The sequence below is a fragment of the Oryctolagus cuniculus genome, chromosome 3 (assembly GCF_051225735.1).
Source record: "Oryctolagus cuniculus isolate XC-2025 breed Fujian yellow rabbit chromosome 3, ASM5122573v1, whole genome shotgun sequence".
NCBI lineage: Eukaryota > Metazoa > Chordata > Mammalia > Lagomorpha > Leporidae > Oryctolagus > Oryctolagus cuniculus.
Genome location: NC_142869.1, coordinates 95081639 through 95225817, shown reverse-complemented (window position 1 = coordinate 95225817; position 144179 = coordinate 95081639). Strand labels below are relative to the sequence as shown.

The following is a 144179-nucleotide window of genomic DNA, read 5'->3' as shown; positions in this document are numbered from 1 at the left end:
ACTTGAACCAGTGCCCATATAGGATACTGGCACTGCAGGTGGATCCTTTACCTGCTATGCCACAATGCCAACCCCAAGAGAACGATATTTATGATTCATTGTATTAAAGAATCACTATATTCAAATATGAGCTGTGAAATAAAAGTGCCAGTACCCCATAGAAGGAGACTGAAAACATTAAGTAAGAGAGTGGTCTTGGTGGGGGAGAAGTGCGAGCAGGTATGTAGTGCAGGGATTAAGTTACCACTTGGGACATGAGACAACCATATCCCATATCAGAGTGCCTGTTTCAAATTCTGGTTACTCTGCTTCCAATCCAACTTCCTGCTAATACCCACCCAGGAAGGCTAGGGAGGCTGCAGATGATGGCTCAAGTACTTGGGTCCCTGCCACCAATGCAGGACACCTGTACAAAATTTCAGGCTCCTGTCTTCAGTCTGTCCATGCCCACGCCCCAGATGCAATCTGAGGAGTGAACCAGCAGATGGAAGTTCTCTCTACATCTTTCTGTATGTCTCTCTAGCTTTAAAAAAACTCAAAACAAAAACTAAAAATAAATAAATAATTTGGGCTGGCATCGTGGCTCAATTGGCTAATCTTCCACCTGCCGTGCCAGCACCCCGGGTTCTAGTCCCGGTTGGGGTTCCAGCTGCTAGTCCCGGTTGCTCCTCTTCCAGTCCAGCTCTCTGTTGTAGCCCAGGAGGGCAGTGGAGGATGGCCCAAGTGCTTGGGTCTCTGGACCCACATGGGAGACCAGAGGAAGCACCCGGCTCCTGGCTTCAGATCCGCGCAGCGCGCTGGCCGTGACAGCCATTGGGAGAATGAACCAATGGAAAGGAAGACCTTTCTCTCTGTCTCTCTCTCGCTGTCTATAACTCTACCTGTCAAATATATATACATATACATATATATATATAAATATATATAAAAAATTTAATAAGAGCATGGCTCTGGAGACAGAAAACTAGTTTGAATTTGGCTTTAATATTCACTAAGGCCCCGGCACTGTGGCATAGCAGGTAAAGCTGCCACCTGCAGTGTCGGCATCAGATATGAGTGCCAGTTCAAGTCCCAGCTGCTCCATTTCTGATCCTATTAGTCCTCTTCTATGGCCTAAGAAAACAGTAAAGGATGGGCCAAGTCCTCAGGTCCCAGCACCTGCGAGGGAAGACCCAGAGGAAGTTCCTGTCTTTGGATCGTAACAGCTCCAGCCATTGCAGACAACTGGGGAGTGAACCAGCGGATGGAAGACCTCTCTCTCTGCCTCTCTTTCTCTCTCTGTGTAACTCTGACTTTCAAATACATAAATAAATTTTTAAAAAACAATCAATAAATAAAGTCTTTGGAGATAAGAATTAGGCTGTCTGAACCTCTTTATCCTCTTATGTAAATCATAAGATCTACTCCATAAGACTTTTGTAAAAATTAAAGCAAATATAAAATATGCACTATAATTGAAGTAGCAAAAGCTTGATAATGTTGTTTCCCTTGTGATTATTGATAATACCATTCCATTGGTAGCAATTTTCTCCCAGAAGAAAGAAAAATAAGCACCCACTCCCCTGTTCCCTGCAGTGGAATAGAGTAAATAATCCCTGAAAGCGCCACATCAGCACCACATCGAGTGTTTGTTGAAAACCAATGTGTCAGGTTAATCCAGGTGCTTCTCCTCAATGGGAACAATTAAATATATGCAAAAGAATAGACGCTGAATTCCTACTTCATTATACACACAGAAATTGACATCTTGTGATTTGATTACTGTTTATAGAGCTTGTCTATATTCTTGCTGAATATTCTTTTTTTAAAAAAAGTTATTCATTTATTTGAAAGGCAGAGTCATAGAGAGGCAGAGGCAGAGAAAGAAAGAGGGAAAGAGACAGAGAGTTAGACAGAGAGAGAGAGAGAGGTCTTCCATCTGCTGGTTCACTCCTCAAATGACCGCAATGGTCAGAGCTGAGCTGATCCGAAGCCAGGAGCCAGTAGTTTCTTTTGGGTCTCCCATATGCATATAGGGGTCCAATGACTTGGACCATCTTCTACTGCTTTCCCAGGCCATAGCAGAGAGCTGGATAGGAAATGAAGCATCCAGGACTCAAACTGGCACCCATATGGGATGCTGGCGCTGCAGGCAGTGGTTCTACCAGCTACACCACAGCACCAGCCCTGTTGAACTCTTTATGTAGTGTAGCATTAAGCCTTTGACTGAAAAGTAAATTAAAAATGTGCTATCTGAAAAGTTAAATAAAGAAAGAAAGAGATAAGGAGGGAGGGAAGTATCATAATATTCTTAGAATTGTATCTATGAACTACATAAATATATTATCTGTATATTAATAAAAATGTAAAAAAGCACATTTAAAATGATAAGGCACTTGAACTGGAAAAAATTATGAGATTATCTTGGCAACTGTATGGAAGTAAAGGTTTCTTGAAACACACTCGAGAAAGCCTTAGCCATAAAAAAAATTAACAAACTTTATCAAGATTAAAAATGTCTGCTTGTCAAATGTGATCTTTAAAAACTACAAGGTACAGACAAGGTAAAAATTGATAATACATATATCTGACCACAATAAAAAGACCATATTCAAAATATTTAAAGTACTCATAAAAATTAATGGTATGAAGGCAACTCTATTTAAAACGCTCAAACAGGACCAGACATTTAGGCTGTAAGTTATGACTCTGATTAAAACACCTACATTTCACATTGGAGTTCTTTTGTTTGATACACAACTCTGGCTCCTGATTCCAATTTTTTAAAATTTTTATTTTTATTTTTATTTGAAAGACAGTGGTATAGAGAGAGTAGAGAGAGAGGTCTTCCATCTGTTGATTCACTCCCTACATGGCCACAAGGGCCAGAGCTGAGCCAATCCAAAGCTAGGAGCCAGGAGATTTTCTAGTTCTCCCACATGGGTGCAAGGGCCCAAGGACTTGGGCCATCCTCTGCTGCTCTCCCAGGCACATCAGCAAGGAGTTGGATTGGAAGTGGAGCAGCCGAGACTCAAACCAGCACCCATATAGGATACCGGCATCACAGGTCAGGGCTTTAACCTGCTGTGCCACACAGAGTCTAGTTTCTTGTTAATGCAGAACCTGGGAGGCAATGGTAATGGCTCAAGTAATTGAGTCCCTGTCACCCATGTGACAGAACTGAATTGACTTCCCCAGTACTGACATTAGCCCCAGCCCTGACTGTTGCAGTCATTTGGAGAATGAACTAGTAATGGGAGTGTTTCTCTCTCTCTCTCTCTAATAAAATAAGTACATGAATGAATGAATGAATGAATGAATAATTAACAGTTTTCAAGTGAATAAGATTTTTTATAGCAGATTTATTCATAACAGTCCCAAATGGGAAACAATCCAAATCCCCATCAAAATGAAAATAATAAATAATATGCGGTTTATTCAAGCAATAGAATATTAACCAGCAATAAAAAAGAAAAAATTGGGGCCAGCACAGTGGCAGAGTGGGCAAAGCCCCCACCTGCCAGCATCCCATATGAGCAACGTTTCTATTCCCAGCTGCTCTACTTCCAATCTAGCCCTTTGCTCTGGCCTGAGAATGGAGTAGAAGATGGCCCAAGTCCTTGGACCCCTGCACACATGTGGTAGACCTGGAAGAAGCTCCTGGCACCTGGCTTCGGATCATCCCAACTCCAGCTGTAGCAGCCATCTGAGGAGTGAACCAGCAGATGGAAGAACCTTTCTCTCTGCCTCTTCTTCTCTCTGTCTGTAACTCTGTCTCTCAAATAAATAAATAAAAGTCTTTAAAAAATAAAAGAACAAATTACCAGAGATGCAGGCATTGTGGCTCAGCGGGCATCCCAATGTGGAGTGCTAATTTGAGTCCTAGATGCTTAGCTTCTGATCTACCTTCCTGCTAAAGCACCTGAGAAGGCAGCAGAGCTGTTCTAAGTATCTGAGACTGTGCCACCCCTGTGAGAGACTAGGGTGGAGTTCCTGACTCCTGACTTTGACCTGATCCAGACTGGGCAGTAACAGTCATTTGGAAAGTAAACCAAGAAATGGAAGTTTATTTGTGTGTGTATGTGTGTGTGTATGTGTGTGTGTCTTACTCTGCTTTTAAAATAAGTAAATAAATCATTAAGGAAAAAGCAAATTACCAATACACATAATAATGTGGACGAATCTCAAAAAACTTGTTGAACAAAGGAAGCAGACGCAAACTATGCATGGTACATAGATCCACTGATATAAAATTCAAGAACAGACTAAGGTCATTGTGGCTGGAATTCAAAAATTGAGAAGGGAGTGCAAAGGAGTTCAGAAGGAGTGGAAATTTTAGAAAGCAGCACAAGGGAACGCCCTGTGGTAATGGAAATGTTCTACGTATTGTTCTGGAAAGTGGCTTTGTGAATGTGATCAATTGTTAAAACTCAGTGAACTCGGTGTGTGCATTAATTATATGTTAGCAGAACATGTGAAGAAGGAGGAGAAAGAGAAGGAAAAGGGGTAAGAACATGACAGCAAGTGTCTGTCCCTCTTGCAGATCTATTAAGCAAAACGTTCTGAGGAGTGCTACACAGAACTCTGAAAGCTGGGCTCTGGGGTCTTGACAAGCATTGTCCTCATTGCAGTTCCTGCAGCTGGAGAAAACAGCAGCTTCAAGTGGGGGTGGGACAACCAAGACCTCCTGTGCCTCAGACCTTTCCTTCAGGGGTCCTCACAGCCTGGGGGCTCTGGAATCACTTTTGTCACATCATTTATCACAGCCTCACAACTTTTTACCCTGCCCTATAGGTGATCAGTTCAAAGGTATAGCCTATCTCCTCTATGGATAGAAACCCTCCTGCTCCCGTCTGCTCCTATGTGTTTTTATTGATTCCCCACAACTAGTGTTGTGATGAAGTTTCTGGGAAGTTTTTCGGGTGTCAACTCCCTCTTCCATGAAGCTTCTACTGTAACATTGCCCTAGGAGCACCACCTGTGGGAAAGGCCCTTTCCATCAGAGGGAAAGCCCAGGCAGAGAGCAGCTAGAACCACCCAGCCCAAGCCTCAGAAAAGAGTTGGTAGGAGAGGGCTGCCAAGGGTCAGGCCTAGGTCACAGGGTGTGGGGTGATCCAGGGCTCTTCTAACAAAACTTTTAACAGCAGGTGCTTAGGAAAGCAAATGCGACCATTGTCTCCCTCCTGACAGGCTTAATGCCCAGGCTCAGCACCTCACTCAAGCAAATGGGTGTAATCCTACTTCCGCAAAAAAACATTCTCACAAGAATCTAACTCAAGGTCCTCCTGGCACCAGGTCCTAAATTAGTTGAAATGTAGGCTTCAGCAACCTCTAGCTAGGCCTTGGAAAGGAGTCACATTATTGCCAATGGCAGTGAAGACAAAGGCGTCCTGTAAAACCTTAACATGCTTTTGTCACTTTTTCTATTAGAAACAATTGTGCAATTTCCAAACATTGAGATCCAAGATTCTGTCCAACTTGAATTAAGAGCTGAGTCATTCGTTCCGTTGATTGCATGTTCTAAATGGATGGGCACAGTTCCACTGAGAATAACACGATGGTGTTTGTTCAGATATTTTATCCATGCATAGCAGAGTCAATAGTTTTCAAAAAATTTAAAGAGCTCATTATATGTCAGGCACCTGTGAAGCAAGCTATGTCAATAAACTCACTTAATCTTCACATAAAATTAAAAATGAGGCCAAAACTATAATAATTGGCATTTTACCAATATGAAAACTGAGAATAAGAGAAGTTAAATAAGTGACCCAGTGTCATCTAAGAAGCAGCCCAACCATAACAAGACCCAAGTGGTCGTACCGCATGAGTTGTTCATTTCTTCAACACATTCATCCCCTGAATAAATCTTTATTAAACACTCATCGTCTGCCATACAATGTTCTAGGCACTGGAAATATATTTACAAACAATATAAATTGCCTGTCCTCATGCAGTTTACATTCCAACAGAAAAAGCATGAATGAATAAAAAAGTTTATACTGTAATACATAATAAGGGATAAATATTGATGGTGTATATTAGAGCGCATCTTAACTAATAGGATTATTCCAAAGACTCCTTTGCAGAGATGTCTTTGTAGTGAAACCAGTCCATTGAAGGTAGAAAGGCATTTAGGCACACATTTGGAAGTAAATAATAGCAAGTGGTAACAAATGCTTATAGTGAATCTTGTCATGTTAAAGAGATTGAAAGGAAGCAAGTCAGCTAAAGTTGGTAAATTAGGAAAGGAATGGCAGAAAACGTGCTAAAAAAAAGGGTCCTCAAAGAATATCTTGTTGGAGATTCTGGAATAGCTTATTTTAGGGGGTTGGGTGACGGAGGGCTTTGAGCAGAAGTACATGATCTGCTGACTGTGGGAAGGTGAAGCTTGGGAGGGGATGAAACAAGAAAGGAGCTGAGGCGATCAGCCAGAAGACTACTGGGAGAATGCAAACCAGAGATGATGGGCATGGCTCAAGTGGTGAGAAATTTGCATTTAGGACATGCTTTGGATGTGTGTCCTTGGAATCTGATTAAGGATTGCATGTAAGATGGGAGTCGAGGATGATAATGATGCTTTTGAACTGTTACGATGGTTATGTGGTATCTTCCAGCTAAAAGGAATGAGAAAACCAAACCCCATCCTACAGATGAGCAAGCAAAATCTAGAAAAAAAAAATCAGTTCTTAGCTTGCTGAGAAAGAAAGTCCAGGCTGTTAAAGCACAAGGAAAACTCAGTGAGTGTCAGGAGAACTGAGCCCTGTTTCTGACTACTTAAGAAGAGTGCTACTCCAGCAAGACACTAAGCCCTCTGCTTTCGTTTGCCTTAAAAAGAAAATAAGGTGCTTGGTGTTGTGGTAAGCATATAGCTCAGAACGTGAAGGTCTTATTTTCGGATGCTTGGGTCTGGGTCACAGATCCACTTTCAATCCCACCTTCCTGCTAAAGCACAGTCTGGGAAGTAGCAGGTGATAGATCACGTAGTTGGATCCCTGTCTCCCATGTGAAAGATGGAGATTGAGTTCCCTGCTCCTGGATTCAGCCCAGTTTAGCCCCAGCTGTTGCAGGCATTTTGGAAATGAATCAGTTGGTGGAAGATCTCTCTGTATCTTTTTCTCTGACTCCCAAACTTGCTCTCCCTCTCACCAACACAAATATACACACTTTGAAATAAATTATTCTTTTAAAATAAATGAAACAGGCATAAAAACATGCGTACTACATATTCATGAGGTTGTGAAGATCAAATAAGTAGATGAAAGTGTCCTAAAAACTCTCAAGTGAAGCATACCCGCAATACATAAGAATTCCATCTTCTGACATTTCATGTGTCTTTTTAATGTTATTAGTGGATTTATTCTTCTTATATATACTTCATACTATGAGCTTTTCTTTTTTTGACAGGCAGAGTGGACAGTGAAAGAGAGACAGAGAGAAAGGTCTTCCTTTTTTTTGCCGTTGGTTCACCCTCCAATGGCCGCTGCTGCCGGCGCACCGCGCTGATCCGAAGCCAGGAGTCAGGTGCTTCTCCTGGTCTCCCATGGGGTGCAGGGCCCAAGCACTTGGACCATCCTCCACTGCACTCCCTGGCCACAGCAGAGAGCTGGCCTGGAAGAGGGGCAACTGGGACAGAATCCGGTGCCCCGACCGGGACTAGAACCTGGTGTGCTGGCGCTGCAAGGCGGAGGATTAGCCTAGTGAGCCACGGCGCCGGCCCATACTATGAGTTTTAATATATCTAAGTTAGATTTCTGTGGAAGCCAGCAGATAATCGCTTTCAGCTACAGAAACAAGAGCAACATCTGAGTGTTTCCCCATGCCTGTGTAACTCCTCTTCCAAGCCAGGCCAATTGCTCTGTGTTCCATCAAGCCTGCTGTCTACATTTTCTTTGCAGCACACAGCATTTTTTGCTAATATGAAAAAGATGGTTGGAAAACCAAAAATAAATAAAATTTCCATGAGAAAAAAGATTACATAAACAAAAGGCACAAAATGTTCATGTTTTAGAAGTGAATTTAGTAGTTTTAAACCAATTTACAGAACATCAGTCTCAAAATTCAAACATTATTGGGGCTGGGAAAATCCACAGGGAAGACACACCAGATACTTTGGGATGATCATTCAAGAAGGAATCTGAGTGTTTCTTGATGTACAAAGCTAAAGTGGGAAGCTACTGTGTAAATCCATTAAAGGGTCACAGACTATTCCCATCCCATTCTCAAAGAACTGATGCTCAATGGAATTCCAGGAAGTCTGCACCACCATATGCTGGAAGTGAAGTGGGATGCTTCCTTCTTCCTAATTTTCAATGATGTGAATGCTTCATACCAGGACTTGGACCATCTTAACAGTGGCCTTTGTATTTGGGGTGTGTTTACTTGTGACTAAAATTTAAAAGAATGAAGATAATCATCTTGGGTCTTGAGCTTTTAGATTTACTCTTGGTATTCAGAGAATTTGGTGAAAAAATGTCTAGTGGAGGAGAAGGAAGTGGTTTTAACAAGCTGCTATTAAAACAGATAAGAACTCTATAGAGTGAGCTCCTGATTTGTCCCAGAATTTGCAAAATAATTTTCCAATGTCTTCTTTCCTGCTTCTGTTTCTGTTGTACATTTCTTCCCATTATCTATATTACACTGCTAGCATCCTCTACCTGTTTTTTTGTCATTTCACTGCCATAAGAAATGCAGTACTGTAACCAAGTGTACACATGAACACACACACACACACACACACACACCAACCACACACTACCTAGATAGCAAATCTGAGTCTTGGGTTGAGGGAGAAAATGTAGAGCTTCAAATAAGTTCTGGTTTCAGGTAAGAAAAAAAAACATGAGAAAGAGGAACAGGTCATTCCTGAACAAATTCTACAGGTAAGCCTGTAGCAGAGAAGATTAATGCTCACCTTATTCCTGTATTCATCAATAATTCTGTACTCCTTTGCAGATGTATTGGACCATGTGACAGAATTGTGGCTCATATAAATGGTCAGAGAAGCTGTGTGTCATGTGTCCAGCATGCACATAGAGCTTCATGCTCAGGCTCCCATGTGGTTGGTTTCTTTTTGTTTTTAATGTTTATTTATTTGAAAGAGTTATGGGGTGGGCGACAGAGGGAAGGGGAAAGATATCTTCCATCCACAGGTTTATTCCCCAAATGGCCTCAATAGCCAGTGCTGGCCCAGGCCGAAGCCAGGAGCAAAGAACTTCTTCCAGGTCTCCCATGTGGGTAGCAAGGGCCCTAGAACTTGTGCCACCATCTGTTGCTTTTTGTAGACCACTAGCAAGTAGTTGGATTGGAAGTGGGACAGCCAGGATCGAACCAGCACCCATGTGGGAAGCTGGTGTACAGGCTGTGGCTTTACCAGGTGTGCCACAGTGCCAGCTGCAGCTGAAATTGAAAGACACTGAGACACAGTGCAACCAACAAGAGCTCCCAACTGTTTTTTTAAGGGAAAGGGTTTATTGTGGGGAACCATACAGACCGGAGGGAAAGGTCGAAGAAGGAAAAGAGGGAGAAGGAACGTGTAAGAGAGAAATCAAGAGAGATAGTGAGAAAGATCAAGAGATAGAAAGAGACAGAGAGAGCCACATGTTCAGGAACACGTCCTCTTAAAACTTTGCAGGGGTTGGAGGGAAGTAGGAGTATCGAATCCAATTAGGGTGGAGGTGGAGCTGACACCAGTGGTTGAGCCATGGGGTTGTAAAGCAGACATTGTGTGGGATTACATCAGCCTAAAAGTCCAGGAGTGATAGAGAGACAATGATCTGTCTTTAGAGCTACCTCCCACTGGCATGGGGCTATGCATGTCTCAAGCTGCAGTCTTGTGAGTGGGGAGCTCTCAACTTCTATGGGACTTTGTGTGAACAGAAAAAAAAAACTTTATCTTGATGTCCATGAAGATTTTGGAGTCCCTTGTTTTAGTAAGCAGTGTTAATTACCCCAAGACAAAATGTGACGAATCATATATGTTCTTGAAATGTTAGAGACAGGGGCCAGTGCCATGGCATAGCAGGTTAAGCTGCTGCCTGCAGCACCAGATTTCCATATTGGCCCTGGTTCAAGTCCTGGCTGCTTTGGTTCCCATTCAGCTCCCTGCTAATGGGCCTGGGAAAGCATCTGAGGATGTCCCAGGTGCTTGGGCCCCTGCACTCACAAGTGAGACCCTGAATAAGCTCCTGGTTCCAGCCTTTGGTCTGGTCCAGCTCTGGCCATTGTGACCATTTGAGGTAGTGAACCAGTGGATGGAAGATCCATCTCTCTCTGTCTCTCTCTCTCTGTGATTCTGCCTTTCAAATAAAATAAATCTTTTAAAAAGAAAAGAAATGTTAGAGTTAAAATCAAGTAGAAGCATATGCAGAAAGAAAGTAGAGCTGAAGATATATCATGGAAATGGTGGAAGAGCTGTTTGAATATGAGTGCCTTAGGGAGAATTAGGGTGTGGTAGGACCCACATAGAGGCACAGACTGAAGGAAGATAGGACAGAGAAGACATCTAAGGCAAACTGCACAGGTTTTCAATTTTTGCCCAGGGCTGTTGCTAGCAAATGGCAAAGGTCATTGTTCCACCTAATTCTCAAGACTGCTTGATTCCTGTTCCCAGTGGTCTGAAAATATGTACCGCAGTTTGAAAATACAGACTGCAATTCTATTATACTAATTGAGTGAGCTTTTGTGGATCAGAATGACAGCCTGATCCCAAATCAATACACTGAAAGAATACATATCAAATTCCAAACAAATGGTTCAATACAACCTCTTCAGAAAGTTTGAGACTGCTTGTGCAAAGAATCAGCTCATAAACTCCTTGACACCACCAAGACTAATGAGCATGTCTTCACTGTACTTTTTTTGAGAGACAGAGAAAGAAATCTCCCATCCATTGGTTCACTCCCCAGAGGTCCACATATAAAACCGGGAAGGGCTGAAGCTGAGAGCCAAGAATTCAATTCAGTTCTTTCACATGGGAGGCAGGAACTCAATTTTTGAACTATCATTGCTTCCTTCCAGGGTCTACAATAACAGAAAACTGAAGACAAGAGCCAAAACTAGAGGGAGGCATCAAATCCAAGCACTTCAATGTGTGACAAGGGCCATATTAATCTATGTGTGATCTGCTTGGTTAAGTGCCCACCCTCATCACACATCTTCGTAGATGGCTTTTTTCAATTTTTAAAGAAGATTTATTTATTTATTTGAAAGTCAGAGTTACACGGAGAGAGGGAAAGAGAGAGATCTTCTACCTGCTGGTTTATTCCCCTGATGGTCACAACAGCCAGCAGTGGGCCAGGCCGAAGCCAGGAGTCAGGAGCTTCATCCAGGTCTCCCATGTGGATGGCAGGGACCCAAACACCTGGGCCATCCTTCGCTGCCCCTGTCAGGCCATTAGCAAGGAGCTGGATGGGAAGTGGAGCAGTCAGGACACGAACCAGTGCCCATTTGGGATGCTGGGCTGCAGGCAGCAGCTTTAACACAATGCTATGTCATCCAAGTGGCCTTAAATGCCTTTTTAAAAGTTGAATGAGTTTTTTCCTTCCTTGGGCTATAATATTTACTGTACTTTGATTTTGTCTAGTTTTTTAAAACTTTTATTTAATAAATATAAATTTCCAAAGTACAGCTTTTGAATTATAGCAGGTTTTTCCCCCCATAACTTCCCTCTCATCTGTAACCATCCCATCTCCCACTCCCTCTCCCATCCCATTCACATCAAGATTCATTTTCAAATATCTTTATATACAGAAGATCAACTTAGTATATACTAAGTAAAGATTTCAACAGTTTGCACCCACATAGAAACACAAAGTGTAAAGTACTGTTTGAAGACGATTTTTACCATTAATTCGCATAGTACAACACATTAAGGACAGAGATCCTACATGGGGAGTAAGTGCACAGTGACTCCTGTTGTTGATTTAACAATTGACGCTCTTGTTTATGGCATCAGTAATCCCCTGAGGCTCTTGTCATGAGCTGCCAAGGCTATGCCTAGTTTTAAAACTTCTAGAAAAAGGCATTTTGGAGATCATAAAGTTACATAAGTGAAAAAGAAAAGATCAATTGGTGATGCCTAGAAAATACCCGGTGAAAAATAAAGAGTTTATCCATAAAGAGAGGAAAATCCATACCAAAACCTCCTTAAGGTAAGCTATTAACAGAGGCAGGGCATAGTGTAAGTTCTTTGGGAATTTCTGGCAGGAGTGGGGGAATTTGCATACTGAGATGGCAAGTGGACAACTGGGTGTTGATAAGTGAGAAGCTTACACACTAAGCAACAGGAACAACTTCCACTTGTATGACTCTTTCATCCAGGAACACTAGCAAGACCTACTTTCGCTGCCTGGAGTCAAATGTATACACAAAAAAATAGAGAAATATTGTAGGTAATGGCAAGGTTGACATAAGAATTCCCCTTTTCCAAAGCCTTCAATCACAACCCTGTGCTACAATGTCTTCACAACAGCAAGAAGGGCCTCATCTAATCAGCAGGAACTCAATCAAGCCTTGTGATGGGGAACACACACTTTTAAGAGATTCTCCCAAAACAAGTGTTTGTGGCATTTCTAAGCACTAGGTTCATTTGTGCAAAAGCAGGGCTGCTATCATCAAAGTCGGTAGATTCTGCTTCTCCAGCCTCTCTCTGCTACCCTTACATCTCTGTTGAGCCTGACACAGCACTGCTACTTCTTTCCTACTAATGAAGTACTCAGAGGCCTCAAAATTTGCCGTATGTAGTCAAACATGCGCCATGCACTAAAAGAGCCAACCAAGGAAGGTCACCAAGCAATTTTACAATCACCCCTTGCGTGAACTTTCCTGAAACCCGACACTTGACTGAGCTCTCCTTTACAAGTTTCAGCTTCTTCGCTGGATTATGGTTTTAAGAAACAACCAAGAAAGACTCTGGGCTTCCTTTTGTGCCTTTTTACTCCTCAAAATCTGCCTTTTTTTCAAGTGCAATATCGGTGTGGCAACTGTTCTGTTATTGCCTTTGGAATGAAAACTTTCCCATCCCTGATCTCATTTATCTGAGTCCTACTCCTTGACAAGTTATTCTAAAAATCAGCTATTATAATTTTTACAACTGTCCAGTTGAAATCTGTATCTTATGGATGTTATTCTAATTAAAGTCAATTAATTAAGCAGAAATTAATTTCTAATGGCATGCCAAGAACTGATTTGAAAAACTGGGAGGATATAAACAACAGGTACAAGCTCACCAATTTCCTGGAAGAGTTTGTATTTGTAATGATCACACACTAAGCAACTAACCTACTAACACAGACTAGCCTAAATTTGTCAATAGACTCCAAAAATATTTGTTGAATGAGTGAACAAACAACAAATAATCACTCTAGTGAATAAGTCTGGCAACACAGATATCAAAGAAATATCTTAAATCTTGTTACCATGAGATGGCTAAATAAAATTATCTCAAATTAAGAAAGTATGTTCCACTGGCGTGATATATCTTTCTACCCCAGGAACTTATGGTGAATCCTTCACGGCTGCCTCTGTATTTATAAGGACTTAAAATTGAACACAGAAAAGTCACACTTGCCCCTCCTATGGCACAATTATCCTCCCTTCTAGACCTATGCTATCCTCTGAGCAATGTCTTTGGAATCCCTGCTGTCCCCGATTACTTTGGGGTCCAGAGAAGGCTTTGATAATGCATTAGAAAACTGTGACCACAACTTGAAGACTAGGCAAAATGGTTAAAAATATAGTTTACATGGGCATTAGAAGAATTCAATGTCCCTACATTGCTAAGAAAACATGGAGAAGTTGTCTGCTGTGCTCATGGTGACTTGAGTTCAATATACTCTTCAAATAATATAAAGCTCTTCCTTTGTGTTCAACTTTTATTTAATAAAAATAAATTTCCAAAGTACAACTTTTGAATTATAGCAGCTTTTCCCCCCATAACTTCCCTCCTACCTGCAACCATCCCATCTCCCACTCCCTCTCCCATCCCATTCTTCATCAAGATTCATTTTCTTTCTTTTCTTTTTTGGACAGGCAGAGTGGACAGTGAGAGAGAGAGACAGAGAGAAAGGTCTTCCTTTGTCGTTGGTTCTCCCTCCAATGGCCGCCGTGGCCAGCGTGCTGCAGCCAGCGCACCACGCTGATCCGATGGCAGGAGCCAGGTGCTTCTCCTGGTCTCCCATGCGAGTGCAGGGCTCAAGTACTTGGACCATCCTCCACTGCACTCCCGGGCCACAACAGAGAGCTGGCCTGGAAGAGGGGCAACTGGGACAGAATCCGGCACTCGACCAGGACTAGAACCCAGTGTGCCAGCGCTGCAGGCGGAGGATTAGCCTATTGAGCCGCGGTGCCGGCAAAATTCATTTTCAATTATCTTTATATACAGAAAATCAACTTAGTATATACTAAGTAAAGATTTCAACAGACTGCACCCACACAGACACGCAAAGTATAAAGAATGGTTTGATAACTATTTTTACCATTAATTCTCATAGTACAACACATTAAGGACAGAGGTCCTACATGGGGAGCAGGTGCACAGTGACTACTGTTGTTGATTTAACAACTGACACTCTTATTTATGATGTCAGTAATCACCTGAGGCTCTTGTCATGAGCTGCCAAGGCTATGGAAGCCTCTTGAGTGCCTACCTGCCCACTCCTTGAAAGATTCCAATCTTATCATGAGATCAGCAAGGCAGTGGCAATTCCTTCTGAGCTCCCAGTTTATTCTAAATTTTCTAAAGTAAATTAGGTATTCCAGCTTTCTGATTCAGACAGGATAAAGGATTGCAAATCAGGTCTTTTGATGGATTTTGTACCCAGCCTTGTAACTGAATGTTAATCTGAATGTCAATTTTTTTTTTCAAAGATTGTGCTTAAAAACCCCAGTACCACCAGCCCCTTAGGTTTTTTCCTTTCTTGGAGCCCCCCTCCATGCCACTGTGGTTGGAGGGCTTTGACTCTAATCAATCTTACTTTTAAATTAAAAAAAATAATAAAAAAGAAAGCTCTTCCTTATTCCCAAAGAAGCATGAGAATATGTGAGCCTATTTGATTATATTAAATCATGTGAAGTTCAAATCAAACCAGTTGCTCAGAACTTGATTATAATAAACACACAATCTGGGATGCGACCAGCTAATTTGGAGACTGACTAGATGCAGTAAGTTAGATAGCCAAAAAACACACCAAACACTGGAGTAAGGGAAAGGGTTTATTGGGGAAAACCCAGTAGGCTGGAGGGAAGGGGTGAGAAAGGAAAGAAGGAGAGTGTAAGATCGAGAGACAGAGGTCAGGAGATGAAGAGGAAGAAAGAGAGAGAGAGAAGAGAGAGAGGAGAGGAGCGAGAAGAGAAGAGAGCGCAAGCAAGGGGAGCAAGAGAGGGGAAGCAAGAGAGGAGAGAGAGCGAGCAGGAGAGAGAAGAGAGAAGAGAAAGGAGCAGAGATGAGAGAGAAGAGAGAGGAGACCAGAGGAGGAGGCTAGAGAGAGCCACGTGTTCAGGAACAGGTCCTTTTAAAACTTTGCTGGAGGGCGGGCAGGGAAATAGCAGCAGCGAATCCCATTAGGGTTGGGGTAGAGCTTGACACCAGTGGTTGGGCCATGTGGCCACCTGGCTTCCAGCAATGGAAGGGGCTAGAGCCTAGGATGGTGTCAGGATGTAGATCGCACCATAGATAAAAGTGCGCCATTTTCCCATCACAGTATATGACTGATCCAGTCTTTTCACCAAAATACCTTGTTCAGTGACTATCCTCATCTCCAAGAGGGTTTTCTTAACACTACATTTTTTTTCACCACTTCCTTAACTTGTTATTCATTTAGTTTTTCTATGTTGCCTTTTCTTCAAAATAGGATATTCCTAAATGCATCTTCTTATCTCTTCATGCTTTTTCCTGTCATTGAAATGCTCTGCATTATTTCTTTACCTAAGTTTTAATTTGTAGTTCTCTTTGTACAGCTCCCATACTTTTATTTTCTTCTAACAAGTCAATAGGTTTCATTATTCAGTTCCTTTCTGATATTTATTCCACAATTGATTAGCTCTGTTTCTAAAGCAAAATCAGCAAATGCATATTGGAGTTTCCCCAAGTCCTTGGAATCAACATTTCTGCAATGTAATCCATCAGAGTGTTTTCCTGAATTTTCTGTTTATAAATTACCATGATGGTTGTGTGATCCTCTATAATGTTTCTGTAGCTCTTTTCTTCCAGATTTTCTCATTTTTGTGGAAGACCTTAGGAAAATCATTTTAAGTATTCAAGATATCAAGGTAAGGTTTCCTATCTGATATAAAATTCCCAAAACCAGGAAATAACTGCTAAACTTTAGAGGAATACAAATAAAAACTTCACCCTTTTGATCTGTAAAAATATCAAGTGATCACATACTTCTTGGAGTCTTCAACAAGTAAGGAATGTTGATTCAAATTGCGCCCCCAAGGGAAAGAGGATTAGCCTGTGTATGGCAAGGGCCACCTGGGCAAACCACTAAGAAATATGTAATGAATTTGGTATGTCTCAGGACCTTGAACCCTCCCCTCCTTCTCTCTCTTTCTCTGGGTCCTAAACAATGAGACGAAGGGAGAAATGGTATTTTTGGCAACAAAAAGCACCATTTTGTTGGCAAGCTAATTAATGACCTGTCTTCTTAAGTCTTCATCCTACTCTGAAGAAAATAAAAAATTTAAGGATGAGGAAAGTTATTTTCCTAATCTGTAGACTAAGAGGTGACTAGTCAGTTCACAAACTCAATTCTTGAGCTTGTATGTTTATTAGAATCATGATTTTAAGAATTGTTGGGGATGCTGTGATTACCTAAAGAGAAGTGTAAATATTTTTAAAATTTGGCTCTTCTTTTTTCTTTTTTTAAGATGTATTTACTTATTTGCAAGTCAGAGAGTTACACACACACACACACACACACACAGAATCTTCCATCTGTTGATTCACACCGAGATGGCTGCAATGGCCAGGCCAAAGCCAGGAGCCAGGAGCTTCATCTGGGTTTCCCATGAAGGTGGCAGGGACCCAAGCATTTGGGCCATATTCTGCTGTTGGGCCATCTTCTGTTGCTTTCCCAGGCCATTAGCAGGGGGCTATATCAGAAGTGGAGCAGCCGGGACACAAACTATAGCAAAATGGGATGCTGGTGTCACAGGCAGCAGTTTTACTCATTATGTCATGACATTGCCCCCCCCCCAAAAAAAAAGAGAAATATTAATATAAGATATAAATAAATCTGTGGGTGAAAATAAGATATCATTTTACAAATGTTACTATGAGCACAGTGTTTGGTGTTTTTTTTTTTTTTTTTTTTTTTTTTGACAGGCAGAGTGGACAGTGAGAGAGAGAGAGAGAGACAGAGAGAAAGGTCTTCCTTTGCCGTTGGTTCACCCTCCAATGGCCACCACAGTCGGTGCATCGCGCTGATCCGAAGCCAGAAGCCAGGTGCTTCTCCTGGTCTCCCATGGGGTGCAGGGCCCAAGCACTTGGGCCATCCTCCACTGCACCCCGGGCCATAGCAGAGAGCTGGCCTGGAAGAGGGGCAACTGGGACAGAATCCAGCACCTCGACCAGGACTAGAACCCAGTGTGCCAGCGCCGTAGGTGGAGGATTAGCCTATTGAGCCACGGCGCCGGCCTGAGCACAGTATTTGTATTTTAAAATATTCTTAGAAGAAAGGGCAAATAGAAATAATCTAAGGTCATCAGGAGTTTCTCTTTCTTCTTTGGTTTTCAGTGGGAAATTAGGTTGGAAGGAAGCAGAGATATATTATTAGTGTGCACAAACCTGTTTTACAACAGGTTACAATCCGTTTATCAAACGGATTTTATTCTGACGGTGCTGGGAATGGATGCTATCATACTTATGTGTTGTTTCAAAATTTGCAAAAAATTCCACCACACCAAGCAACACACTTCAGAAAATATGACAAAACAAACAATATAATTTACTTTCTTTGTGTTCATACTATACTGGCTACCTTATTCTATTTCTTACTCTTTACCACTTAGATAAAGTTTTAGACTGATTCAGCTGACAGTAATCATAAGCAAAAGTAGCAAGTTTTTAAAAACATATAGTCTTCTGGCTGGCACTGTGGTGTAGTGGATAAAGCCAACTCCTGCTGTGCTGGCAGCCCATATGGTCACTGGTTCAAGACCTGGCTGCTCCACTTTGGATCCTGCTCTTTTCTATGGCCTGGGAAAACAGCAGAGGATGGCCCAAGCCCTTGGGCCCCTGCATCCATATGGGAAACCCGGAGGAGGCTCCTGGCTCCTGGCTTTGGATCGGCTCAGCTCTGGCCACTGCAGGTATTTGGGGACTGAACCTGTGGATGGAAGGCTCTCTCTCTCTCTGTGCCTCTGCCTCTCTGTAGCAATTCCTTTTAGATAAATACATAAATATTTATATATACAAAAAAAAGGGTCTTGTTTCACAGGTTTGCAGTTGCTTAGTAGAGACATTCCTTTTTTTTATTTTATTCCTGGGGGAGAAAAAAATAATTAAAAGGAAATATAATATTTTAGAAGAAGTATGATTTTTGATTTCTGTAGAGCCAGAACTGTACAGCCCAACAAAACGTACAATGGGAAGAATTGTACTGATGCAATAGGAAATTTTACAGGAACGTTTAGAGAGAAGTCAAATAGTAGTAAGGTAGGATCAAACTCCATACTAGGAAGGAGGAACACAGTGTCTTTCTAGCAGAATATTCTGCACCTACGCATGCGTGACATACACTGTCAAATTCAACAGAAAACATCTTAATTTTAAAATCCCAGACATTCCACTTTGACCATGGCCTTGTCTAAAAATGATCAGAGTCAGTGAACTCAGGGGGCTTCCATAGCCTTGGCAACTCATGACAAGAGCCTAGGGTGATTACTGATGCCATAAACAAGAGTGTCAATTTGTTAAGTCAACAACAGGAGTCACTGTGCACTTACTCCTCATGTAGGATCTTTGTCCTTAGTGTGCTGTACATTGAGATTTAATGCTATAACTAGTACTCAAACAGTATTTTTCACTTTATGTTTCTGTGTGGGAGCAAACTGTTGAAATCTTGACTTAATGTATGCTAAACTGATCTTCTGTATATAAAGAGAATCGAAAATGAATCTTGATGTGAATGGAAGGGGAGAGGCAGTGGGAAAGGGGAGGGTTGCGGGTGGGAGGGACGTTATGGGGGGGAAGCCATTGTAATCTATAAGCTGTACTTTGGAAATTTATATTCATTAAATAAAAGTTAAAAAAAAAAGGAAAAAAAATCCCAGACATTCAATGGTTAATTTCTGGGTTGTGTTTCCATACCTATTGTACACAGTAGGAGTATTTGAGACAAACGGGAATTTGTGTCCAATTTATCCAGTGCCCTGCAGAGTTATGTCTTCTTATAGCATGAATAACTATGAAAAAATACAATTAATACATGAATTTAAGTCATCTTCCATCAATATCCAATCAACCTGATCCATATTTTCTTATTTTTTCAACTTTTATTTAATAAATATAAATTTCCAAAGTGCAACTTTTGAATTATAGCAGCTTTTCCCCCCCATAACTCCCTCCCACCTGCAACCATCCCATCTCCCACTCCCTCTCCCATCCCATTCTTTATCAAGATTCACTTTCAATTATCTTTATATACAGAAGATCAACTTAGTACATACTAAGTAAAGATTTCAACAGACTGCACCCACACAGACACACAAAGTATAGGGTACTGTTTGAATAGTAGTTTATCGTTAATTTGCATAGTACAACACATTAAGGACAGAGGTCCTACATGGGGAGCAGGTGCACAGTGACTACTGTTGTTGATTTAACAATTGACACTCTTATTTATGACGTCAGTAATCACCTGAGGCTCTTGTCATGAGCTGCCAAGTCTATGGAAGCCTCTTGAGTTCACAAACTCTGATCTTATTTAGACAAGTCCATATTCAAATTGGAAGTTCTCTCCTTCCTTCAGAGAAAGATACCTTCTTCTTTAATGGCCCATTCTTTCTGCTGGGATCTAACTCACAGAGATCTTTCATTTAAGTCATTTTTTTTTATTGCGACAGTGTCTTGGTTTTCCATGCCTGAAATACTCTCATGGGCTTTTTAGTCAAATAAGAATCACTTAAGGGCTGATTCTGAGGCCAGAGCACTGTTTAGGACATCTGCCATTCTATGAGTCTGCTGTGTATCCTGCTTGCCATGTAGGATCATTCTCTCCTTTTTAATTCTACTAATTATTATTTGCAGACACTGGTCTTATTTATGTAATCCCTTTGACACTTAATCCTATCGTTTTGATCAATTATGAACTTAAACTGATCACTTTAACAAGTAAGATGGCATTGGTACATGCCACCTTGATGGGATTGAATTGGAATCCCCTTGCATGTTTCTAGCTCTACCACGAGAGGTAAGTTCAAGTGAGGATGTGCCAAACTGTTCATCTCCTCCCTCTCTTATTCCCACTCTTACATTTAACAGGGATCACTTTTCAATTAAAGAACAATTGTATGTTAATAAAAGAGTTCAACCAATGGTATTAATTAGAACAAAAAAAATACTAAAAGGAATAAAATAGTAAGTTGTTCCTTGACAGTCAGGACAAGGGCTGATCAAGACATTGTTTCTCATAGTGTCCATTTCACTTCAACAGGTTTCCTTTTAGGTGCTCAGTTAGTTGTCACCGATCAGGGAGAACATATGATATTTGTCCCTTTGGGACTGGCTTATTTCACTCAGCATGATGTTTTCCAGATTCCTCCATTTTGTTGCAAATGACTGGATTTCATTTTTTATTGCTGTATAGTATTCTATAGAGTATATATCCCATAATTTCCTTATCCAGTCTTCTGTTGATAGGCATTTAGGTTGATTCCAGATCTTAGCTATTGTGAATTGAGCTGTAATAAACATTAAGGTGCAGACAGCTTTTTTATTTACCAATTTAATTTCCTTTGGGTAAATTCCGAGGATTGGGATGGCTGGGTTGTATGGTAGGGCTGTATTCGGGTTTCTGAGCAATCTCCAAACTGACTACCATAGTAGCTTTACCAGTTTGCATTCCCACCAACAGTGGATTAGTGTCCCTTTTTCCCCACATCACATCCTCGCTAGCATCTGTTGTTAGCTGATTTCTGAATGTGAGTCATTCTACCCGGGGTGAGGCAAAACCTCATTGTGGTTTTGATTTGCATTTCCCTGATTGCTAGTGATCCTGAACATTTTTTCATGTGTCTGTTGGCCATTTGGATTTCCTCTTTTGAAAAATGTCTATTGAGGTCCCTAGCTCATCTCCTAAGTGGGTTGTTTCTTTTGTTGTTGTGGAGTTTCTTGATCTCTTTGTAGATTCTGGTTATTAATCCTTTATTGGTTGCATAGTTCGCAAATAGTTTTTCCCATTTTGTTGGTTGCCTCTTAACTTTCCTGACTGCCTGACTGTTTCTTTTGCAGTACAGAAATTTCTCAATTTGATACAATCCCAACTGTTAATTTTGGCTTTGACTGCTTGTGCCTCTGGGGTCTTTTCCAAGAAGTCTTTGCCTGTGCCTATGTCTTGCAGGGTTTCTCCAGTGTTCTCTAATAATTTGATGGTGTCGGGTCACATATTTAGATCTTTAATCCATGTTGAGTGGATTTTTGTGTAAGGTGTAAGGAAGGGGTCTTGCTTCATGCTTCTGCATGTGAAAATCCAGTTTTTCCAGAACCATTTGTTGAATAGACTGTCCTTGCTCCAGGGATTGGTTTTGGATCCTTGATCAAATATAAGTTGGCTGTAGAAGTTTGGATTGATTTCTGGTGTTTCTATTCTGTTTCATTGGTCTATCCATCTGTTTCTGTACCAGTATGATGCTGTTTTGAATACAACTGCCCTGTAGTATGTCTTGAAATCTGGTATTGTAATGCCCCCGACTTTCTTTGTTGTATAAGATTGCTTTAGCTATTTGAGGTCTCCTGTGCCTCCATATGAATTTCAGCATCATTTTTTCCAGATCTGAGAAGAATGTCTTTGGTATTTTCATTCGTATCGCATTGAATCTTTAAATTGCTTTTGGGAGAATGGACATTTTGATGGTATTGATTCTTCCAATCCAAGAGCATGGAAGATTTTTTCCATTTTTTGGTATCCTCTTCTATTTCTTTCTTTAAGATTTTGTAATTCTCATCATAGAGATCTTTGACGTCTTTGGTTAAGTTTATTCCAAGGTATTTGACTGTTTTTGTAGCTATTGTGAATGGGATTGATCCTAGAAGTTCTTTCTCAGCCTTGGCATTGCCTGTGTATACAAAGGCTGTTGATTTTTGTGCATTGATTGTATATCCTGCTACTTTGCCAAACTCTTCTATGAGTTCCAAGAGTCTCTTAGTAGAGTTCTTTGGATCCCAAATAAAGAATCATATCACCTGCAAAGAGGGATAGTTTGAGTTCTTCCTTCCCAATCTGTATCCCTTTAATTTCTTTTTCTTGCCTAATGGCTCTGGCTTAAACTTCTAGTACTATATTGAATAGCAATGGTAAGTGTGGGCATCTCTATCTGGTACCGGATCTCAGTGGAAATGCTTCCAACTTTTCCCCATTCAATAGGATGCTGGCCATGGGTTTTTCATAAATTGCTTTGATTGTATTGAGGAATGTTCCTTCCATACCCAATTTGCTTAGAGTTTTCATCATGAAAGGGTGTTTTATTTTTATTAAATGCTTTCTCTGCATCTATTGAAATGATCATATGGTTTTTCTTCTGTAGTCTGTTAATGTGGTGTATCACATTGATTGATTTGCAAACATTGAACCATCCCTGCATACCAAGGATAAATCCCACTTGGTCTGGGTGAATCATCTTTGTGTTGTGTCGTTGCATTCTATTGGCCAGAATTTTACTGAGGATTTTTGCATCTATGTTCATCAGGGAAATTGATCTGCAATTCTCTTTTTCTGCTGTATCTTTTTCAGGTTTAGGGATTAAAATGATGCTGGCTTCATGGAAATAATTTGGGAGGATTCCCTCTTTTTCGATTGTTCTGAATAGTTTGATAAGAATTGGAGTTAGTTATACTTTAAATTTCTGATAGAATTCAGCAGTGAATGCATCTGATCCTGGGCTTTTCTTTGTTGGGAGGGCCTTTATTACTGATTCAATTTCTGTCTCGCTGTGGGTTTGTTTAAGTTTTCTATGTCTTCGTGGTTCAATTTTGGTAGGTTGTATGTGTCCAGGATTCTATCCATTTCTGATAGATTTCCTTGTTTGCTGGTATACAACTCTTTGTAGTAATTTCTTATTTCTATGGTGAATCTGATCCACATTTAAAGTAAGTTGGTTGAGAGGGGTTTTTTTTATCAGTAGAGAAATGGCTGTCAAAGACCTTCTCTCTGTCTCTCTCTGTCTCTCTCTCTAACTCTGCCTGTCAAAAATAAAAAAAAAGAAATGGCTGTGGATACTTTTTATCATGACAAATATGTTGTCATGTTTACTATGTGACCCTACTTAAAATGTTATCAAATTTTGTTAAAGAAAGTACAGTTAGGTACAGTTGGGTATTAAAAAAAACCTATAGAATAAACTGGCAAATGCCTGAAACAAAATCAAGTGGACATGGAGAAAAACACAATATAAAAATATTGAATTATCACTGGAACAAAGTCATTAAATCATCCCCTCCTATATTGTGTTGATGTTAACCCTCATCTCATACACATCTTTCTCTACCTTCTGGAATGTGGACTCTTTACTCAAAATCAGAATATTTTGGTTCTATGTTCCTGAAAGACATTTAGAGTACAGAAATTTTTGAATCTTTCTCCTCTAGCTAATAGCTTAAAAAGCAGGGCTAATTATGCTTTCAAAGAAGAAGAAATGTGTGTTTATACCCCAAAGCAAGCTCAGTGTTTGACAATGTTGTTGTGAGAATGGAAAGATGGTTAAACCAAAGAATGGTTGATAATGTCAAATTAAAAAAGACAAGAGCAAATCTCTGATGTTGAGAATGGTGATATTTTATTAAGGTATTTACAGAGTAAAGACATTTACATAAAAACTACAAAATTTGACAAGTGGAAAAATCTAAAATTGTACATATGTTAGTATAGGGCAATACACTTCATTTTGTTTTTTTATTTTTTTTATTTTTTTTCTTGACAGGCAGAGTGGACAGTGAGAGAGAGAGAGAGACAGAGAGAAAGGTCTTCCTTTTACTGTTAGTTCACCCTCCAATGGCCACTGCGGCTGGCACACCATGCTGATCTGAAGCCAGGAACCAGGTGCTTCTCCTGGTCTCCCAAGCGGGTGCAGGGCCCAAGCACTTGGGCCATCCTCCACTGCCTTCTCAGGCCACAGCAGAGAGCTGGACTAGAAGAGGAGCAACCGGGACAGAATCCGGCACCCCGACCGGGACTAGAACCCCGTGTGCCTGTGCCGCAGGCCAAAGATTAGCCTATTGAGCTGCAGCACTGGCCAATACACTTCATTTTATTATGGTTCTTTACTCAACCAACAATATCACCTTGAATGACTTACTTAAACATGTGATGACTCAGTTTCCCAACTTGCAAAATAGAAGAATATGTATCTCACAGCATTATTAGGAAGATTAAATGAATTAGTATATGTAGAGCCTTAGACAGTGCACTATAGAAAGTCAGCTTATTTTTATTGGAGTGATACCACGGGGAAAAGCTTAAGTACCCCTAGTACTTTAATTTCGAAAAAAAAAAAAGAGTTAAAACATGAAGTCTGGGTCAAAGAATCACAAAAAGACTAGGAGTAGAGGTAGAAAGTTGGGTCAGAAAGTATATCACAGACACTGAGATCAGCTCTTGTCAGCTGCAAAAGTGATAGTTGTAAACTGCTGCTAAGTTTGATTTCTAGAGCTGAAATGAGGAGGAAGAGAAGAATTGATAAAATTTTAGACCAAAAATGTTATGGTCTCATCATGGAAGTCCTTGTATGTCAACTAAGGCACTTGTATTTTATCTTACACGGATGATGGAGAGATACTAAATAGCTCTAATCAGGGAAATGACGTGATCACATTGGATTTATTTCTGGAAATGAAAAGATTGATTTTAGAATATCTTAACTGGAAGGTATTGAAAGACCATATGTCTATGACTATTTCTGAAGTTAAATGACTATTAAAGGTTAATGTATAAATAAAAAATTAATTCTCCAACTTTAGCTTCTTATCAATAAATGATAATTTAATGCCTTTATCTAAGTGCTTTGTATAGCAAGATTCTATGGTGAAAGATACTGTAGAGAAAAGAAACTACTGTAGCCATCATTTTGTTCAAATCTAATGAAAAGCTTTAGCAAACTAAAATCTATATGAAAAATAGCAATGTGGACCAAATACTAAGCAGAGTGCTCAATCACTCAATAGAATTTATAGGCCATCCACAAAATGTACATCTAAACTCTTTTCATGGAAAGTAAATCATAAGTAATGTCATCTTATATTGGCATAATGCTGTATAAGCTACTTTCCAAGCTATTCCTCCTTTGTATATTAATGTTAAAATTTTCCATTTTATTGGAAAGGGTTGGACATTTCATTTATTCAGAAAACACTATATGCTTTTTGGAAAATAACATTCTAGTTGCTTTTCAAATATTTTGTCTTGTAATCTACATAGTAATCTTACAATTTATGTGGTATTATATATAATACATAAATATAATTTCTGTTCAGTTTTAATTAACCTAAATACATAGAGTACAGTCACTCAAAAGTTGTGTCTCTTTGAAACCAAAACAACCAGGAAATAACAATACAATAAATACATGATTTTAAGTCATCTGTCAATAACCAATTATGTATGTTTGTAAATTTATATATTAGGAAATTGAGCCATAGATAGGTTAATAAGTTTGCCCACAGACACAATATAGAGGCAAACTTTAAACTAATCTAGTCTGTCTTCCAAGTCCATGTTCTTGATCACTATACTATGCCCTGAAGAAAACCTGGATATCTTTGACAATTCAAAAAGCATAACATATTACCCAGGTTGAGGTGGAAATCATTGTTTAAGTCTTTAAAACCGAATGAGATAACCTCTCAACTGGCTCTTACATTTCCTACTCTAAAACAGAAAAGTCAACTCACTGACTTGAAAGGAACACTACTACTCCTATTTACTCTTCCCTCCTCTTTGAATTCTTTCCAACACCAAGCTGCCCTGGCCTCACCATCAATTCCAAAGTCCAAGTTTCTACTGAAGGAAAAAGCTCTGCCTCTTCTTGAGTAAATAAGACTTAATGGTAAACCTGTCCTTATAGTGATCATCATTGTTCTTGCTTTCTTAAGACTCCAATGATCTCTGTATTAATATCTAAAGGAAACACACAGGGTTTAATCATGACTGAAACAACATCCATCTTCAGCTAAGAAAAGATCTACATATAATTAAATATGACAAAGGAAGAAAGGAGAAAATATCCACCTACGCATAGAAAGTGTTCAAAAATGACTAACTGTTCAATAAATTGAGATAGAAGCAGAAAAGTCGAAAGACCAAAATTAGATGCTACTTTCATAGAAAGATCTTATAAGAAAAATGATGTCCCAAGGTACTGAGGCATAAAAATGATTACAAGTATCCCAAGAAGACGATTTTCAGCCAGCCTATTGCGGGGGATGAATGATTAATCTTAGTAACTGTCCTTCCCACTGTAGGAGTAGTAGTTGGCCCACCAAGTCAATTTTAAGTCTAATTAGAATATGCTAACTGCCTAGAAGTGGCAGCAGCATGACTGGCCTGGGAGAGAGCTGTGTAAATGAGAAAAGAACAAAGTTTTTAAGCAGTTTTATAAACATCACAAAAACCAATGGCATAGGAAGTGTTGAGGCTTGACATCCTTAGCATAGTTTTTCCTTTACAACCTTTTAGGTGCAAAGATTGCAAAAAGAAAAAGAAAAAAGAAGCTCATTAAACTCTACTTAATAGGCCCCAGGTATATTGCATATTGCCAACAGTAATTACTAGAACTGCTGTAATCCGAGATCAGAGAAATGGCAGGAGCATTTTTAATTACTTTATTAATGATTTCTGAGAATTCAGTCCAAGGCAGAGACACCAGATTCAATAGAGAGGAAGCTCCCATGTTAGCCAGATCTGCAAAATTCAGCAATGTCTAATATAGCTGTCCAAAATTATCCTCCTGTGCAGCCATGTTTAATAGGGAGAGATGTAGCCCAGAGAGTCAATGACATCATTGCCTATCAAGCTAATAACTGTGACTTCACCCAGTTTAAACATACTGAAAACACTAAGAGTAGAAATGTGTTTTGTAGCACATCTAATTGTCTATTGACAGGTTGAAGATCTTGTAGAACTAGTTCCAACACACCTTTAAACAAAATAGTTGACAAGAATACCTCCTCAAATTGTTGTAATCATGCAGGATTCTGAAGCTATCTAATGCTTTATTCCGGGGAAGCCAAAAGTCTACCTAAGTTTTTTACCCTAACTTGCAATAGCTTTCTTTACAAAGAGAGAAAAGAGTGTTATGTTTATCATTAAAAAGATGTAATGGATATAAAGGCAACTCTCTTATTGAGAATTGTGCTTGTAACAGAGGTCATGTTTCTCAAATTTATTTTAATCAAGGAATTCTGTGTGTATTCACACTTCAAAGGGTGGGGGTATCAGGAGAAGAGAGGGGAGGTTTGGGAGAGAAAGACTATGCTTGTGTGTATAATAACAGAATAATTCTATAGCATTGCATAACTAAAAAGGATAATGTGTGTGTGTGTGTTTAGAATAATCTGAATCTGCCTAAGTACTTGCTTGATTTACTTTTTTTTAAAAAAATTATTTACTTATTTGAAGGGCAAGTTACAGAGAGGCAGAGGCAGAAAGAGAGAGAGAGAGAGAAAGTGAGGTCTTTCATCTGCTGGTTTACTTCCCAAATGGCTGCAATTGCTAGGACAGGGCCAGGATAAACCCAGGAGCCAGGAGCTTCATCGTGGTCTCTCATGTAAGTGCAGGGGCCCAAGTACTTGGGCCATCCTCTACTGCTTTCCCAGGCACATTACCACGGTGCTGGATCTGAAATGGAGCAGCCAGGACTTGAACTGGTGCTCATATGGGATGCCAACACTGCAGGCAGCGGCTTTACCCAGTAAACCACACCACTAAACCTGATTGATTTCATCTGAAAATATTATCTGAGCACTTCTGAAACTGCAAGTATTCCAATATAATCAAAGTATAAAGGGGAAGTTACATAACAACACAATGTGCTCAATTATTTAATTAGCTCTCATATATAGATTTTATAAAAGTACAGTCCTACCATATTCACCATTCTCCATCATGACCAAGAAGAAAACAGGCAGAGAATTATATGGAATTCCAACATTAAACATAACTTTTAGCTATAATCCTGAAAATATCTTAGAAAGAATGGAAAAGAAAAAAGAAAAAGAAAAAGTGATAACACAAATAGCATTTTTAAAGAGAATTACAAAGCTATTTTGGGGAGACATTTTATATAATACAGAGTGAACATTTCATTTTTGACATTTTGCCCTAAAGGGAATATTATACCAAATTGTTTTTAGCAACACTTATAAGATTTGAGAATGTTGGATAAAGAACTGAAATATAATACCACATTTTTATCTTTAATCTCAGTTATTCTTGGGGTCTCTCATGGTAATACTTTAATAATTGCTGGGATAAAAAAAAATCCTTGTTCACCTTCTACAAAATATCCCTGACCAGGAAATAGTAACCAGAAAAGCAATGCATCCAGAGGTATTAGGCATAAAGTCAGACAAATAGAAGTCTTGTGGTATTCTTTCTTATAAGGTCATATCCACTTAAAATTTAAGAAAATGGGACTAGATATTGAATAGTCACAGAGCATAGCACATTCTAAATTTCTTGAACTGGAATGAAGTATAATTAGGAAAATTCAATTTATCTACTATCCCTGATGAAACAATTATTTGCTAAATATGTTAAGAGGATATCTCTGCATTTGTCATCCCAAGAAAAAAATGTTAATAGAAAACTCTTTTAAAAGCATGCTCTTCAAGACGTGCCACAGACAGAGAAAATATTTGCAAAAGATTCATGTGACAAAGGACTGTCTTAGCAGAACTTTAAACACTCAGAAATAAGAAAATGATCAATAAAATTTTTAAAAATGAGCAAAAGATTTGAATATACAATGGATCCAAGAAGATACATGGCTGACAAGTAAGCACATGAGATATTCAACATCAGATGTATTTGGAAATTGCAAGTTATAACAAAGAGATACCACTATACAACCATTACAGTTGCCCAAATCCAAAACATCAAATGCTGGTAAGGATGTGGAGAAAAAAATGCTCATTCATTTCTGGTGGAAATGCAAAATTGTACAGCTACTTTGGAGGACAATTTGGCAGTTTCTTAACAAACTAAATGTACTCTTACCCTAGGATTCAGCAATTGTGTTCTTCAATTCATACTCAAATGAATTGAAAATATATGTCCACACAAAAACATACACGCAAATGTTTATAGCTGCTTTATTCATAATGCCAAAACTTTGAAGCAAAAGATGTTCTTCAGTAAGTGAGTGGAAAAATAGTCCTGGTCCAACCAGACAATGGAATGTTAATGTTACTCTTTGTTACAAAGAAATGAGTTGTCACGAAATGGAACAATATAGAGAAATAAATGCATAAATGATAGAAGCCAATATGAAAAGGCTGCATACTGTAGGATTTCCCTATGATAGTCAAGAAGGTCAAACTGGAAACAAATGATGAGCTGTTTGTTTGGGGGGGTGGGAATTAGGCAGAATAGTGAGGATTTTTAAGGCAATTAAACTATTTTGTATGATAATACAATGGTGGCTATATGTCGTTCTACATTTATCACAACACATAGAATGTACAAAACCATGAGTGAACCATACTGTAAATTAAAGACTTTGGGTGACAGTGTTGTGTTAATGTGGGCTAATTGGTTATAATGAGTGCACTATTTATTGTGGGATGTTGATAGCAGGGAAAGTTGTGCATGTATGGGACTGGGATATATGAAAACTGTTTTAGCTCGATTTCTGCTGTAAATTTAAAACTTCGCTAAAAATAAAGTTTATTAATTTTTCAAAAGCATATTTATGTCTCTTGCTCTTTAAATGTGTAAAAGCTCATGTAAATATTGAAATGTGGATGATGTAAGTGCTTCCTTCAATCCAATCTTCATGGCATTTTATATTCTGCTTCTCATTTGTAACTACTAAGAGAGAAAGGGAGACCCCATCCACATCAAGGCTGACCCCTATGACATCTACAGTCAGATCTGTCCATGGATTTCTATTGAGGCTTTCAGATATCATGCTATCTGAGACCGTTAACTTCAACAGCTTCTGAAAGTTAGAAAAATTCACAAGAAATACACCATCAGGGTTGATTTTGAGAATTCCTTTGGGATTTGACTCTGATTTTTGAGCCTATTTATTACTTTCTAGCTCTATAGCCAGAAAGGACACAAGACAGATGAATTGTTAACAATAGGATATCCAGGGTGAAACACCCCCCCAAATGCTGTTTACATTAGAAGATTTTTCTAAGTTTGGCTACTTTCCAAAACTACCTTCTTAACATATGATGTATTTATCTCATATTCTCATTAGTTATAAGATAATTCAGTCATGATGTGGATAATTGGGAAACATATGGGATAAAAGTGGCTGGAGAGAAATTCAGAGGTTATTGTGACTTAGTGAAAATTCATGATCAAATAGTTTTGATCATCAAAAAGACAATTTATCATGTCCTGGTACTAGGAATTTAGTAGCTGAGAATAACTTAACACTTCATTACCATTTTTATTGCCACTTTGGAAAACACATCATGAACTCAAAACAGCCAGTCAACCACATTTATTAAGCATCAGAGCAATATTCCACTGTGTTGAGGGAATATAGAGAAGTTTCTATTCATGTATCTAAACTTTGCTTTGCAAGGGTTATAATATGATGATGATGTGAGACCCCAACGAAGTTGTGTGTGTGATTGCTTACAAAAAGAGGCTCTGTCAGCATTTTAAAGGACCAAAATAACTAATCACACATTTATAAAAGGAAGAAAAGGCTACAAACTGTGACTACAGGGTCATGTAAATAGCCTGCACAAGTAACACCATGGCATTAATGGTTATTATTCATTGTAGTTGAGTTACAGATGATGGTTCTTGTTTCTATGCCTTTCAGTGCTTGCAGAATTTTGATCATGCAGCATGAACACTGCATTAATAAGGAACATCAGGTTTTATGTCTACAAAAGAAACCAGAAACCAGAGTTCTTGTTATTATGAATCTAAAAGAGTATAATATCAGCATTAATGCTTTATGGGATCCAGAAAAATGCAGATTTGTAAACAAAAGAATAAAGAAATAAGAAAAAAATGGAAAGATATAGGTGTACAAATATGGAAGATGAGGATATAGGAGAGATAAGAGAGAAGAAGCATCTTTTTTTCCTTCCAAATGGAAAAAAACTATGAGATCGACAGTTATCTAACGCCAGGATTTGGCGTCACCCCTTGGTCTGCAAAAGGAAGGCTTAATTACAGTTTGAGCCAGGAGGGGGCAGCAAGGAGCTGTTCATGGAAAACAAAAAACCCAAACACCAACCCTACTCCAGAGGGCTGGAGACTGGAAAAATGGAAATTGGGGGAGCCATGTCCAGAGGGAGGTGATACCGCAAAAACCAAGGTGGAGCACAGAAGGGAGACAAACCAAGCACAGTGCAGGGAAGGGAACTGAGAAGGGAGGGCATCGCTGCAGCAACCGAGAACTGAAAGCAGTCACCGCAGCACAGGCCAGTGCTGAATGCTACCGCAGGCTTGGGTATCAAGAGAGAAAAGTGAATGCATAAAAAGAAAAGCAAGCAGCTCCAAGATTGCTAAAGGGGTGGAGTCTGGAACAAGGAGCCAAATGCTCTTCCTTGGTTGAAGTGGTACAAACAGAGCTGTAAATAAAGCCTTCCAAACTCAGATGGAAAACTCTGCTTTTTCCCGTGTGCCCAGGAAACCATGTGATTCACAGTACAAGAACAGAAATTATCATGTGTAGGTACAGTCTCTGACTCATGATGGTTGGGCCTAGGATTTTTCCACTTTATGGTGGTGCAAAATTGATATACCTTGAGTAGGCACTGCACTTGAAATCTCTTTTATTTGAAGGTCAGAGCTACAGAAGGAGAGGTGGGGTGGGGTGGGGGTCCTCCTTCCACTGGTTCACTCCCCAGATGACCGCAACCGCAGGAGCTGCGCCCATCCGAAGCCAGGAGCCAGGAGCTTCTTCCAGGTCTCCCATGCAGGTGCAGGGGCCCAAGGACTTGGGCCATCTTTTACTGCTTTTCCTGGCCATAGAAGAGAGCTGGATTGGAAATGGAGCAGCCAGATCTTGAACCGGTGCTCATATGGATACCAGTACCGCAAGAGGCGGCTTTACCCACTACGCCACAGCACCGACCCCAAAATTTCTAAACTGATTCTTTTTCCCAGCTCCTGATGTTCAGCACAAGGCTCTCTCCCAGTGGTGGGAAGCAGTAGCTTCCTGTCAGTGTCCCAGTGGCAAGGCTAAACAACCAATACTCTACAGTTTAATCTACCGCTACATTATGTTTCAGCAGTTTACATGAATTAAATGGATTTTCATCTTAACAGTATTTTCAATTTACCATGGGTTCATTGGACATAACCCTATAGTAAACTAAAGAGTACCTGTGTACAGGGTGGATCAGATGTAATTTAGAGACACTACCCACATCCATTCTTACCCAGGTACATTTGTAAGTTAATTCTGTACCCACCAACTGCCAACTATGGGCCACATTTTGTACTTGATTTAAGTTTAATCCATTTTTTAGTACCTAAACTTTCTTTTTGAGAACTAGTGAACAAGCAGGTTCATATTACACAGATTTAGAATATATACATTTTACTGCCCATGGCTGGTGAGAATCTAACCCACTCTCTCCCTTCGCCGTCTTCATGGTGGTAAGGTTCAAATCAAAAGGCATCCAATTGCAAAGCCTGTCCATACTGTTGCATAACCTCTCCCCAGCTCAATGACCCCGTCTTACAAACAATCCAAGTGTCATAAAGTTGTGAAAAATAGATTATATAATTAACTTACATAAAGCACTTTGTGCCCAGAATAATCTAGGCATTCAGTGCATACCAGATAAGATTTTCATCCATTGCTACTGTTCCTAGTAAACCTAACAAAACCCAGAACATGGTTTTGGGTTCCTGGGCTCATTGGAAGACCAGCTCTCATCATCCTCCTAACCCATTTATCCTTCCAAGGACATATTTTAAGTATTTATAATTGCTTTTCAGATTGGTAACAATTTCCATTTCACAAATTGACTTTTCTTACAGCTATGTCTAAAGTCCTCTCTAAATGGTTCTTAAATATATTAATTATGCAAAATTTCTCACCTGACATATGAAAAGGCTAAGTTTCCAAGTGACTTCAGAGTAAACAGAGTGCCAGCTATTGAATATCAGTCACCTCCCATCCAGTATTAACACTGTGGTTATTTGAAACTGGGTCAGGAGCCTGTCTCCAGAAGTGAGGCCCCCAAACACTTTCTGAGGTAAATGGGCAGGCATTTCTGCAAGCAAAAAGGTAAAGTGCCCCGTGGGACGTGGGGTGAAATGAAGGATTGATAGGGCACTCTTGCAACTAAATTTCACTGCCTTTAAAAAGTCACTTAACCCTTGCAGCCCTTTGATGGTGCTGACAAGAAAACGAAGCCAATCTCTGAAGGTATTATGAGATGAGGATAGTGGTTGAATAGCACTGTGGAAATAAAAAGTTAACTCCTTCCAGTAGGTTTCTCAGTCAAGAATAAAAACAGCTTTAAAAGGATCAAATAAGTGATCCCCTGTGGTGGTGGGGAAGCCTGTAGGTCAAGTTAATATTACCAACAAAACTGCAACTATAATATGAGTACTTGAAAGAACAATTTGAGTTTACTCAAATTTTTGTCCTTAGAAGGCAATAAATAAGTTGATCATTTTGACAGGTAAGACAGCCTGAGGTGCTCTGAACAGAAATAGGACACTGTCTGACTGAATGCTTTCATCTGAAGATTTTTTTTCTTTTATCCACAACACTGCTTTGAATTCAAATGACATTTGTTTTTTTATAAGTAAAGACATAAAAGAATCCCCCATTTTGTTGCATTTGTTTGCACTGGTGTCCAAGGAGTTTTCCTTGAAATAGCAGGATCCAAAAGCCCCACTAAATTGTCACAGCTGTGTCATAGGCAAATACAAGATCAAGGTCCATCCAAAGCTATAGTAATGCATTAATGGCTCTTCTAAGAAACCAACAGAGCTTTTCTCTTCACTCCATTCCTCCTTCCTTCTCTACTAAAATTTGTCCAAGGAACACAGTGCCACAGAATCTGTGAGGACTCCAGGGACAATTTAATTAAACACAGAGTGGAACTGCTTTCATTTGTGGACTGCTTTGTAATTTTCCCAAAGCATTTTCACATATTGCACATGAAAGAATATAGATAATGTATTTTATAGCCAAGGAAACTGACATATAAAGAGTTGAATGTCTAGTTCTCATTCATGATAATATAACATTATGTTTACCCTTGTAAATCCATAAACAGAATCATCCAACCAATGGCAATAGACATGCAAAAATTGGTTACAAGGTGGGCAATGGAGGCAGTTTTAAAGACACTACTTGGTGACTGGAATTGAGTCCTTCTGATTTGAGCTTCCTGCTAATGTGCCCTCTGGGAGACAACAGCTGATGGCCCAAGTACTAGAATTCCTGCCCTGTCTGGTTTTTGTTGTTGTTGTTTTTTGTTTGTTTGTTTGTTTTTTGTAAATTGAAATTGTGGTGGCGCCTGAGTTGCGGTGCAATGGGTTAAAGCCCCAGCCTACAGGGCCAGCATCCCATATGGGCACCAGTTTGAGTCCTGGCTGCTCCACTTCTGATCCAGCTCTCAGCTATGGCATAGGAAAGCGGCAGAAGATGGCTCAGATCCTTGGGCCCCTGAATCCACATGGGAGAACTGGAAGAGGCTCCTTGCTCCTGGCTTTGGATCAGCTCATCTCCGGCCATTACAGTCATTCGGCAAGTGAACCCAGCAGATGGAAGACCTCTCTCTCTCTCTCTCTCTCTCTCTCTCTCTCTAACACTGTCTTTCAAGTAGATAAATCTTAAAAATGTTTGTTTATTATTTGAAAGGCAGCATGATAGAAGACACACACACACGGGGGGAGAGAGAGAGAGAGAGAGAGAGGGAGAGAGAGAGAGATCTTAAATCTGCTTCCCAAATGGCTACAACAGTCAGGGCTGGGTCAGTGAAGACAGGAGCCAGGACCTCCATCTGGGTCTCCCAGGTGGGTGGCAGGAACTCAAGTTGTTGAGCAATCATCTGCTGTTTCCCAGGCACAGGGAGCTGGATCAGAAGTGAAGTAGAGGTAGCCAGGACATGAATTAGCAGTCTAATGGATCTCCCACTCACATAGGAAATCTATATTAAGTTCTCATTTTGTAGTTGCAAACTGGCCTGGTCCTAGCTCTTGTGGTTGTTTGGGGAGTGATCTTTCTCGGTCTCTCTGACTTTGAAATAAATAAAAATTAACGAAAAAATAACAAAATTATCTGCAGATTGCAAATAGAAAATTTGAAAATACTGATGTTCCTTGCTTTATGTTGGGGTTACATCCCACTCTCAGTGGAAAATGTCATTAGTAAAAAATGTGTTAATAGTCTTCACCTCCAAACATCCTAGCACAGCACCACAGCCATAGCAGAGCGTCAGGTTGTGTCCCTTCATGATGGCATGGCTGTCTGGGAGTTGTGCTTGCTGCCACATGCCAGGATCTAGACAGAGGATCACATCACACAAGGCTAACCCAGGAAAAGATCAACATTCAAAATTTGAAACAAGCTTTCTACAGAATGTGTATTATACCTTTAGCACCACTGTAAAGTAGAGCCATCATCATAAGTTGTGGGTCATCTGTAAGGGTAATGGGATCATATTTTCATAAGATTTCAGAGAAATTTATTTCTAATATCAAGGGCTAAAGATAGGATGATGGCCGGCGCCGCAGCTCACTAGGCTAATCATCCGCCTTGCGGCGCCGGCACACCGGGTTCTAGTCCCGGTCGGGAAGCCAGATTCTGTCAAGGTTGCTCTCTTCCAGGCCAGCTCTCTGCTGTGGCCAGGGAGTGCAGTGGAGGATGGCCCAAGTACTTGGGCCCTGCACCCCACAGGAGACCAGGATAAGTACCTGGCTCCTGCCATCAGATCAGCGCGGTGCGCCGGCCGCAGCACGCTGGCCGTGGCGGCCATTGGAGGGTGAACCAATGGCAAAAGGAAGACCTTTCTCTCATCTCTCTCTCTCACTGTCCACTCTGCCTGTCAAAAAATAAAAATAAAAAAAAAAGATAGGATGATATTACACTGAACAACAATGTGTTTGTGAAAATTTGACTTAATTTCTGTATTTTCCATGCTCAAAACCATCTCCATTTTTTCTGAGAATTCTTCCTTTTGTAATGTGAGTGTGTTTGATGACATTGTCATTGATGATATAGGAGATATGAAGTTCATTCGTTATGTTTAAAAATATTTGTATCATTTGTATTGGAACCAGAAATTACCCATGTCTTTCACACAAGAACTTCAAATTTTATATAGAAAACATTTGACACAAACAAGCTAAAGAGGCCAGTTCCAGGCGAACTCTATGCACCTAAAAACACAGGAACATTATCTGCCAGTGACCACAGTTGTGCCAAAATCAGGATTTTAAGTGTTCACATACCCTCAGATATGCCAAATATCTAATATGATATACATGTATGTGATTAGCTACTGAAGTCATAATTTCAAAAGCATTATGACAAGAACAGAGAAGAGGCTTTGTGAGGAATAACATTGTCTATTTGTAACCTTGTTATACAGACAGCTTGCTTGTGAATCTGCTGTGCTAGGAGCCATGTTGATCATAATCTAGCCATATAATAAAAAAAATTAAGTGAGGATGAAAACCCTCCACAAAATGTTCACATTGTTCTCAGCATTTTCTTAGAAGTTGTATACCCATATTGTGCTAAGATATTATCTCAGAAAATTCATTCACAGTGTTTTTGTATACAACACATAGGATCTCTATCACACACATGGAAATGATTCTACAAGGTCACTGCATTTGTGAAAAATGGAATTAAAAATAAACTTACTTTAGTACCAAAAAGTTTTGAAGTCCCTTCACAGTCTTTTCATAATGCTCATTGATTTTCCATGAACTTTTTGAATAGTCTTTTCATAATGCTCATTGATTTTCCATGAACTCTTTGAAAATCCCATGTGACTTAATACACCTAAGTACTATTTAGATTCTATTTGGTATTTAAGGTATGGAAATCCAAGGGTGTGATTTGATATAATCCATAATGAATCAATGACAGACTCCAACAACTGGCATAGGGAATTATTTTAGACTTTTCAATGTGATGTGCAACATGCTTCTTGAAAAAATAAATCATAGACACAAAAGTATCTCAACTTAGAATGAATTTTTGAAAAGTTCTGCCTTCTCTGTCTTCATGTTTTATTGAACTCATCTCTTGTGAAGTAAGGATATTTCTGGAGAAGATTCCTCCTCCTTTATCCACCCAGTAAACAATGTTTCACCAAGTTATTGCTTTTGGGTACCTAATTATTTTAATGCTACTTACTCCTCCAGGCCACCTCCATCAAACCAGATCTCAGCTATCATCCATAGGACACTCCCAACTCTCCCTTTCCAACACAGAACTCTCCTTTGATCTTGAGTCTCCATATCTAACCCTTAGACACCACAATCTGAATGCCCACATGTGTACCTCAACATACTTGCACCACAGAGAAGTCACAGAGCCCTCCCCCAACATTTCAACTTCCCCAGTATTCTCTAAGTACCACCAACTGCCCTGTTGTGTTAGGAAACTGGGGACTACCTTAACCTTTCTCTGTGGTATAATCTTTCTTGGCAGCTAGTGAGACCCTCATCATTTTCCCCTTGGAGTGCCACAGCAGCCTCTAAATTAGTTTTCTTACCTCTAACATTTTGCCCCTGAAATGTGCCTTTCATACAACCAACAGCATATTTCATTCAGAACAGACACATTACCAAATTAATTCTCTTCCTTATACTTTCAGTGGCTCATCAAAACCTCCACAGTGCTAAGTCCCCCCATTGATCACAGATCTCCTAAAGAGAACCCTGGTGTCCAACCCACTACCCCAATTATCTTCTGTGCAAGTGTCAGAACACAGGAGACCTTTCTGGTGCTTACAAATCGTTGAGGGGTCTCTCTGCTTTTGCTTCATCTATTCTTTTTCCCAAAAATAACCTTTTCACTGATATACCTCTGTGGCAGAAGAGAAAGGCCATGGCCAATACCTTCGTAACAAAGGCAGGTTAACAAGAGAAAAACATAGCAAATTTAATTACGAAGTTTTGCATAATATGAAATAAAGACCCAGGAAATACTATATTTTTATGCTTAGGTTTGATGAAGTATGAAAAGCCATGTACAAATGTGACTGGACAAAAAGCATGTAATGTAGTGGCAATATACCAGGGGAACGTAGCAAGATTCATTCATCCACATTCTTCTTGGCCTCTTTGTATAACATCCCTCCCCATTGGGTATGGGGCAGGATTCCTTAAGAATGAGGGGCTTATGATTTGTTTTCAGGAAGTGGGTCAGAGATTCACCTTTCTAGGTCTTAAGTCTTGCTTTGGGTAAGAGGAGTTCTAATTTCTATGACCTGCTTCAGAGGGAAAAAATGAAGAAGAAAGGATAATGAGAGAAGATAAGACTTGTTGCTTCTGAGATCCTTCCAATATCCTTCAGTTTAAAGTACATCATAGGCCAATGTGTAATAGTTTGAGGTATCACATTTTGAGTCTCAACAAAGTTTATTGGGAAGTACCCTCAGAATAAATATCTGTTGGAGGGATGTCTGGAACAGCAGTTAAGATACTGCTTTGTACACCCTCATTCTAATCAGAATGCCTGAGTTGGAGTCCTAACTCTGCTGTTTATTCCAGCTTGTTGGTAATGCACATAGAGGGAGATGACAGGTAATGTTTCAACTACTTGGGTCCCAACTATTCATGTACCTGCCTCCTGGTTTCAGCCAGTTGCGATTGTGAGCATTTGGGAAGTGAAGTAGCAGGTGGAAGATCTCTTTCTATATGTCTCTATTTATATCTCTGCCTGTATATCTCTCTATCTTTATACAAAAAAAAAAAAGAATGAATCTATAAGCAAGTTAAACAGTAGGACTGCGCAGAGGGGAGTGGAACAACAGATGATTCCAAATTGAGACCTGCAGCTTGAATGAACCTCTAACACTTTCCCTCCTTGAGGCAGGAGGACTGGGCTTTTAATTACCCACTTTCCTATTTTAAAGTCATTGGATGCCAGTGTGTCTATCTTCAAGTGCTATAGCAAATTATCATAGATTAGGAGACTTACACATAAACCTTTCTTTCAGTTCTTGTGGCTAGAAGCTCAGGAACCCATAGTTCCAGCATGTTAGGGTTTTGAGGCATGCTCTCTTTTGGGTTGCAGGATGTGGATTTTTTTCAGTTTATTTTTTATTTCTTTGAAAAGCAGATGGAGAGAGTGAGAGAGAAGCAGAGAGAGAGAGATCTGCTATAAGTTGGTTCACTTCCTCAAAATGCCTAATGAAGAAAGGGACTCAGTTTGCATCAGCTGTGAACACTCCCAGCATCTAGGGAAAAAGATTTCTCAGTTCTGAAAGGAAGTCTACATGATTTGCCACAGGATCCACTACCCTTCACCATTTGCTACTCTTCATTTAAGGACCTCAAACATTGCATTGCCTCCTCCAAAAAGTTCAGAAGGTTTGCAGACATCCCCTGGGTCACAGGTAAATGGTCTCACTGAATTGTCCCATAAGCCTGTGCCGATCTCCATCATTGTGTCACTCTGTCATATTGTAAGTATCCACACAAATGCATTCTGTCACTCTCATAATATTGTGAACTTTGAGTACAGGACCTTTTCTTTCCCAACACAGAGCCTACCACACATCAGGAGCTCCATATAGGTGGTTGAAAAAGTGAATGAGAATATGCTTGACCTTGATTTATGAAGTCTTTGGCCTTTAGTGAGTGTGTAGTTTTGAGACACAAATGGCTTTTCTAGTGCATTGTGAGAGGCATTAAAATTAAATGTTAAGTATATTCTAAATGTTCTAACAGTTTACTTTAAAAACAACAAATATTCAAGGTAGCCCTTGTAATAACATGATTCAAGTATTTATGTGTTAATATGTCCACTCTAGTGGGAAACGATATCTATGGAAGTGAAACACACACACAACCAAATCTCAGTGTGTCCATGCTGCAGCCCATCATGACAACTTCCAACGCTTATAAAGATTACAATTTATTCTTGGCATTTCCATTTCCCTCTTACCAAAGTGCAGAATTCAAAAGTGTGAAGTATTCTGTAGAACTTTAATTTAAATCAATAGTTTCATATCCTGTTTCAAAGCCTTCATAAAAATACAGAAGAAGAGGCCAGCATTGTGGCATAGCAGGTAGGGCCACCGCTTGCAAAGATGGCATCCTGTGTGGGTGCCAGTTCATGTACTTTATGCTTCATTTCTGATCCAGATTCCTGCTAATGTGTCTGGAAAGATCTGGGAATGCAATGGAGGATGGCCTAACTGCTTGGGCCCCTGCCACCCATGTGGGAGACCAGAAGGAAGCTACTGGCTCCTGGCTTTGGCTTTGCCCAGCCCTAGCCACTGCAGCCATCTGGGGAGTGAACCAGTGGATGGAAGATTCTCTCTCTCTCTCTTCGTCTCTCTCTCTCTCTCTCTCTCTAGCTCTGCCTTTCAAGCAAATAAAATACGTCTTTAAAAAGTGTAAAAGAAGTCTGACATCCTCTTCATATTTTTTGCCCCTTTCTGATGAAGAGGTTCTCAGATTAAAAAAAAAAAAAAAAGTGAGACAGTGCCATGAAGGGAAGAGAAAGAAGTTATTCTTGGAGCTCAGCGATTGAGAGCTTTTCTATTTTCCCACAAACATACTGAGATGGAGAGTAAATGATAAAGTGAAGCCATGCTCTTTGTTCCAAAACAACGAATTCAAGGCATAGCTCTTGGAGGAAATGTAGTCTGGAGCAATGGATCTTGAGGAAGGGAATGTTTTGCTTGTGATGTATTACAAGCTCTCTCCTTAGCTAGGCTTCCTGCTGCTTTTTGTTATATACCTCATCTCCTGCTATGTGGGCAATAACAGCTCTAGTTAGTTTTTCTTCAACTGACTAACTGTATTTAGACAGAAGAAAGACAGAATCACCTAATTATAAATGTTTAAAGGCATTATTAGCTACTTTGCTTTTCCAAGAAAAACTTGGAGTTGAGCGTTCTCAATGGGGACTCATGGAATCAGGGTATTATTCCTGGATCAGCTGATAATTTACTTACAGTATGTGGACATTTTTCAGCCCTCTAAGCTAGAAGTTTTTTTTTTTTTCTCTATTAAATAGGGAAAGCTTTAAAAGGGGACTTATTTTCCCTTTATTTGAAAAGCATATACAGTGAGAGATATAGAGACACACAGAGATTTCTCATCCACTGGTTACTCCATCAAATGCCCAAACCAACAAGGCCTGGACCAGGCCAAAATCTGGAGCCTAGAACTCAGTTTTTCATCTGGATGTCAGGGACATCATCTGCTGCCTCCCAGAGTCCGCATTAGCAGGAAGCTGGATTGGAAGCAGAGGAGCTAGAACTCAAATCAGGTAGTCCCATGTGGGAGGCAGGTGATCCAAGCAGCTTCTAAACAGCTGCCAAATGCCCTCCCCTTGAATATATGACATTTTTAAAAGATTTATTTATTTATTTATTTATTTGAAAGTCAGAGTTACACAGAGAGAGGAGAGGCAGAGAGAGAGAGGCCTTCCATCTGCTGGTTCACTCTCCAAATGGCCTCAATGGCTGGAGCTGAAGCCAGGAGCCAGGAGCTTCCTCTCAGTCTCCCACATGAGTGCAGAGGCCCAAGGACTTGGGCCATTGTCCACAGCTTTCCCAGGCCATAGCAGAGAGCTGGATTGAGAGTGGAGCAGCTGGGTCTCAAACCAGTACCCATATGGGATGCTGGCACTTCAGGCCAGGGCGTTAACCCGCTGCACCACAGCACCAGCCCCGAATACATGACTTTTAATGTGTTTTTCAGGTTCAGATTCAAGAAGGGTTATGTTAACTGTTGAGGCCCTGAAACCAAATTGCCTGGCCCAGATTCTAACATATCCAGCCCTTCCATCTGTGTAATCTTGAGCAAGCAACTCTGGCTGTACAGTTTCTTCATTGTAAAATATGGTACCACTAATCTCTATCTTATTCTTATCAGTGTGCTGTATTAAATATGTTATTATAGTAATGAATGTAATACTCATTAGCCTATAATAACTGCTGGGTAATTTTTCTATTATTATTAGCCTGTAATCTATAAAGAGCATGGTAATACCCTAGTTTTGTTTCCAGCATGGATCAAATCATGAGGGATTTTCTTCACTACCATATAAAAAAGTCAATATACTTTATCCCTATTCATGTGTACGTAGGTTGTGAAAGAGAATTCACCAAATGTGGATTCTACTTGCACCATCTCTGGGGAGTCTTATAACCACCTACAATTCTGTTACTCGATTACCTTTAAAAGATATGTATGTATATATGTGTGTGTACGTGTCTATCTTTTTTTTTTTTACCTAGTTATAAAATAAATACAGGTAATAGTGAAAATTTACCAGAAATGACTAAAGTTCCTGGATTATGTCCTTCAACCGCAACAGGTCCAGCATCTATAGACATCATATTACTAAAAGAATTGCACAACTCACAGTAGCCAAGTGTTAGCAGGAGTGCCAGAAAGCAGTGTGTTCCATTCTGAAATTACACGCTTCTTGCTCATGTTGTTTTATTTGTTTTAAAGGTTAAACTTTTTGCTGCCCTTAAAATGTCATGTGTCATTCTTTGAAAATCATATTTGAAAAATGCTGAATTTAGGATTTTATTTCCATACAACTTACCAGTGGAAAATGAAAGACAGTCATTCTTTACATTCTGTTCTTTTAGTGAAAGGGATCATTTAGAAACAATAGCATCTACTTTTCTGAAACAAGGGAGTTATTTCCAACCTTGGGCTCTGATGTTTGAGAATAAGCCAAAAACTTAATGGGCTTTCCTAGAGCCAAGAACTATTTGAAGAGACGTCTGAAATCAAAAGACAAGAGAAAGGGGTAAAAGAGAACTTCTGCAATTGACTTTTGCTGGAAGAAAAAATAAAAAGGTGCTCAAACTGTGGCCTGTTGGGAGTTATTTCAAATCTATCCAAACAACAAGTGTTATTCCAGTGACATGTAAGAACCTGTTGAATTCCGAATGTATCCAAACAGCCCTCTGGGCCGAAAGAAACAGGTAAACCCGTTTCAACTCGTCCTTGTAAGCATTTCTGAAAACATACCTCCAGAAATAATGACGTATTTTAGCAAGTACTATCCTTCCTTTTTCTGAAACTATTAAGTTATAACAAGCTAAGTGCATATACTCTGGATTAGTAATATGCTATTTTCAAAGTCAACAAGCTTCTTAATTTGCACGAATTTCTGTTTTCCCTTGGAATAAACATATTCTGGATGTTTCCCAGCACTCTCCTGCAAACACATCTCCTTCTAATTACACTTCTGAAAGAAATGGTGGCTCCACAAGTTCAATGCAAAGAAAAGAAAGCTGCTATTATTCCAGGGGTGGGGTGGTAGGATTCTATTGGAGCACGCCTTAAGATATTTCTGCTTTTGTGAATACTAATTTTCAGCTGGGGCACAGCTCATTAATTTTCTTTCCCCCTGGACAGTTAAGAATTATAATATTTTATATCAGCACTATCTATGCAATGCCATTATATTATAGAATCACGGAATGTTAATGCTTAAGGGAGCGTCTCATCCTCTAGTCCATATGTTTAATTTTACAGAGAAGAAAACTAAGTTATAAATAGATTAAAATTTTTATGGCTTAATAAAGAATAAAATGTGGAATTCAGATTTCCTAACTTTCTCTTCTATGGTCTTTTCATTACTGTTTTCCAACTTGCCATTCATACATTGATAATTTGTTATAGGGCTCAATTATATGTAAAACCTGTTTTTCTCTTTTCCCTTAATTAAACCTAACATAATTAACTCATTATCTATGGTGACTCTTTTCCACTAATGAACAGGATTACTAAGGGAGCAGTTGTATGATATCTATCACTCTTTTAAAAGAAGTGTAACCCTACCAATTTATATTATGATTTCACAGCTCAAAATATCAGTGGAGGACCATCATCATTTTGGACAATGTTTTCTTCAGGATTTCATCAAATGTACATGACGCAGATGAGTGGAGTAAAGGGGAGTCTCCAGCAACCACTAATGTCATGCCAATTGAGTGGCCATGGAGATCATAAAAAAGAAAGCCATATGTGAGTGTGGAAGCATGAAACAAACACCTAAAGAATGAGACAGACAAAATGAAAGATATGTGTTTCTCATTTCTCCTTGTGAACAAAGTGCTGGTCAGTCCCCAGAGCTATATGTCAGTTCCTGCCTCTTGTCCAAATTTCATGATAGCTATTTCCAATAAACATCACATGGTCATATATAGGTACCCTTCCAATCTCAAATTCAGAAATGCTTATCCAGGAGGGGTATGTGGAATTCTGTGGATCAGTTCCTAGTCTGTATTGGAGGCAAAGTAAATACGTTGTCTTAATAAAAACCTCAGACAGTGAAATTGGAGGCATAGACCTTGTATAGAGGAAGAAGAACTCTGCCATCTGTGTCTTCTCTTACGACCAGTGTTAACGGAAACCCATAGCACTTATTGCCATTCCTGTGCCTGATACTTAGCAGCTGGAATGGAGAAGAGCCCTGACTTCTTTTCTATACATACATCTGAGAGCAGCCCTCTCCCTGGCTCATTTTCTTTTTCTTTTTTTTTTTTTTTTTGACAGGCAGAGTGGACAGTGAGAGAGAGAGAGAGAGAGAGAGACAGAGAGAAAGGTCTTCCTTTGCCATTGGTTCACCCTCCAATGGCCGCCGCCGCCAGCGCGCTGCGGCTGGCGCACCGCGCTGATCCAATGGCAGGAGCCAGGTACTTATCCTGGTCTCCCATGCGGGTGCAGGGCCCAAGCACTTGGGCCATCCTCCACTGCACTCCCCGGCCACAGCAGAGAGCTGGCCTGGAAGAGGGGCAACCGGGACAGAATCCGGTGCCCCAACCGGGACTAGAACCCGGTGTGCCGGCGCCGCAAGGCAGAGGATTAACCTAGTGAGCCGCGGCGCCGGCCGACCCTGGCTCATTTTCAATGTGCTATTCATGTTTCCATTCCTCCTTGTTGCCAGGTACACTGGAGACTCTAACAGTTATGATGGATTCTCGTGTTACACACTCTTATTGTCCAGCCACTACCTATTGTTGAATTGAACCAAGGTGGTAATTCATTTGCCTGGAATTGAGTTCTAAATTTTTAAATTATCTTAAGATTTTTGTTCCCATGCTCATGTTGACCCCCGAATTCATTTTTTCTTCACTATCTTTTACAGCATGTGGTAGAGCCATTAGGTAGCACCTGGTAAGGATATGGAAACGGAAAACTGACTTAGCTTCAATCTCACCCACATGTGTTTATACACTTCACAATCAAAGAGTGCTCTTTGTTTGAGATCATGGCCTCCCTTGGAAGAGCTGACCACTGTCCAGATCCCATGAGCCTTATATGACCCACAGACCAGACATTCCCCACCTCTGCTAAACCAGTCATCTTCAAGATGGAATGCAATCATCACGGGGTGTGACCAAGATAAACCATTGGGCCAGATGTGAAAGGAAGATATATATCTTTATCTCTTACTTTTTGCTGTCTACTTTGGAAACACTGAACAACGCACAGAGCATGTTAATATAGAACTATCTATGTATATATCTATGTATAATATATAAATAAAAAGTGTATTGCTATGGTTTGGATATGATTTTTCTCTCACAATTTCATGTGTTGGAAGAGATGGGAGACCTCCCAAAGTCTGAACCAGGTAGGAGGCCAGTAGGTATTGTAGCTTTATGCTCAGATGGAATTGTGTTTTATGCTCACTGGTTTGCTGTTTTGAGATTTCACCTTCCACACTCACTCTTGCCATTGTGACACACAATGAAGTCTTCACCAAAAGCAAGCCAATGTCAGTGTTATACCCTTGAGCCTGTGATCTGTGAGCTAAATAAAATTCATTACAAAGTAGCCTGCCTTGGGTATTTTGTTATAGTAATGGAAAACTAATACTCTTAGATAAGGCCAGAAGGCAGAAGTATTTTATTGACAGAGCATGACAAAAAACCTTTATAGATCACTATTGTATTGGAACAGCACTATTTCAGAGCAGATAATAAATCATTTTTGAGTCACTGTAAAACAAGGCAGAAGAAATACTGCTATATGATATGACGCACACTAAAAATCTTCATTATCATCCCACTTTCCCTCTACTCAGTTTTTAGTATCACCCATTCCTACAGATTTCCAAGAGATATTTTGTTATCAAGAGCAAGGTATCTACGCAGATTGGCAATTTCATGATATCATAAAGTAAGTAGATGAAACTAATTCAAAAAGTTCAAATTGGGAGGGGAGGATCTCAACTACGAGTCTCAGAATATATTTTCCTTGATCCTACAAGCTTTCGATTTCTCATCTCAGTATTACTAAGGAATTTAGTACCCCAACACTACGTCAAACTACTTAGTAAAGCAGAAATCTCATTAGAATAGCTTATTCTTCTTCTGAGTGTGTGATGTACAGCATGGTGATTATATTTAGGGATACTATATTAGCTACTGAAAGTTGCTATTAGAGTAGATCTTAAATGTTCTCACCTCATCTCTTTCTCTCTCTCTCTCTCATCTCTCTCTCTCTCATTTTTAAAAAAGAATGACTTTCTTTCATGATATTTTGGAGTGTTCAACTTGGCTTAGAAATATCCAAATGTATTCAGGGTAAACAATGAAATCTCGAGTCTAGAATTTAAATAAAGCCTAAAATGGCAGAATACTTGTCTAGGGTAGCTGTAGGTTAAAGTGTTTGAAGTTATATTTCACATGCTCTTTACCCAATGCATACTATATTCATTGAACTAAAATATTTAAGTGAAATTTTTTTTAATTTATAACAAACCAAGGGCATTTAATGTAAAAGAGTTTGGAATTTGACTGGGGCTTATATTTGAACTACAAACCAATGAGTAAAATTGACTAAACTCTTTATAGCTAGCCAATTCCTTTAAACTGGATATTTCTACTTTCTGTTTACAATTTCATTCAAACCAACTGTAATTTTATTATGAAAAACAATCATCACATAATATATAAACCTTCCATGATAAGTATCTGCAGAAAATATGTGGAAACACAAACACCTGAGAAAATGCCCCCCCCCTTTAACTTAGCATTTAATCCCACTAGACAGATTTCTTTTTTTTTATTTTTAAAAAGAATTTATTAATATAAAAAATACATTTCATGTATTCCATAGGTACAATTCTAAGAAGATAATCATACTTCCCTCCCTCTCCATTTCTTTCCCTCAATTCCCTTCTTAATATTAAGATTTGAGAACTTTTTTTTAAAGATGTATTTATTTATTTATTTGAAAGTCAGAGTTACACAGAGAGAGAAGGAGAAGCGGGGGGAGAGGGGGTCTTCCATCCGCTGGTTCACTTCCCAGATGGCTGCAACGGCCCGAGCTGCGCCGATCCGAAGCCAGCAGCCAGGAGCTTCTTCTGGGTCTCACATGCGGGTGCAGGGGCTCAAGCACTTGGGTCATCTTCTATTGCTTTCCTAGGCCACAGCAGAAAGCTGGATTGGAAGTGGAGCAGCCAGGACTCCAACTGGCATCCACATGGGATACTGGTATGGCAGGAGGTAGCTTTACCTGCTATACCACAGCACTGGCCCCAAGATTTGAGAACTTTTTATTTTTTTAAAGTTGACAGGAATTTTACTGTACGTTGCTAGTCAGTTGAGCACAGTTTTCTTGCAGGAAAATAATATGCTTTTTAAACTCCGGAGAATTTATCAAAAATAAATGTCAATTTGATATTTGAATGTTTATTTTTTATTTATTTTTATTGTGTTTAAGGTATACAACTTCATATATATATATACATATACACATATATGTATATATATGTGTGTGTGTATATGTATATATGTATATATATATATATACAAATTTGAAAATATTAAGTCTTAAGAAATTACTTCATTCTTTGAACTAATAGTGATAATTCTACTTAAGGACCACCTACGATATGTTAGGCTTTGTGATACATCATTTTTTTTTTTTTTTCATTAAATCCTGACATTAATCCAAGGGGATTGGAAGTGGAGATTTTGAGAGTAAGGGCTTGTTTAAGATCACAAAGCTTGGGACTGATAGGGCCAAGGTTTAAACATTGGTTTATGTGATTCCAAATTCTCTGTTTTTCAAATTGTATCTCCTGTTTTGACATCTTTTTACTCATTATAAACCCAAACACTACCACAATAATATTTCATCTCATAGATCTTTCATTCTTTCATGAATCTGATCATTTCCAGGGGAAAAAAAGGAAGATTAGTAGGGGTGTATGAAGAGATGTTAAATTGCACTAGCATTCTTCTTCCATCTGTGGCATAAATTTGCTTCTCTGTCTATAGAACATACAAAATGAAGCTTGCAAATAATTTCATGATAGGTGAGAGGTAAGGACAGCCCCTCCTGTCTCTGCTAGAATGTAGCACATGACCCCACATCTTTAGAGTGACAAAAATTAGCAGAGTCAAATAAAAGAACTCTCAATTGTGATAAGGGAATTCATTTTTTCAAGGGCAATGGAACCATGCATGGCATCATGAAATACACCACTTTGCCTGTATCTGCCTCCTTTACATCCTATCTGTCCTGGCTCTATGGTTTTCCTGCTGATATCCTTCCAATTGATTCTTTATCCAGAATTCATTTCTGTTGCTGGAAGCAAAAAACTATGATTTTCACATACTGGAATGAATGATCCTATTAAAAGTGATGCCTGGGAGATACAAAATCAAAGTTTATACTGAAAAATATTTGAAGTAACTTGAATCAAAAATTAATTGCATCTCCCAAAGCACTATTTGACCAAAGGCCATCAAGGGTGTATAGAGTGGAAGGTAAATGAACAGACCCCTGACAAATATCCTAATGAAATTAAGAAAACATGAATTATTATGTGTTACAAGAAGTCTATACGGATCACAGAGATGTGGGAAACAGGGGAGCTCCTTCTCTCTGTGCCTCCTGTTGACTTCCCTGGGGTCATGACTGGTAGCTCAGCCAATATTTTATCACGGTCTCCCTTCACTACTCTCTCTATCTCTGTGTATGAATTGTCTTGAGCTCCACAATGTGACTGAAATCTACACAGATCCAGAGAGATGAAGACTGAGATAGACCTAAGGTTAAGTCACCTACTTTCTAAGCACCATTCATTCATGACATGCTAGCGTAACAACTGCCTTGGGAATGTAGCATAGTCACATTAACTCTGTAGAAATCCATATCTCAGATCTTCAAGATAAGAACTGTGGGTGATCTTTTGAAACTGCCTGCCCTGCCCATGCAGTTAGCTTGACTGCTGGCAGGCAGCAGGAACCCCTGGGCACATTCCTCCCACCCCTGCCTTCTTCCAATCAGGTAAACTGCTCCCAGGTGTGGCCCAGGCCCACCTGGAAAGTTACTGTAGCCTACGTGACCTTCAAGCTGATTTGAGAAGCATAGCGGTGCCAATATCGGCTCTATCATATAGAATAGCATTGCCCTGAACTAGCTATGCCCCTTTTGCCTGCCCTTTGCCGCCTCTGTCTGCCCTTTAAAAAGTGTGCATGGCCATTAATAAAGCAGACATGGTCACCAAAACTTTTCTCCAGTGCTTATTGCCAAAGAGCGCCATGACCCCACCCAGGCTGAGAGCGCACAAGCCTCATGGGATGAGCCTGCAAAGAACATACAAGTGAATTCTATAATTTTTTTTATTTTTTTTTATTATTTTTTTTTTTGACAGGCAGAGTGGACAGTGAGAGAGAGAGACAGAGAGAAAGGTCTTCCTTTTGCCGTTGGTTCACCCTCCAATGGCCGCCGCGGCCAGCGCACTGCGGCCGGCGCACCGCGCTGATCCGATGGCAGGAGCCAGGAGCCAGGTGCTTTTCCTGGTCTCCCATGGGGTGCAGGGCCCAAGCACCTGGGCCATCCTCCGCTGCACTCCCTGGCCACAGTAGAGAGCTGGCCTGGAAGAGGGGCAACCGGGACAGAATCCGGCGCCCCAACCGGGACTAGAACCTGGTGTGCCGGCGCCGCTAGGCGGAGGATTAGCCTAGTGAGCCGCAGCGCCGGCCGAAGTGAATTCTATAATTAACACATTGCTGCAGTTTGTGAAGCATAAGTTATAAAATCAAAATTGTGTACAGTAGTCCTACTATTCATTTTTTAAAAAGATTTATTTATTTGAAAGACAGAGTTACAGAGAGATAGAGAGGTTTTCTATCCACTGTGTCACTCCCCAGATGGCCGCAATGGCCAGAGCTGCACCATCTGAAACCAGGAGCCAGGAGCTTCTTCTGGGTCTTCCACACGGGTGCAGGGGCCCAAGGACTTGGGCCATCTTCTTCTGCTTTCCCAGGCCACAGTGCAGAGCTGGATCGAAAGAGGAGCAGCAGGACTAGAACTGGCACCCATATGGGATTCTGGTGCTTCAGGCCAGGGCACTAATCTGCTGAGCCACAGCATTGGCCCCAGTAGTCCTACTATTCTCAGAGCATTGGTTTCCATGGCTCAATCTCTGTAACAACCTTTCCATTTGCTGAATGCCTGGATTCTTCCCAATCAAGACTTGTTTAAGAGTGTAAAACTTTGTAAGCCACTATTTCAGTTGAGTCTTATAATAATTCTGTAGGGTAAAAATGATTCTTGCTTGAAAATCAGGAAATGAGTTCAGGGTGACCAAGTCCCTCATTCAATATAACATAACTAGTAAATGCCAGTTTCGGGAAAGAAAGTCAATGCTTCTAAACAGAGATTAGTGATGTATTTAGGGAATAGTTGTGGATATCTGCATCATGATCATTGTCTCCCCTCCTCCTCTCTCAACATTCTTTTAAAAAAAACCCTAGAGGAATAATACCACATCAACAATATGTATCCAAGTGTGCTACCAAATTAGTCAACAACAAAGCTGAAGCTTGTAAGAGGATGCTTAAAGGGTGAACATGTGAGGAAGAAATTAGACAAGCATCTACCATTCATCATGAGGGGCTCCTCAGCCTCAATTTCCTGCCCTAAATGTTCCTTGACCTCAGGCGGTCACAGAACACTTTGGCTGGGGTAGTTCTTTGCATACGCACGTAGCTGCTGCCATCTCGCCATGCTCCCTCTGCTTGGTTGCGCCCTACGCACTGGGCTCTGACGTCCTGGGCATAGGCTGATGCAGCTGCTCCAGCCCCAGCTCCGGCAGTGCACCCAGCCCTTTGTGTGTGGTGGCAGCGCCTCCTGCACCCTCATGGGCCCTGAGTTGCCATGTGCTGTTGCTGCACGCTGCACAGAGGAGGAGACAAAGCTCTTAATGATGTCCTTACCAATGAGACTAAGGAGGAGGAGAAAATCCAGGAGCACAAATCTCTCCCCAAAGTATCTGGAGGATGGGAGCCGGAAGTGAATGGGACAGAAGCTAAACTCATGTGGGAAGTGGCTGGGGGAAAGACCACTGTTACTTTCAGCATTAACAACAGCATCTCATCAACCTTTGATGGTGGTGAAGCGCCCTCACAAGGACAGAAGGCTCAGGAACAGAGGCTTGAATTGACGTCAGCTCTGAATTTCGTGGTTGAAGTTACCAAGAGTGACCGCGAGAAGACCCTCAGACTGGACTGCTGCTCTCCAGAGGATGAGGTTGGACAAGAAGACACTGAGAGCGACATTTTCTCTCTGTCTGGGAAGTTAGCTTTCAGGCCATGTTGAATCTGAGTGGAAGAACCCCAACTACACACTCAATATAGATTCCCTGGACTGGACCTTGTACAACCACCTAATGGATTTCCTCAGAGACCGAGGGGAGGACAATACTTTTGCGGATAAATTGGTGCAGCTTAGCCCTGCGCGTGAGCACCAGCAGTGCATTACTTTCCTTGAGGACTTCAAAAGTCAAGAGCCGGTAGAGGAGGGCACTGAAACTTGTATGGCAGGTGAACAAAACCTGCTCTGACACCAAGAGACCCGTGCACTGCAATGGTGACCATCCTTACACCATGAAAAATAGTAAATTCAAATAATTACTGTTGCACTCTCATTTATCACTTTTTTCTGTACTAATTTATCATTTCCAGATTTTTGTACAACATAATGATGGACAACAAATTGCTTTTACCTCCTCCAAAATAAAAAAAAAAAAAGTTCTCAGAACTTGCACTAAGTCTCATGCCCAGAAACAGAGATAGTTTCAAAACTCAGCTTCACCCATAACACTATGGCTCATAATCCTGGAGCAGATAATATGGGGAGCAGATGACAAAGGCAACAAGCCTTCCTTAACGTTTGTTAATAAAAGCACGAAGTGACAGCTTCGTTAATCTTCAGAACTCACTATATATCCTAAGACCACCACAGGAAATCAAATGCACCTGATTTTCATGTATTAGTCTCAGAAAATTCTACTTAAATAACTTACCAAGATATACTTTGCTATTTTCCCAGCAGCATGTGTATAGAACCTACATAAGTCCTTAATTTTTAAGCTAAAACCCAGAGGTGAGGCTATGTTTCACTGAAAGATTTCAGCCTGTCTTAATGGGCCCTTACACATCAGCATCCCTGAGTCCCACAATATCCCCTGCTATCACCAGCGCACATCTTAGATATCCAAATATATTCTCCCTGTGAGTAACTTCACAACGTTCACTCACTGAAATAGCAAGATGTATGTGCGTTAGGTATGTTTTCTGACATCAAAATCTCTGGTATTAGTTTATTAAAATATTAGATATTAGGCCACTTATAAGTTTTGTATATTTATTTGATTTTTCCCTTTGTCCCTTATGTTAAGATGAATAAAGATTGTTTCATTGTTTTTTTTCCATGAAAATAGAAATTGTGATATATAAAGAAATAAAAAATCTGGATCTTGACTAAAATTATTAAAAAGTATAAGCTTTATTTAAATGTTCAAATACAATTTTGAGTGCATTTCCCAAATATAAATATAAACGATAAAAGTATAAAACAATTAGCCTAACAGACTGAGAAGCCAACAAGCACCTGATAATTTTGTTAATTAAAAAAGAATAAATGTTGTTACCATTTATGGAAATGCTTTTGTAAACTTTCCTAACCAGGAGGCTAATACGGGAGGACTGTTGGCTCAGGGAATTTGGGTGCTTCTCTAGCTTCCATTTGTACTGTTACTTGGATCCTTAGTTAATCCTGCTTAGTGTTGATTTCCAGCCACTGCTTTACCCAGGAATCTTGGAAGTAAAGCTACTTTGAATTCCTTCTCTCAGTGCTCTTAGGTCTATAGGGGTGGGGAATGTATGGAATGCAGGCCACAGAAAACCTGCAAAATCACTGGTCTGGCCCTGCCAAGGTAACTGCAGGTGGGACTCAAAATACAGTAAGTAGATCACAGGCTAATATTTAAAATTATAATTTTGTATGGCCTATGAATGATGTCATAAATATCCAAATAGCCCTTGACAGAAAAAAGTGGTTCCCTATCCTTGTGAGAAAGCATGGTTCCAGATTCCTTGGCAAGTCTTGTGTATATTGAAATACATGTGTAATGGAAGGCTCATCTGATAGGGCTTTGACTGCAAGAAAAGAATAATGGGCTCCAGAGAAAGGGCACCCTTTACAGCAGCAAATAATGGGGACCATGAATTTAAAATATCCATAGGATGAGGAGGTAGAGGAAAAAGTTTGTGGGAAAACTGAATTAAAAGTATTAGCTAGCCGGCGCCGCGGCTCACTAGGCTAATCCTCCGCCTTGCTGCGCCGGCACACCTGGTTCTAGTCCCGGTCGGGGCGCCGGATTCTGTCCCGGTTGTCCCTCTTCCAGGCCAGCTCTCTGCTGTGGCCAGGGAGTGCAGTGGAGGATGGCCCAAGTGCTTGGGCCCTGCACCCCATGGGAGACCAGGAGAAGCACCTGACTCCTGGCTCCTGGCTTCGGATCAGCGCAGTGCGCTGGCTGCAGCGCGGTGGCCGCGGCAAAGGAAGACCTTTCTCTCTGTCTCTCCCTCTCACTGTCCACTCTGCCTGTCATTAAAAAAAAAAAAAAAAGTATTAGCTTATTTCAGTGCAAATTTTTTTTCATAATAATATGAAAGTATGTATTATGAAAAAGAAAACTGCATGGATTTCAAACATTTTGCAACAAAATAAACTCATATTTTAATTCTATTTTTCTGCAAACTTTTTTTTTAATTCATCCTTATCCTTTCAGCAATTTCCAAGAGACATGTTCATTTCTTTTTTTGAAGATTCTATTTACTTATTTGAGAGGTAGAGTTACAGACAGAGAGAGGGAGAAACAGAGATAAAGGTCTCCCATCTGCGGTCACTCTCCAAATGGCCACAAAGGCCAGAGCTGAGCCAATCCAAACTCAGGAGTGAGGAGCTTCTTCCAGGTCTCCCATGCAGGCACAGGGTTCCAGGCACTTTTGCCATGTTCCACTGCTTTCCCAGGCCACAAACAGAAAGCTAGATATGAAGAGGAGCAGCCATGACATTAACCGGCTCCCATATGTGATGCTGGCACTGTCATCTTAGGTCTCAGTTGCATCATTGGAAAAAGGTGTGTGTGTGTGTGTGTGCACAAAGTAGAGAAGAGCCCCACTAAAAAAGCTAGAACAATTTGCACTTCAAGCAAATTTGTTGGGGGACACTCTTTAACAAAAAGGCAGAAGTAATAATCTCTTACTTTTTAAAAACATTGCAGAATGAGCAATGTTGGGCCATCGCTTATGAAATGTGTATCACAATGACACAGTGAAGGACTACTCTACAGGTCTGTCAGAAAGAGGAAGCTTCACACTGGCAGCAGCAGGCCGGAGCACTCATGATAGAACCAAGGTTAGCAGGCTTTGGCCATTGAGATCCTGAAGTCTGCACATGGCTTTCAGAAAGATCAACGTTGCAGCAGCTCCAGCTTTATAACTACAGCTCAACTTCCATCTAACTGTAGAAAAAAACAGAGAACCGTTGTGTGGGCATAGGTCTCAAACCCTGAAGGTTTTGAGAAATTTGAGGGGAAAAGTATCAGAAAAAAATCAGAAATCTTTTTTTTTAAGATTTTATTTATGTATTTGAGAGGTAGAGTTACCGACAGTGAGAGGGAGACAGAGAGCGAGCGAGAGGTCTTCCATCCGCTGATTCATTCCCCAAATGGCTGAAACAGCCAGAGCTGCACCGATCCGAAGCCAAGAGCAAGGTGCTTCTTCCCGCTCTCCCATGCAGGTGCAGGGGCCCAAGGAGCTGGCCATCTTCTACTGCTTTTCCAGGATACAGCAGAGAGCTGGATTGGAAAAGGAGCAGCCGGGATAGAACTGGTACCCATATGGGATGCCGGTGCCGCAGGCAGAGGATTAACCTACTGCACCACGGTGCCAGCCCCCCGAAATCTTACTAGAAAAGTAGATGAGATTTGGGTCCATTCATTGGCATATACAAAAGGTTTGCAAAATCTTCATGTGAAATGAATATTATGAAAATTGTACATGGAGTTCAACAAAATTTTCACCAAAAATATATTTATCATTTTACAAACTTTTTGAAATCTCTGCAGATGTTTGAACATGATCTTATTTGCATTCCTATTGTTTGAATGTTACGTGTCCCCCAAGAGCTTGTGTGCTACAAGTTTGGTCCCAGGGGTGGCACTACTGGGAAGTGATGAACCTTTAGCAGGTAGAGACCAGGGTAGGTCCTTGTTTCTTGCTCTCAGAGGATAATTCTTCATGAAGGCTATTATAAACACTTTACTTTTGTCCTGTCCTGCCTTTTGTTGCTTCCTGGCTCAATCCCTCTTCATGAGCCCCAACATGCACTGTGGAGTAACCCACATCATGCTATTTGTACTTCCAGCCTCCATAGCTATGAGTTCAATAAAGTTTTTATTTCTTCATAAATTAGTTGCTTCAGATATTTCATTATAGTATCTAAAAACTGATTAATACATATGCACATTCTTGATAGCTTAAGTTTATAATGTAGTAGCTACTCATTAATCTTATTTTCTATTTTGCCCCATTACTCTACAAAAAGCAAGTCAGGAGGGTGAACGATACAGTTCAGGCAGCTAAGCCATGTATCATCCAAGACCATTTTTCTTTTCTAATAAAAATGTTCTTCATTACAAATGCCCCTTCATTTTTTTCATAAGCTGAACATTTCTACATTTGTGCTATAATATCTCTTTGAGCAGGCTGGAGCTCCTAATACTAGTTCTTTGAGATCAGAACACTTTATTATGACTCAGTTTGTAGCAATATTCTTAACATTTCTGGATCATTATGTCCTTTTGAAAATGTGATGAAAGATTTGGACATTCTCTCCACAGAAAAGGCAAGTGGTGTGTGACCTTAGAGCAGCCCTACTATAAAATCCCTTCAACATGTTCTCTCTCCCAACATCTCTGTCATGCCTGACCTCTCTTACTGGAACCCTACAAAAATCTTCATGACACCCAGCTTACGCAGCTTTCTGCCTCTTACAGGGTAGAAAGAGAAGAATCCAAGGAAGCCAGCTTAAAACGTTCTCAGGCCAGGGCCAGTGCTGTGGCATAGTGGGCTAAGACTCTGCGTGCTGTGCTGGCACCCCATCCAGGTACCAGTTGAGTCCCGGCTGCTCCACTTCTGATCCAGCTTTCTGCTAATGATGTGGGAAAGCAGTGCAAGACGGCCCAAGTGTTTGGGCCCCTCACCCACGTGAGAGACCTGGAAGAGGCTCGTAGCTCCTGGTTCTTGGCTCCTGCCTTCAAATACGCCCAGCTCTGGCTGTTGCCGCCATTTGGGGAGCGACCAGCAAATGGAAGACCTCTCTCTCTCTCTCTCTCTCTCAGTCTTTCCCTCTGTAACTTTGCCTCTCAAATAAATAAATAAGAGTTTAAAAAATTCCCAGGCCAAGTTTGAGAGTTTACCTGGTTGTAATTCTTTATTAAGTAAAGGTTAAACTTGTTATTATAAAGTAAATTGAAAGTATGCAATTGTAAACATTAAAAGAAATATAAAAAAGGAAGGAGGGAGGAAGTGGAGAAGGTAGATGGGAAGTATTATTATGCTCTTAAAATTATATATATGAAATACATGAAATTTGTTTCCTTTGTATAAATAAAACAAATTTTAAAAAGATAAAATGAATGATGATTTATAAAAATATGCATAGCCTAGCATATGCACGTCTTTGAAATTCTAGAATGGTGCAAACATATTTCCTAGGTTTCTGGAATATAATCCATAAATTCTAAGAAAAGTATCAATAATAAAATAATCTCTATCTCAAAGGCAGGAATGAAGTCAGAAATATTATTCTTTTTGGATTGACATCACATACAGAAAACACTAAAGAAGTCAAACAAAGTGTCCTTCTGACAATGAATCCAGTTATTTTTTTCTCTTTGTTCTCTTCTTCGTAGTTGAAACTATTTGGCTGAGTTAGGATTTCATAAGAATATTTTTTCTTTGGTGGTCAGAATTACTATTTTACTTAGAAATAGGATGTCCATTTATAATTCCTTTGGTAAAAAAAATTTATTTATTTATTTTATTTGAAAAAGAGAGGATGGGGAGAGAGACAGAAACAGAGAGTTCTTCCCTCTGCTGGTTCACTATCCCAGTGCCCCCAATGGCCGTGTCTGGGTAAAGCTGCAGCCAAGAGCCCAGAACTCAATCGAGATCTCCACATGTGTGGTGGGGATCCAAGTATTTGAGCCATCATCTGTTGTTTCCCAAGGTATGCATTAGTAGGAAGCTGGATCGGAAACTGAGTAGCCAGAAGATGGATCCAGGCACCCTGATATGGAATGTAGAGGCAACTTAACAGTTGTATCAAATGCCCACCCCATTCATTATTTACTTATCCTTTCACTTAACAAATATTTATTAGCAATTGTTAGGCGCCGTGTTAGCTGCAGAGGTCATACTGATAAACATGATGTGGGCTCTATCCTCCAGGTTCCATGGTCATCTAAGCAGAGATATAACCAGGAAAGAGGCTAGGCTTTGGAAAGGAAGACTCCTGCAAGAAGTATATTTAAGTTGAGAGCTATAGTATGATTAGGAGTTAGCTGGCTTAAGTTACTGAGATAATAAAACAAGCTAGACTTGTTCACTAGAAAGAAGTTTGAAGTGAAAAACACTGATGAGACACTTTAGCCTCAAATTCAGCCTGTGGAGAAAGACTACACAGGACGGTGACAGGACAGCAGCTGTGGATCAGATCAGCATGCTTTAATTATGGGCTAATATTTGGTTCCTTAAATTTAAAGCTTCTTTTGATCATTAAATCATCTTAAGTATGCAAGACAGATGATAGCTTAGAGTAAGCATCCAGCATATCTTTGTTGGACTGTTAAGAAGAGCTCTGAAGACGATTACTTTCTGGTTAATTGTTTTCCAAGTAGCTTTGCATAGAGTTCCATGATGGGAAAATTACCAATACTGATAAATTGTCTTCCTTGCAAGGTTTTATTATTTCTTGAACTATTATAAATTCTATGATTCATGTTATAAGTATAAATTTAGGCTCCAAAGTCAAAGGTAAGTTATATCTAAATTATTGACAGTCTTGGAGTATCCATTCTGTTCTTTTAACTTCCTGTTTCTATTAATGAGTATAATGATAGTCATCTGTGTGATTAAAATGTCTCTTGGAGAAATAGAACCTTTTATTTCCAATGTGCTCTACATATCTGTATTCATCAGATTTTCATTCCTACCACAAATGCCTGAGAGGAGTTACTTAGGAAGGAAGAAGGTCTGTTTTAGCTTACAGTTTTGGAAGATCACCATCCAAGACTGGGAAGCCCCATTTGTCTGCTGTCTGATTGCCAGTGTTGGAGTGAGTATGGAAAAACAATCACATGGAAATAATCAATCCTCTCATAAAACCCCCTCTGAGGGCATACCCCAATGACCTTAGGAAAAGGTCTAGAAACCTACCACAGGGCCTATATCCTAAATACTATAATGGAGACAAGTCTCCACCCTTAATCCATTAAGCATTAATGTTAATCCATTAACAGTTAACACAAGACTTTTGAGACCAAGCCCCAGTACGTGGATCTTTGGGGGAACGCAAAAACTATTAACCTAATTATAATAATCAAACCATACCATCTTCCAGGATGGTCATCAGGAGAATATTTTCTACCTGAGAAGTCAAAGGCTAAGACTGAGAATGCAAGAGTTACACAATTGGCTTACTGCTTAGCCTCCGGAAAGCTATCTCAGTCTTCTGGGGTTTTGTTTCCTGAATTAAGAAAATTGTACTCTTCTCTAACAATATTTTTGTCCTAGGCAATACTGGAAGAATTACTTATGTATGTTCCATAACTGGACTCTCTGCCATTGCATTATTCGTCTATGCTGGAATCACAATGGGAAAGCTAAGATGGTACATAAAATGTATTAATTTGTTCCAAAGCTGAGTTCTTTCTAAGCAGGCAGCAGAATGAATGCAAGCTGTTGAATTTTTGTTTCACTACTCTTCTGAGTAAAAATTATCACTTTGCAACAACGTTGTTAAAGTGTGTAAGTCCCCTACACCATGACAGGAGCAGTGAATGATGTTTCTGTACTCTCTAAAGATACTGCGTTATCTCACAGCTTGTTATATAAAAATAGTCCCTAAAAAATCCGGAAAACCATGGTTTCTTATATCATGCCCACCACAAAGTCTTTTTATCTACATTCTGAATGGGTGGGGAGAGAGAGAGAGAGAGAGAGAGAGAGAGAGAGAGAGAGAGAGAAATACAGAGACAAGACTGGCCCAGGCTAAAGCTAGGAGCCAGAAATTCAATTCAAGTTTCCCACACAAGTGACAGGGTCCCAACTACTTGAACCATTATCTGCTGCCAACCAAGTTGTGCATTAACAGGAAGCTGGAATTAGGAACATAGTCAGGACTTGAATCAAGAACTCTGACATAGAATATAGGCCTACCAAGCAGCATATTAACCAATGCACCAAGGACCCACTCCACTTGCTCCTTTTATTAACCTTAATACCTCATTAGAAAAAGTTATTGATTTAAAAAAAAAAAAACTAAATTTGGAAAACTATCTGGAGTCTTTGTTCTGCCACTTAATTGTGTGTCTTCTTTAGAAAATCATTTAGCCCAATTCGTATGGCTTCAATTTCACTGATGAGGAAGCTAACACCTGCCTCACAGGATAGTAAGGTTTAATGAGACAAAACAAAGTGTTTCACTGAGTAGTGCTGTCTATATTACTGTTCCGTCTCACTATGTATGCTATCAGATAGCCCCATAGCCATTGCACATTCTGATATGCAAATATACTTTCAAATAAACAATGGAACTGTTGAAACCATTTTATTCACCCTTTTGTTTTCCAACACACATACATATTTTGTTTATTATTTCATTTCATGAATATGTATTAACTGTGTACTTCTAATTTTTAAACACAAGGGTGAATTTTAAATGCTGGGAATTTTAACCCACTTATTGACATTCTAGTGTGAATTTAAGTGTGACAATCAAACCACACTATCCACATTACTGATGAGGTGGTATGGCTTTTTAGATACAGGTAGTGAGCACAGGATCATTATGACACCAAGGGTTAACTTGCACATAAAACTTTCACGAGTGGAAGCCTTTCAAACCACACACTGAGCCCAAATTCCAGACTAACAAAACAGCTAGAGATATATGCCATTCCAAGAATGCTTTGTAGAGTAGCACTGTTCTGTAAAAATAACTTTGTCTTATATTTTAAAAAAATTCTGAAAGATCCTGGAATGCCATTTCTTTCCAAAAGAGTAGCCATATTTGAATTTTCCTAGCAGCTTGCAGAGAGAGTGCAAAGCTAACAAGAATCAAAACAGACTCTTTACATAGTTTGTTTGGGTCTAGAGGAAATCTGTCCATGAGCTTTTGTGAAGGGGCCAACATGTCAGCATATGCCTGACTACAGTGAGTTTATCTTTCAATTGATTTAGTCCATTCTGCGGGAATCAAGATGATGCAAGAGTATGGCACATAACCAAGCTCATTCTCTTTTCATTGACAGAAGTGATAAAACTGTCCTAATTGCTGTGTATCACTTGATCATCTGTAATTGCATCAGAGACTATGTTTAAATTCCTATTACAGTTACTTTTTTTCATGTTTTAAGATGTTATTAACATAGAGTATAATCTTCTTATGGTAATGGTTGTCAACAGTAAAGAATGAGATGAATCCACAATTCTACTGCCAGGGGTTTCTACACAATTTTGTGGGACATATGTTCTATTAATAGAGGTATTGGCCTTTTAAGAATCCTTGAAATTCAGCTGCACAGAGGGTGGACACCCTTTCCAAGGTATATTAAAAATGATCATCAATATAGGGTGTTCCAAGAAAATTTTGTCCTCTAGTCAACATTTTTATTTCCTTGAAGTTTAATAGTTCACATGTAAAGGAGTATGAACTGAGGCTACACTGAGATCAGACAGCAGAGTTGGGGTACTGCTGGCTTCCATTTCTCTATTTTTTAAAAGAAGATTTATTTGCTTATTTGAAAGGCACTTATAGAGAGAGAGGAAGAGATAGAGAAAGAGAGAGATCTTCTATCCTCTGGTTCACTCCCCGGATGTCCACAACAGCCAGGGTTGAGCGAGTATAAAGCCAGGAGCCAGGAGCGGTAGCTTCATCTGGGTTTCCCACATGGGTGGCTGGGCCCCCAAGCACTTGAACCATCTTCCGTTGCTTTTCCCAGGCCATTAGCAGGGAGCTGGATCAGAAGTGGAACAGCCGGGACTCAAATTGCATCTGTATGAGATGCTTGTGCTGTAGGTGGTGGCATTACCCACTACCCCCCAACACCGGCCCCTATTTCTCCATGATATTTGTACTATTTCACCAGGTCATTTTTACAGCTATAGATAAAGAACTCTAGAGAACGTGAGAGTAGGTGCTAATGAAGTACAGTTCATACCTGACCAGAGATTAGCCATACCCAGCAGGTCTGCCTTTATATAGAAATGTAAGTAAACACTATTGGGACCACAGAATCAGATGGACTTGGGGGAAAGGAGGAGGGATCTGAGATTGCACATAAGTTATCAAGGTATATTAAGGCACTGAAATAACAGTGCATGGTACTATAAATGCCACTACAATCATTCCTTTCCATAGGCTGGTGGTAACTCAAGGAATACGGTTACATATAATATCAACAAACATTATTTGAAAACTTAATGTACCCAAGATACACATATATGTGAGTATATACATATATAATTATTATAATTATATATGTTTTAATTATAGCAGACACAAATTTTAAAATGAGGGGGATTAGGATATAAAGTCTTGGCACATGCTAATTTTGCCTCTGTTTGAGCATCTACTGAATGATGTTATGATGTTAGGTCTCTAAGTAAAACACATAAAAATCCTTACATTTTAATTCTGGTTTTCCTCAGTGTTTCTCAAACAGGATTGTGCTTGCTATTCATATTTGGTACATTCATCAACACGAGATAAAATAACTCAAGAAAACAAAGACTGAAGCAAACGTGCCCATCTTCACTGTGAATATCAGGAAACAAAATGTATCTCAGGCTCATCACAAGCAGAATGATTCCCTCTTCCTTTCTCCTGTTCCACTTGTTTGTTTCCAAATGCAGGCTATGTCTGTTCATGAAGACCCAAGATGTCTATTATCAAGTGGTAAAACCTCCACAACTGTTTTCCCATTAGGACCCAGAAACTCTTGGCTCTGCCATATCCTCTGCTTCCTCAGTCTCAGAGGTGAAGCCCTCATATCTTTTTTATTCATAAATCACAAATGCTATCATCTTTGGTTGAGATGGCTGTATGCCTGACCCCTCTCTGCTTTCTGCATCCTACCATTCTAGTGCTAATTGTCTCACACCGATACTTAAGTAGAGTCTTGTATGCCACAGTTGCAAGGTAGAAAGTAGCATAACACGCTCAAAATCTAGAAACTGGATGTAGCTGGTGCCTGGCCATGCAGAGGTTTACACAAGATGAATCAGAAAAATGGGATTCACTTAAATAAAATCTTACAGTTAAGGGGCAAATTATCTGAATTTTTATCCCAAGCACAGTCCAATGTCATTACCTAATGAGAGGCATAGACAATATACGCTGAGCGTTGATAGAAGAAATAGACCATATGAGTCATCTTTGAGAAGATTTTGAAAAGAAGAGACTTTAATGGTGAGCAAAATACTCATTGCCAAAAAAGTGACAGGGATGTCATGGATATAAAAGTCAGGTTTCGATGATACTGAATCAGTAATTCTGGCTGGAAAGGTGTGTCTGGGGGAGATGAATAAAGGCTAGGAGTGGAAAACCAGAGAAGAATCCTACAATGCAAGACTTGGAGCTTTGCTAGTGAATCTGAACTTACCCTTTAGAACCAGAATTCTTCCTTGCCTTTCACTTCTTTGCCTTCCAGGATCAGCTCTGAGTCCTATTGGATCCCCTTATCTATCTGCCTCATGGTGAAGAGGTGCATGTACCTGTTCTGAATCTCTTGTCAATTTATCTAAGAGATAGAAAGTCTATTTCTGTTTCCAGACTCTGCCAGACCTCCTTACCCTGGGTCTTTCATCCTCTGTCCCTGGGGACTTATTGCCAGTGCAGCAGCAGATTCCTTGTGGCAGATAGTGTAAACAATAGATTTCAGTAAATATATTCACCAAGGTACCACTCCTGTACATTAACTCACATCTTTTTCAATAGCTGGCATGTTGTTATCATCAGATGGAATGGTTAAGAGGAAGTTCAACTCAATTCTGATTGATATTAAAGCACATTTTAAAAAATTTTCCTTGGACTTCTTAATCACACAGTTGAGAAGCCCTAATCTGAAAATACAGATTCTCCAAAATTTGAAACATTTTGGGGATTATCAAAAGTGAACAAGTGTAAAATTCCACACCTAATCTCAGGTGAGGGGTTGTAGTCAAACCACAGGTATACTAAAAATGTTGTACAAAATTAACTTCAACTAATGTATTTAAGGTATAAAGGAAACATGAATGGGTTTTGTGTTTTTAGTCTTAGGTTCCATCCCCAAAAATATATGTGCAAGTATTTCAAAAATAAACTGAGAGATCCAAAACACTTCTGGGATTAATAATTTCATATAAGGGATACTCAATTGTATTTTTGTTTCTCCCATGAAATGATTTCACTATAAGATTCATCCATTTGGATGGAACAAGAGAGAAAGAAGTTAAGATATTAGATGCATTCACACTGGAAACTTGGGCCAATTATCTTACTCTGTATTCTCATGCACATCTAAATTAGATATCATCCTCCAAAAGTGTAGTCTGCCTCTTCAACAATGAACAAATTCACATTAGAATTCTTCTTCCTTGTAGGTAACAAGAGCCAGAACCTGCTCATGACTGCTTGCATTTTTAGCTTTGGTCAGATTGCTCCTATGCTAGTATGAATGACTGTGTCTTCCTGAGAGTATCATATGCTTATCATCTAGACCATTCATGACATAACCTTAAATTTCATAGCAACAATAGCTTGTGCATCTCTAAATGACAAATTTAGACACTAACCAAAAGGAATTGATCCAAATCCTCCACTAGAAAAATACAAACTTCTTGAATATTGTCCCTAGAGATAGATGATAAACCCATGTGGGAAAGCATTGTGGATATATTTAGCCTACACAGCCAGGTGAGTTGAACCATGAGCATAATGTCAATCTTCACTTTGTGTGGTGAAGTCTACAATTACCACAGATAATTTTGTTACAATGCATCCAAACCTGGTCTAAGAGATACTAAAGGCACTGATCTCTCATTGATGTGACAGGACAGATTTCCCTCCATGGCGTACAGGAGATTCAAGATTTGTAGGGGAGCCTTGAGAATAACCCATTTCTTGATCATTTTTTTTTTTCAGGTTATCCCAGGTTTTGTCCTTTTTTTAATTAACAGTTTTAGTTGGATAGTGGATCTAGGAGAGACTAGGAGAAAAGAAGGTGGTGGAAGGGGAGGAGTGTTAATACTTAGAAATTAAATCTGTGCTTATTCACAACTGAGAGTATCATCTTCAGAAAAAGGTGGACGCTTTTTCTTTCTTTTTAAAAGCTTAGGATCTTTCTTCTTTTCAGAGTTCAATAAAGTATACATCAGTTTCTTCTAAAGCTTTTGAGATCTTCGCTTCAAACACAGCACAAAAGAACCAAATATTCTTCTTTAATATTATAATACTATTTTTAAAACTAAGAAAAATTGTTCTTTATTGGAAGATAATATTTAAAGCAGATCAGAAGATTGACCTAAAGCACTGACAGCTCCCTTTTCAGAATGCTCACCTCTCAAGCAGATCTTTGTGTCATTTCACATTCACTATTAGAATTTCTCCATTCCCAGTTAAACAGTTTTTGAAATACTACATATTTATTGGCAGTTATAACACAATGAATCCACACCTGTTGTACACACACATGTGCTTTCCCTTCAGGTCTTTTGATGTTCACAATCTAAGGAAGTTTCTTAAACATTTTATCAAACTTAAGAGTTATAAGTTAACTATTTCTTAATATCTGGATTCTACTTAGGAGACCATAAGAAGACAGGATTTAAAAATCAAGAATAGGAAAATCTAACACCAGACTAATGAAAAACATGTAACTGATAACTTTGAATGAAAATGGTAGATACATTTTGAGTCCCTAAGCTTACTCAAAATTCTTACTCCAAGAAATCATTTTAACTAGTTCATCATCCTGGACAACATTTATCAGTGTCTAGACAAGCCCTCTCAAGAGAGCAAAATGAGAATTTCTCTTACCAGAAATGGAGAAATTTCTGTCTCACCTTTGCCAGACTCCGGTCTATCTCTCACTGGTATGATTTTCCAATCTGGCTTTAATCAGAATGTATGAGAAGTGAATTGTGGTTTGATTTTGAGATCTTCATTTTTCTGTGATAGTAGAAATGAAGGAACTAAATTGCTTTAATACTTTCCTGTGTCCAGCAATGACACAATGCCACATGGGAAGAATAGACTGAGACCAGCATGAACCACCATTGTATTTTGCTCTTGATTTAGTCTTAACATTTATGAGCCCAGGATATATTTGAAATGAAGACACCCTGGGCAACTGCAGTCTAACGTAGTTTAATATACTGTTTCTGCACAATGTCTTGCATTCTATTTTACCTTCAAGAGTACTTAACTTCTGCAGTGTAGGTTACCAATACCCAAGTATTGAAAGCAAGAGTATCATGGCCTCCAAGAAGCACAACCAGCAGACTGAAAATGTTCTTGTTCTTGTCACAGTGCGTTTTTAGAACTAAGCAGCTGATTTTATTATCTAATGAAAAATTCTGTGAGTTTTAATTTGCTGTGAGGGAAAAACATTTACAATTGAATTCAGTTACAACTCATTTGTGATTAAGATTTGGTATTTAATATTGATGGGTTTATATTATTTTCTTATTGCTGTCTTTGGAGAATTCAGTATGAATAATATGCTGAACACAAAATATATAAATTCCTTATTTCTCTACTTTTAAAATATAAGATTGGATTCATATTATAAATATAAAAGAATCGTTTGTTAAGAGTATTTTACATAAAAGCAAATGTGCATAAATGAAGAGCACCAGAGTAGCTGTTTACTGAAATCCATAAGAAGACATTGCAAAGCACTTAACAGAGATTGCAAATGAAAAACATATAGCAAACCTCTTCAATTCCCAAAATTTTTCTTAGCAGAACATATGAATAAAGACAATTTTCTGTGTGGTAAGTTGAAAGTTAGACTTGACAATAGATATTTGGTTTAATAGCCAAGCATTTCACTGTCCATCTTTGAACTTTTATCAGAGACAAAACTTTTTGTCCCAATTCTTCCTACATTATTTTCACTCCAAGTTAGTGACCTCACAGGATAGGAAAATATACTTTTAGTTTTAGAAGTTACACTGAGTATCTATGAGGGAGAGAAAACAAAATATAATTGCAAACCATTGCAGTCACAATAGGTAACCCAGGGGGCATGGTTAAGTAAGTTGTAGGCCCTTTGTACAGGCAAAAATACAGATACAATATATTCAGAATATACTCAAACAGCATCTTAAAATGAATGGGAAAATACTTATATTGCATTTTAAGCAACAAAATATAGGATAACATAATAAAACATAGGTTGAAACACAGAGAAGGGACTGAAAAGAAATAACCAAAAATTTCACAATCATTTTATCTAATTTTGCAACTGTAATTTTTTTCTTTATACTTTTAAAATTTCCTAAATTTTTGTGTAAAGCACATCTAATATTTTTGAGTTTTTGGTTAACATAGTAACTTGCACATCTGCAAGGAGCACAGTGCAACATTTTGACAATCATATATGGTGCAAACTGATCAAAACAGGAATCCACATCTCCACCCACCCACCTTTCCTCCATGTTTGGAGCCTTCCAGCTGCCCTAGGAAAATATGCAGTGTTCTTATCAGAATTAATGTGAATTAATAATTTCTTCTGTACAAAAGAAGGTACCCTCAGCTATAAGGGAGAAAAATGGATTTTAGGTATTAATTAATTTATTTTTTAAAGATTTATTTGTTTATTTGAAACACAGAGTTAGAGAGATGCACAGAGAGAGAGAGAAAGAGAAAGAGAGAGTTCTTCCATCCTTTGGTTCACTTTCCAAATGGCCACAATGGTCAAGGCTGGGCCAGACTGAAACCGGGAGCCAAGAACCTTTTCTGGGTCTCCTATGTGGGTGCAGGAGCCCAAGCAATTGGGGCATCCTCTGCTGCTTTCCCAGGCACATTAGCAGGTAGATGGACAGGAAGCAGAACAACTGGGACCTGAAATGGCACCCATATGAGATTCCAGCACTTCAGGCTGCAGCTTTACCTGCTATGCCACCAGCCACATAGGTGTTAATTTTCATAACCTATTTTCTTGCCAGTGTGATAGTACAAGCCAAAGGGAGACTCTCAAGATAATTAAGATTTTGCTTCAACAAATCTGAAGCCATAGAAAACACATTTCCTCTGTGCAAAATCATTGTGTTTTCTTGGCCAAGGCTCATTCCATAGAAATGCTTCACTCCATGTAGCCAGTCCCTAGTGCCATGATTCAGCTGAGAGAAATGGCTTTTCCCTGTTCTCTTCCCAGCAATCTCCACCATTCGGGCCTTCAAATCAGCTCAGTCACTCCTGGGAACAATCATCTCATAATATTTTGGCATTTTAGACATATTCAAATGAACAGATTTCGTAAATCTCAACTTTACTCAATTCCCAACAGTGAACCTCATAGAATACCTTGCACAAAATAAAACGATAGTTTTTCAAGTTCAGAAAATGTATTTTCATCCAATTAACATAGTTCTTTTTGAGTGACTATTTCTTAGGTCAGGAATGGTAACTGAGTTCTCACAGCGTTGAAGGTGATAGAGAGAAGTTAGATTAAATGTTTAAAAATAAACTGGAGACATTTAGAACAGTATAGGAGAGATCATGCCAGGAATGTATGTGGAGAAACTAATACTTCAGAATCAAAATTTGGGAAATGAACAAGGCCCAAACACAGCACCTGAGTTGAGGGACAGCAGACCAGAGAGTTGAGAACTAGGTGAAGTTGGCACTGACATATTTCCTAGTAGAAGCAGTGCTAGTAAACAGCCATTCCTTGGCTGTGATTAAAAATGACATTTGCTGTCTGGAGCCTCAGTTATGAGATAGCAAAAGTGAGAAGTCAGATAAGATTAAAGGCCAGAGTGTACAATATATAGCATATACCCCACTTCAAAATCCTGAGTTTATACCTTGAAAATACTCATTTCTAATAATGTGCTTTATAATCTTTGCAGGCCACCTGTATGAGTATTAAAGAAAAATACTAATGATTTAATTTTATTTAGGTTACTTGATTATTCTTTCAATTTGCTACCAAATAAGCGATACTAGAATGGGCAACACAAGGATTTAAAAAGAATTTTGGGGGGACAAACATTAAGTCATGGAGATGTCTGCACTGTACTAAATTGTAATGCATTGCCATCAGTGAACCCTAACCTCCATGTAGAGGGATTAACATTAATTTATAAAAACAAAAATACTATACACAGTTGATTTGTTAACATCTGCATTCTCAAAGCAAACATTTATAATGAACCTGAAGTGAGTTGCTTATTATTCATTTACATGCACTTCTATAAACTTTTTCCTTGTTTAATGTGGTATTAGAGTACAGAAGAAAATTGCAATGCAAAAGAGACATCATTTTCATCCACAAAAACCTCAAATTTAATGGGAAAGAAATAAATATACTTTAATAATGGAAGTAGTAATGGCTACACTAAGTCCTTTTCTGTTACAATGTCCTCATCACCATTGTTCCTTTATCTTCACTGCCTGAAAAAGCACACCCCTCTACCAGCACTCCAACAAAACATCCCGTGAATTGTGTAAAACGGAGCATACAGAAATGTAGACCCAGTCCTGCTACTTTCTTTTTCATTATTGAAGCCCTATCAGCTTATTATAAAGTACAAAAGAGTAGCTCGACTGATAGTCCTTAAATGAGAATAATAATTACCTACAATTATTGAAGATTTACTATATACTCAGGGCTATGATAAGTACTTTTTTATAAAGATTTTATTTATTTATTTGAGAGGTAGAGTTACAGACAGAGAGAGGAAGAGACAGAGAGAAAGGTCTTCCTTCCATCGGTTCACTCCCCAAATGGCTGCAACAGCTGGAGCTGCACCAATCTGAAGCCAGGAGCCAGGTGCTTCTTCCTGGTCTCCCAGGCAGGTTCAGGGGCCCAAGCATTTGGGCCATCTTCTACTGCTTTCCCAGGCCACAGCAGAGAGCTGGATTGGAAGAGGAGCATCTGGGACTAGAACCGGTGCTCATATGGGATGCCAGCGCTGCAGGCGGAGGATTAACCTACTGCACCACGGCGCCGGTCCCTAAGATAAGTACTTAATACACATCAAATGAATAAGTGTTTGCTGAACTCAAGATCTAGTCCTTTGAAAGAAAAATTGGTTGATAAAGAGGCAAATCAGTTTTGCCTATTACAATGGGACATTCTGATCTGTCAGATGCTAATATGTTGCTAAAGGCATTCTTGATAAGAATATGGAGGGGCAGGCTTTTGGCATGACTGGGAAGACATCTTTTGGGATGCCTACAACCCGTGATGGGATTTGTGGGTTGCAGTCCCAGTTCTGTTCCCAATTCCAGCTTCCTGTTAATTCAAACCCTAGGAGGCATTAGGTGATGGCTCAAGTAGTTGGGTCCTAGCCATTCAGGTGGGACATCTTGATCAAGTTTGAGGTTCCTGGCTTTATCTTGATACAGCCCCAGCTATTGTGGGCATTTGGGGTGTGTGTGTGTGTGTGTGTGTGTGTGTGTCTGCCAATCAATCAATAAATTAACCTTTTTAAAATATACTATGTGGATTAGACACTCACCTGCCCCACGACTAGTGAAAGACATTCTTCCAGGGTCCCTGAGCACATAAGAGGGGGAAATTCACTATATCTAGAGAAACTAAATCTAAAGAAATAATTCAAAATTGTGAGGCAGTGATCATCAGAGTCTGAAAAGCACAGGGAAAGTCTGTAAAAACAAACAAAAAACTTGAAGTCCAAAATATTTTAAGGAAAATGCTGAGTTCATTCATATCCCAAATCCCTTAGATCTTTCATTATTTTTTCCATTTATTCAAATTTGAATTCTAACTCCTAGCATGGTATTCTCCTTATTTGCAAAAAATGTGAAAGTTTCTCAGTAATCACTTAAAAACACTTTTGCAAATGCTATCCATCAAATGTCCATTTCTCAGTCAGTTGTGTGAACCTGTCTCAACCTAAGGACTGGGAATAATAGGAGTTGTGATTTGACAAAATTGGACAGCTGACTATACTCCAGGGTCCTACAAGTAAAGAGTATGGATTCAGTGCATTTCAGACTTAGACCTACCTGACCAGGAAAAATAGAGTTGACAATATCCATATGTCTTAGTGCATTTTGTGTAAATAATGACAAAATACCTGAGACTTGATCATTTATAAAAAGTAAATCTATTTTTTTTTTTTTGTAGTTCTAAAGGCTGGGAAGTTCAAGCTTGAGCTTCTGGCAAGGGCCTTCATGCTGTGTCATGCCATGGTGGAAGGCAGAAGGGCAAGAGATCTTGCCCAGATGAGGGAGAGGGAAGGAAACCGAGTTCATCCTTATGTAAGGAAACTATCCCTACAATAACGAAACCACCCCAGTAAAAATTACTTCAATCTTCATTAGCTAGCACTTGTGACCTAATTATCTCTTAAGGGCACTCTGTCAAACTGTTGAATTAGGGATTAAATTCCCAATACACAATGTTTGGAGGACACATTCAAACTATATCACTGTAACTTAAATATATATACTTATTTATTTATTTATTCATTTATTCATTTATTCATTTGGAAGAGTCTCACAGAGAGAGAAAGAGACACAGAGCGGGGGACAGGTCTTCCATCCGCTGGTTCACTTCCCAAATAGCCACAATGGCTGGGACTGGCCAGGCCAAAGCCAGGAGCCAGGAGCTTCTTCCAGGTCTCCCATGTGGGTTGCAGGAGCCCAAGTACTTGGGCCATCTTCTGCTGCTTTTCCAAGCCATTATCAATGAGTTGATTCAGAATTGGAGTAGCTGGGACACGAACTGCCATCTATATGGGATACTGGTATGGCAGGCAGCAGCTCTACGCACTATGCTACACTGATAGCCCAAAGCATAGTAATTTTATACTCTATATCCCCAAGTAGAGTGAAAGTAAATTTATGCATATTAACTAAAGAATATGAGTCCTTATTGCTCAAAGGATTTATTTCCCAAATGATTCAAGTGATAATTACTACTATATTTTCATTGTGTTTCCTTGGATTATAATAAGCCAGCAATCACAAATGGTGGCTCCTTGGCTGCACTCATATCTGCACCATGGTGTGTTCAGGGGTCTGAACAAATAATTACAAAATAAGGAAATTTGCATAAAAGTACAGAGTTCAGACTTTTGTCGGATTTTCTTGCTAAACAGCAATTCACTGTTGCTCAGTAGCACACACTGTAGACAGTGAGTGTGAATTACACTTCGACACGACTCCCTACTTAACTGCACCAAGCCTTCTTCTGCTTAAACTAAAATTACCTCCTTGTTTGAATGTATATTTGAGTTTACAATTTTAGGTAGAGATCCTGACATGAAATTCATGTTTTATGAAAGTGGTAAATTCCTTGAAAATGAAATGACATTGTGCTTGCAGCATAGACGTCAGAAAGAAACAAAGCACTAATTTTCCAAAATACTTAGCTAAAAAAATAACACCTGTGGCCAGCATTGTAGCCTAGCAGGTTGAGTTGCTGCAGTACCCCATTTGGATGCCTGTTAAAGTCCCAGATACTCTGCTTCTGATCGAATTTCCTGCTAATGCTCCTGGAAAGGCAGTGTAAGAAAGTCCAGGTACTTAAGTCCCTGACACTCACACAGGACACCAGAATAGAGTTCTTGGCTCCTGTCTTCATCCTGGCCCAGCCCTGACTGTTGTGACCATTTGGGGAGTGAACCAGCAGGTGGTAGATATCTCTATATCCCTCTGAATTTTAAATAAATAAAAATAAATATTTATAAAACCTGAATGTTCTGGATCTTGGTTTGGCAAAACATGTGTTAACTCCATGTCTGCAGCTATGAATGAATATATTGTATTTTAACTTATTTGCATGGTGAAATCATAATACCCTGGGCAGGTTTTAATTGTGTGTACTGTAAGACCATGAGCTAATTCTCTCAAGTCATTACATTTAGAGGCTCATATTTGATGTATTAAACTCTATAGTTTCCATCTATTCTGCCTTCATCTGTGCTATACTGGAAGCTCCTTTCTCCCAAAGCAAGTTGCAGTTTGCATTGCTTCCATTAGATGGCACAGAAGATTTTTTGAGGTACCAAACAAACAGGAATGTCTGAAAGTTATGTGTGGGACCAGTCACGATGGAAACAACAGCAATTTCAGATCCACCAGAAACACCTTTTTAGACTATCTGATTTAAGGTATTGCCAGAAAGGAGTTATTTTATAACTTATGAGCCATTTTTCTTAACTACACTAATGAGACCATTTCATTTGTAGCAGAGCTCTATTGGGCCTTGTTTTATAGCCTTTTTCCTTTTCAAAGTTGAAAATAATAGTCACACAAATTATTGCAAAAGATATGGTGGAGAGGGGAGAAGGACACTTCTACACAACAGAGAGCCAGGTCCATAAGAAAAAGTTTTATGTATAAAAATTGGTGTATAATTACCAGTTGGTTGTCAGTCCCTTATATGCTTGTTATTTTTGACTATCCTCTTAGTATTTCCATTCTTACTAACATTTCTCCTTTGATAACTTAAAATAAGAAATGTTTTTCAATACATTGGCCAAATCTAAATCTTATCATATTTAAGTTGTTCTATTAGTCAAAGTATCAATCATTCTGACAACTAGACATAATTATTTGTGCTTTTTCAGAGAATCTTCAGGCTTTGAAGGGCTTTTAGTAATTTATTTTTAAATCTAGGGTAATGTGTCCCATATTAATTTCATTGGAAATTTAAAAAAAATCAACAGAGAGCCCTTTTCTTGGTTTTGGTGGGAGCAGAATTTGTAACAGAACGATGAAGATTCTGCTGACCTGGCTTAGAAATCCTGAATTCTTCACTTTGCATGTGTTGAAAGACTTAGGGAAGTCCTGCAAGACCTCAGGAACTGGCCGAAATGCAATCCAATGTTTTGCATAAATAGGAAACAAATGTGCTACCAGCACAGAGATCTCCACACACTCAAATCAAATGCTCAGCTGATGGCTAAAGTACACAGTATTTAAAAATTGCATGAATTGTCTAATGTCATTAATTAGCCAAATCTCCTCCCCAAAGTGGTTCATTTCCATTATCCTTCTCTATACAATAGCCTAAACCTTGAAACTTCTGGGTCAGGCCCTTCTTGGAAAACCACAGCTGGGAATGACATGGAGCCATAGACATAGTGCTGAGAACTGGAATACTTCAACCATCTTTGAAGGAGAGAGAGGTCAGGAACAAAGGGAAGTGGTGGAGGCAGATGGGATATATTTACTTCTGGGACCTTTCCATCTCTGCTTAAATAGCTTGTCAGTGGTAAAGAGTGTATAGTTATTGTTTATGTTCCAAACAGTCCCATTTCAATAGAAATGAAATGATTCTTAGGTGAATTGAGGACTCAAGGTAAAACAACTTGGGAAAATAGAACAGCGAACAATGAGTCACTGTTCAAGAAGATGTCTTGGATACAGAACAATTAGAAATAAGAAGAGTGCAAGCTTAACTGAGGCGGCTACCTTGAAAACTGGGAAAACAGAAGGAGCAAACTCCATGAGGTCTTTGTTAGTGTAAACCTGTGGGTACCAAGAACTCTCTTATGATGATGGTAATGACAGATAACCCTTAGCACAATTAACAGACCTTATCTATTTGGAGGAATTAAAATTTTAACATTAAAGAACATAAAATCAGGGCAAGGAAGACTATTATGACATTCATCCTGAGCCCTGGACAGGCATCAGAAGATCCAGGCTCAATCATTACTCGTACTTAATGGAGTTCACATATAGTGACATAGACAGCTTTGAGAACAGGCAGGCAGTAAAGAAACGTTTCTGCCCTTTAGGTGGCTAGCAGTATTTTTTTTTCTCATTTTCATTCCATCACATCTATAACAAGTACACATACATGCACTTTTTAAGTCTTAAGCTTCCTAAAAGTCAATTTTTCTTGTATACCATGATAGATGCTGTGGGTTCATTTTTCTAAAGTTCTTTGACTAATTTTTAAAGATTTATTTATTTATTTGAAAGACAGAGTTACAAAGAGAGACAGAGACACAGAAAGATCTATCTGCTGGTTCACTCAGCAGATGGCCACATGCCCAGGCCAAAGCCAAGAGCCAGGAACCTCATTCAGTTTTATATGGGTACAGGGCTCCAAACACTTGGGCCATTTTCCACCGCTTTTCCCAGGCCTCAACAGGGAGCTGAATCAGAAGTGGATCAACTGGAACCTGAACTGGTACCCATATGGGATGCCAGTATAGCAGGCAGTTTTACCCGTGATGCCACAACCGCAGTCCCCTTTGGCCTGTAAATCTTTGTTTTATAAATACTTGATCATTGCAGTTGCACACTTTTGACCATATATTACTCACTCAAATCGTAAATTGTGCATTCATTTCTTTAAAAAGCTATGTACTTGATTTAACAATAGCACTAATAGCAATCCAGAAAAACAAGAAAATAATTAAAACATGAAAATACAGAGTTCCAAAGAAATGAGTAAGAAGCCAAAAGGCAGGAGTGCCAATACAATAAGATAAGCAAAGGAAAGTCTGAAATTAAACACTTATCAGGTTACTAAATCAAACAATCTAATTTTTCACTTGTAGTAGTTTCATTATTTTTTTTTTATTATTATTTTTTGACAGGCAGAGTGGACAGTGAGAGAGAGAGAGAGACAGAGAGAAAGGTCTTCCTTTTGCCGTTGATTCACCCTCCAATGGCCGCCGCGGCTGGCGCGCTGCGGCCAGCGCACCGCGCTGATCCGATGGCAGGAGCCAGGAGCCAGGTGCTTTTCCTGGTCTCCCATGGGGTGCAGGGCCCAAGCACCTGGGCCATCCTCCACTGCACTCCCTGGCCACAGCAGAGGGCTGGCCTGGAAGAGGGGCACCGGGACAGAATCCGGTGCCCCGACCGGGACTAGAACCTGGTGTGCCGGCGCCGCTAGGCGGAGGATTAGCCTAGTGAGCCGCGGCGCCGGCTTGTAGTAGTTTCATTATTATTCTTTATTCAAATATGAGAAAAAGTATTTGTTGTGATAATCAAAATGTTACTCTTTGCTTCCACTTTAAATTCTCTTTTACTCCAAATTTGGCTCTTTTCCCATCCTGTATAGAGAAAATAATCATAAAGGGAGAAAGCTAATGGTTTCATTGAATGATGAAAGTCTTTCAGATGTGAGCAGGCCTGTTAGCAAGCCTGTTTGGGTCTGATATATGCTTTGGATTATCGTCTCCAAAACTGGAGATCAATTTAGACTGATATCACAGCACTATGCCCTCTGATCTCATTAGTGAACTGTGGTGGCAGGTGGAAAAGAGCTAGACAAAAGCTCAAGATTTTGGAGAAACTGGTCCACATGTAGACTTAAAATCGGGCCATTGAGTTAATGACAAGAGCCCAATTTTTCCTCCTACTATTAAAGAACATTTCTCTAGTTTTTACTTTAGGAACTAGTGTCAGCCCAGGCATTTAGTTTAACTGAAGTTGCCATTTGGGATGCTCACATTCCCAAATTGGAGTAGGTAGGTCAAGTCCTAGCTACTCCAGCTCTGATTCAACTTCTTGGTAATGTACACCCTGAAGGTCATAGGTGCTAGTTCAAGTAGTTTGGTCCCTGCCACCCATGTGGGAAATCCGGATGGAGTTCCCCACTCCTGACTCAGCTTATCCAAGCTCTGATTGCAGCAGGTCTTTGGGAAAGGAATCAACAGATAGCATTTCTCCCCCCCACCCCCAATAAAAAGAAAGAAAGAAAATAAATAAAATAAAATCAATAAACAAGTCATTTATTTAAAAGGAAACACCAATGCCACTTTGCCACTTGAGCCACATATGTGTGTTCTGGAAGAAATAAAAAGATTCTTTGAGTTTACAAGTTTTGTTTACACTAGATCCCTCTTTGAGACTCACAGTGTGATTTTAACATAGTAAACACCCTGAAGAAAAGCTATTCCAACACGGGCTTGAGGATTTATTAGGGAAAGTGGAAGGGGTGAAAATGATAGTATTGAAAGTTAATAATATAAAGAATGATTTGCAATACAAAAGTATAAACAGGTTCTAAGGGAAAGTCCACCTTCTTTCCATCATTTTCTTTTTAAAAATATTTGTTTGAAAGGCAGAGTGAGCCGGCGCCGCAGCTCAATAGGCTAATCCTCCACCTAGCGGCGCCAGCACACCGGGTTCTAGTCCCAGTCGGGGCGCCGGATTCTTTCCCGGTCACCCCTCTTCCAGGCCAGCTCTCTGCTGTGGCCCGGGAAGGCAGTGAAGGATGGCCCAAGTGCTTGGGCCCTGCACCCCATGGGAGACTAGAAAAAGCACCTGGCTCCTGGCTTCGGATCAGCGCAGTGCACCGGCCGCAGCACGCCAGCCGTGGAGGCCATTGGAGGGTGAACCAACGGCAAAAGGAAGACCTTTCTCTCTGTCTCTCTCTCTCTCACTATCCACTCTGCCTGTAAAAGGAAAGGAAAGGAAAGGAAAGGAAAGGAAAGGAAAGGAAAGGAAAGGAAAGGAAAGGAAAGGAAAGGAAGGCAGAGTGACAGAGAGGGAAAGACAGGGAGATTTTTCACCATCTGGTTCACTCCCCAAGCACCAAGACTGTGCCAGGACAAGGTCAGAAGCCAGGAACTCTGTCTAGGTCTCCAACATGTGTGGTAGGAACCTCAGATACTAGGACATCTAGCCTTCCAGGTGCATTAGCTGAATCAGAAGCAGAGAAGCCAGTACTTGAATCTGCACTCTGATGTGGGATGTGAACATCCCAACTGGCTGATTAACCCACCGAGACACAAGATCTAGCCCCTCCTTTCATCATTTGCAATCTTCCATTAGGCAGTACCTAGGGGAACATGTAACAGTTGCCACAATATACGAGAAGAATACTCAGCTATCTTTTCGATTCTTTGACAAATGATTTCTCTTGGAAAAATAGTCACAGTTCAATTTGCAGTCTTGGACTAAAGGATATTAAAAATCATCATATGAAAATTTAAATTTATTCCCTACTCTGAAAGACTCATTTTCTGTAGTTTTATATTTCTTTCTGTAGATCTCTGTCATCATATTCATTGCTAACCCTTCTGCTTAGAAAGGAATTTTAACTAGAATTAATCCTGTGTGAAAAAAGGTGTGTATTTGTGTTTTCATAGGTTCATGTATTTTTTGTCTTTTATTTTTTACAAAATAAAATTTCTCTCCAAGGGAAAGGGATTTTAGGTTTCATTAAAAGTGAGATAAGGGTCTTGAAACAGAAAGTTACAATATATATGGGTCTACTATCCATCTGATTTATTTTTATTTTATAATTTCCTTTTAATAGAAAATAACCCACAAAAGACTCCATACAGTTTATAATTTAAGGAAAATAGACCTACACCATAATTAAGGATTTTTGGCATGGAGTATATACAATTCACTTGAATAAATACACATACTCGCAGGAAGTAATAATGACAAAAAGTGAGCAAGGGTTTGTTGTAAACAGACTTCACCTAGTGAGAAAACTTGCCGAGACAGGCTTTGGCAATTGTGTTCAGGAATGTGCATGGGTGACACAGATTTCTCAATTCACCTCAGTGGATTACTTCAGGGCAAATTGTCAAGAGGATGTACAAATGCAGGCCAAGATTATATTTTGTTTTTATTTTTAGTGAGCACTCCTACATTTGAGATTTTTCTTTCACCATTTTGCAAAAGCTCCTGTGAATGTGAGGGAGAAAATGCATCAGGTGGAAAGGTGGATGCAGAACAGATGCAAGAAAGGCAGATGATTGGAATGGTCCGTTCTGTGAAGACCACATAGAAGTGCAGCCCCCAGTTGAGAAGTCTGCCCAACAACTCCTTCCCTGTACTAATTCACCCTCATCTCTCATCCACTTTCTCAGAAAAAACACTTGAGAGTCACTGGGTAAAGGAAAAGTTCTGTGAATGTGAAACACAAATCATGATCAAAGGGAGAAGGCAGGCAGTCAAAGGAACAAGCACAAGCAACCATCTAAGACTGGGAAGTTGCACTCAGAGAGAGGTTACCACTTGGACCCTGATCCTGGGAAGAAGCAAGTTGTTAAAGGGGAAGTATAGTCCTAGGTAGTCCTGGGTAACCTAAGGCAGTAAGAGGTGTGTCTTTTCTACTCTTATCTTTTCCCTTTACTTTCTGTGATTTGAGGATTTTTACTTGTGAGCAACAGAAAACTCAACCCAGAAAATTTTTACTAAAAGGAAGAGGATGAGGTAAAGGAGAAGGAGGAAGATGAGGAGGAGGAGGAAAAAAGAAAGAAAGCAAAATGAACTGGTTCATGTAACTGAAGCCTAGGACACAAAAGCCTTCACTCCAGGCACAGACAAGTGTTCAGGATGGTGCTTCTACATTTTTTTATTGTCTCTGCTCTACATCCTTGACGATGGCTTGCGTTGCAAGTGGGTTCTCACTTTGTGACTGCAAGATGGCTGCTGGCAACAGCAGGGCTGTGTGCTTCCTTATTTGTGTTTGACAAGAAAGAGGAGTTGATGTCAAACTCAAAAAAAAAAAAAAAAAAAAAAACCTGTCTAGTTCACTTTTATTAAGCCAGTTTAGAACACAAGCCAATATCCTTGAACCAATTAATACATTCAGGGCAATGTATGACTGGCAGATGTAGCCTGAATTATGTGCACATTCCTAAATCATTAACTGTGGTTACAGAAGGGGGTGCTCAAATTGGCCTAATGCCATCAGGTCCATTCCTGAAAGTAATGTGGGTTCTGTCCCAATCCTACCATATGATTAACAATGAGGGCAAGATGTGTGTATAGATTGTGGTAGTTTCTGCTAGGACAAGGACTCAGTACCGGGAAGAAACAGAGACAGCACTGCAGCAAACCAATGATGCCCATTGTAGATTGTTTCCTTATATCCTCAGTCCTTGATTCCAAGTATCTAACTAGAATCCCATTGCAAGAGGCCCCAACTATCCTCCTTTTTAATTTATTTGACAGGTAGAGTTATAGACAGTGAGAGAGAGAGACAGAGAGAAAGGTCTTCCTTCTGTAGGTTCACCCCCCCCAAATGGCCGCCACGGCTGGCTGGCACTGCGCTGATCCGAAGCCAGGAGCCAGGTGCTTCTTCCTGGTCTCCCATGAGGGTGCAGGGCCCAAGCACTTGGGCCATCCTCCACTGCACTCCCAGGCCACAGCAGAGAGCTGGACTGGAAGAGGAGCAGCTGGGACTAGAACTGGCACCCATATAGGATGCTGGCATCGCAAGCGGAGGATTAACCAGGTGAGTCATGGTGCCAGCCCCTCAATTATCTTCTTGATTCATGTGAATTGGAAATAAATCAGAACTCACTGGTAAGCCTACATGAATAAATATTTTTGAGGAAGGAAAATTATTTTTTGGATGCTTGCTTGGCTAAATATGCATGTTTGCACACACACACACACACACACACACACCCCTATTTCATGCATCATAACCAAGTACGTAGTATTTAGGCAAAAAGGGGGAACAAGACTAGGACAGAAAATCTGCGAGTTTAGTCATCAGAGATTATTTTTCACAGGTATTCCAAGAAAACTTATGTTGTAACATTCTACTCTGAAGGGGCCAGATCACCAGTCAACCAAAGAAAGCTGCAAGAAAACGGACGGAGTCAGAGCTTTAAACATGTAATGCATCATGATGGATGTTGCTGAGCAGCAGTGGCCTCTTGCTCCCTTTTTCTGCATCCCAGACACTTTTCTAAGCCTTGCTATGAAAAACCTTGCAGGGCTGGCGCCATGGCTCACTTGGTTAATCCTCTGCCTGCAGCACCAGCATCCAATATGGGCGCCAGGTTCTAGTCCCAGTTGCTCCTCTTCCAGTCCAGCTCTCTGCTGTGGCCCGGGAGAGCAGTGGAGGATGGCTCAGGTCCTTGGGCCCTGCGCCGGCATGGGAGACCAGGAGGAAGCACCTGGCTCCTGGCTTCAGATCAGCGCAGCACCAGCTGTGGTGGCCATTTGGGGAGTGAACCAACGGAAGGAAGACCTTTCTCTGTCTTTCTGTCTCTCTCTCTCTTTCTCTCTCTGTCTATAACTCTACCTGTGAAATGAAAACCTGGCAAACTGCTTTTCACAGAGACAGTTTCCTTAGGGAATCATACCTTTGTCCTTTAGTTCTCCCAGTAAATAAAGCTTTCCTCTGAAAACTCCCTCTTGAGACTGATTATACCATGATGCCCTAAGTGGATGGATCACTTATGTCTGCTAACAGCATGAATATAAAAAATGTGGTATATACTATTTTTTAAAATAAGCAACAATTTATAACAAGATCACTTTAAATGCAAGGTAATTACTAGGGTAAAACCTGAACAAACTAGTTTTTTAATGCTGCTGTAACAAATCCCCACAATCTTAGCACTTGAAACACCCATTTATTAGCTCATAGTCTCTGTAGGTCAGAATTCTCGCACAGCCTGGCTGGATTCTCTGTTTAGGGTCTCACTGGCATACAATCAGGGCATCTGCCAGCACTGTGGTTTTATCTGGACTTCAGGATCATCTTCCATTGGTAGATGACAGAAGTCAATTCCCTCAGGTGTTGGACTTAGGTTCTCTTCCTTAACATATGGTCTCCTTCATTTTGAAGCTAATATTAAAGTTAATCTTGCAGAGACACTGAATCTTTTCTATGCTGTGAGTCTCTGTGACTACCTCCTTTGCTCCTAAGGGCTCCTATGATTATATCCTGGATACTCTGGGATACTTTTCAAGATTTAATTTTCAGTAGGCTTAATTGCATCTGCAAATTTCCATTTGCCTTGTGACATAACCACAGGTTTAACACAAGGGAGTGAAGACTATGGAGGCCAAAGTTTGCATCCCATGCTGGCTAAGTTTCACTTCCCACACTGATAAAATCCAGTGGACGTGAAGGAAACACACCACAGGGAAGAACCCAAATGTGGGTTCTTCAGCTTGCACATTTTAGTAACATTCCTATGTCTATTGATTTATACATATGTAAATTACAGAAAGAGAAAGGATGCTGAGACTTTTCATTTGTTCTGATTTAGGCTTTTAAAACCTCTATTCTTGCAGACTGTGAATCCGTTATAAGGATAACTCTGAAAGCATCTCCCTGCATTTATCTTGTGTTTCTTTTTTGTCAGACAGTACAAAGAAAATTAAGGTTTTTCTCCTTTGCTATACATATAATACTCAGAAGTGAAAGCTTAATTAACTTGTCAGAACCCTGGCATCTCTTTTCTTGAACTGCTGTATCCACTTTCCCAAAAGAGTTGAGAAAAAAGAATAACTCCTCCCATAACACCTGAGCTGGAAGGACTGCGCATCCGCAGCAGTCTTGCCCTCAAATGCTGCTTCCTGCCGTTCCTGGTCAGGTACCCATCCATCTGGGTGAGTGCATGCTTTCTTCATTTGTCAGAAAATATCTCCAGCACAGAACACCCATTGTTCCATAAGCTGGGGCACATGGAGTTGCAAAGAGGAAGCAAAGCAGAGCAGCTAATTACCATGTACCAAATTCATCTTCTCAAGAAGACAGAAAAAATTAAAAGAAGCAAAGAAGTTGACAATTCCAGTGTCATCTGTATTTTCATTTTCTTACTATTGACTTCTTAGTATTCTCTGTCTCAGAAAGTGATGTTCCCAGAAGCATCTCAAATATTGGAGCAGATCCTCTCAATGTGTAAGCTTTCCCGTGAGTCTAAATTATTTACTTTTGAAAGCTGCATAAACTCCTTCCTGAGGCCAAGAAACTGAGTGTAAATTGCAAATAGCTTCTTTAGCTTACTATGTATAATTCTAGGGATTTGAGGTGCCTCTATCTACTGAAAAATATTTGACAACCTCTTTTCCAGTCTTTGGCATTCGTTTCCTTAAGATTCCTCCCTACAAACAAACCAGAACTTGGCTTTTCCAACTCAGTTAGACTTCCTAATACAAGGTTATATCTCCCTGATAACTCTTTTATTCTGGAGTCCCATGGATTTGATTTTTCCCAGTGTTTATACGCTTGAGTTGCTGAAAAACTAGGTAGACTTCTTTACATTGCCTTGTGCCAGTGTTTCCTATTTTCCCAACAGGACCCAAATATTAATCCTAATTACTGCAATTAATGTAATTGATTGATCATAGTTCTACCACCTTTAAAAAATAAGATAAAATCATCAAATTCTGAGTTCTCAGGTTTTCCATAAATAATCTGTAAGATAACTAATAAGAAGCGACTTGCTCATTATGAATGCCTGTGTTTTGAGTGACTACTGGAATTGAGGTACTACTTGAGACTCTCTTGGCTCCTACTTTTCCAGCTAAATCACTGTCTACACTTGTTTGAGAAGTTACATCCTCTCTCTTCCAGAAAGGTAGATCAGCCCCATGTTGCTCTAAAACTATTATCTCCTGAAAATCGACCTCCTTGTTTGTATGTTTTTGCACTAGAGGGAATTGGATGGTTTATCAGATTATAATATACATTTTATCAAAGGATAAATACTTCCTTGAGGAAAGTTTATCAAAATTCAACAAGAAGGCAGAGAAAATGTTTCTTTAAGAGGCAAAGAGAATGTGGGTCAAAAATACTCCACAGAAGTTCATGTCTTATTCTTTCTAAAAGATTTTATTTATTGATTGATTTATTGATTTAAGAGGTAGAGTTACAGGCAGAGAGAGGAAGAGACAGAGAGAAAGGTCTTCCATCCACTGTTTCACTCCCCAAATGGCCACAACAGCTGGAGGTGGGCAGATCAGAAGCCAGAAGAAAGGAGCTTCTTGTGGGTCTCCCATGCTTGTGCAGGGGCCCAAACACTTGGGCCATCTTCCACTGCTTTCCCAAGCCACAGCAGAGAACTGGATCAGAAGAGGAGCAGCTGGGATGTGAATCAGCACCCATATGGGATGCTGTCAATGCAGGTGGAGGCTTAGCCTACTATGCCATGGTACTAGCTCCAGAAGTTCATGTCTTGACCAAAAAGAAACACCAGCTAATCTACAAATTATTTTTTTCTAAGTCGTGGCTAATGTAAGAAGGGCCACAAACAGGTTAGGTTCTGAAAGTCTATCTGTAAGTTCATGTGTTGGGTGTATCATACCATTGGGCATAGCATACCATCTGTCAGTGGAATGCAAAGTTGACACTTTTTTTTTGCTTTGGAATACAACATTTCACTTATCTATGCACATTTTAAAATGAACATTTCATAAGTAGAGGGGCTTCTGTGTCATAATGAAAGTATTGACATATGTAAATATTTATCGTTTTTGTCACTTAAATTTTCCACAATAATCATGCATAGTGAGTAAACATATATCTCAGGGACACCCACACCATGAAGAGTCTGTGGATTCAAGAGTCTGTGGATTGACTGAGTAGTTCTAAGTTTTTAATTATTTCTTTTATTTGAAAGCAAGAGGAAGGGGAGGGATTAGGGAGAAATGGGGATGGGGTGGGGGAGGGAGAGAGACAGACAGATAGACAGAGTGAGAGAATTCCTCATCTGCTGATTGACTTCCCAAATGTCTGCAACAGCTGGGGCTGGGCCAGGCTGAAGCTGGGGGCCAAGAATTCAAGTTTGGTCTCCCACATGTATAATATGGACCAAACTACTTGAGCCATCACCTGCTACCTCTTAGAGAACAAATTAGGAGGAAACTGGAATCAGGAGCAGAGCCACGATTCAAACTCACTCACTCTGATATGGGATGCAGGTGTCCCAACAGGTGTCTTTAACTACTATGCCAAATGTCTACCCTGACCGGGTAGTTCTAAATTGGTTGACTTGAACTGGGTATGTTCATGTGTCTGTGATCAGTTACAGGTGGGCTAGTGGCACTAGTGTAGGAGGCCTCAGTCAAGATAATGAACTTTGTTCCACTTGGTTTGTCATCCTCCAGCAGACCTGCTTAGGCATCCTCTTGTAGTGGATTAAATATGCAAGAGGAAAAGTAGAGACACAAGGTTTTTGAACTTTTGGATCAGAATGGGCACAACATCATTTTGGCTATATCCTGCTGGCCAAAACAAACCACAGGACCATTCCAGATTCAAGGTTGGGGAAAGTAACCATCTTCTGATGAGAGGAGCTGCAAAAATCACTTTGTAAGAGGTGAATATATGAGACTTAGAGAAATGATTGTGGCCATCTTATAATAGGACTGTCAAACCAATCTTGTGGGTAATATCTAAACATTCTTGGACCAATTTAAGCACATTTTTTCTTCACTACATTAAAGAAAGTAAAATATATTTAAACCTAACAAGTAATCTGTCATAACTAAAAATAAGTTTTCCAGTGCATCTTGTTTGGTTCACAATGGCTAGCCTAATTTTCTCTTTTCCAAATATAATTAACTTTTAAAAGCTCATGAAGTTCAACCAAGTAAAACATTTCTTTCTTGAATCTTCCTTAAAAAAATCTGTCTATGCCTTGATTATTTGTTTTTGAAGCTCATATAATAATACCTTCATATAAGAAGAAAATATTCTTTTTAAGAGTGTACTTAAAATATACATGTTGGATTTCCCCCCTGAGGAAACACAGTAATTCTTTAGCCCATCTTGGCTTTCACTGAGCCCTGGGACAAACCACATAGTTCTGTCTGCTCATAAACTCTAGGACTACTCTATATAATTGCAGCCTCACAGACCTCTACTCCTTGTACCCTACTGAGAAATTTTATTCCCTATTCTCATTATAAAACTGCACAAAAATCTTAAATTATTGAGTCCCACATTTTTTTCCTGCACGTGCAACTAATTAGATTCAGTATTGTATTTTTTAATGCAGTATGTCAGGGAAATGGGCTGGAAATATTTTATCCAAATGTATTCTTAACCATAGAAATATCTGAGATCAAGATAGTTTTGAGAGCATTTTCTGTTGTTAGCAAACATGTCCTCCCTGAAGAAGAAAAGCTTTCACAGGAACTAAGAATAGAGTATACCACTTACACTGTAATTGAGAAAGACATAATCTTTCAAGTCACTGGTATTCTTATTTAGTATACTAAAGAGTAACATGAAACAAGTGTTGCCTTTAAAATGTCCACATGGTGCCATATGGTCTTATGCAGATCCCTGTCCTTATAAACAAGAATGAAATGTGACCTAGCCACATTGGGCATGTTCCTTAAGAATAGTGTTTCATCCCAGATTCCCAATAAAACATTCCTTTAGGGAAAGGATTGCTAACAGCAAATGCCTTTCTTTAAAATATGCCATAGTAAAAAAGCTTTCTTATAGCCAGCAAGTAGCAATATCAGTTAGACAAAGACTCTGATTGAGAAACAGAGAATTCACAATGCCCTAGGTGGTCTTTTGCTTCTAGATTTCCTACTTTTAATGCCTGTGACATATATGTGAAAGAAAGGATAGTGATAAATTATGCACATTAGTAGAATCTCTGTAGAACTTTGACTTTTTTCCTTCCTACAAAAGGAATAAATAATCATTTAAGCAGTGACTAACATAGCCTGTTATTTTGTTGCTGTTGCTTTCATAACCATGTCAAACAGGCAAAAACTTGTTATATATGACAGGGTGAGCTGATAGCAAAACCATAAGAGCAAATCAGAGGACCTATCAGTGGTGGGCTTTGAGATAATGAACAATACACTACACGTCTTCAGTTCAGTACCCTCTAAAAGAAGGCAATGAAATTCTCTCTGCTTGTGTCAGAGGAATGGTACAAGCATCAAATAAGCAAATCAGTATTTAAATGTTCCAGTGGTGCTGTGGAATTTAAAAAAAAAATCACAACAATCATTATATGGAAAGCAGAACAACGTGGTGGGAACAGTGTTGGATTAGAAATCAGGTGACCTGATTTCTAATTCCAGCTCTGCTCAATCTAGCTGAATATCCTTGGGCTAGTCATCTTAACATTCTGGGCCATAGTATTCTCATTGGACAACCACATGAAATTGTGGCAAGAACAAAATGAGGTTCTCAAATAAATAAGGTAGTCTTTGTTCCAACCAGTGAGAGGGATGGAGCTGTAAGAGGAGAAAATGATATAATGTGGTGGATTATAAAGGCTACCATGAAGTCTGCTGGGTGAGTATGCAGGAGGATGATTCATGTTGCCTAGAGAAGTTAGGTGAGTTCCATAGAGACAATGACATTTCAAATGGGTCTTGAAGGATGAGTAGGTGTTTCTGAGACATCAGGGAAAGAAGAGACAGGCGATGCAGCTGGATAGGCTGAGTTGTGAAGGACTTTTCATGTCATTGTGAGGAGTTTGGACACAAAAGGACAGGTTACAGCACAGCTGTGTGTTGACTGCATGCAGCAACCAGCTACAGAATTGATATTTTCTCATGGATCGTTCCCAGATCTTGGCTTTCCATTGATGTACAGGGAAGATCAAAGCAGCTTTTTAAGCCCATGTGACTGTCAACCTTTGAAACCTTCTCTGCTATCTACAATGGACTGATTATTTGTCTTCCACTTGCACTAGGATTTCTAGGACCAAACAAGGCCTCAAATTTTCATACTTGTAGTGGATAATGGAAATGTGAAAAGGATAGGCTCTCAAGAGCTCCAACACAATTCTCAGAATCTTTTTATTCTTGTTACTGAGTCAGCTCTGACTCTAGGTTCCAGCTATATCTTGCAATGAGATATTCATTCATGCCTTATTTTGATTGCTCAGGAATGAAGTTCTCATGCTGACAACCTAAAGTCCACCCTTTTGGACACTCTAGGAATTCTTACTGCTTCCTTACTGCTTATCAGCCACTTTAATCAAAAAGCTTGTTTTCTGGTGATAAATATTCTTGAAAATAGTCACTGAGTCATCTGATTAAATGCTAAATGTCACGCTCTGTAGGGTTTCTGCTACTCTTCGTTACTATGATCCCTCCACTACCAAGGCAATTTTGTACTTCCTGTTGAATGTCCAAGAGCAGTTTGCTGCTCTTTCCAAATATTGTTTACTTTCTACTTTGGCCCCTCCCCCAATACACAAAGTTGACTTTCTCATCATGACCTGCTTCACTCCATCAGGTAGGTCTGGTACCAGGTCTTAGACTCTGCAGTTCTACTTTCCTCCTTTCCAGTTAGTCATGCCCTGCCAAGCCAAGCCACAAGATATAACACATTATGAAAACAAACAAAGAAAACAGAAATCTCCTGTAATTGGCAAGAAGTCTTCCAAATTCAGATGCTCAACCCAGATAATAAAACTGAAAATATTTCCCAGCAGGACAATTGGTAAATATTATTATCATTACTACATCTGCCAATACATGCCTAACACTTCGGTGTATCTTTCATAGTTAACCTATCACATACCAAGGGCTTGAAGGAAAGAAACAGAATAACAATATCTATTGGGGCCTACAACACCTTGTAAGGTAAATGTCATTATAGCAATTTCATATAAATGGAAACTTAAGCAAAATCTAATTTTCTCAAATAAGTAAAACAAGTTAGTAAATGAAAAATCCTTAATCTATTCATTCTTCTTGCATTCATCCTTTTTTTGTGTGTGCCTAAAAACTGTTACTATTGGATATATGAATCATTACTACAGCACAGAAAGCTAAACAGCTCACTCAATGTATGACATCATTACTCCAACTACTCATGAGAAATTTCCTCCTGATCTTGTCCTTCCATAGATTTTGGTGCATGTTATGTTGCTTAGGCAACTCTATACTCAACCCTAATACCTTCTCCTCCTTCAGATAGCTAGTTCCTTGATCCATTGCTATTTTATAAATAAACTGGTTTCAAAAGAAGAGTCAGAAGACATGGAGAAGAAAGTGAGAAATGAGGCATGCCAAAATCATAGGTCACACATGCATCCTCAGCTGTGAATCAATGTGTGTTGTGGGAGCTGGAGGAGGAGAACAGCTGAGAACAAGAATAAACAAACTCTACAGTTTCACAATTGTGTTGAGAGTCAGTGCCCAGTTACCTGTGGGTGGATGGTTAGGTGATTAAAAAACAAAACTGTTGTCAGAGGTTTGTGTAATAGAAAAGACAGGGCCCTGGTCCATGTATTGGATTCTTCCTGTAGAATGACCTGGATAGTGTTAGCAAAGGATAGTACCATCTGTGTTTCACTGTATCTGCCTAAATAACTTGACATCACAGAAGACCATCCTGTTTGAGGATATGAGTCTCATCTTCCATGGTTCCTTTTCTCTCTGCTTAGTCCTTAACTTTCCTGTTAGTCATAATATTCACAAATTTAAGAATGGGATAATAATCATCAAGGTGGTAATTTTAAAAAATACAGATTCTAGTTACTGACCCTGGAGATTCAGAATCTTCACCGCTAACATTCTTTTTTTTTTTTTTTTTTTTGAACAGGCAGAGTTAGACAGTGAGAGAGAGACAGAGAGAAAGGTCTTCCTTTTTCTGTTGGTTCACCCCCTAAGTGGCTGCTACGGCTGGCGTGTTGCAGGCAATGTGCTACACTGATCCAAAGCCAGGAGCCAGGTGCTTCCTCCTGGTCTCCCATGTGGGTGCAGGGCCCAAGGACCTGGGCCATCCTCCACTGCCTTCCCGGGCCACAGCAGAGAGCTGGACTGGAAGAGGAGCAACTGGGACAGAACCGGTGCCCCAACTGGGACTAGAACCCGGGGTACCAGCGCTGCAGGCAGAGGATTAGCCTAGTGATCCACAGCGCAAGTCACCCCTAAGATTCTGCATTTTTTTTTAACAAACTCCACCATTGGTTTGAAGTCAATATATGATATGAGTTCTTATTTTCTTATACACAGAGCCTAACAAAAGCACAGGAGGGGGCCAGCACCATGGCTCACTTGGTTAATCCTCCTCCTATAGCGCCTGCATCCCATATGGGCACCGGGTTCTAGTCCTGGCTGCTCCTCTTCCAGTCCAGCTCTCTGCTGTGATCTGGGAAGGCAGTGGAGGATGGCACAAGAGCTGGAGCTCCTGCACCCGCATGGGAGACCAGGAAGAAGCACCTGGCTCCTGGTTTCGGATCGGCGTAGTTCTGGCCGTAGCGGCCATTTTGGGGGTGAACCAATGGAAGGAAGATCTTTCTCTCTGTCTCTCTGTCTCTCTCTCTCTCTCTCTCTCTCACTGTCTAACTCTGTCAAATAATAAAATAAAAAAAAAAGCACAGGAGTAGCTCTCATCTTCATGGTGATTTTGGATCACTGGTCAGATTCCAAGAACAGAATCTTAAGAAGAGCAGGATACAATTCAGGGGCCAATCAAAAGATTTGGTTGTTAAATCCAAGGAGCAAGCAAAGTATTGCAACTAACACTCTTAGTAGATAATGCAAAAGCTATTGACCAGATCCAGAAGGGCAAATCGTCTTTCAGATACTTTCCACACATATTAGAGGTGCATGAGTCACCAGCACATCAAATGAATAAACAATGGATGACATAAATACAGAAAACAGGTCTTAAGAAACTCACAGATTTCATAATGACCAGTTATTATGCTTTTATTATGCTCCCATGAATATCAGGAGAAGAAAGAATGAAAAATTCCTGGACTCTTTCCCTGACTAGGTCTGTTTAGAAGCCATTTATACACCGCCACTTGATTATCGCATAGGCATTGTAAACCCCAATTTTCCAAACATGAACTTACTACCTCCTCTACGAATCAGATGTCTACTCTTTTAATCTCTGCCACCAATACAAATATCACTCTCCAACTGTTTTTTCAAACAAGAAACATTCATCATCCTACATGCATTTGATGACTCAATCTTGTCTTCTACTTTCATGGGAAACAGAGTTAGGGTTCATGCTAAGCATCAACTTATAGAATTGAAAACATCTACATAAGTGCCCAGACTAAATATATATTTTAATAAATGCTGGGAATTCTGAAATAACATTTTAAATGTTAGGTCAAATGTCTACCCTTTTGATATTGCCCAGAAATATCACATCCATTGGTCTATGATATGAGACAATACTGCTTCTCCACCACTACTTCATGAAAAATAGATAGCTGTTTTCTTTGTCTATCATTTACCTACTGTTCTGGTAACAAAAACTCTTCTAACAGTTTAGAACCCACCATCTTACCAGTCACAAGGAAATAGTGAGCTTGCAAAATAAAATTACACCTGAAAGAGGATGTGGGAGCCAACAAAATTCTTGGTGGTTTAAATTAGTGGGATTTCTGTTCTTATAGCTAAAAGAATTTCTATAACTTCTGAAATAGCACCCAGGCTACATGTCCCTTGGGCCAATGACATCCATTCATTATCAGGAGTGAATCCCTGGGATGTTCACCCCTTTATTCTCATTGCCAGATGTGTCATTTTCCTTCTCCTCTTTCTCACCACCTAAGAATACAAGCTACACCCTCTTGAATCTTCTCCCTCAATCATCCACCACAGCCTGGTGCTCTAAAGTTGGCTATTGTTTTTTCTGCTCCTGGAGATTGAAGAAGTTCAAGACTTTGTTTTTCATCGTTTTTCAGAGTCCAGTGGTTGGAAAATAAAGGCAAGGGAATATGTTTATGCTTTGTAAGCCACAACTGTCTGTGTTGCTTCTGTTTATCTCTATCACTGTAGGCATAAGATAATGCAGAATGAATGTTACTGTGTCCCAAGAAAACTTTACAGACACTGAAATATGATTCTTATCTAATTTTCATGTGTCACAAAATTTCTATAATCCTTTGGCTTTTATAATTATTTTAAAATGAAGACATCCTAACTCACAAGCTGTATACAGACTATAGTTAGCCAATTCCCATTCTAAATCACAGCGGTCACTCCCCAGTCCCCAAAAACCATTCAACTCTCATATTAGCCAGTTCTCCTCATCAGAATTCTGTCAATAAATTGAGACAATTAGAAGTTATTCCCAATCTCTCTCAAATATACAATTCATGTCTATCTACAAAACTAGTCAACTCAGGTTTGTAGAGTCACTGACTAAAAGCTAGTGGAAGAAATGTCAAAAACAGAGAAAAGAAAAAAATTCTTATCCATTCAAAAATGAAGAAATTGTGTGGTTCTCAACATCAAGTTCTGATGTGAAGCATAATTTCATCAGGAAGTGAAAAGGCCATGTAGATGGTGATACTAGAGGGCACCCAAAGCTGTTAACTCAACTGGGAGCAGAATTCTCAGTCAGCTGGTCACAAGAGCCAAAAGTGTTTGCCGAAGTGGAAAGATTGACATGCTGGATCCCTGTAGATTGAATGTGAATTCAGAGAGTTCGCCTTGGTAGGTTCTAAACTGGCAGTATATTCATGGTTTAGTGAAGTCAGACACAAGGCTGAAAAATGACTAATTTATCATTTTCAATTAATCCAGAATTTTCTGGTAGTCAAACATTAGCATAGTTACCAAATAAATTTCCCTATGGAGTTTAAGCATTCATGTAGGAAATGAAGTCATTTCTCATATTTAAGTTCAAATATCTTGTGTTTAAATGTAATAAAGATAAAAGGATAATATGTTTTTGCCGAGAAAGGGAAAGTCATTGGTTCCATCTCAAGTCTCATAGTACCTGGTTGCCCCTGTGAACAGGCTGCACCTACCAGAACTCCTATCACAAGCACAAATCTGTGCTTGTGTCTGTAGGTACCCGCAAACCTCTAAGGGTATCTGGTTTGTTAAGCAATTACAGCTCTAAGAGCCTGGAAAACCACATCTGGCACACAAGAGTGAGAGTCTTGGGAATGGCAATATTAACAAAGGTGGAAAATCTCTATTTTCAGTTTGTGTGAAATAGAAAGTCATAGAAATAGAAAGTCAGTTTGCGTGAAATACAAAGTTGCCTATGCATATGGCTTCAGACATTCTCTTACCCTCCTTTGACCTTGATCCATCCCTGGCTCTCCTCCCCTCCCCTCTCCTCTTCTCTCCTCTCCTCTCCTCTCCTCTCCTCTCCTCTCCTCTTCCCTCCCCTCCTGTACCCTCCCCTCCTCTCCTCTACCCTCCCCTCCCCTCCCCTCCTTTCATCTTCCCTCCCCTCCCCTCCTTTCCCCTTACCACCCCTCCCATCCCCTCCCCTCTCCTCCTCTCCCCTCCCCTCTCCTCTCCCTTCCCTTCTCCTCCCCTTCCCTCCTCTCCTTTCCTCTCCCCTCTCTGCTCCTTTCCTCTCCCCTCTCCTCACCCCTCCCCTCTTCTCTCCCCTTCCCTCTCCCCTCCTCTCCTCTGCTCTCCTCTCTCCTCCTGTCCCCTCCCCTCCCATCCCCTCTCCCCTCCTCTCCCCTAGTCTCCTCTCTCTCCCCTCCTCTCTCCTCCCCACTCCTCCCGTCTCCCCTCTCTTCCCCTCTCCCCTCTCCTCTCCTCATCTATCCTCTCCTCTCCCCTCCCCTCCCCTCCTTTCCACTCTTCTCCTCTCCCCTCCTCTCCTCTTTTTCCTCTCTTTTCTTCTCTTTTCTCTTTTCCTCTCTTCTCTCCTCCTCTTTCCTCATCTCTCCTCCTCTCATCTTCCCTTCCTTCTTTCCCTTCCCTCCTCTCTTCCCTCCCTTCCTGATTCAAGCTCTTCTTTGCATTCCAATAGACTCAAATTGAAAGGATTGAGAAACTTTGCAAATGCAATTGGTAAATAGTCAACTTGGAGCAAATGAAACTTCTAGCCCAGTTATCTACTGCAACATGTTCATTCCTGTAAACCATGTTCTGGAAAGGCATAGTTTTTGGTGCTTGGAAAGTGTAGTAGGTATAATTTGGGGCCTGATGTCCTTCCCTCTTTGATGTGACTCTTATTAGTACATCAAATTACATGACAAAAGGGACTTAATGGATGCAATTAAATTTACTATTCAGTTGACCTTTAAATAGCCAGATTATCATTTGTTTGACTCTGAGTCAAACAAATACTTGGAGTAAGAACAGGAAAGTCAGAAGAGACTGCATGAGTTGAAGTGTAGGACAATGTTGGCCAGGTTCTAGAAATAGAAAGGAGGCCACAATCTAGAGCAGGCTGGCTACAGGAAGAATAGCAAAAGAGGTAACGGGATGAATCACACAAAGGCTTGCAGGCATCTCTAAATCTTTGAATTTTACTCAGAGAGGAATGAAGGAGCCAGTGCGGTGTTTTGAACAGAGAAGTGACACAACTTACGTTCTTTATATTTCAAAAAATCACTGATAGACTCAAGGTTAAAAATAAAAGGCTAAAGCTTGCAAACAAATGAAAGCTCATGCAATATGGGCAATGATGATGACCTGGACATGGAAGGTAGCAATAAAGGTGATGAGAAATGGTTTGTATACAGGAGGGTACTTCAAAAAATTAACAGAAAATAAAATTGAAAGATGAGTTTATTTTGGTGCCAAAATATTTGCAACTCATACATTTGAAGGTTTTCAAAAAGTTCATGACATTTATTATGAAAAAAAAAACATGTATAAATTCAAAATTTATGTGTCAAAGTACACATTCTTCTAATTCTCCTTCTCCATGAATTTTTTGAAGTCACTTTGTAAATTGCAGATAGAACTGTCAGGATTTCACATGGGATTGAATGTGTGGTTCTGACAGAACAGAAGATTCAAAAATAATTCCAAAGGTTTTGGACTGAGCAATTAGGAGGATGAGTTGCCATCAACTAGGATGGGAAAGGCTGTACCTAGAGAAAGTTTTTAGGAGGAAGAAGCAAAATTCAGTCTTAGGTATGTTAAATTGGAGGAATCTATTGTACGGAAAGTGGAAATTTTGATTAAGCAGTTGCATGAACTGATTTTATAGCCTATGAGAGAGTTCTGGACTGAAGAGCTAACTGGGGAGTTACTACATGTAGATAATATTTAAAAATACTTGGATTACCAAGACCATCTAGACTGTGCTTACATAAAAGAAAAGCACCTATAGTGGAACTATGAAGTATTTAAACATTAAAAGGCCCATGAGAAAACAAACTTACAAAGGGGGCCCCTAAAAGACACTACCATTGAAGTCACCAACCTCATATCTTTCCCCTAAATCCTTGAAGTGAATTCCTCCACTCAGCTCCATTCCTCCTTCATCCCTTCCTATCATGTAAATGCAATGATGGAAAAGCAACAATTCAAAATCCCTGGTATGCAAATTGCATGATTAAGGGACATCTGGAGAAGGCCATTTTTAATTAGGCCTTCTTGGCTAAACTCATCAGCTTGGTGTCTGCCAGAACATGTTCTATGTTTTTCCCATTACTCTGTCCTCACATCAGGCCTGCTCTTTTTAACTATTTTAATTTTCCATTCCATAAGCTTCAAAAGAATGTTTGATTATGTTAACCTTGACACATGCAGAGGAATTTAAAAGATCCTGGAAAAAAAGAATGAAAAGATAAGTTTATTTTGTTGCAAAATTTCTAAATCCATGAATTCAAGGAGTCTTCAAAAAGTCCATGGAAAATGTGTTTTTTTTAAGTGTATGTGGATTTCAGGTTTTTTGTACACAAAACAAATTTTTAATTTAATTTTCTAGAGAATATTGAGGTGTGTTTGTAGTGTCAAATTCCTTGTTCTCTCCTATTTCATTGAATCTTCTCTTATTTTTAGCTTAAACAGACCTAGGGAATTGAAATTATCTACTTCTTAGAACTTCATAGTTGGTAACAACAAAAATTGCACAATATTTACTGGATACATAGGTATGAGTCTTTTCTTTATATTTCAACATATCTATTTTGTAGAAATTAATTGACTCAGCTGAAAAAAAAGGTGAAAAATGTGATACAATTGTACTACTCCTCACTTGTATCCTATCTAATACATTCTCATCCTTTATTGTGATGTTCATATATTCAGATTTTAAATATTTTCATGTATCACAGACAAATGACATAATCATAATCATTCCAATGTAATTCTTCAGTCTTCATGAAATTAATCGCAATGAGTAAACGCTATCCTTAAAATTTTGGGACTGATGAGAGGTTATTCTGTTTGGGAGGAGGGGAAGAATCCTGCCCTTTGAGATCAGGAGGTAAGTGAAAGGAATTAATGTGAGAGGCTATCCTAGGGAAAAAGAAGTGGAACAAGGAAGAGAAAGAAGCCAATAAATGCTGTGCTATCCAGTGGGCTACCACTCTCATAACTGATGTTCAGCATTCCTAAAGAATTATAGTATGAAGTGAAAAACATCTAAGATACCCCAAGAGAGAGGAGACAGAGTTGAGCTGTGAATCCAGCAACACTCCATCCCACTCCCATCATTGGTCAAGGCACATTCAATGTCCTTTAATTCTTGCTTTGCTGCATGTTGTGCAAGAGAAAGCCCTTAGGTGGAAGTAGTAGTATTTTCTGTAGCACGGAATCAGCATCTTACTGGGATGGTGAATGCTAAAGGGTCTGAGTGATGCACAAAGAGCCTCCGCAACAGTAATCCTAGAATGTGATCATTATGCCTCACTTTTCTCTAGAGAGAGTATGTGTTATTACACATCCTTTCTCTTCTGGACCTGATAGGACTGTCAATCAGAGTCTCTTCTACCAAACTCTCTGCCAGTGAGACAATCAGAGTGAGCCAACAAGCTGGACACAGTGATATTTCCAGGGGTAGGCATGTAATTCAATAAAGGCCATTAAGAGTCGTTAGAGACTGATACACCTGCCGGCAGAAGCTCCCACTTGAGGACATTTGTTGAAAGATTTAAGTACACCCAGAACTGTGTTTGACCTGATTGTGTGCACTTGGTGACAAACTGCCTAACAATGACACCAACATGGAGGGAAAAAAGAGTGAGAGAGAGACAGACAGAACTCTAGAGACATTAGCTGTGTACCCGAGGAACTAAATACCAATCCCTGGGATTTTTAGTGACACAAATTAGTAAAAAATCTCCTCCATTCCCTCTCAATTGTTTTTCTAGTACTACTTTGAGTTGACATTTTGTCATATGCATCAAAAAATGTCCCAAATGATATAAACTTATGGTAATTTGGGCCAAAGGATATTTTTATTACATATTATTTCCTTGAGTAGTACCCAAATTATATGCAATGGCAACTAATAATCACTAGCAAAGTTTAAATAGACTAATATCATTTTGATCAATCTTCACTGTACTTTCTTAAACTATTTAATGGAATTGGAAACAGAAAGTATCTACAGATACTGACTTGTGGATAAGATGAGGTATTCATGTTGCACTCATAATATCATGTTATATAATCCTCATGGAGACTCAAATTTCTTTTGTCTGGGGTCCTAAAACTAAGAAGTTGCAGGTGGTATGATTTGAAATCAAGTCTTCCTGACTTTTTTGCTATACTGCTAGGATTCTACAGAGCTAATAGGGTATATACAGACACATAGAGATTTGTTATGAGATATTGGTTTATATCATTACTGAAATTGAGAAGTCCTCCAATAGGGTGCCCACAAGCTGGAGACCCAAGAAAACTAGTCATGTAGTTTCAGTCCAAACTCAAAGACCTGAGAACCAGATGCTCTGCTATTTGATAAGAGCAGAAGAACATGATGTCTCAGCTTTAGCAAATTCACCCCTTCTCTCTTTTTTGTTGTAGTCAAGCTCTTAATGAAGTGAATGATGCTTGCTCACATTGGTGAGGGTACTACTTTTTTCTCAATTTGCCAATTCAAATGCTTATCTCCTTCTGTAACACTCTCACCAACATACCCATAAGTAATATCTTTTTTAAAGATTTATTTATTTACTTGAAAGGCAGAGTTACAGAGAGGCTGATGCAGAGAGAAGAGAGGTTTTCCATCTGCTGGTTCATTCCGCAAATGCTAGCAATGCCCTGAGTTGTGCTGATCTGATCTGGAAAGAAACTGGCATGAAAAGGAATAAAATGCAGTGGCAGGAGTAATCTAGTTGGGTAGGAAGAACAAGAATCTGGAGGCAGAGAGAAAACCTACTAATCCAGACACTGTAAACAAGATTTTTTCTATGGATGATGAAATAGATAAAAATGAAGAGAAAAATATGAAAGCAAATAAGAATATACATTTGTTGCCAAGCTTTGTCCTCTTGATCATTTTACTGCAGGCTTAGATCCAGAAAAGAAGAAAACAAAAAGGAAAAAAAAAAAAAAAGGAGAGGGTTTAAGAAAAGAGTGGTAATGCTTTCATAAGAGTCATGAAAAATATCAACCAAACAATCTCTGCAAATGGAGATTCTGTACTTTTTTTTTTAAAAAGATTTATTTATTTGAAAGAGTTACACAGAGAGAGGAGAGGCAAGGAGAGAGAGAGGTCTTCCATCCGATGGTTCACTCCCCAATTGGCTGCAATGGCTGGAGCTGCGCCCATCCGAAGCCAGAAACCAAGAGCTTCTTCTGGGTCTCCCACGTGGGTGCAGGAGCCCAAGGACTTGGGCCTTCTTCTACTGCTTTCCCAGGCCATAGCAGAGAGCTGGATTGGAAGTGGAGCAGCCGGGACTAGAACCTGCGCCCATATGGGATGCTGGTGCTTCAGGCCAGGGTGTTAACCCGCTACGCCACAGCGCCGGCACCTCTGTACTTTCTTAAAGAGCTCATTTTATCCAATGTTTGAAAAGCATATACCAATGGCATAAGACCTTCCATTTCCCTCATGTAAAGTATCATTTACCTAGATTTCCCACTGGGGATGAGGACGTGCCTAAGGGTCAACTGAAAAACGGAAAAATAATATACAGCAGCTTTCTACTCTTCAGTAATTTTTCTCTTTGAGATAAACCCTCTGCTGCTGTTAGGATTTCTTTCTGAAAAGCATGTCTTGTTTAAGAGAATTCACTTTGGAATCTCAGGGCTCTATTTGACTTTCTTGTAATAATTATCCAGTCGCAGTTTATTGTAATAATAGAAATGTAGTGAAAGTGTTGGGAAAACTGGAAAATTGTCCATAAAACCTTGGTGATTAATAAGGAAGCTGAGCTTAGCTAGTTCCCTTGACACAGTGTGACTCATTATGGATAATGATAAAGGAAGGTATGTGATGCTGGACCACAAAACAGATAAGTGCAAGTATGATTAAGTGATTGTGAGTGATGGCTGCATCTAAGTAACTCATCTGATTCATGGATGCTAATAGGGGCATGTTATCCCACAAACTAGTTATCAGATGCATACTAGTCCTGCAGTTGGAGACAGTGCCAGTGGAGATTCACCAGATACATAAAACATCTGCAGAGATCAAGCAATTGGAACTAGTCAGAATTGTTGAGGTTTTTGGAACATCATGGGTTTAATTTACTATTTGTATTCTCACGTTTTCTATGAAGAAAGGAGATAATAACATGAGATTCTCATAATCACTCAAATGCAGACATCACTTATTAAAAGTCAGGAATACATGTAAATGCCCAAAATCAATGTATTTCAATAATCAATGATGATTCCTCCTGTTTCACGGCATAGAAATAAAAAAAACTTACATCATAATACCAAATACTGTGTTATGTAGTGATAAAAATAAAGATATGGACTTACAGAAAGCCTATGGTATTTCCAGTAGGATCTAGAAATTTTATAAGAAAGACATGCACTGGGGTCTGCATTGTGCCATAGTGGGTAAAGCTACCGCCTGCAACCCCAGCATCTCATATAGGTGCTCCTTTGTGTCCCCACTGCTCCACTTCCAATCTAGCCCCTTGCTCATAGCCTGGGAAAAAAGTCAAAGATGACCCAAGTGTTTAGGGCCCTGCCATCTATATGGGACACCCAAATGAAGCTCCTGGCTCAGTCCTGGTCATTGTGGCCATTTGGCAGTGAATCAGCAGATGGAAGATCTCTCCCTCTCTCTCTCTCTCTCTCTCTCTCTCTCTAACTCTGACTTTCAAATAAATAAATCTAACAAAAAAAGGAAAGAAAGCCTGGTACAAGGACTGAGAGCATGTCATAAGGTTTTTATTCCCCTTTTCAAAAGAGAAAAACTGAAGTTCAATAATATTAAATAACTTCCAAGGTCACAAAGCAAGAATTTAAGTAAAAGTCTGTCTCCAAAAACTCATATTCATTCTGTAATTATCAGGAGAGAATAAAAGAAACAAATCTCACAACAAATGAATAAGATGATGTGGGCTGATGGGTAAAGTGCTGGCATCTCATATGGGCACTGGTTCTGGTCCCAGCAGCTCCACTTCAGATCTCCACTCTCTGCTATGGCCTGGGAAAGCAGTAGGAGATCGCCCAAGTCCTTGGGCCCCTGCACCTACATGGGAGATCCAGAAGAAGTTCCCAACTCCTGTCCAAGCATTAGCCTAGCTCCGGCCATTGCAGGCACTTGGGGAATGAACCAGCAGCAGATGGAAGACTGTCTCTCTCTCTCTCTCCCTCTGCCTCTCTGTAATTCTTTCAAATAAATAAATCTTTAAAAAAAGATGAATAAAGTTTAGGGACAAAAATATTAAACAAATACCTGATTATCAGGTAAACTTTAATATACTTGAGGCATCTTACTAATGTGACTATTTTCCTAAATGTATTTTAAAACCACTTTGCTTTAAATATGCAATTAGATATTCAGACCACCAACAAACAAATAATGAGAACTTACAGGTGCATGCACCTACCATTATTAGTGTTTATGATATGTCATCAAATGCTACAACCCAGTCTAGAGCATTTTTGTCTAGATTTTGGTTTTATAAATGAGTAGCTTAATTTTATTTAACCTCAGGTTTTACTTAAAAGACAATTAGTCTTTGATAATGTTCCACTCTGTGCTAAGTGGCATTTGTTTTTAATGTCCATTCACAAAGAAACCTGATCTCAGCACAATTCTGTGGAGGAGATAAATAACATTTGCCCTTTGGAAAAGGCAAAAATATATCCCAATAGAGTCAGTGAAAACAGTGATTGGTGCTCCTAACAGCAAACCTGGTTTATTATGCACTTCAGGGGAACAAATTGTACAAAGGCATATGAGAAACAGGTGAAGCCTTTTAAGTTCATTATTTACTATGGGCTCTTAAAGAGACGTGTGGTTCACAAGGGTTATTGGAGCTGGTTTCAGAATTCTGAACGAAGCTCAACCAACAGCTTTCTAATTGAATCTCAAAAGACTGTAATTGTGTTCCACTCTGTAGTCAGCCTCCATTCCATGTGGCTACAGTCGGTTGTAGGTAATCAGATTACTCATGGGTTACTGCCTGCAGCCTGCAGGAGAGTGCCAAGAGTAAGAAGGCAACGTGTTGTAGGGTTAATGAAGCTTAATATGGTGCCAATATCACACTGAGCCATTGCCTACAGAGTGAGAAAGGATTATATCCCATGTTAATATGCCATTTGACCTGTGCCAGAGAAGCAGTCTAAATCACTGAATAAGTATGTAAGTCACCACAGAGAAGTGTTTGCCATGCCAGCTCTCATTGCTGTGAAAACAAGTTGTTCCCTAGCTTGTGAATTTTAACTTTGGTGCTCTTTAAAGTACAGTTTCAACATTGGCTCCTAACATCCCTGGAAAGGCCATACAGGCGTGCGATTCTCTTAGTTGGAGCCAATGCAAAGAAACTCACATGCTTTTCTCCAATTTGATCTAAACTTCTCTGGAGAATGTATTTAAAGCCAATGAACTACAATTTTCCAACATCCATCAATGATTTCAGATCTCCAAATTTGCCTTTAACAGAGATGTTTATGCCTACTTGTGTCTTGAGATTCTTACCACTTTTTAAAATTTTCAACCAAATGAAGTTCCACAGTATGCCTCTGCGAGAAGTGAAGAAAGCTTAAAGAATTGTGAGTAAACAACAAAAGTTGGCCCTATTTGTCTTGCAACAGCTGAACAACAGGGGTATGGGCTTTCTGCAGCTTCTCCTTGGATGATGGGACCAATACGCTGTAGTCTACTTACCTCTTTTCAACATCACAGGAGGAGGAAGAAGGGACTCCCAGTGTTACTATGAATACATTGAGGAACAGTTCTATTAGTAAACCTTATTGTGTTTCTAAATTCATGAAAGTTTAGGATTAAAAACCTACTCCAAAGATCAGAAGATTCTATACAACTTTCTACATGTTATATTAGGTGATTTAAGAATAGTTTCTGAACTAGGTTAATCACTAGGGCATTAAAACAAAAGATTAATTAAAATAGCCAGACTCCAGGGTAGGGGTGTACTATTTCACTTCTTTCTTGTCACTCTCCTTTGTTTTTTGTTTACAATAGGAAATACATGTTCAGCATGCAAATTTCAAAAACTGCAAAAGAGTATGAACGTAAAAAGCAAGTATAGCTTACATTTCATACTGTAATGAGTTACTTGTTTATTCTTTCAAAATATTCTATTAATATACTTACATGTATCTGTCTACATCTATGAGTCATCTGTGTGTGTCTTCGTATGTAGGTATGTATTTAAATTCATTATTTTAGAAATTTACATTTGCAGACCGTTGCTGCAGCTCACTAGGCTAATCCTCCACCTGCGGCGCCGGCACCCCAGGTTCTAGTCCTGGTTGCAGCGCCGGATTCTATCCCGGTTGCTCCTCTTCCAGCCCAGCTCTCTGTTGTGGCCTGGGAAGGCAGTGGAGGATGGCCCAAGTGCTTGGCCCTGCACCCGCATGGGAGACCAGAGGGAGGCACCTGGCTCCTGGCACAGTGCGCCAGCCATAGTGGCCATTTCGGGGGGTGAACCAACGGAAGGAAGACCTTTCTCTTTGTCTCTCTCTCTCTCACTGTATAACTCTGCCTGTCAAAAAAAAAAAAAAAAAAGAAATTTACATTTGCAGATTTACACTATTAGTTTTTTTTTTTTTCTTTTTAAAATGAGATATTGAGGGGCTGGTGCTTTGTAAAGGGGCCTAGCAGGTAAAGTCACAGGTTGTAGTGCCAGCATCCCATATGGCTGCCGGTTTGAATCCCAGCTGCTCCACTTCCAATCCAGCTCTCTGCTATGGCCTGGGAAATCAGTGGAAGATGGCCCAAGTCCTTGGGCCCCTGCACCCACATGGGAGACCAGGAAGAAGCTCCTGGTTCCTGACTTCAGATTGGTGCAACTCCAGCCATTACGGCCATCTGGGGAGTGAACCAGTGGATGGAAGACCTCTCTATATCTCTTTCTGCCTCAGCCTCTCTGTAACTGCCTTTCAAATTAAACAAATAAATCTTTAAAAAATGAGATAATGAACATAAAATAAAGGGTAAAAATTCCCTAAATGTATGGTTTAATGATGTTTGTTCATTGTGTACAGTCATGTAAGTAAATCCCATAAAGTTTCATTAATCAATAGTTCTCAAAAGTTTCATTTGAATGAATAATATAGTGCGAACATTTTTGAGTCCTTCTCTTTTATTCAGTACCATGTCTATGAAACTTACCCATACTCTGTATGAACTATTGTTCATTCTTTTTTATCACTGTATAATAAGTATATCCTAAAGTTTATTGGGTATTTGATTACTTACAGACTAGTGCTCTGATGAATAGAACAACTATGAATATTATTTATATGTCTTTAGGTAGATATCAATATTCATTTCTGTTGGTTAATACTTAGACCTGAAATCACTGGGTCATAGTGTATATTCATGTTTAGCTTTAGTAGATATTGAGAAATAGTTTTCCAAAGTGATTATAACAATAAACATAAAATAACACTATATTAGCATTCCAATTGTCCCACATTGTTGCCAACAATGGGTATTGTCAATTATTTTATTTTTAGCTGTCTCTATGGACATATCCTTGAAGTTTTAACTCATATTTCACTTATAATTAATAAGGCTGAGCAGCTTGTTACATTTATTAGAATCTTGACTATCTTTTTAATAAACCACATATTTAAATATCTGTAACGTTTCAAAATGGACAGACTGCATTTTTTCTTATGTATTTTTAGGAACACATTATATATTCTACTTACAAGCCTATAGTAAAGTATGTATGAAGAAGATATCTTCACCAAGTTTCCTTTTACCTCTCTCCATTTTGCCTTTTGATAAGGTTAATAATTTCAAATTACAAATATATGAAGTACAATAATCTGCATGTTTAAAATCTACAGTTGGTAAGATTTAGCATTACATTCATGAAGCTATAACTTCAGTCGAGATGAAAAGTCATCCGTCACCCACTCAGGTTTATTCATATGCCTTTGTAAATCATCCTTCCTTTCTCTCACCCAAATTCACTGGCAACGATTTACTGTGTTTTCTTTCACTATAGATTACTTTATGTGATCTAGAATTTTGTATGAATGGAACTGTAGAGTATGTACTCTTTTGTGTTTGATTTCTTTCACCTGGGGCGATTACTATAAGATTTACCCACAGCATTCCATTTAACAAGGTAGGTCTTTCATTTTTATCATTGAGAAATATCCCATGGTGTGAATATACCACAATCTGCCTCATCATTCATCTGCTTATGGGCATTTGGGTTGTTGGCAGTTTTTGACTATTAGAAACAAAGATGCTCTGAACATTTACAAACAAGTCTTTGTTTGAGTATACATTCCCATTTATCATGGGTAGTACCTAGGAATAGAAGAGCTGGATTGTGTGGCAAATGTAACAAATGCTAACTTTTTACCCAAAGTGATTGTATCATTTTATACATCAGAGGTAGTATATTAGATTTACAATTGCTCCACAATCATGCCTTTTTGAAATTTTAGCCATTCTAATGTTAACTTGGTGGAGATTAATTTGCATTCTCTAATGACAAGTGGTGTTGAGCACATTTCCATGTTTTTATTTGCCATCTGTATACATTCCTTGGTAAAGTGTCTGTTCAAATATTTTGGCTATTTTCCAAAGTAAAATACCTTCCTTGTTTTCTCATACCATTGGTGTTCATGTCGTTAGAAAAGTTACCTCTATAAACCATTTGAGCTGTATCAATATTTTGATACATTTTCATTTTCAATTAGGGAAAAAGAGTTTTTAACTTGTTCTTAATTCTGTAGGATATTTAGAAGTGCCTTATTTCTTTATAAATACTTGGGAGATATTTCAAATATCCTGTTGTTGATTCATAATGTGATTCTAATGTGACCAGAGAGCTCATTTTACACAACTTAAAAGTTGCTTTACATTTACTAAGATTTGTCTTACAGTTCCAAATATGATTTATCTTGAGAAATGCTATATGTGTACCTGAAAAAGATGTGTGTTCTGCTGATGTTGGTGGGTGTGTTCTATAAATGTCAATTAGATTAAGTTGGTTGATAGTGCTGTTCAGTTTGAATATATTCACACATTTTCTGAATGTACTTTCTATCAAATAGAGAGAGAAAAAATTTGTCTCCAACAGTAACTGTAGATTTATTTATTTCTTTGTAGTTCTACAAAAAATTATTCAGATATTTTCAGTTATTAGATAGTTAAACAGTTGAGACTCCTATATTATCCTGATAAATTGACCAATTTATCATCATTAATGATTCTCCTTATCCCTGAAAATATTATTATTCTTTGCAATCTATTTTGTCTGGTATTGATATAGCTATTCTGGCTTTTTTTTTTCACTAGCATTAACACAGTGTATCAGTATTTTCAGGTCAGGCATCAACAATGATTTTCTGTAAACAACCAGATGTCAATTTTTTGGTTACTTTACTTTCTCTGGCTTTATTATCAGTCCTCTGTATTGCAGATTCATTTATCTGTGGTTCTTTTGTGGGTACATTTTTAAAAATTTGCATGTGTATGTGGGTACACATTCTACAAGCAGGAGTGTCAGCTATTTCATCTCTACTTTCACAATGTGGATTTGGTGTCAGTCTAATTTCTTCTACATTTCCTTTACCAACTGCACAGTGTTTCTCCTATTTTCTCACTACTGGAGTTCTGGACTTCAGTGATGGATCAGCAGCAGGATGGCTCAATGTTCCACGTGCCCTTTGTCTACATAGGCTATTCACACTCCCTTGCCAGGATAAACACTAGGAAGCTGACTAACTTTCGTCCATCCCCCCCCCCCCAATCTTCTGCATCTCTCCAAAACTGTTTTTCCAAATAAAATAAAAATGCAGGCCAGAAACTCCATTGCATAAGAAGATTGCTCAATTTATGAAAACCTGCCAATCATCCCTTATTTTGACCTCTCGGTGTTTATCAGCAGATATCTTTAAAAAAGCCCACCTAATGTGGAATCAAAAAGGGATTTGAGAAGAGACCTTGTTCTTTCCTCCCATGAAAAGAAGGATGAAAGTCCATTATTTCATTTCTAACCTAATGATGCAGATCTTAGGTAATTGTCTATATACCTACCCCAATCCTCCCAACTATCAATGAAATCACTCTGCTATGCTACTCAGCTGCTATTAGATAAGCTCTGAGGTGAGAAGAATCCTGTTTTCAGCTATATTCTGAATAAAGACTCATGAAAGTCCTTTTTTCTCAGCTTTAATCTTAGTCACCAGTTCTGAAGCAAAAGGAAAATCTCAATTTACACACTTTAAATAGCAAAAAAAGTATAATTACCTACTATTACCCTCATCTCTGTACCCTTTTTAAAAAAAACATCCTATATGTTGAGATTTCTCTTAGTCACTTCATATATATCAGCTCCTATTCAATTACCTATAGCAATAAAAATGTTTCCCACAAGTCAACAACATAAAACAACAACAAAAAAAAACATGTGCAATTTTCATCTCTTACAATTATGGAGATTGATTGCACTCAGCTATACATTTCTTTTTTGTGGCTCTCAAGATGGTAACTACCTGGAGTCATCTGGAGTGCTTCCTCACATATATGCATTGGTGGCTGTGACCTGAACTGCGGTGAGCGGCTGGAACACCTGCAGCTGACTTCTACAAAACACCTATTTTTTCACAGCATGGCAGCTGGATTCCAAAACTAAGAGTCTTAGGAAGTATTTGGGACAAAGGAAAGTCATGCTGCTAACCCATACCACATTCTCTTTGTCACTAAATGTATCCATATCTAAGTACAAGAAATTAGATTACACATTTTGATGGAAGGATTGTCTTCCCACCTTGGGACCCAAATTATTTACATTATTCCCACATGCACACTTCATAAAATCTTACCTGTTAGATCTTTGGTTCAAAATGTTATCCAAACTGGGTCCAGGTGATGGTGACCTGGGATATGATTTCTCAAGTGTAGCATCCTGACTATACTTTGTTTGCCTTCCATACATCCAAAGTATAGTGATAGGAGAGACGCAAGATGCTTGCCATTGTAAACAGAGAAAAAAGGAAAGAAAGGAACAGAAATGTGGGAGATACACAATCGCCAAAGGCCACAATAATTTTGAAATATTGTCAAGCACACACTCCCAATTCCTTGATTGGGTCTCAGACTTAGTGCCTTGACAGAATTCTCTATGATTCTTGGCTCCATTCTGTGGGTCTAGGTTCTACTATCTGAATTGTCTTTCCTTTTGCCAAGATTGAATCCAGTTGAATACTCTTCTCTGTGTATTTCTATTTTCATTCAAGTTTGGGATACTCTGTTCATGTCATACCATTACTTTCCCTCTTACTCCAACCTGGCACTGCTTCTGCTTGTACCATTATCATAAATTTTTTATGGATTTTTCATAAGTCTTTGTTACAATTTACTCCTTTAAACAAGTCATTCTTGCAAATAGTACTGAGATAACTTTTCAATACATTTAGCTCCCAGTAAATTTTTTGAGATAATGCCCTAATTTTTTTTAAAAATCCCTAATTTTTAGTAGAGAAAGTGTGACTCATGCTCTTAAGATCCTTTGATAGCCCAGCCCTTTTATTTGTGTGCAACGTATATGAAGAGCTGTCTTAAATCTTTCTGAAGTCTTTTAAAGTGTTTTTAAAATCATTTTTGGACCATGTTTCCCTGACGGTGCCCTGGATTTGATCTTTGCCTGAAAGCTATTTCCTAATTTGAAAATAGTTTACCATCTGGAGAGATTGGGAATAAGAAACTGTTTTATTTCTGAACCTAAGTCCTGGATTCTTTGTATTTAACAGTTTATTTTAAGCTCTTATTTCTGTAGTTCTTCTCTCATTTAAAAATATTTCATTTATTTGTTTATTTGAGATGGGGGGGGGAGAGAGAGAGAGAATATTCACCCACTGGTTCATTCCCTGATGCCTACAACAACAGGTGGGGCTGAAGTGGGAACCTGAAAACTGCAGACTCCATCCAGGTCTCCCACATGAATGGCAGGGACTCAACTATCACATCAGCAGGAAGCTGGAATTTGGAGTGTAGTCAAGACTTGAACCCATGCACTCCAATATAAAACAGGCATCATGACCTATGTCTTAACCGTAAGGCCAAATTTCTGCCCCCACTCACTGCATTACAGGAAGCTAGAAGAAATCAAGTGGAATGTTTAGCACTCTGTATAGAAATCTCCTTTGGCAGAACATTTGATTCTTTAGGTATATTTATTTTTCACATTACAAGAAGCGATAGTGTTGCTAAACTCCTCACCACTGCTTAGCAAGTGATTCCTTTCAATTTCTGAAACAAGAGTTGGAAGAATAAATATCAAAAAGAAAACCAGCCTGCAGTGGCACTGATTTTTTGGACTTTGTCTCAGAATTTATGGAACATTACATTCACTGTATTCTATTTGCCTTTAAAGGGAAAAATCAGACATTTCTTCAGTTTCTTTAAAAAAAAAAACTATTCATTTATTTGAAAGGCAAAATGATGCAGAGAGGAGGCGAGGTAGAGAGAGAGAGAGAGAGAGAGAGAGATCTTCCATCCACGGGTTCACTTGACAAATGGCTGTGACAGCCCAGGCTGGTCCAGGCGAAAGATAGGAGCCTAGAACTCCATCTGGGTGTTCCATGTGGGTGACAGTGGCCCAAGTACTTGAACCATCATCCACTGCCTTCCCAGGGACACTAGAGGGGAGCTGGGTTGGAAATGGAGCAGCTGGGGTCTATACCTGTGCACAAATGGAATGCCAGCTTCACAGGCTGCAGCTTTACCTGCTACACCCCATCCAACTTCTTCTTCTTCTTTTTTTTTTTTTTTTAAGTTTTCAGTGACAATTTCAAGGCTCTTTAAACTTTGCTAACAAACTAGATATTGCTCATGTCTTAGCCCGTGATTTATTCCCCATCCTTTAGCTTTTGTTTTGTCATGTCTCTATGTGACTCTAGGATATTTTCTGGTTCTACACAATACATGGAAACCCACTACAAGGTTAACATCATATCAAAGCAACAATCAGCTGTCAGTGTCATCCCTCAGGGTTCTAAGCATTGACTGGTATCAGCTCTTCAGTTCTCGCTGAGAGTCCTTCCTAAGGTTCCAGTCAGCTAGTGCTTAGGGCAGGAGCCCTCTCAAAGGCTTTCTCATATGTCTGGTAGTGCTACTGGCTGCTGCCAGGACCTGCACAAGAAGCTTTATCTCAGTACACCTATCTAACACTTCTCCATGTGGCCAGAGATGTCTTCCTCACAGTATGGTGTCAGGATTCCAAAGAGTAAGAACCCCAAGAGAGGAGAGGTTGAAGTGGCACTAGATTTTGGATCCCATCTCAGAATTCACAGAAAAGCACTATCACTGTATTCTGTTTATATTTGACAGAAAAGAAATTGAACTCCAGCTCTGATGGAGTGGCTTCAAAGCATTTGGGGAAATGTTTTAAAGCTTCCAAAGTCCCCTTCTCATCAATTGCTATGTGGATAGATCAGACTTTTAGTAAAGCTACATTTTTTATCAAAAATAATCTAATGGAAATTCAAAAACAAGAAGATAAAGGAGAAAGCTGGGATGTTTTAAAGATCTTAGGAAGATCTTTGCTAAGTATCAATAAAATACCAAGGGAACACATCTATATTCTTGACACAACTGCAACAGAACACTAATTAGGAAACGGAATGTCATGAATGTCACTGACCTAAAAATTGTGTAACACAAGAAAATGCCATTTTATGTTATCAGATATGAAAAGGAACTAAGTGGGGTGATGGTATTTGATGAAACTTCAGAGACCAGGAAAACAGTTATCACTTGGCATACTGCCATCCTTACTGTAGCAAGCCATACAATATTTTTTTTTTAAATGGACAATGTTTGTTACACTTGAATGACTTCAGAGTAGAAACCATGGTGTGAAGAGTATAGAGGGACAAATCTGAGCTCCTCAAAGCTTCTATTGGGATGCATTCTTCATCAGTGAAAGTGGTCATTCAGAACATAAGAAAACTCTTTAGATGGGTTCATTCACTAGGGAAACATTGCAATACAGAGGTTTAATGATAATGTGATTACTTAGGGCTAAGGATAAAAGTAGGTATAAATGTTTATGATAAAAAAGTTTGTGCTTTATTCTTTGGAGACTGTTTTCAAGTCTGACTAGAATTCAAGAGACCTTAGGGATCCTACTCTTTACCCTGAATCTGAAACAAGGACCCTAATTAATTACAAAGGGCCTAAGAAACATTTATCCAATGTCCCAGAAACTATCAAAATTAACTTGACTAACAAAGAGTCAGCAGGTGTTTCTGGGATTTTAGTTAGCTTGCTTTACTAATCCACTAGTAGATGTTTATCAGAAATATAGTTGAAGAATAGTTGGGGAAATACATATAGAATAGAATCTTTGTTACTAATACATTGATTTATATGATGTTTTTTAAAAATACATTATGAAAAGAAGCAGCATTCTGAAATCAAGTTTACTCCTTAATGTTAGACCCTGGCTATTCTTTTGGATAGTTTCTTATTTTTAATACATTTTACCAAGAACCTGTAGAACACAAAGCTGAGTAAGAGATGGCTCCTTTCCTTATGGAACCTAGACAATAATAGGAAAAACAAAACATCTACAATGACAACAAACTGTAATACTAAGTGGAAAACTAGTAAGTACCACTTTCCATCCTTATGTATCTATATCTAACTATAATGCAGTCATAAAGTGACATTATGACAAATATCACTTTCAATTTTACAATGAAGAGTTATTTTATATATACTTTGAGTCCTAATGGTTGTTTTCTATAGCTAAAAATCAGGTATTAAAGTATAAAAATGTTTTTTGGGTCAGAGGTGTAAGAACATTGTGAAGATTTAGTTTAGATGCCAAAAAAATAGTTCTTAGGATAGCTTGTTGGCTTATCAGGAAATAGGAATGACTATTTGAAAATGAGAACAATTGTTTGCAATTGGGATGAAATGATCCAGAAAATCTAGCATGCTCTGATGCTCATAACCAACAAAAGTATATAATAAAGTGACAAGGTATTTCAGAGCATATGCTCATAGTCAAGGGACAAACATAGTTTAATAAATGTCTGAAAGGTGCTAGAAGCTACACTATATGCTTTCAGTTGCATTATGTAAATTGGCTTTTATAATAATAGTGTGCAGTTTGTATTTTTATAAACGGATCCAAAGATTTGGAAGAACAAAGTCATATAACTTTGGAAGGCTAATTTTTGAAATTAATTTATAATGAAACTAGGCAGACATGCAAAATAATAAGACATGTGTCCCTGAATTTGAAGATGCAATGACAACTTGAATAATTGAGCTTTTTAAAGTTAAATAATAAAGTGTCAGCTGTAAAGAGGAGAGACAACCATTGATTATGAGATTGGTGAGTCACATAAAATATTGGAAGACTCCATTTAACAAACTCTTCCATGGAGAAGAGAACCAGAAACTTCAGTCTGCTCAGCCCCACCAACAAAGCCACCCTTAACATGGAGATAAGTACAAAGGATCGTACTATAATCTGTAATTATTCTGCAATATTCCTGTCCCAGAAATTAACCATCACTATGGTTAATTATGACTCAAATCCCTATAAGGCTTGTACTTCAAGGTGAAAGTGGACAGCCGGTTTACCTGCTGTAGTGATGGTTTTCTCAATTTAAGTCAATTCATCATCTTTCCTTATTTACAAAATATATGGATTCTAGCCAGGTAAATACTGTTCTGAGAGACAGATGCACTCTCTCCAGGTAAACAAAATCAGGTCTTTCTGCCTGATGTACCAAAGCCTGCACTGTTGTGCATTTGTTGTCCTGTCCCCTCATTAGTTCATAACCCAACATTTTATAATAAAAGGGTGCTAAAGTGGGATTATGTTCTGTTCTATGTTACAATTTTGTGATAGGTATCATTATTCGCATTTTACAGATGGAGAATGAATTTGGAGAGGTTAAATTCCTTTTGAAAACTACGTAGCTAGGAAAAGATCTCAAGGCAATGTTTTCAACAACCGTTCAGAACTCCTTCCAGTTAGATGAATCTCACAAATACTTTGAGAAAAGGTCTTAAAACTTGCTTGGAGGATTCTATATTTTCTAGCAACTAATGGTTTGCCTTAACATTTCAAATTACAGAAAAATTGAAGGTTTTTATTTCCCCCAACTCTTTATCAATAAAACGTGTTCTACAGGTGATGGCAGAAATTAGTCATGGAGGGCTTAATGAGTAAAGTATACTATTATTTTTAAATATTTGCCTATGTTTTATTTGAAAGGGGGAGGGGGAAGAGATGAACTCTTCTATCTGTAGGTTCATTTCCCAAATAACCCGTAACAGCTGGAGCTAGGCCAGATTGAAGCCAGTATACAGAAATTCAATCTGGGTTTCCCATGTTGGTGGTAGGGTCCCAATTACTTGAGCAATCACTCCCACCTCCCAGGGTGTGTGTTGGCAGGAAGGTGGAATTGGAAACAGAACTGGAACTTGAACCCAACACTCCATCACAGGATGCAAGTGTCCCAAGTGGCATCTTAAGTGCTGCACAAATTGGCTGCCCCAGGAGAGTATATCACTTAGTTACTGCTGTTATTTTAAATATTCTGGGTGCATCTAAGGCTTCTGGGGTCAATTTTCTATTAAAAATAAATAAATATAGTAAGAAAGGATAACTCCATATGTTGTGCTTATTCAAAATTAATATCATGTACTACTAAAACTTCAATAATACTATAATATTGTAATCACCTTTATTCTTTTGCTGTGGACTGTTTGTCTTCAACTGAGAGAAATAGGCACTCCCAAGGAAGGGATAAATTAAAGACTAGGTGCTATGAGTTCCGTTTATATTATTCTGTTAGGGACTGATGCTACTGATATGTTGAAAAAAAATTTATTTATTTATTTTCAATGTAGTGTGTAAGAGAGGGAGAGGGAGATAGAGAGGGAGAGGCAGAGGGAGAGGGAGAGGGAGAGAGAGAGAAAAAAATCTTCCATCTGCTGGTTTACTTCCCAAATAGCCACAACAACCAGGTCTGAGCCAGGCTGAAGCCTGGAGCCAGGAACTTCATCTGAATCTCCAACATGGGTGGCAGGGACCCAAGAACCTGGTCCACCTTCCCCTGCCTTACCAAGAGCATTAGCAGCAAGTTGGATCAAAAGTGGAGTAGACAAGATTTAAACCAGCACTCTGATATGGGACGCTGGTGTCACAAATGGCAGCTTAATCTGCTGCACCACAATGTTACTGACATTTTTAGTTCAATTTTCTTTTTTGTATTCAGAGAATGAGCCTGGTGTACCACAAAGTATCAGTCCTAAGTGAAAAGACTGAAAAAGCTTCACGGTTACATCATCAGATTGAAGCAAAGGGCAGGATGGAGTATTTTGAAGCTGTCAGAAGATTCCACTAACAAGCACTCCTCCATCTCTCAAGCCTTCCAGCTAATTGATATGTGACTTTCTGTGAAAAATATCATTGAACAGATATCCTGTATATTTGAGATAGAAGTTCCCATGCCTTGGTCATGTTTTTTATATACATCCAGATTAAACAGACCTGTGGTTAAACTCCAATCTCACTTCCTTATAATCCACTTAATAATCTGGCACTATTCTCAGTCATGTCATCATGAAAACTAACAGAAAAAAATGGAAAAAACATCTAAGACACATCCATTTGTCACATTTTAAAATGAAGACAGATATGGATATTTTTTCTATGAAATATCTAATTGGATAAATTATAGTATATATATTTTTAAACAACAGAAAAGGAATAGCTACTTACGGGATTGGATGTTTGTATTTAAGAAGAAGGCAAATTAGCTATCATAAATGGTTCTGATGAGCAAGCATATATATCAAATGAAGGTACTAATGAATCCATTGGGTTTTCAACAGGTACTAATAATCCTTATATTTTGCTGAGTTTTCCCTTTCAAAATAGGAATGTATGAAACAATAACTAATGAATACACAGAACAGGAGCCAAATAATATGGGAAAAGTAGGCAAAGGAGGGCAAAGGCATCCTATTACCTATTTATTAAGTAGTCAGACTGAGAAGAGTTAAATTGAAACATGGAGGGAGACATTTTGCAGGCAAGCTTTGATATTAAGTTTTAATAGTTAAGGACACAATTAAAAGCACAAACTTTGGGACCAGAGATGCTGCATTCAAATTCTGGCTTCCCTGCATTAGCTCTGTGACCATAGGAAGTTGTTTAACTCTTCTGATCCTGTTAATATGTCTTCTTATATGAAAATGGAATTCAGAATCTTCCATGTAGAGAACTGTAAGAATTAAGATAAATAATGTACACAAAATACCTAGAAGATTGTGTCTAGCCAATAATTAAATTGTACCAATTCTGTTTGGAGAGATCTGTAAAAGATCCAGAAGGCAGGATGTTTTAGATTTTAATAACTTAGGCTCTTACTCCACACTGGGAATTATTTAAATTCTCCTAAAATAAGTGTTTCCAAGAAATTTCATATAAGTAGAATACACTTGCAAAAACAATTAAATAAACGGCATTCAGTAGATTTAAAAAAATATTCATTAACAGCTGACACTGGGGTAACAGCTGGTTAAACCACACTTGCAATGCCAGCATCTTTTATCTGAGTGCTAGTTCAAATCCCAGCTACTCTGCTTCCAATCCACCTCACTGCTAACATGCATGGGAAGAGAGCAAATGGTGACCCAAATACTTGGAATCCAGCCATTCATGTGGGAACCCAGGATGGGGTTGCTGGACACTGGCTTCATCCTGGCTCAGGCCTGACTCTTGTGGCAATCTGGGGAGTGAACCACTGAATACAGGCTTGCTCGCTTGCTCTCTCTCTCTCTCCCTTCTTCCTCCACCTCCTCCTTCTTTTTTTCGGCTTCTTCTTCTCCTCCTTCTCCATCTTTTCTGTCATTCTGTCTTCTGAATATATATATATAATATATATATATATATATATAATTCTTCATTAAGATTAGCCTAGCCCTTATTTCAGGTTTTCTCTTTTCTTCTCTTTTCTCTTTTCTCTCTCTCTCTCTCTCTTTTTTTTTTTTTTTTGCTTATTTTCACTTAAATGACAAACAATGATCTTCTTCATTATAATTCCACAAAGTCTTCATAGAAATGGTTAACTCATGGGAGGATTCAACTGACAATTCAGAAAAACAAAACCTGACTCAATTCAGTACGGCAGCATGGCTTTCACAGTGTTCCTGCTTCTTTTGGAGTACGATGCCTACAAGTGGAAGAGATGAGCATTGCTCTCCTCTCAGTTACCTGTGTCTACCTAGATGGGGTGTTTTCAGTGTAATTAGCAGAAGAATTGTAAGACCAACAATTGTCAACCAAATACAACTTCAGCCATCTACATTGTTGACACCAGATGTTTCTGTTAAGGGAAAAAGTGTAATCAAGTTCTTCTAAGTAGTTCTGCAGGAATTCAAGCAATATGTTGATTGTGTTTCCAATCAATCTGGTTGACAATGATCATGACTATCAGAATTTTGCTTTAAATGGACTCAGCCTTGTTTTCAGTGTGACTTGACCATCATCAACAGACATTTAGATATAGCCTGAGTAAGCCTGATGTTTTAGTTCATATAAAAACTCTGTGTACCAAAGAAGTAATGAATCTTATTTCAGAAGAGCTATGATAGACTCTGAGGGAAAAATTAAGAGGGTACAGACAGAATTCAGTTGTGACTAGGCTATCATTAACAACTACTTTTCAAGTTCATAATAAAATTATTTACTTGTTATTGTGGCAAATATTCAGCTATCCCAAAAAAGCCATTTAAACCAATGTATCTGAAACATAAAAATAATCACCTAAAAGCAACTGATATGACATAGAGAATTGTTTCTACATTAAAATTGGGTTCCAGTTCAAACTCAGGATGCCTGAGTCAATGGCTTCTCTATGTCTAAAATCTTCTCCTTCTTCCTTCACCTTCAAATAGACGCAGACTAACCTTGCCCCCGCACAGCAAGGTTAGAATTTCAAGGATTTAAAGGCTATAAGGAGTTCAGAAAATGGCATCAAGAGGAGAAAAAATTACAGATTCTGAGATATTGCTGCAGTCATCACTATGAATTCCTTCTCAGTCTCATTTGGTGTTATGAGCTGAAATGTGTGTACTCAAAATTCACATAGATAAGTCCTAACCCTCAGAACCTCCAAATGTGACTGGATTTGGACATAGTGCCTGTACAGAAGATGGTTGAAGCAAAATGAGGTCATATTGGTGGGCCCTATGACTGGTGTCCTTACCAGAAAAGGGTAGAAGGACACAGACAATCTGAACAAAGGGATGACCATGTGAGGACATAGCAAAAAGGTAGCTATCAACAAGCCAACATTGAGAGGCCTCGGAAGAAACCAAACCTGTCTATCTCTTGATGTACTTCTAGCCTCCAGAACTTTGTAAAAATAATTTTCTTTTGCTTAAACTGCCCAGTCTGGTATTTGGTTATAAATGCCCTAGAAACCTAAGCCGCTAGCTACTAGTCACCTCTTTCTACTCTCTTAAGGGCTCTAAATACTAGAAACTTCCCTCTGATTGCTTCACATAGGGGGAAAATGCAGCCCAGAACTTTACTTAATGACTGCCCCTGGTTAAAGCACAGCTTTTGTGGGGGTGTGTTTGTGAAGAGTTTTGATCAGTAACAACAATGGGGAAAATTCATATGAAGTCCAAAATCATTTGTTTTTCTTCTTAATTCAGTGACTTCTTGTGAGAATTCCTTTTTGAAACTGAAAAACTGCCAAACACCCACATGGTATCTGACAATTAAAAAAATACAAAATGTCAAAAGAATACCACATTCAGTTATGTGTTTAAATAATATTGAATATTGAGAATCATGGTAATATACATATTCAAGGAGTATGACCCACTTTATAAGATTGGGATACATATGCAGTAATAATTCTTTTTGTTTGAAATTTAGCCATCAAATTTCCATTGGCTTCTATCAGCAAAATGCCTTTGAATTCTATTATATAATGTCATGGGATTACTTGGGGAAAAGGCATCAAATTCCTCTAAACATCAGGTAGAGAGAGAAGTGGAAGATCCTATCCATTCACAACCAGTGCCATATTCTGGGTGCTATTGAATGGTGACACAGTATATGAGGACTGTTTATGTGATGTGCAATGATGCCCTTGATGCTCTGTTTTCTGTCAGCACAGCCATAGTTCTTTAAAAAAGAAATCTAGCACATTCAATCATTCTTACTCACAAGATAGGTATGCTCAGGTACATCCTGTCTCAGACTTGAGCTGTGATAGCTCTAATCTCATTAAATTACCTTGGATCCATATTGAAACTACATTGCCAGTCGTTTCTCCCATAGTGAGATCTTATCCAGGACTTTCAACTCCTTTTCACCAGATAGTCTTGGACTGAGTCACCTTTGTCCACCTCACTGGGGATTTCTTGACTTCCAATATAGGTGTAAGAGTTTGGAATCTCACACCCATCTCTCCCAGCAACAGCATCATTTCTAACTATACTTCTCCTTAATTGCTATCTCTGAAATTGAAGAGGCCTGGGACCAAGTGTTTCCACTTTAAGATTTCTCATGACAATGGGACTTGCATGTCTATAAACTGCTTAACTAACAAGAATCACTCAAATAAATCCTCCCATAAACACAGAACTCTGCTCCAAGATAATTTGCCATTTCCACATCAGCACAGAAGTGATTAACTTGTAATATATTGTTTCACCTACTGCAAGCATACATTTTAAAATGACAGGAGTAAATCATCTGACATAATACTATATATAAGCCCACATAATATATTATGGACTGCTAGACAGTTTTCACACTACTAATGCATGTATGGTACCCCCTCATTGGGAAGAACTAACAGATTATGCAGGTTAAAAGAAAGGTGGCAATGATAGACACCAGATTTGGCACTTCACAGAGAAACTTCAGTCAGTTACTTCTGCATATTTGACTAGAGTAACAGGATGGAAAGAGTAAGCACACATGGGATTTATGAAATATTGTGGGAGTGTTGGGGCCACCTACCAGGCAGTTGTTGGAGCAGGATACTAGTAGAAGTGTTAGGGGAAGTAAAGAGTATTCATTGACCTTCCCCCTACTTAGCTATTCATTTGTCTGTAATTTGAAAGACAATCTGGCCTTAGAAAAGAGTAGGGTCAGGGACTGGCACCGTGGCTCACTTGGTTAATCCTCTGCTTGCAGCGCCAGCATCCCATATGGGTGCTGTGTTCTAGTTCCAGTTGCTCCTCTTCCATACCAGCTCTCTGCTATGGCCTGGGAGGGCTGTGGAAGATGGCCCAAGTGCTTGGGCCCCTGCACCCACATGGGAGACCAGGAAAAAGCACCTAGCTCCTGCCTTCGGATCGGTGCAGTGCCGACCGTCGTGGCCAATTGGGGAGTGAACCAATGGAAGGAAGACCTTTCTCTATGTCTCTCTCTCTCTCACTGTCTATAACTCTGCCTGTCAAATAAATTTAAAAAAAAGAGTAGGGTCTATCTAAAGGAATAGAAAGGATCCTGTAACATTAGGACAACCCACAGAGATTTCTGCTTCAACTCTGTAGGTCACCACCATGAGTCACCACTGTAGGGTCACCACTCCTTAATTATCTTGAGATCACCAGTGTAGAGCATTTGCTTTGCCCATCAAAGACTGTTACTCAGTCAAATGAATAACGCAAACACATATCAGAAAAAGAGGAATTAAGTGCTATTTTCAGTTCTTATAAAAAGTTCAATAAAGAGAAATGTGTTATATCACTTTTTGTTCTGCAGTTCGTTGTTTCCCTTAGGTATTTCTTCCGCTTGCAAGTTTCTCGGTGTTTTACAGAATAAGATGGCATTTTATCTGAAAGCATTTGGTAAATGTTCTTTGAGTCTAGGAGGCTGCAATTTAACAAATGGCTTCCTCACACAAACTATAAGTATGATACAGAATGATTGACAACTATGCCAACGTTTGAAAAGCAGCTAAGAGCTTTAAAGAATACGGTAGCTGAGACTAGGACTGGAGTTTATTACCAGCCTCAAAGATTGTGGTTTATATTGGCAGTATAAAATATCTGTCATTTTAATACAGTTCTTACAAAGAGTTTTACACATGTCATTAAGCAAACATACCAGAAGGATGGACTCAGAAGGAACCAGTTTTAAGATAACAACAATAGAATCAAAATTCATTATCACTAGATAATAGTCTCCTACTGTTTGATAAAGGACTCCACTTCTAAAGCCAAAACAAACAAAGAAGCAAAGCCAAGATATTTGCTTTAGAAGTGGAAGGCACTGATCTTATGACATGATTCTGTTACAACGGCTTTATTTCTGCTACAGTCAGAGCAGCCTCTACGTAAAAGTATGCTATCTAATTTTTTAAGGTTTGTTTTATTTATTTTAAAGACAAAGTTAGAGAGAGGGAGAGAGAGAGAGAGAGAGAGAGAAAGAAAGAGAGAGAGAGAGACCTTTCATTCACTGGTTCACTCCCCAAATAGCCATAATGGCCAGGGCTGACCCAGACCCAAGCCAGGTGCCAGGAGCTTCATCTGGGTCTCCCACGTGGCTGCAGGGGCCCTGTCTTCTGCTGCTTTCTCATCAACAGAAGCTTGGGTCAGTAAGAAGAAGAGATGCATGAGTTGTAGGCAGGTGGTTAGAACTGGTATTTTTTTATTATAGCAATTTGAAAGCCCATCTTCAAAGCTGAAATTCTGTACCTATCACATTAACAGAGAGTTCAGGACTTGCTTAGGCATGTCATTAAAAATGGCCAAAGGCCATTTTTCTTTTCTGTTGCTTTGGGCATCTATTTACAGAATCAAAGAGCCAGGCTTATGTAACCTGGGTGTAAGGGTAACAATATGTATGATTAAAACCTTGGGCATAAGAGTCACATTCTTGCTGTGATCTTAGAATAACTGTCTTCTCTCCAACTGACATTCTCTCTCTCATGCTTTACCCAATATTATGATGGTGATTTCATCCTTTTCTCCAAACAAACCTCAATGAGTTTTGGTTCTTGAGCTACCATAAGATGTACATCTTTGCATCTTCCTTATTCTTGCTATCACAGCAATCTGCAGTGTGCATGGTTAGCATTAGTGAAGCGTTGCTGGATCAATTAACCTGTTCAAAATTCTTCTTCCAGTATAACACTTCCACTGATTCTCAGGCCTTTGTACATATTGTATTCAGTCCTATTATGCAACCACTGGACCTCCTAAATCTTTCAACAGATATCAGGTAGCAAACATCATAAGAAAAGCAGTATCAAGGGTTAAGCCCTGTGCAAAACAATTGTGACATGAAGATGAATGAGGCATAGACTGAGACATAAAGAAGCAAACCCTGAAGATGAGGAGACAGACAAACATACGGATTCAAAACTATGATAAATTCTGTAGCATGATTCTCCCAGAGAGTACTGAATTAAATTGAAGTCTCTTGGATTGGTAATTATATCTTAATAATGGTGACCTGAAAGAGAGCAATTTGAGCAGAGAAGATGAAAGCCAGATTACATTAGAGTTGTAATGGTTGGGGGGTTAGTAGAAGAGACAATGAACAGTTATATTAAAATTTTTTCTTAAAAATTGATAACCACTAGATGGTAGCTAATGCCATCTCAGATGTCACAGGAGCATTGCCTTATTTGCCTTAGAGTTGTGATCATATTTATGGGCTATAGTTAAGGAACTTTATGCCTTGCCTGTCACAGGATTGTTTTTTTTTTTTAAGTCAACTTTTCAAATGAAAATACCACTGGGAAGAGTAGGCTCTTTGTAAAAATCCACCAGTTGTCAGTTAACACCTTAGCAGGGCACAGGATGCTAGGGGGTGCCAAGAGCAGACAGGAGAACGCTGCTCCTGACGAGGTGGGAGAACACCCCATATCCGCTGCTTCACAGTTGCATCTGGGAGTCAGCCAAAGAATCCCAGCTGGTCCTGCTTTGACAAACAATTCTCATTCTCCTTCAATAGCTGGAATGTAGCAACACAAACAGGCCTCAGATGAGTTCTTGTGCTTCCTTGCTGAGATTAATTTTTAAGTAAATGAGAATATAGATTGCAGAAACTAACCAGGCATTGCCTAAGCATAAGTCTGACCACTTCAGATAGTAGCAAAATAATGCATGTTTGTGAAAAGTGAAAAGAACAGAATAAGTGGAATTAAAGTTGAGGCCTTCTTTATTCCCTCCCTTCTCCTTACTATCATGCACACAATGGAAATTAAAGCTACCAGTGTGACATGAGAGTTCCTACCACCACCCCCCGCCCCGGCTGTGCTGTGCCTCTACATTCACACAGGTAAACAAAGCAAGGGCAGGTAAGTAATCCAGATGCATGGCCCTGTCGTTGAGCAGTGTTTTCCATGGTCAAATATGTCCTCACTGGCAGCAATCTGATTTGAGAATTTCCCACATGTATAATAATAATAAAACCTAACATTTGGCCAGCACCGCGGCTCAATAGGCTAATCCTCCAGCTGCAGCGCCGGCACACCGGGTTCTAGTCCCGGTCGGGGCGCCGGATTCTGCACCAGTTGCCCCTCTTCCAGTCCAGCTCTCTGCTGTGGCCCGGGAGTGCAGTGGAGGATGGTCCAAGTGCTTGGGCCCTGCACCTGCATGGGAGACCAGGATAAGTTACCTGGCTAACAGCTTCGAATCAGCGCAATGCGCCGGCCGCAGTACGCCGGCCGTGGCGGCCATTGATGGGTAAACCAATGGCAAAAGGAAGACCTTTCTCTGTCTGTCTGTCTGTCTCTCTCTCTCTCTCTCTCACTGTCCACTCTCCACTCTGCCTGTCAAAAAAAAAAAAAGAAAAGAAAAAAACAGTTAATGGATATCCTTCTATTCATTTATAAATATATATAAATATCTGCATGCACATGTAGAAACAAGATTTGTTTGGTTTTTAGGGTGACTATTTTCATATTAAGGATATTGGACAGAACTCAGATTTTTCATATTGGTCATGCAGATTTTTCCATTTCAAATTCCATGGAAATACAATTCATATCTTTTTGACATTTGCCTAGAAGACATGTTAATCCATTCTGTGGCTTTATCACAGATTAGCCAGTCATTATTTTACTGGCAGGCAATGAGGCTGATTCCAATTTCTCCTTATAGTGAAGAATGGCATAATAAAAATTTCAGATGGGTACTTTGGACACATATATCAATTCAGCTCAAAACACCATCCCAGGATCACAAGTGAGGGCAAAGATGGAAGAGAACAGAATATAGTATTGAGGTTGGTAGGAAACTGGTTGTTGCTGATCAAGTCTCATTTGCAGCCAATATTTTTTCCTACATTTCAAAAAGTCAGTTGAAATGGAAACTTTTCTCCTCCTACTCTCCTTTTTCTCTCCCAGCCTCTGGTAAGCACCATTATACTTTTTTATCTAATAGGATAATTTTATTTTATTTTATTTAACTTTTATTTAATACATATAAATTTCCAAAGTACAGTTTATGGATTACAATGGCTTCCCCCCCCCATAACTTCCCTCCCACTCACAACCCTCCCCTCTCCCGCTCCCTCTCCCATTCCATTTGCATCAAGATTCATTTTCAATTATCTTTATATACAAAAGATCAATTTAGTACATATTAAGTAAAGATTTCAACAGTTTGCACCCACACAGAAACACAAAGTGTAAAATACTGTTTGAGTACTAGTTATAGCATTAATTCACATTGTACAACACAACACCATTATAGTTTTCCAACCTGGGCCAGTTCACCCCTCCTTAGGCAACCTGGTGGTCCCCCACTCCCGGTAGATCACCATATTGATGCCGAACTTAGTGCGGACACCCGATTGGCATAGCGCACAACAGCCCAGAACTCCTGGACTCAAGCGATCCTCCGGCCTCAGCCTCCCAAGTAGCTGGGACTACACGCCCATACCACTGCGCCCAGCAACACCATTATACTTTTAACTGCTATGAGATTACACATACAAGTTAGGTCATGTGACACTTCTATTTCTGTACTTGGCTTATTTCTCTTAACATCAATGACCTCCAGTTCTATGTTGCTGCAAATGACAATTTTCATTTTTTATAGCTAAGTAATATTCCATTACATGTATGTACCATATTTTCTGTATCCAGCAGTGGATAGACACTTAAGCTCTTTCTGTTTCTTGACTATTGTGAGTAGTGCTGCTATAAATATTAGAGTGCAGATATCTTTTCAACATATGGATTTTATTTACCTTGGATATATGCCAAGAAGTAGAATTGCGGGGTCATATGACACTTCTTTTTCTAATTTTTTGAGTGATCTTCAAACTTTTCTTCCCAGTGACAGCACTTATTTGCAATTCCACCAACATTATGCAAGGGGTCCTTTTCCCACATCCTCACCAACATTTGCTATTTTTTGTCTTTTTGATAATAAACAATCTAACTGGATTCAGGTGGCATCTCATTGTAGTTTTGCGCTGCATTTCATTGATAATTAGTGATGCAGCACATTTTTTCATATACCTCCTGTTAGCCATTTGTATATCTTCCTTTGGAAAATGTCTATTTAGATCCACAGTCCATTTTTAAACAGATTATTGATTGGTTTTTCTTCTTTTTTTTTTTGGTGGGTGGGGGAGTATACTAACCACTTGTAAGATGTCTGGTTTGCAACTATTTTCTCCAATTCTACAGGTTGTCTCTTCACTCCCTTAGACGCCTCCTTTGCTTTGCAAATGCTGTTGAGTTTAATGAAATCTTATTTGTCTATTTTTGCTTTGATTAGCTTTGCTTTTGGGATCTGATCCAGAAAACTCTTGCACTTTTCAATATCCTCTAGTGTTTTCCCTAGGTTTTTTTTTTTTTTTCAGTACTTCCAAGTTTCAGCTATGATATTTAGTTCTTTAATCTATTTTTAGTTTATTTTTACACAGTAAAAGATAGGGGTCTAGTTTCACTCTTGTGCATGTAAATATCCAATTTCCAACACTATTAATTGAAAAGGACTTTTTCCTAATGTATGTTCTTAGCAATTTTGTTAGAGGTCAGTTGGCTATGAATGTTTGGGTTTGCTTATAGGGTCTCCATTCTGTTCCATTGGCCTATGGATCCATTTTTATGCCCGTATCATGCTATTTTAATTACTAAAGCTTTGTAATATATTTTGAAGTCAGAAAGTGTGATGTATCCTGCTTTAGTTTTCTTCTTCAAGAAACATTTGGCTATTTTGAGTTTAGATACTGTTAATATATTGTGGATTCCCCTATTTAAAAAAATGGACAATAGGATTTTTGATGCTTTGACTACAAATAGATGTTAAATATTGAAAGAGATAAAAATGGATTGAGTTTTAACAAGCTATACAAGTTACAAACCATCACATTGTGTCCCAAAATATATAAAATTTTTATGTCTGGTGAAATTTCTTTAATTAAAAGCTTTTAAAATCAGTTTACAAAGTGAATAATTTGCATTGAGTTGCATAAGCAAGCTTAAATAATATTTGCTTCCTGTGACCAAAAGAACCAAGGAAGTATTTTAAGTGTAGTTCATACAACTCAATTAAATGCCTAAAAAGCAATTTTAACATAGTTTTTCATCCCATAGGGTTAAAATGTGCTCAGTTCCTTACACAGTCATTGATAAGAATGATGCATGTATAAGCTTCTTTAAAAATTTCAATTTTTACAAATGCAAGCCAAAATCTCATCACTGTTTTTATTTTTATCACTGATTGTTAAAATGTTTAGTATCATTTCCTTTGCTTACTGGTCATTTCCATTCTTCTGTGAACTTTCAATTTGTGTCTTTTGCTAATACTCTTATCTGGCTATTGAAACTTTCTTAGTTGGGGCTGGCAGAGTGGTGTAGCAGAAGGTGCCACCCACACACGACACCTGCAACCCATACGAGCACCAGTTCAAGTCCCAGCTTCTCTACTTCTGATCCAGCTCCCTGCTGATGTGCCTGAGAAGGCAGCTAAAGATGGTTCAAGTCCTCGGGTCCCTGCATCCACACAGGAGACACGGAGGAGGCTCCTAACTCCTGACTTCAGCCTGGCCCAACTCCAGCCATTGCAGACATTTGAGAGGTAAACTGGCAGATGGAAGATCTCTTTCTCTATCTCTCTATGTCTCTCTTTAAATTCTGCCTTTCAAATAAATAAATTGATCTTTTAAAAACTCCATTAATGTTGTTTTGTGCTGTAGAGTTTTTTTTTAACTTGTTGGTTACAATTTTTCATCTTTTTCTTCATAGCATCTAGATTTTGTACTGCTCAGAAAGGGTATTCCCATGTCAAGATTGCACAAACACTGTCCTGTGATTTCATACATATAACATCTTTATTGTTAGTTTCCCTTATATTTAGTTTAGTGTACTTGAAATCCATTGATAATGTTATGATAAGAAAATGCAATTTATTATAATGGATAGTTAAATGTCCCTGAATCATTTAGTAAACAATTTTTGTCCCTAGTGATTTGAATTATCTTCTTTATCTTATATGAGGTTATTAGAAAATCAATTCCATTTCATTGATTTGCTGTGTTTATTTCTGTACCAAAATCATACTGGTCATTTCGGGCAACTGTATGATATAGTAAAATACTATTAAAATACAAATATGTAATATATCATTTGGAAGGAACATCTCATCTTTTTGTTTTTCTTTTTAAAGATTTTGTTAGCTACTCCTTTCCATTCACTAAAAATTATTTATTTGGCTTCTTAAAAAACATAGTAAGACAATTTCAGTTTCCACAAAAAGACATAAAGGTAAAAGAAAATCATTCACCCCATTGTAATAATAATAGTAATAAAAGCCCACTAGAGAACCGAGACCCAGTGAGAAACTCTAGAAAGACCTGGATTGAGTTGTGGGTTCCTGGCTTTGGCCTGGTCCAGACCCAGCTGTTGTAATCATTTGGGGAGTGAACCAATGGATGGAGTAACTCCTTCACCATCCCCTGCCCCTCCCCATATCTCTTTCTCCCTTTCAAAATAAATAAAGATTTTTAAAACTTTATTTCTTTCAATAAGGAAATAAATGAGTGAATAAAAAACTTGTGGCAAACCCATACAATGGAGTATTACACAGCAATAAAATAGCAAACTATTGACTCATCCAATTGACTCATCCAACAAAATGCATGAATCATAAATACATTTTAGTAAATGAGAGAATTCATATGTAAAAGACTATATGGTTCATGATTCAATTTATATTACACATCAAAAAAGGCAAAAGTATAGGAGCACAATACAGATCAGGTCTGGGGATTCAGGAAAAGGGATGTCTACTCAAGGTAATTTGGGGGGAAATATAATGAATACATGCATCTGACATTTGTAAAAACCCATAGAACAATAAGCCACAAAGTGTGAAAAATACTGCAGATGAATTTTTTATTTTTTAAATGTCTCTCTTTCTCACTGTCCACTCTGCCTGTCAAAAAAAAAAAATCAGTTTGGTGCAAGCAAAAATCCATGAATGTATGCTATAATTTGTGGGTGAAAGTTTAAGCAGAAATAAACTAAGAGAAATGTTTTGAGTATGAAAAAGTAACTACTAAAATACAGCTTCCATTTTGCAAGTTTGCAATTGCAAAGGGTTAAATAGTTACTTTAGAGTGTGATATTCTATCAGATACCACCATAACCCAGCTTAGCAAGCACCAATAAAACAAATCCATGGCATATACTTCCTCAGCACGCACTGAGAATGCAGATTAATTCTGTGGTATCTTTCCCAGTTATGCATTACCCACAATCCAATGAAGAGAAAATTTGAAGGAGATTCAGATCAAGGGGAAGTCTAAAATAATAAGTGACGAATACTCCTCCAAAGTGTCAAAGTTCTGATGGAGAAAGCAACAATGAGGGTCAATTACAGACTGGAGGAGACATGACAAGGTGCGGCATCTCCTGTTGAATCCCAGAAGAGAACATTCAACGTAAAAATGTGTGAAATACAAGAAGCACAATACTTTATACTATTTTTACAAATGTTCTAAGATTATGTAAGATATCAAGAGGAAGCTGAGTGAAAGATACATGAGAATTCACCACTATTTTTGCAAATTCTTCTGTAAGCCTAAAAAGATCTCAATAAAAAATTAAATCATTTTGAAAATTACTGCAAGGAGATTGATTGAAGCTGAACTGAAATTACAGATTAATTTGAAACTGATTATTTTATGCTACTCAATGTTACATCCAGATTTCATGTTCCTTTCATTTATTTAGAGTTTTCTGTTTGGTCTTTTAATCAAGTTTCATCAAGGTCTTTAATATATAGCTTTTATTATATTAAATTCCACCTTAGATGTTTTATGGATTTATTAAAATTAATAAAATTACATTTTTCTATTAATTTATAATTGACATTTATTTACAGTCAAGTTATTGATTTTTGGTAAAGGGTTCTGATACTTGAGAAATTTACTGAATTCTTTTTTTTTAACTTTTATTTAATGAATATAAATTTCCAAAGTACGATTTATGGATCACAATGGCTTCCCCCACATACCGTCCCTCCCACCCACTACCCTCCCCTTTCCCACTCCTTCTCCCCTCCATTCACATCAAGATTCATTTTTGATTATCTTAATATACAGAAGATCAGCTTAGTATACCTTAAGTAAGGATTTCAAACAGTTTGCTCCCACACAGAAACATAAAGTGAAAAATAATAGATGATTTTCTTTAAATGATGATGAAATCAGATCAGACCTATTGTCATGTTTAATCCCAGTGAGAGTCAAGTTGGGAGCTGACAATTTCTTCTTCTTTTTTTTTTTTTTTTTTTTTACAGAGGATCAGTTTAGTATACATTAAGTAAAGATTTCAACAGTTTGCACCCCCATAGAAACACAAAGTGAAATATATTGTTTGAGTACTCGTTATAGCATTAAATCTCAATGCACAGCACATTAAGGACAGAGATCCTACATGAGGAGTAAGTGCACAGTGACTCCTGTTGCTGACTTTACCAATTGACACTCCTGTCTATGGCATCAGTAGTCTCCCTATGCTCCAGTCATGAGTTTCCAAGGCTATGGAAGCCCTCTGAGTTCTCCGATTCTTATCTTGTTTAGACAAGGTCATAGTCAAAGTGGAGGTTCTCTCCTCCCTTCAGAGAAAGGTACCTCCTTCTTTGAAGACCTGTTCTTTCCACTGGGATCTCACTCACAGAGATCTTTTGCCAGAGTGTCTTGGCTTTCCATGCCTGAAATACTCTCATGGGCTTTTCAGCCAGATCCGAATGCCCTTAGGGCTGATTCTGAGGCCAGAGTGCTATTTAGGACATCTGCCATTCTATGAGTCTGCTGAGTATCTCACTTCCCATGTTGGATCACTCTCCCCTTTATTTATTCCATCGGTTAGTGTTAGCAGGTACTAGACTTGTTTATGTGCTCCCTTTGACTCTTAGTCCTTTCATTATGATCAATTGTGAACTGAAATTGATCTCTTGGAATAGTGAGATGGCATTGGTACATGCCACCTTGATGGGATTGAATTGGAATCCCCGGTATGTTTTTTTTTTTTTAAACTTTTATTTAATGAATATAAATTTCCAAAGTACGACTTATGGATTACAATGGCTTCCCCCCCATACCGTCCTTCCCACCCACAACCCTCCCCTTTCCCACTCCCTCTCCCCTTCCATTCACATCAAGATTCATTTTCGATTATCTTAATATACAGAAGATCAGCGTAGTATACCTTAAGTAAGGATTTCAAACAGTTTGCTCCCACACAGAAACATAAAGTGAAAAATAATAGATGATTTTTTTTTAAATGATGATGAAATCAGGGAATCCCCTGGTATGTTTTTAACTCTACCATTTGGGGCAAGTCAGCTTGAGCATGTCCCAAATTATACATCTCTTCCCTCTCTTATTCCCACTCTTATGTTTAACAGGGATCACATTTCAGTTAATTTTTAACACTTTTTCCTTAATATGACTCATTCTGTTTTTGCCTGTAGAGATTCTATCATGCTCTTTACTCAAATTTTTTTAAAAAATATTTTAATTAATGAAGGCTTAGGTTGATCCACAATAGAGATTGGTGGATGCTAGGAAATAATGTATATATCCTAAGTCCAGGTGAAAAATAAGGGGTATTCAAAAGCTTCATGGAAAATTTGTATTATTCAAAAAATTGGGTTTCAAAATTTTACATCAAAATAGACTTATCTTTAATTTTGTTTCTCTACCCACTTTTTGAAGTCCCTTCATCTGATTCCAACTAGTAGTGAGTTACAGTTCTTACTGCAAGAACCTGGGCTTTGTTCCATTTGTTGGCAATGGGAGGAAGGGATAGGATGTTAAAATGAATACATAAATTTAATGGTTTCTCATTAACAAGTATTAGAAAATTGTATCTATATATCAATTTCTCTTTCTTCCTAGCAGCTATAAGTGGGATAGAGAACTTCCTTGGTTTGATAGCCCAAAATATACATCCTGGAAATCTTTTCCATCAAAACCACTAAATGTACTTGGCAAATGAGTTATATCCAAGTTTACACCCAAAAAATAGTGGATCCAACTAATCCTTAGGCAATTCTGGTAAAGCTGCTTTGTAGTCCATTCTCCAGGGTCGTCTTCTCTCACACACTACTTTCTCTCATCTTGGGTTACTCCTTTTAAAAATCCATATATTTTGAAACTTATTTCATCTCCTTATATCTTAGTAGAATGACTCAATTATTTTGGTCTGAGGCTAGTATATTATCTAGTTTTTCTCATGATGCTAAAGGAGTATTGTTTTATATTTATACATGTTGTTTTATTTTTTTAAAGATTTATTTTATTGATTTGAAAGACATAATTACAGAGAGAGATCAAGACAGAGAGGTCTTCCATCCACTGGTTCACTCCCCAGATGGCCTCAATGGCCATAGCTGGGCCTATCTGAAGCCAAGAGCCAGAAACTTCTTCCAGGTCTCCCACGTGGGTGCAGGGCCCCAAGGACTTGGGACATCTTCTACTGCTTTCCCAAGCTATAGCAGAGAGCTGGATCGGAAGAGGAGCAGCTGGGACTAGAACCAGCACCCATATGGGATGCCAGCACTTCAGACCAAGGCTTTAACCTGCTGTGCCACAGCACTGACCCCATACATGTTGTTTTATAAAATTTGGAGAGAGGCAAGAAGTAAGATCTCCAGAGAGCTACTTTGAACTGCAAATCTTTTAAAGAATAGAAAAAAAGACAACATAATATTTATTGCATAACAGTTATATGACCTCATGTTCAGAAGATAAAAAACAAATGGTGGTAAGAGATAGACAAAGAGAACACAAAATTGGTGAACTATTTTTAATGCATAAAAAGAGAAAGGGATTTACAAGACAGGACTAAGAATAATTCAGAAATATAAATATACTCTGCAACTCATAGGAAGCCAGAGAATCATGGCAAAATAGGAAGGCATACGCAGAAGAGAAAATTGAAAAAAGACATTTTTAGATGCAAGGGGAAAATCAGTGTTTTCATGCACACACATTCATGTATATGTACACCATATCCATGTAGTAATTTAACAGCTTATCAGTAATTTCCAAGACATGAAGTTCATTTCATTTTTCTCCCAATTCAGAGTTGTCAGAAAATCAATTCAGCTTTGGTTTTGTTGTTATTCTCCATTCTAGACTCTGTGGGACATTTTTTTCTTAACATCAGGTTGCCAATGGGAAAGAAAATGCAAACGGATGCAGGATTTGCTAACATTAACAAAAGTATCCAGTACTAAGCATAAGGAATTGCAGAGGCAATTGCCCTGTGGTATTTCCAGATGTTCACTTTGCATTTAACATTGATTCATCCAGTCCCCTGTGTGCTATCAATAGGTAGATCACTGGGGTCTTCTACACTTCCATCCACAGCACAGCCAAGCAATGGAGAGGATGATGTGCCTCTGATGGCTAGATGGGTACAGCCGAAGATGTGTTCTTGGATAGCATAGCGTATAAAAATAAGGTAAGAGAAATTAAAGATTAATGTAGAAAGTAGATATTATCCCTAACTGTGGTAGATAGTCTAAAAAGAATCAAAATATAATGAACATGCCCTAGCATCCAAAAATATAGGATCACAAGTTAAAACGTTGACTGATAAAGTTGCCTTTATTCCGGGATTGTACTAAAGCATCAAATCAGTTTTCCTGATAAGGCAGCAGCTAGTATACTCAACAAAAATGCTTTTTATATGAATCGTTAAAGGGAAAACTGCAGCAACTCCTATTCTAAATAAATCCATTTTCATCTTTTGACTATTGTGTTATTTTTTGCAACAAAAATAGCAATAAAATTGCATATAAAAGAAAACCTAAAAATAGCTTATACAAGGTAGAGATCTATTTCTCCATCCCATGAAAGAACTCCGGAACTAAACAGCCCAAGGGTGATTAAAAACTCTGTGGTTTTCAGAGACACAGATCCCTCTGCCATTCTACCCAATTATGCTCAGTACACAACTTCTAATCCATTGGCAATGGAGAGTATCTGCTGGAGCTCTAGTCACTAAACCCCCATGCCTGTCCACAAGAATGAATTACAGAGATGTCTGCAAAACCTGGCTTCTGTGCCTTCAAATAAACTTCATGGAGGACTCACCCAATGGTCAAACTTAGTCATGTAACTACTGCCTCCTGCAAGATGAGCTGGGATATATGGTGGGAAAGATTTTCATGGCACAGCAAGTTACACTGCAGTTTTTCTCAAAAAAGATGAAAGTTGCTGCTATAGTACCTAACCCACAGGTTTAATAAAATCAAGTTCATAATTTATGTCAGGTGGAGCAAGGCAACTTCCCCCAGCATCAAATCAACATTTTAGGTGAATTGTGACTTCAAAAAAAAAAAAAAAAAAAGGGAAACCACTCATTCAATATTCTTGTGGTTAATTCAATACAGGTTCAGAAAATTGGTGCAGATGACAAGGCCCAAGAGCAAGAATGAATACGGTAAATCAGTGCAGCATCCTCTGCCGTGACCCCTGAGCCTAACCAAAGAGACATGGATGGTGACAGTGTGACTGCCTGTTCAGGATATGGCAAGGCTTCCTTCTCTGCTTTGACATAGTCCTTTTATATTTGAGGCTTATATCACTATTGAGGAAGAATTTACACAATCTATGACCTCAATTCTTGCACTTCAGAGAAAATTTATAGGCACGAGGCTCCCTGAGGTTTTGAACCAAACTTGTACTTGGGGTACACACTTTGGGTTAACAGGAGGAAAAGTCATAATCCAGTTGTTCTTGAGCCCTTTTTCAGGCTCCAGTTTATATTCCTTTTTTATTTGAAATTCAGGGTTCCAGAGAAGGAAAGGCAGAGGCATAGAGATAGACAGAGAGATCTTCCATCTGTTGGTTCACTCCCCAAATAACTGCAACAGCTGGGGCTGGGCTAGGTTGAAGCCAGAAACCAAGAGCTTCATCCAGGTCTCCTATGTGGGTGCAGGGACCTAAGGATTTTGGCCACCTTCCACTGATTTTCCAGGCAGATTAGCAGAGAGCTGGTTAGGAAGCAGAGGAGCTAGGACTCAAACTGGAGCCTATATGGGATGCATTGCTGCAGGCAGTGGCTTTACTCGCTATGCCACAGCACTGGCCAGTTTATCTTCATTTTGAAAACAAGATTTCTATAACAAATAATCTAAATACTCTTCAATGTTTTCATGGTAATTTGGAGTAGGTAAAATGGGAAGATAGGATATTTGGTATTATTCCTAAAATAATTCTGCTCTTATTAACTTGGTACTCAGCTAACCCAAGATAGTTCTGTATCTGAAGCAGAGAACAAATTGCTGACACACATACTGGCTTCTGATGGAATTTGATGAATATTTGATTCTATTGACTTCATAAATTTTTTCATCAAGTGATGAAATAGTGGCATAATGATAAGAGGATGAGAGTATAACTCAGTAATGACCACCGTTATCAATTTTTAGTTGAGCAGCCTCAGTCTCTTGAGATTTAAATTATAAATGGAGGGATTAAACATAAACTAGGGTAATGATATGGGAAATGGTGACTTGAACTTTAAAAATTGTATTAACATGTGAAAATAATAATCATATTAATATTTGAAATATGCACTATTTTTTTAAAACATGCAATATTTCCTAGAAGTTTCAAACTCTCAGTATGTTGTAAATGATATCAACACTACTTTTAAGAGATAGACATGATTTCTCAGGATTAATATACCCTGGGCTTATCTTAAAGTGGAATTAGACACATGAAAAAAGATCCCCTCCCCCACTCAGTTACACCACTAGCACAATAAACAATGTTAGGTAAGATACTTCTGATTAAGAAAAGGAGCCATTAACTTAATTGCTCATTTATTTTTAGACACATTTATTTTGTTTTATTTAAGTTTTACAACATTCATATGTTTCATATGTACAGATTTAGGAACATAGTGAGATTTCCCTCCCTACCCTTCCTCCTCCCACACTCCAACCCTTCCTGCCCCTCCCTCTTGGATTCCCATTCTTATTTTTTTACCATTATCTATTTTCAGCATACTTAATGATCAAATAGTTAACCCTACTTTAAGTAATAGAGTTAGACAAACAACATGAAGGAAAAGAATACAAAACAGAACAAAATTATACAAAACACTGTTCCTTGATGGAAGAGAAAAGGACTATAAACAACCGTCAAATCTCAAGATGTCTGTTTCAGTCCAATACATCACATTTCAGATATTCTATTAGTTATATCAGGGGAAACATATGATATCTGTTCTTTTGGGGTTGGCTTATTTCAGTAAGGATTCATTGAAGATTTATTATATTTACTATATTCAGTAAGACAGGATTTAATTTTTTTTACAGCAGAGTAGTACTCCATAATGTATGTATACCAAAATTTCTTAATCCGTCAACAGTTGATGGATGTCTAGGTTGATTGCATATCTTTGCTCTTGTGAACTGTGCTGCAATGAACATGGGAGTACAGATAACTCTTTCATGTGCTGATTTCTTTTGGTTTGTGTAAATTCCCAGGAGTAGGAAGGCTGGATCATACGGTAATTGGATTTTCAGATTTGTGAGTTATCTCTATACTGTCTTCCACGGTGGTTGCACCAGTTTATATTCCCACCAACAGCGGATCAGGCTACCTTTTCCCTTACATCCTCACCATCATTTATCATTTGTTGGTTTCTGTACATGAACCATTCTAACTGGAGTGAAGTGAAACCTCATTGTGGTTTTGATTTTAATTTCCCTTTTGGCTAGTCATTCAGAGCATTTTCACAAGTGTCTGCAGCCCATTTGAATTTCCTTTCTTGAAAAATGTCTGCTTAAGTAGTTTGCCCATTCCTTCACTGGATTGTTTGTTTTGTCATTGTTGAATTTCTTGAACTCTTTATAGATTTTGGATGTTAATTGTTTATCAGTTGCATAGTTTGCAAGTATTTTCTTCCATTATGTTGGTTGTTTCTTCCTTTGCTGAGTTTTTCTTTTGCAGTGCAGAAGCTTCTCAGCTTGATGTAATCACATTTGTCAATTTTGGCATTGTTTGCCTGCACTTTTGGGGTCTTTTCCAAGAAGTCTTTGCCTATGCCAATGTCTTGTAGAATTTCCCCCATGTTCTCTAATGATTTGGTGGCATTTGGTCATAGTTAGGTCTTTGATATATTTGAGTGGATTTTTGTGTAAAGTTAAGGGAGGGATCTAGTTTTATACTTCTGCATATGGAGACCCTGTTTTCCCAGCACCGTTTGTTAAAGAGACTGTCCTTGTTGCATGGGTTGATTTTAGCTCCTTTATCAAAGATAAATTGGCTGTAGATTCATGGATTGATTTATGAAGTTTCTATTCTGTTCTACTGCTCTACAAGTCTGTTTTTGTGCCAGTACCAGGCTGTGTTGATTATAACTACCCTGTAGTATGTCTTGAAATATAGTATTGTAATCTAGCTTTGTGTTTGTTGTATAAGTTTGTGTTTTTTGTATTAGCTATTAGGGATTAGCTATTCGGAATTTCTTGTGTTTCCATATGAATTTTAGCATAGTTTTCTCTAGATCTGCAAAGAACTTCATTGGTATTTTGATTGGGATTGCATTGAATCTATAAATTGCTTTTGATAGTATGGAGATTTGATGATGTTGATTCTTCCACTCCATGAACATGGTAGATTTTTTCATTTTTTAATGTCTTCTTCTATTTCTTTCTTTAGTGTTTTGTGATTTTCATCATAGAGATCATTTTTAAAGATTTATTTATCAGAAAGGCAAAGTTACAGAGATGCAGAAGCAGAAGTGGGGGGGGTGGTCTTTCATCTGCTGGTTTACTCCCCCAGATGGCTGCAATGACCAGAGCTACACAGATCCAAAGCCAGAAGCCAGGAGTTTCTTTGGGTCTCCCAAACAGGTGCAGGGACCCAAGGACTTGGGCCATCTTCCACTGCTTTCCCTGGCCATAGCAGAGAGATAGATAAGAAGTGGAGCATCCAGGACTCAAACAGGTATCCAGGGATGCTGGCACTATGGGTGGTGGCTTTACCCACTATGCTACAGCTTTAGCCCCTATAGAGATCTTTGACATCATTGGTTAAATTAACTACAAGGTATTTGATTTTTTTGGAGCTATTGTGAAAGGTACTGATTTTAAAAGCTCTCTCTCAACCATGATATTGTCTGTGTATCAAATACTTGATTTTTCTGAATTGGTTTTGTATCCTGCCACTTTGGTAAACTCTTTTATCAGTTCCCATAGTCTTTCAATGGAGTGTTTTGGACCCCTATATAAAGGATCATCTGCAAATAGGGATAGTTTGATTTCTTCCCTTCAGATTTATATTTGTTTGATTTCTTTGTCTTTTCTAATGGCTCTGGCTAAAACTTCCAGGGCTATATTGAATAGGAATGGTAAGAGTGGGCATCAGGGGAATGCTTCCAGCCTTTATCTATTAAGTAGGATGCTGGTCATGGGTTTTTCATATATTGCCTTGATTATGTGAGTAATTTTCCTTCTATACCTGTTTTGTTTTAGGTTTTCATCATGAAAAGATGTTGTATTTTATCAAATGCTTTCTCCACATCTATTGAGATGATCATATGGTTTTGTTCTTCAATTTGTTAATGTAATGGATCACTTTTATTGATTTGCAAACATTGAACCATCCCTGCATACCAGGGATAAATCCCACGTGGTCTGCGTGAATGAGTTTTCTGAATGTCATTAGATTCAATTACCTAGTATTTTGTTGAGGATTTTTTGCATCTATGTTCATCAGGGATAGTTGTCTATAGTTCTCTTTCTCTGTAGCAGCTTTTTCAGACTTAAAAATTAAGATGATGCAGGCTTCATAAAAGAAGTTTGGGAGGGTTCCTTCCCTTTTAATTGCTTTGAATAGATTGAGAAGAATTAGAGTTAGTTCTTTAAATGTCTGGTAGAATTCAGCAGTGAAACTGTCCAGTTCTGTGCTTTTCTTTGTTGGGAGGGTCTTTATTATTGATTCAATTTCTCTCTTGGTTATTGGTCTGTTTAGGTTCTCTCTGTCTTCATGACTCAATTTTGGTAGAGTTTATGTTTCTAAAAATCTATCCATTTCTTCTAGGTTTCCTAATTTGTTGGCATACAGCTCTTTGTAGTAATTTCTGATGATTCTTTTTATTTCTGTGGAGGCTTTTATTACATTTCCTTTTTTGTCTCTGATTTTATTGATTTGGGTCTTTTCATTCTTCTTGTTGGTGAGTTGTGTCAATGGTATTTCAATTTTTTTTTATTTTTTTCAAAAAACAGCCCTTCATTTCACTGATTTCTTTGTATTTTTTGTGTTAAATATTGTTTATTTCTTCTCTAATTTTAATTTTTTCTTTCCTCCTTTCTAATTTTGGGTTGGTTTGTTGTTGCTTTTGTAGTTCCTTGGTATGCACTGATAGCTCATTTATTTGGTATCTTTCCAATTTCTTCATGTAGGCACCAATTGCTGTAAACTTCCCTCTTAGCACTGCTTTTGCTTTTTCCCATAAGTTTTCATATGATGTATTCTCATCTTCATTTGTTTTCAGAAATTTATTGATTTCTCGTTTGATATCTTCTATGAGCCACTGTTTGTTCAGGAGTGTGATGTTCAGTCTCCATGTGTTCGTATGATCTAGAGGTTCTTGAGTGGTTGATTTCCAGCTTCATTCCATTGTATTCAGAGAAGATGCATGGAATGATTTGATTTTTTTGAATTTGCTAAGACTTGCTTTGTGGCCTAGCATATGGTCTATCCTAGAGAAGTTCCATGCACTGAGGAAAAGAATGTTTATTCTGCCACTGTGGAGTAAAATGTTTTATAGATATCCATTAGGTCCATTTGGTCTATAATGTCAATTAACTGTTGCTTCCTTGCTGATTTTTCTGTCTGGTTGATCTGTCCATTGCTGAGAATGGGGTATTGAAGTACCCCATTACTATTTTATTGGAGTCTATATATCCTTTTATGTCCATTGACATTTATTTAAATAGCCAAACTCTCTGTGATTGGATGTTTATACATGTATTATAGTTGTATCTTCCTGTTGAATTGATCACTTAATAATTGCATACTGTCCTTCTTTGTCTCTTTTCACAGATTTTACGTTAAAGTCTATTTTGTCTGATATTCTCATTTATTTTTATCACACATTATTATCTAGTTGTTCCATAAATTTTTGTAGCAGTCTTGGCTTGGGTAATTATGATTTTGTTATATCAGAGATTAGTCTATACTATTAGCAAGACCTAAAAAGACAAATCATGATGGGAGGGGCAAAAGGTCTGAAAGAAAATGTTTGTAGGACATATAACAAAGGATTAAAACACAAATAATACCTTTAAAAAGATGTTTTACCATGTTATTCATTATAGCACTGTTGCCAGTCATAAAAATTATCAATAGAAAATAGGTTTAAAAGTTTAACACATGGGCTGGAATTGTGGTAGAGTGAGTTACACAGCTGCCTATAACATGCCAGCATTCTTTGAGTGCTGATTCAAGTCTCTACCACTCCACCTTTAATCCAGCTCTCTGCTAATGCACTTGGGAAAGCAGCAAAAGAAGGCCCAAGTGCTTATACCTCTGCCATCCACCCATGCGGGAGGTTCTGATGGAGTTCCTTGCACTTGGCTCCAGTCTGGCCCAGCCCTGGCTGTTGCTGACATTTGAGCAGTGCATCAGCAGATAGAGTATCTCTGCTTGTCTCTGTGTATCCCGCTCTCTCAGTTACTCTGACTTTCAAATACATAAATCTTGAAAAAAACTAAAGTTTGACACAAAAAAATTAAATATTTATACTATGTGAAATACACACAACTATTGAGGGTCTGCTGATTTCTTTCAATATTTCAACATTTTTTTTTATCAAATCAACAATACCCTGGAAATGGAAGAAGTTTACAATCTTTAAACAAGATTAGATCTCTATTAGTTTACTACTTTATCATTTCTGTAACAGTACTGTGAACCTTTAGAATAAATAAGTATCATGAATTCAAGTTGGTTCATAAATGCTATTTTGTCTTGTTAAGCAACAAAGGAACTAACATTATGAACTTGATCACAAATTGAAACACATAAGAAATAGGAGTTTTCTTTTAGTCTCAGTGGGAAATTTCCTCAGGTTGAGACTTGATAAACAATGATTAATCTTCAAGAGGAAATTTTAAGAAATAAAATAAAACCTAACAATCATTTATGACACTCCCTGATAGCTGTTAAGACAACAGCCAACTGAGAATTTCTGCCCAACCACTCCCAATGATCAGCACAGTTGCCACAGTTTTTCATCTACCTACCCACCTCCTTCTGCTGTTCACACATCATGAGGGCAGATAAGGAATGTTGACTGAAACTATAATAAAGCTGAACTCCTGAATAGGGAAATTGGAAACACATAAAAGGAAAAAAAAAAAAAAAAGCCTAGCCTTTTCTTGACAGGTTTATAATCTGATGGAGATCCCATAGACACAGAGGGCAATGCTTCCCTAAATTTGAGCCAGTTAATGATCAAAAGGAAGTTTTAATCCTAAAATTAGCAAAATGATCTACCAATGGCCCTTGAAGGTCACTTGCCATATCAAGGAAGAAGTAGACAATTGCTAAAGCAACAATAATTCCTGGACAGTGGTCTACATATCCCTTAGCATATCACATAGCTCTTTACTCATTTTGTGAGGCACAATCATGGGAAATAGCCTTAACTGCTCATGTTTTTCATATATTCCCCTTCCACTGATACACTCAGAACTATACCAAATTCTTATTTTCTTGATTCCGCAATGCTCTGAATACAACCTCTTGTTTCCTGATATTAGTCTTATAGGCTACCAAGCAACACATAAACATTTGATAACCAATTTAGCTTCTATTCTCTGGAAAATTTATTTTTATTCCAAAGTCAGTGAGAATGGACTGGTTCCTCCTGCCACATCATCTCTAGTCACACGTGCCACCACCAGCATATGGCAAACATACAATGTAGTATCACAGTTTAGGAAGGAATAGTGATATAACATGCAATTGAAATGTGATTTCCCGGGACAGGGGATTCAAATTCAATCCCATCAAGGAGGCGTGTACCAATGCCTTCTCACTAGTTAAAATGACCAGTTTCAGTTCATAATTGATCATAATGATAGGATTAAGATTCAAAGGGATCACATAAATAAGCCTAGTGTCTGCTAATACTAGCTGATAGAATTAAAAAGAAGAGAACAATCCAACATGGTAAGCGGGATACACAGCAGACTCATAGAATGGCGGATGTCCTAAACAGCGCTCTGGCCTCAGAATCAGCCCTAAAGGCATTTGGATCTGGCTAAAAAGACCATGAGAGTATTTCAGGCATGGAAAGCCAAGACACTCTGGCAAGAAAAAAGACTGACCTAAATGAAAGATGTCTGTGAGTGAGATCCCAGCAGAAAGAACAAAGAAGGAGGTACCCTTCCCTGAAGGGAGGAGAGAACTTCCACTTTGACTATGGCCTTGTCTAAATAAGATTGGAGTTGGTGAACTCAAGAGGCTTCCATAGCTTTGGCATCTCATGACAAGAGCCTTGGGTGATTACTGATGTCATAAATAAAAGTGTAAATTGTTAAATCAACAACAAGAGTCACTGTGCACCTACCCCCCATGTAGGATCTCTGTCCTTAATGTGTTGTACTATGAGAATTAATGGTAAAAATAGTTTTCAAACCATTCTTTATACTTTGTGTGTCTGTGTGGGTGTAAACATTGAAATCTTTACTTAGTATATACTAATTTGATCTTCTGTATATAAAGATAATTGAAAACGAATCTTGATGTGAATAGGAGAGGGAGTGGGAGATGGGATGTTTGCAGGTGGGAGGGAAGTTATGGGGGAAAAAAAGCCGCTATAATCCAAACGTTGTACTTTGGAAATTTATATTTATTAAATAAAAGTTAAAAAATAAAAATGAATAAATAAAAAAAAGAAATGTGCTTTCCTTGGTGGCAGTTAGAAGGGGAAAAAACTATACAGGCCTAACCCATAAAAGCCTTAGAAATGAGGACGCAATGTGGTGTAGCAGGTAAAGCTGCTGTCTGTGAAGCTGATACCCATCATGGGTGTCAGTTCAGGTCCTGGCTGTCCTACTTCCTATCCAGCTCTCTGCTAATGTGCCTGGGAGGGCTGCAGAGAATGGCCTTAATGTTTGGACCCCTACTCCAACATGGGAGACCTGGAAGAAGCTCCTGGCTTCAGACAGGCTCAGCTCCTGTCATTATAGCCATTTAGAGAGTGAACCAGCAGATGGAAGATCTCTCTCTCTCTCTGTCTCTCTCTGTAATTTTTGCCTTTCAAATAAATTTTTATTTTTATTTATTTATTTTTTTTTTTTGACAGGCAGAGTGGACAGTGAGAGAGAGAGACAGAGAGAAAGGTCTTCCTTTGCCGTTGGTTCACCCTCCAATGGCCGCCGCGGTCGGCGCGCTGCGGCCAGCGCACCGCGCTGATCCGATGGCAGGAGCCAGGAGCCAGGTGCTTTTCCTGGTCTCCCATGGGGTGCAGGGCCCAAGCACCTGGGCCATCCTCCACTGCACTCCCTGGCCACAGCAGAGGGCTGGCCTGGAAGAGGGGCAACCGGGACAGAATCCGGCGCCCCGACCGGGACTAGAACCCGGTGTGCCGGCGCCGCTAGGCGGAGGATTAGCCTAGTGAGCCGCGGCGCCGGCAATTTTTGCCTTTCAAATAAATTAATAAATCTTTTTTTAAAAAGCCTCAGAGGGCTGGCTCTGCGGCTCACTAGGCTAATCCAGCACCAGCACCCCGGGTTCTAGTCCTGGTCCGGGCGCCGGATTCTGTCCTGGTTGCTCCTCTTCCAGGCCAGCTCTCTGCTGTGGCCAGGGAGTGCAGTGGAGGATGGCCCAAGTGCTTGGGCCCTGCACCCACATGGGAGACCAGGAGAGGCGCCTGGCTCCTGGCTTCGGATCGGCATGGTGCGCCGGCCGCAGCACGCAGGCCACAGTGGTCATTGGGGGGTGAACCAACGGAAAAGGAAGACCTTTCTCTCTTTCTCTGTCTCTCACTGTCCACTCTGCCTGTCAAAAAAAAAAAAAAAAAAGCCTCAGAAATTGTGTCATAATGAAATGGTCAGGGGATGAAAGTCAAAATCTTGCTGTCATACACATTCTTCCCAGCCTTGGTAGACAATACAATTTGACACACAGTAAGGGTTTCTCTGACCACTCTCCCCCCAACTTGGTGCCTCCAAATCTTTCCCTTTTACTCTCTCTTAAATCTACTCCAATCAGATGTTTGTTTTCCTGAAGCTTTCCACACACACTGACTTCATCAAAATCTCCATTAAGGATCACCAGTGAATTCTATGTTATAAAGTCTAATGGTCAACTCTGTTTTCATCTTTCTCTGTTGTAGCATTTTGATGTAGTTGAGCTCTCCCTTATTTTTAACACACTTTTTTTTTTTTTCACTTGCTTTCCAGGCCACCACAATCTTTTCATTTCCCTTCTGTTGCATTGGCCACTGTTTCTTATTTCTTTGCTGATTCCTCTCCAACATCTGAGAGGTGTAGCCTAATTTTCTATCATTGGTTTTCTCTTTTCTGTGTACATTCACTCCCAGATTGACTTCTTAAAATCCAATGCCTTTGAAAATATCTACGTGGGGTCAGGTACTGTGGCCATTCAGTTAAGCCTCCACTTGGGATGTCCACATCCCACAAAATAGTACCTGGCTCAAGTGCCAGGTTCTCAACTTCTTATCAAACTTCCTGCTACTACTGTACCCTTGGAAGGCAGCAGATGATAGCTCAAATATGTCTGTCCTTGTCACCTACATGGGAGACCCTGATTGAGTTCCTGATTCTTGGCTTTGGCCTGGCCCAGCCCTAGATGTTGTGGTCATTTGGGGAGTGAACCAGTAGATAGAAGATCTCTGTTTCTTTCTACCTCTCTCTCTCTCTGTTTGTCACTCTACCATACAAATGAAATAAAAGTAAACATTAAAAATAATAAATTATATAATGTTTAAAAATCTGTGTACCAAAGAATTTTGATTGTTAATCTTTATCTCATATTTCCTCCTGAATTTTAAACTGCCTACTTGATATGGCTGGCTGGATGTCTAATATTACTAGGGTATTTAGAATTTTAAAAAAGTTAATTTTCTTTCAAAAAAATAGAGGATCCAGCCTGTGGCACAGCAGTTAACCTGTCTGCAGTGCCAGCATCCTATATGGGCCCTGTTTCAGGCCCTCGCTGCTCCACTTCTAATCCAACTTCCTGCTAGTGTGCCTGAGACAGTAGCGAAGGATGGCCCAAGTGCTTGGGCCCCTGCACCCATGTGGGAGAACCTGTTTCTACCTTAGCCAGCCCTGGCTGTTGTGGCCATTTGGGGAGTGTACCAGCAAACAGAAAATTTGTCTATCCTCCTCTCTCCCTGTGACTCTGCCTTTCAAATAGATAAATAAATCTTTTTTAAAAAGTTTTAAAATTCATGCAATTTTTCATCATATGCATTTTCCATGAATGATTCAAAAAGCCCTCATATACATATCCACCTTATCAAGTCCCAAACTGACTGTCTGTTCCTTTGCACTTAATCTTTTCCTGCTACAGCCTTTCCTGTCCCAGTTGTGGTAATTTCATCCTTCTATTTACTCAAGCCAACAAATGTAGTCACTATTTTTTTTCTTTGTTCTCTATTCTTAACTGAATCCATTTACTCAAGAATTCCTGCTATTCTACCAGCAATATGTATCCAAAATCTGAAAATTTCTTGCCATCTCCACTGTTTCTGCCTTTTTTGATACCATTGCCTTTTATCTAGCCTGATGCTACAGTCTAATTAGTCTCACTAATTTCGTTTTCACCCCTAACTAACCCCAGAAGGATCCTCTCTAACCTAGGTCAGTTGATGGTATCTTGAGGCAAATAATTTAATATCTCTGAGCAGCACATCAATCATATAAAACTAATCTAATCTCTACCTTTATTGGGTTGATCTAAGGGATCGATAAAATGACAAATACAGTCCACATATATTTTTTCGATTATACAAGAAGCAAATGAAAGAGATTAACTTTATGTAATTTCTCAAATCTGTTTATTAATTATTAACTATTTAATATTTTATTTAAATTTTAATTTTTAATTAGTTTAACAGATTCCTTGTGATTTATAGATACAATTCTAAGAACATAATGATATTCCCTTCCTCCATCCCTCTCTTCTTCCCAACTTTTTCCTTCTCCCCTTGTTCTGTCTTTAATATTTGACAAAATTGAAGAATTTTCTGGCTTGAATGTTTTTCTCCTCAACATTCATATGTTGAAATCCTAACTCTCAAGGCAATGGTAGACAGACAATTGGTGATCAGACAATGGGAATGGATTGGGGGTTGTGAATGGGATTGGTGCCATCATGAAAGAGACCCTGGAGAGATAGCTCACCCCTTCTACCA

At 38.9% G+C, this 144179-nt stretch overlaps 1 pseudogene; it reads left to right on the top strand.

Moving 5' to 3' along the window:
• Positions 1-51609: 51609 nt before the first annotated feature.
• On the top strand, positions 51610-113651 carry LOC100346447 (complement component 1 Q subcomponent-binding protein, mitochondrial pseudogene; annotated as a pseudogene).
• Positions 113652-144179: the final 30528 nt, after the last annotated feature.